The 144,179-nt window shown below is 39.0% G+C and overlaps 1 protein-coding gene across 4 annotated transcripts; it reads left to right on the top strand.

The window, feature by feature from the left end:
• Positions 1-51,249: 51,249 nt before the first annotated feature.
• On the top strand, positions 51,250-142,597 carry MME (membrane metalloendopeptidase). 4 transcript variants are annotated; one of them, XM_037134431.2, is made up of 23 exons: positions 51,250-51,339; positions 55,873-56,042; positions 56,770-56,805; positions 83,706-83,867; positions 84,822-84,902; positions 84,989-85,084; positions 85,206-85,324; positions 87,454-87,519; positions 98,009-98,143; positions 100,097-100,198; positions 101,675-101,811; positions 101,921-102,014; positions 103,187-103,315; positions 104,108-104,206; positions 106,947-107,027; positions 108,388-108,491; positions 120,909-120,967; positions 127,480-127,599; positions 129,781-129,914; positions 130,025-130,090; positions 132,923-133,018; positions 133,363-133,439; positions 141,371-142,597. In XM_037134431.2, exons 2-23 carry the CDS (start codon positions 55,883-55,885, stop codon positions 141,468-141,470), a joined length of 2,253 nt encoding a protein of 750 aa, XP_036990326.2. In that variant the 5' UTR covers positions 51,250-51,339; positions 55,873-55,882; the 3' UTR covers positions 141,471-142,597. The 4 variants fall into 4 exon arrangements, with proteins under 4 accessions (XP_036990326.2, XP_036990328.2, XP_036990329.2 ...); XM_037134433.2 differs by lacking the exon at positions 51,250-51,339 and adding an exon at positions 51,990-52,084; XM_037134434.2 differs by lacking the exon at positions 51,250-51,339 and adding an exon at positions 53,341-53,480.
• Positions 142,598-144,179: the final 1,582 nt, after the last annotated feature.

The raw sequence follows: 144,179 nt of genomic DNA, 5'->3' as shown, positions 1-144,179 counted from the left end.
TAAGTATAAAGGATACGTGGACAAAAACTAAGATGGGGGGAATGGAAGGGAGGTAGGGAGCACTGGGGGGGGTGGGCTGGGATGGGAGTAAAAGACAGAAAACTGTACTTGAACAACAATTAAATAAATTAAAAAATAAAAAATGGATGGCAATGGATGGTAAAGGTTATGCTCCCTGGGACATGTGCCTGTTGACCTCACACAGGTGACAGCCCAGCCTCGCTCTCGGGATCCAGCCCTGTCTCCTGTGTATTGATGTCTTTCCCACCAAGGCGAGTGGTGGTTATGAGGGTGGGATTGTGAAGGCAGTTTTTAGGTTCTCTGCAGAATCCATTCACAGTTTTAGAGTCTCTCTCAAGGGTGTTCCTGGACTTTCAGAGATCTTGGGAATATTGCCAGAGTAAGCTGATGCTTCTCTTGAGGGACCCAATCAACCTCATCACTAGCAAAAAGTGAAAACCTAGGCAAGCCCACATCTTGCTGTGAAAATCAAATTGGGGTGCTCTCTGGAGTCCCACATATAGGAGGAATTTAAGAAAAGTTAACTTGGACACAAAATCCTTAAGAAGTTGGGAAGTTCCTAAAACTATTGTGCTCAGAGGTCTGGCTGTGTTTGGCTTACAGAGGAAGCATTCTTGCTCCGAGCACTTTTACAAAGCACAGACCCTCACTGCTTCGGCTCACTTCTTTCCACCACCTCCAAAGGGCCGTGGAAGGGCTAGAGCTCTTCCATGTCCATCTGACAGAGGAGAAGGCTAAGGGGCATGAGACTAAGGATCATGTGTGCTAAGTTCAATCATAAAATGAGTAATTGATGAAGTTGCAAACTCAGTTTTATTGACTTGATCTCTTGCAGTGGTTCCTCTACGCACCCCCTTACATGGATGCCAAAGTAGAAAATGAATATGTTTTAATAACTAGCTGAGATTCCCAACCTTATAATCACCTGTTCAACAATTGGATTTCATTCTTTTCACTGGAACATTATTATCTAAACCACTAGAGTAGGTAATCTTATGCAATCTCATTAAGCCACCCTAGTCAGATATCAGGAAATTAGATTGCCCCAAAGATATGGGCAGATATTTTTAAATGAATATACTTAAAGATTTCTTAATTAAAATAAGAACAGAAAAAAAAAGTGTCCATTCTTCCCTAGAAGTGGGAACACAGAATAAATGAATTAGAGAGTTGCTGAATGTATATGGGCCTATAAACTAGTGGAACATTTCTATGCACAACGAGACTAATCAGATATGTGTGCATTGCCCTGGCCTATATGGCTCGGTTGGTTGGGTGTCACCCCATAAACCAAAAGGTGGCTAGTTCAATTCCTGGTCAGGGCACATGCATGAGTTGTGGGCTTGGCCCCAGTTTGTAAAATAAATAAAATATATTAAAATTTGTTAACCATCGTCTCCTTAGCTCTTAGCCCAGTGCCTGGGAAACACAAAGAAGCCAACACTCTATCAGTTGAGATAAACTGAAGAATCAGGATTTTCTCCATTAACAGCCTCTTCACTCTTGCCTTGCTGCAGTGTCTTCACAGCCAGCCGCCAAGTGATCCTTGAAAAGTATAAACCAGAGCCCATCATCACCATAACTCTCCAGCGACTCCCACTCTCCCTCAGCATGGACCATGGTCCTATAAAGGTTTATCAGGCCTTCAAGGCTGTGTTTCTCCCTCTCTCCAACTCAGAATCGATCTCATACTTTCAGCTCTGTGCACACTTCTCTTTGACCTTCCTTCAACATGCCCAGTGTCTTATCATCTAAGGGCCTCTGCCCCTGAGCACCTGTCCCCCCGAAACGCTGCTCCTCTGCACTTTGCCGCTTCTCAAATCCTTCAAAGTACAATTTAAGAACACCCTCCTCCCCCCACTCCATATTCACCTCCCTAATTTACTTTTCTCTCTACTAGTTGTGGATTATTTACTTATTTAATTATTTATTCTGTTCCCCATCTCTTTTGCCTCACTCAAATGGAACTCCATGAGGGCAGGAATTTTTGTTTGTTTCTCTAGTACTAGGAACATAATAAGCATTCAGTAAATACTTACTGAAACATTAAAACGGTACAGGAAAATGTTTTGCATTCAGTAAAATCAGTGTTTTTGTAGAATGTCAAAGAAAAAGTTAAAGAGTTGTTAGCAGGACAACGACAAGAAAACGTGTTTTTAGATTAAGCTGAAGAGTAAGTTTTAGGACTAAAGTCAAAGTGGAGCTTTATGGACAAAAGAGAAAAAGCAAAGCAGGGGGGAAAAGAAAAGAAAGAAGGAAGAAAGAGGGGAGGAAAGCAGACCTAATGTTGGCTTAACAGGCCACTGGCTAAGATCCCTCTCTTCAAAGAATGTTGTCAAGGTCTCTTTCACGGAACAGTACTGCTCAGGGGGGAAGTCAGATAAGGTTGTTAGCCCCCAACATTCAAACCTGTCCCTGAATTTTATACCTTTAATATTTTGAGTTAATATTATACCTTTAGTATTTTGAGTCTCAATAAGGTTTTTATTTTGAAAAAAAATGGTTCAGATTAAAAATGATGAAAGAGTGAAACTACTGCCATAAAGCGCACTACCCTGGGCTGCTTCTGAGAGATGTTCACTGAAGACTGCTGATGGAAAAGGTCAGAATCACAGAAGGTGAACTATAGAGAATCTCGCAGCCGGGCTTCAAGTTCTGAAGGCTCCTGGGAAAGGGAGCAGTGCCACAGCAAAGAACAAAGAACATACTGGTCTTCAGGGAACGGCCTCGGTGAACTTAGAGGTGAGGTGGTCAGATGACAAGCAGGGACCAGGTGCCAAGAAAGTAAGACTCCCCCAGAGGCAGCCCAGCCCGTTTGTTTATCTGGGGGAGTAAGTGTGCTGGGCTGTGAATTTGCAACTTCAGAGGACACAGAGATAAGAACACAAAGATATTCTTGGAAACGACTCAGAAAACAGGAGTTGGAGCTCTGAGGAATGTGGTGGAATAAAAAGGCCGTGTGATTTTAGTGTTGAGAACAATGGTGTGCCTCCTCACTGAGCTCAAAGTGGGTGTTGATTGTCACCGCTGGAAACTGAGGAGTGAGGTTCCTTGTTCAACAGGATTTGTGCCTGTGGTGGCCAGAGACACACAGACAGATCTATGACAAGTGTGTATAGGAAGATGTAGAGTATTAGTACATGAATGTGGGGGAATTTATATTACACAGTCTTTTGGCTGTGAGTAGTTCAGTTTTATTTTTTAGCTTTTATTAACTGTTTAAATTTGCTTGGAGTCTTGGAATCATACCTTGCTACTGGACTTCCCTGATTCAGGCCTTCTTGATTTAGTGCTTAGACAACTAGAAAGAATCTCTGTTCTAACCTCTCAAAACCTTTTGTCTGTCTCCTCTCCTCTGTTCTACGCAGTCATCAAGATGAACTTTCCAAAATACAGATTTAATCACATGTACACTCTGCAATGCCTGCAGTTTGAAATCTAAAGCTTTTATGGTTCTTTGTGGTTCTGATTTACCTTTATGGTGCTGTCACTCGCTGCTGTGCTAGTTTGGCCTGGAAGGACATTGGCTGATTCCTCCCCACCATCTCCCCAGTTCTAACACATACAGAGAACCAGACCCTTCTGGGCCTTTGCTCACACTAATTGCGTTCCTGAATATCCTTTCTTCTTTCTCTACCCTGAAAACTTCTGTGAATCTTTTTTTTAGGATTTTATTTCTTTATCTTCAGAGGGGAAGTGGAGGAAAGAGGGAGAGATATATCAATGTGTGGTTGCCTCTTGTGCGTCCCCTGCTGGAAACTGGCCTGCAACCCAGGCATGTGCCCTGACTGGGAATCGAACCGCGGTTGTTTGGTCTGCAGGCCCACGCTCAATCCACTGAGCTATACCAGCCAGGGCAAACTTCCGTGAATCTTGAAGGTCCAACGCAAATATCACTGTTATGAAGGATTTTTGCTTTAGGATTCCTTCCACAGAATCACTTCACACTGGGCTTATATTGCATTTTAACAGCATTAAACTCATAGATGGCTTCAAGGGAACAGACTAAATTCATAAATGGCTTACTGTGCCAATTAAAGTAGGTGCTTTTTAAATATATCAACTCTTCTTAAGCATCTCATGATCAGCTTATGATGAACCACTAGCTTAATTCTCATACATAATAGATGTTCAAAAAGGTTTATTGAGTGAGTAAATGTCTCTTATCTGGGTATATTTTCACTTTTTTACCAGCACAATCAAATAAAGGAAGATACTGTTTCTTGCCTTGTTGTTCTGTTATCAATTTAGTAATTTCTAGCAATCTATTTATGTATGGCGAGTGCCTCAGTGGAGAGATGATCGTGCTTTGCTTTTTGAGTGCCAGTGGACTCTGCTAAAGGAAAGAGATAAGAACCACTAATTCAGTTGATTGCTCATTATGTGTCAAGCCCTGTTCTAGGCTCAGGAGGTTCAGTGAAGAGAAAAATAGGCAATGCCCCTACTCTGCAAGAACTTCCGTTCCACAAAGGAGAGACAAAATAAATGAATAAACAGAAAAACAAGGTAATAGTGTCAAGAGATAAGGGCTAAAAGGACCATAAAATTGGGTGATGTGGTATAGTAACTAATTAGGGAGGGGCATTAACTAGGTGATTACCTCTCTGATGAGGTGAGACCTGAAAAAGAGCCAGTCACTTAACACCTGAGGGGACCACACAGTGTACCAGTTACCATATTATCTGCTTCCCATGTTTCTTCTGCCTTTATATCTGATTACCTTCTTGAAGCAAAAGTCAAGCTTGAGAAAAATGATTTTAGATAGGATTTCCTCTGAAAAGAAGTAAATACAGTGAGATCTCTTAGTATATTGCTGATATTAGCAAGATAATATTGCCTACCTCCAAGGGTTAATCTGTTATATCAAGCTTTTCCTTATTTGCAAGTTACATATCTTAAAAATTATTTTTATTTATTCAAAACTATGGTAGAACTATATTATAGCAAGCTTCATTAGAATAGAATTTTTAATTTTATTTAGTTATTTTTCAAGTACATTTTTTTTGTCTGTTTCTCCCATCCCAGCCCCCGCCTCCCCGTCCCGTGCTCCCCACCTCCCTCCCATTTTATAATAGAATTCTAATAGGTCACATTAAAATGCCTATTGATATAAATACCAATAAAATTAAAATGTAGAGTTACATGAGAATACAGACTACTTAAATATTGTTTAATGTTTCAAGATAAAAAACAGACACTTCAAAGTTAAAAAATGACATTCATCTGCTAAAAATTGTTTCTTAATAATTGAATGTTTATATGCATATCAGATGCTGACAATCTGAGGAGATGGCAGGTTATGCACCCTCAAAAACCATCCTAACATATAATCCCAAGATAACCCTTTTTATAAGGAGAAAAAGGGTAGGTAAGCCATTTGGAAACGTGTTAATTGGATAAAAGTTGCAGTCCCACAGGGGTTTTCTTAGTACTTCTTTGTCTGTTGATAAACAATATTTATCTGCATCAGACGTTGCCTCCCTGGAACACAATGGTTCAGAGACCCTCTAGACTGAATCACTTGTTATCTCCTGGAGTCTTGCTGGTCCTGCATAGCACTTCCTGAAATAGCAGCTTTCCACATGCATTAATCACAAGTATATCAACTATAACTGAAGCTAAATTCTGTAACTCTTAAAAAATAATCTTTATTTCTTGAGTTCCCCTATTCTAGTAATAATAAACATCTTACTTTACATCCAGAGACCTTGTTAAAGATAAGGACTGATGTTACCATTTTGATTTTAGAAGGAAGAGATTGGAAGCAAGGTTTCTCTGGCCTTGCTACGTCTGTCTCGCTTAGAAGTGGTACAGAGAGTGTTGCTTATATTTTCATAAGGTATATCTGTAAAAGGTATCTCCTTGTTATTAACAATAAAGTAAACAATTTGTGGGGGTTTCTGCACATGTTTTTGAGATTCATGATTAATTAGACTTTAGGAAGCTAAGGAGGGATATTGAGATTTTGTTAAGGTACGGATAAAGGAGACTTGGGAGTTTTATTTTTAAACCAACCTCCTAGGGTCTTAATAAAATATGTAGCAGTCATTACTTAACGTATCTCTGCCTCTGTAGTCTCTGTTAACAAAGCTGGAAGAACTTTAAAGAGCACATAATTTCCATTTCATCCCATGGGGTCCGCATCCTTGGTCAGTTTGGAAATCAAGCCTAAAACAACAACCAAAGAAAGTTTGAATTTGCATCCAGGATAGCAAACAGGTTTCATATTTCCTGACACATCCAATCAATTAGAGGTGGCTGTCCAAGGTTGTGTGTTGAGCAGAATGACAAAGTACAAGAGCTCAGTGGGAAAGAAACGGAATGGATTATTTATATGTGCCGTGAACCCAGGCAAGGAATGTGACAGCAGTCACTGTGCATTTGCTGACTCTGATGAAGACAGTCACAGAAACAAGGGAGACAAATGATTGTTTTAGGGAATCATGACGAGGAAAAATAAAACTTCCTCACCAAAAAGGGAGAGAATGTAAAATATGTGTGTGTGCCTAATGCATCCAGAGTAAAATCATTCATTCATTCAATAAATCTTTATCAAGTGCTTGTTTAATTTGCACAATAGTATAATTTACATGTTCAATATAATATAAATATATAAACATAAAACAAATACAAATTATGCTATATAAAATAGTACAATAATAAATGTTTGTTGAGTGCACCATTTTAAGGGTTAGAGATATAATAGGAAACAAAGCAAATTTCCAACTCTCTTATATTCCGTGTGAGAAAAAGATCCCCCAAAAAGCAATAAAAATAAATGTTCTATCTGGGAGTTTCATGGGCTAAGAATAAAAATAAAGCAAAAAAAAAGGAAGAGAGATTATTGGTCTAGTATTTCCTATGGATGTTTGGCGAAGGCTCTCTGGGAAGGCCATCTGTGAGGACAGCATGGAAAGGTGAGCAGCAGAGCAGCGCAGATAATACTGGATGAACAGCCCTGTTTGGGGAGGAGGCAGAGAGGAGACCCTGCTGTGGAAGTGTCCTTGGTGAGTTTGAGGACCAGCAAGGAGTTCGGAGTGGCTAGACTATAGAGAGCATTGAGGAGAGAGAGGGGGAGGAGGTGAGAGAGGTTCACAGGGTACAGATGAGGAAGCCAAGCTTAGTAGGTGGTTGTAAGAAAGTCATCTCTTATTCTGAATGAGACAGTTTATCAGAGGAGAGTTTTTAGCAGACAAGTGACTTGGCTGCTCACTGACAAAACCTGTGACAGTGTAGGGAATGGGCAAAAATGGGAGAAGCAGACCACTCAAGAGGCAGCTGTAATAATCCAGACAAAATGATGGTAGTTCGAACCAGTTTAGCTGTGGACAAGGTGACATGAAGTGATCATATTTAGAATAATTTTTTACATTTTTTTTCATTATTTAAAATTGTCGTTCAAGTTCAGTTGTCTCCATTTTCACCCTATTTCCCCCACACACACACACTCCACCCATCCCCACCTCCCACCCTTGAACCTGCCCCTTAGGTTTTGTCTGTGGGTCCATTATACATGTTCCTTGACAACTCTACCCCTGTATTTTCCCCATTATCCCTCTCCCTCCTCCTCTCTGGTTACTGTCAGTTTGTTCTTTATTTCAATGTCTCTGATTGTATTTAGCTTGCTTGTTTGTTTTGTTGATTAGGTTCCACTTACAGGTGAGATCATATGGTATCTGTCTTTCACCGTCTGACTTAGCATAATGCTCTGCAGTTCCATCCATGCTGTTGTGAAGGGTAGAAGCTCCTTTTTTCTTTCTGCTGTGAAGAATTTCATTGTGCAAATGTGCCATAGTTTTTTGATCCATTCATTTACCGATGGGCACTTAGGTTGCTTCCAGCACTTGGCTATTATAAATTGTGCTGCTATGAACATTGGGGCGCATAGGTTTTTTTGAAGTGTTGTTTCAGGATCCTTAGGGTATAATCCCAGCAGTGGAATTTTTGGGTCAAAAGGCAGTTCCATTTTTAGTTTTTTGAGGAAATTCTATACTGTTTTCCACAGTGGCTGCACCAGTCTGCATTCCCACCAACAGTGCACTAGAGTTCCCTTTTCTCCACAACTTCTCCAACACTTTGTTTGCTGATTTGTTTATGATGGCCATTATCACCGGTGTGAAGTAGCATTTCATTGTGGTTTTCATTTGCATCTTGCTGATGGCTAGTGATGTTGAACATCTTTTCATATGTCTCTGGGTCCTCTGTATGTCCTCCTTAGAGAAGTGTCTGTTCAAGTCCTTTGCCAATTTTTTAATTGGGTCATTTGTCTTCCTGGAGCAGACTCATGTGAGTTCTTTATATATTTTGGAGATCAAACCCTTGTCCAAGGTCTTATTTGCAAATACGTTTTCCCATACAGTTTGTTCTCTTTTCAATTTAATGTTATTTTCTTTGGCTGTGCAGAAGCTTTTTTTCTTAATAAGGTCCTATTTGTTCATTCTTTGCTTTATGATCCTTATTTTAGGGGACATATCAGTGAAAATATTGCTGCATGAAATATCTGAGATCTTCCTGTCTATGTTCTCCTCTAGGGCTTTTATGGTGTCACAACTTATTTTTAAGTCTTTTATCCACATTGCATTTATTTTCGCATGTGGTGTAAGTTGGTGATCTAGTTTCTTTTTTTTGCTCTCCAGATCTCCCAACACCATTTGTTGAAGGGGCTATTTTTACTCCATTTTATGCTTCTGCTCCCTTTGTCAAATACTAATTGACCATAGAGACTTGGATTTATTTCTTGGCTCTGTATTCTGTTCCATTGGTTTATGTGTCTGTTTTTTTATGCCAGCACCATACTGTTTTGATTACAGTGGCCTTGTAATGTAATTTGATATCAGGTATTGTGATCCCTCCTACTTTGTTCTTTTTTCTCAAAATTGGTGCAGATATTTAGGTTCATTTATGGTTCCACATAAATATTTTAAATATTTGTTCTACATTTGTGAAATAGATTATTTGTATTTTAATAGTGATTGCATTGAATCTATAAATTGCTTTGGGTATTATGGACATTTTGATGATGTTAATGGGTTAATCAACCCATTTCCAATTAACCAATGTTAATTGGAAAAATCCATGAACATGGTATATGCTTCCGTTTATTTGTGTCGTCCTTAATTTCTTTCTTTGGTGTTGTGTAGTTTTCTGAGTATCGGTCTTTCACTTCCTAGGAATAAACCTGGTAAGGTTTATTCCTAGGTACTTTATTTTTTTTGTTGCTATAGCAAATGAGATCTTTTTTCTGATTTCTGATTCAGATCTTTCATTGTTGGTGTATAAAAATGCCCTAGATTTCTAAATATTGACTTTGAATCCTGCTGTTTTGCCAAATTGGCTTATTAGCCAATTGGTGGAATCTATAGGGTTTTCTATGTACACTATTATATCACCTGCAAACATTGACAGTTTTACTTCCTCTTTCCGATTTGGATGCCTTTTATTTCTCTTTCTTATCTGTTCTCTGTGGCTAGGACTTCCAATACCATGCTAAATAGAAGTGGTAAAAGCAGACATCATTGTCTTGTTCTTGATTTTAGTGGGAAAGCTTTTAGTTTTCATCTATTGAGTATGATGTTGGCCATAGGTTTCTCATATATGGCCTTTATCATGTTAATAAATGTTCTCTTTACTCCTACTTTGCTGAATGTTTTTATCATAAATGGGTGTTGTACCTTTTCAGATGTTTTTTCTACATCTATTGATATGATCATGTGATTTTTGTCTTTCCTTTTGTTTATGTGATATATTATGTTTATTGATTTGTGAATATTGCACCATTCTTGCATCCCCTGGGATGAATTCCATTTGATCATGGTCTATGATCTTTTTTTAAAATAGATTTTATTTATTTATCTTTAGAGGGGAAGCAAAGGAGAGAGGGAGAGAAATATCAATGTATGGTTGCCTCTCATGTGTCCCCTGCTGGGAACTGGCCTGCAACCCGGGCATGTGCCCTGACTGGGAATTGAACTGCAATCCTTTGGTTCGCAGGCCCACGCTCAATCCACTGAGCTATACCAGCCAGGGCAATAATCTTTTAAATTTATTGGTGGATAAGGTTTGCCAATGTTTTGTTGGGGATTTTAGTGTCTATGTTCATCAGCAATATTGGCCTGTAGTTTTCTTTCTTTGTTGTGTCTTTATCTGGTTTGGGGACTGGAATGATGCTGGCTTTGTAAAAAAAGCTTGGAAGTCTTCCCTTTTCTTGGATGTTATAGAATAGTATGAGAAGGATAAAGGTTAGCTCTTCCTTAAGTATTTTGTAAGATTCTCCTGTGAATCCAACTGGTACAGGGCTTTTGTGTGCCAGGAGTTTTTTTATTACTATTTCAATTTCATCAGCTTTTATTAGTCTGTTCAGGCTTTCTGCTACTTCTTCATTTAATTTTAAGAGGTTATTTTTTTCTAGACATTTGTCCATTTCACACTGGTTTTCAAATTTCTTGGCATATGGTTGTTCTTAGTAAATTCTTACAATCCTTTGTATCTCTGTGGTATTATTAATTGTAATGTCTCCTCTTTCATTCTGATTTTGTTTATTTGGGTCCTCTCTGTTTTTATCTTGATGAGCCTACTTAAAGGCTTGTCAATTTTGTTTATCTTTTCAAAGAACCAGCTTCTGGATTTGTTGATCCTTTGGGTTGTTGTTTTAGTCTCTATCTAGTATAATTCTGCTCAGATCTTGATTATTTCTTTCCTTCTACTTATACTGGGCTTTGTATGTTGTTGTTCCTCTAGTTCTTATAGATATAAGGTTAGGTTGTTTATTTAAAATGTTTCTATCTTTTTTAAGTAGGCCTGTTTTTATGTAACTCTTGTTTCTCCCATGTTGCTTTTAAAGTTCTCTCTTTGTCTTTAATACTTGGCAATTTAATTGTGTTGGGTCTTGGAGTAGACCTCTTTGAGTTCATTTGATTAGGATCCTCTGTGCTTCCTGAACTTGAGTGGCTTTTCCCCTCTCCAGGTTCTGAAAGTTTCATGTCATTGTTTTTAAACAGAGTTTCTATCCCTTGCTTCTTTACTTCTCCTTCCAGTATTCCTATGGTTTCAATGTTGTTGCATTTCATGTTGTCTTGCAGTTCCCTTAAGCTATCTTCATATTTTTTAGTCTTTTTCGTGCAGCTGCTCTACCAGGGTATTTCTTTCTATCTTGTCTTCCAGCTCACTAATTCGGTCCTCTGCTTCATCCAGCCTGGTTATAATTTCTTCCAGTGTGTTTTTTTTTTATTTCAGAAATTGTATTATTCATTTGTCCTGGTTCTTCTTTATAGCTTCTATTTATTTTTTCATACTGTCGTAGTTCTCACTCTGTTCCTTGTAGTTGTCTGTGAGTTCCTTGAGCATCCTTATAAACATTCTTTTGATTTCTATATCTGATAGTTTGCTTGACTCCATTTCAATTAGCTCTTCTAATGAGGAGTCTTTCATTCCTTTTTATTGCAGGTTTTTTCTTTGTCTCCCTATTTTAGGGGACTATTTTCATTTGTTTCCATGATTCCTGATGCTCTGATTTGCTAACTGTCTTTGTAAGGTGAACTTCTATGGTAGGAGTTCTATGGGACTCAGTGGTATGGTCTCTTTGAACTCCTTGTCTGAATACTCTAGGGTTACCCTTTCTCCCATTTGTGTTGGCTCTCTTGTTGTACTTGGGTTTTACCTGTTGGTGGTTCTTTTGTTGGAGGCTTCTCTCCTCCAGTGGGTTTACTGGTGGCCATAACTCCCACCTTATCTTGTATGTGATCAGGGGCAGGGCAAAGGTGAAATGGAATAAGACAGCAGGAGAGAATTCTATGCAATTTAAAGTACCAGCAAGTAGAAAACAGATAGAAGATCCTTTGGAGAAGTACAGTGATAACCTTGATATTTCACCCAAGTAGCTACTTTTTATAAGAGGTGAAAAAGAGATAAGCCTTTTATTAGATGGGAGAAAGAATGTGAGCTGAATCCAGAAAACAGAACCCTTGTTCAAGTTTAGATGGTGAGATATAATGACAGTAAGGGATAGAAACTAGGCACAGTATGCGAGAGAATAAAGTTCACCACAACGGTAATAAAGCTCAGGAAGACAGTGAAATGGGCTAAGACCAGAGAGGGGTGTTGTGTAGGATTTACAATGATATGGAGCAACAATTGTTTACAATAATGCAGGGATAACCATAATATGACAAGAAATATATGATCTGAATAAAGAGAACAGAAAATAAAAGACCAAGAGTAGTGTGTTATTGGAATATGAGTGAAGTGAGAGAAGAAAAATTAAAATACAATGTGAAAGGGAGAACAAAGAAAACCAAACAATGCAGTTACACAAACAAACGAAATGGAGAAAACTGAACAGAAAGAAGAAAAATTAAAAAAAGAAGAGAAAGGCAATAAAAATAATGAAAAACAACAACAACAACAACAACAACAACAATAATAATAATAATAAAATGCAAGTTCTATAGGACAGCAAAATGAAATTTGTCTGTTTCCCCATTGGAGTTAGCCCTCAAATCTCTCTCTGGGTCTGTCTTTTTGTTCTTTGGTCCTTTCACAGCTCCGGGTCTTATTGTCTCACGCTTGGGGGAAAAAGAAGCCTCCTGCTGACTTTAAACCCACCAAGAGAGTTCTGCTGGTCTTCCTGGATCACGCAGGCAGAGGGGAGCTGGGCTGGGCTTTTTTTCCTTTCCTGTGGTTTTGTGAGGTTGGGGGCTAGGTCTGGGCTGCAGAATTCACAGGTGCCCAGCCTCCAGCCCAAGTCCTCAAAGCTCTGCACGGCTCCCACTGCACTAGGCCGGCAACTTTAATCCACCACTTTGCGCGGCCCCTGAGGTACACTGATTTGGAACAACTCCCTCCCCTCCCCTCCCTCTTTGCTGGCCTGGGTGCTGTGCACTCTCAAAGTCCCTTCAGGGCAGTTTAGTTGCCCTGTTAAAATAAGTCTCTCTGGGGACTGATAACTCTCGGAGTCCTTCCTGCCGGCCTCTGATCAGCCCGTGAGATGCCCCTCCTCCTCCCTCTTCACTGGCCTGGCTACTGCACAGGAGAGGTCCCTGCACACAGTGGCTGCGCACCGTTTTTTTTGAGTGAGTTTCCCTTGGTTATGGGCTGCTGTTCCCAGCTTTTCACACAGTCCAATACTCTGACCAGTCTCGAGTCCCTGTGGGTAACTATCAGTCACCACCCAACTCTTCTCCCATCTCCAGGTGTCTCCCTGCTCCCTGATTTCTCTGGTACTGTCCAGCCAGTGTGACCAGAGTCCAAGCTGGGGAAGCCCCCTGCTGTGTGTCTCCCACTGCGTCATTATCCCCCGCAGCGACTTCAAACTGCCAGGTGTCTCCTAGGCAGGCTGACTTCCCTGCTCCGGGAGGGGAGGGAGCTGCTAAGTTACAATCACTGGGCCGTTTCTCCTCCAAAGCTCCTTACAGCAGCCTGGTCCCTGGCGCAGGGCAATGGACCTTCCTGTCTGCCCCCCAGACCCCCTTACTGTCCATTTTTAAGCGTCTTCTGCAGTCTTTGGTTTCCAAACTTCACACAAGCTGTGATCCCGTTTGCTGTTCACTGTTCTTCAGAAGATCAGCTAGGCGTCTCAGTTGTGTGTACAAGCGAGTTAAGCTCCAACCTACCTTGCTGCCATCTCCCAACCCCTGATTTTTTTTTACATTGAAAAAAATTATTCAACTTACTTAAATAAAAAAAAAATTCCATTTCTCTTACTTCCCACCTACCCCTGCCTCTCACAACCACCAATCTGTTCTCAGTATCTTTGAACTTAGGTTTGTTTGTTTCTTTCTTTTCAGATTCCATATATGAGAGATTATATGGTATTTATCTTTCTCTGTCTGACTTAATTCACTTAGTATAAATACCCTCAAGTCTCATCCATGTTGTTGACAATGGCAAGGTTTAATTCTTTCTATGGTTAAATAATATTTTATTATATATTTCATTATATTTATGTATATATATATTATTATATATGAATGGATACATACATACACATACATATATATGTGTATATATATGTATACTACAATTTCTTGATCTATTCATCCATCAATAGACACTTAAGTTTTTCCATGTCTTCGCTATGATAAACGTAAATGCGGCAATGAACCTGGGAGTGCAGATTATCTTTTCTAACTGGTGTGTTTGTTTACTTTGGATAAATACACAGAAGTGGAATTGCCTGATCATATAGTAGTTCTGTCCAGATTGTTTGAGAAATCCCTATACTGTTTTCCATAGTGGTTCTACCAATTCACATTCCCACCAGCAGGGTGTATTGTGAAGGTAAGGCTGATGGAATTTGCTAACAGGTTGGAGGTGCAACATGAGTGAAGGAGATGAGCTGAGAAAGACTCCAGCATTTATGTCCTGGGGAACTAGAGAAATGCATTTATCATGTATTGAGACGGGCAGGATCGTGGGAGCAGCAGGTTTCATAAAAAAATCAATAATTCATGTTTGGACTTATATTTTTTAATTTTTAAACTCAACTTCATTGAGGCATAATTCACAAAAAATGAAATGCACCAATTTAAAGTGTCTGTTTGATGAGTTTAGACAAATGTATAGAGTTGTATAACGACCATTGCAGTCAAGGTATGAAATGTTTCCCATCAGCCCCACATTCCCCTTGTGCCCTGTCCCAGTCCACTCCCCGGTCACTGTCCCTGTGGCTTAGGTTTGTCTCTTCTGGAGATTTATGTACACACGGTGATGTAGTATGTAATTTTTTGGACTCAGAGTAATTTTGTGTGCGTGATTTTATCCATGTTGTGTGTATCAATAGTTCGTTTCTTTTTATTGCTATTTTTTGTCTTTCATTAATAAATTGTTTGAGTTACTATAGTCTGGATATTACTCCTTGTCTGATATACACATAGCAAATACTTTCTCCCAGTCTGTGGCTTACCTTTTCTTCTGAAGAACAATGTACATTAAGGAATAGAGCTTTTAATTTTGTTGAAGTCCATTTTATCAATTTTTTCTATGGTTTGTACTTTTTAAATGTCAAAAAAATTTTGCCTACCCCGAGACTGCAAAAACTTTCTCCTATGTTTTCCTCAAGTTCTATAGTTTTAGCTTTCAAGTTTAGCTCTGTGATTTATTTCAAGTTAGTTTTTATATATGGTGTGCACTTTACTTTTTTCCAAGTGGATATTCAATTTTTCCAGCACCATTTGTTGAAAATAATTTACTTTCTCCATTGAATTATGTTGGCATCTTTTTCAAAATTCAATCGACCATAGCTGTGAGAGACTATTTTTAGACTCCTTATTCCATTGAATTGATTTATGTGTATATTCTCATGGCAGTTCCACACTGTCTTGAGTATTATAGTTTTATACTAAGTCTTGCTTTGTCCTCCAAGTAGTGGTAGTGGCTTATTGTTGTTACTAATACCTGGTTTTCCTCATCATCCTTTGGTTGGCTTCTCAGCTTTTCTTCTTGCTTGTGTTACTTTTCAAATGCATTAAGCCCCTTTATTGTAAATGCTTAAAGAGGTTTATGATTTCAAGTTAAATTTGACCAGCATAAATTCTCACGAAATTTGCAAGTAGGTACCATAATTATTTCCACTTTACAGATGAGGAAATTGATGTACAGAGAAGTTAAGTCATTTGCCCATGTTTAAAGAGCTAGTGAGTGGTGAAGGCAAGTTTCAAGCCAGGTAGTCAAGCTCCAGATCTTGTGCCTTTAGCACTCTGTTCTGCTTCTGGGAACATCACCATTGTAGATGATATTCAAACCTTGAACCTGAATAAAATCATAGAGAATGGAATAGAAAGAAAAAGGGTCAGAAGACCAAATTGGGAGAACTGCAATGTTCAAACCTCTGAAAAATGAAAAAGTACCAACAAATGATACTGAAAAGGAGCAACGAGTGACAGAGGATAACCATGAGAAAGAGTAAACCTAGTAAAGAAAGTATTTCACAAGGAGGGAGTGATCAACTGCATCAAATGCTGCTGGGTGTTAAGTAAGCTGAACACTGGGAAATGACCATTGAACTTGGCAACATAGACCATTGATATTCTCAGTTAAGAACCACTGTGGTGGAATTGTAGGGTAGAACTAGCCCAGTTAGAGTGGGCCCAAGGGAGAATGTGGGAGAAGAAATGGAGACAGCGAGTGTACACAGCTCTTTAGCTGTGTTTGTTGTGGGGGGAATGGGTTGTAGGTGGAGGTGGTAATGGTGGGAGAGATGAAGTCAGGTTTGTATGATGAAGTGGATAATCTAATGAAGAAGATAATACTGATGATGCAAAAGTAGGGAAAGAAAACCAGAGAACATCAATATTGGAGAAAGCACATGAGAATGGGACCAGATCCAGTGTGTCAATAGGAAGGGCCAACTGTGGGTAGAAGGAAAAACAACCCCTTCATAGCAGCAGAAGAATAAGCAGAAGATGTGGGTCCAAGGTGGTCTGACAGACTTTGTAGGGTGTGTGGAAATTCTCTAATGAGAGCTTCTATTTTCTCAGTGAAATAAGAAGATAGAAGTTATAGTGATTTTTCAAAAAAGGAGAAGGTATCAAATGGGAGAGTAAATACATCAGAGAAATGCAGTAGAATTGCCAGGTTGGGTAGCACCAGGGACCTGCTTGAGGTTAATGGTCATTAATTTAAAAAGAGATTCAGTCAGTGAATACTGAATAAGCATTTCTCATTTTTTAAGTGGCTATTTTTATTCTAATAACATAGTTAGGAAAAGATAATAAGCTAGATTTTTCAATTTTTAGAAATATCTGGTCAAAGGAATCTTCATAAAACTTGCCAATTAAATGATTCTATTGAAGGCAATTTTCTGACTTTGATCACTCTACTGTGGTTATGTGGAGAACTGCTTGTGTTTATAGAATCTATAATGAAGTATTTGGGGGGCAAGAGACATAGGTCTGCAACTCCTAAATGGTTCAGAAATGAGAATAATGTGTAAGGGTAAACTTGAATATACAAGTGGATATATATACACACATATATGTATATATACATCATATATGTTTATCATATATATGTGTGTATGTGTATATACATTTTTATATGTGTATAAATATATGGAGAGAAACAGACAGACATGGAAAACAAGAGAAGATGGAGTGAGAAAGGATAGAGCAAAGGTAGCAAATATTAATATTTGGATTAATCTGGGAAAAAGTATTCAGGATTTGTTTAGATTATTCTTGAAACTTTTCTATAAATTTGAAATGGTATCAGAAAAAAGAGGACTGGCCAAGGATTTTTAGACCTATCTTTGAAATAAAATACATTTGAAAAATCACAGAAATCTTATATCTTATCTTGAGTCTCCCACATAGACTTATAATTCAGAAATTTTAAGTAACTATTCATATAAATGTTTGAGAAAAATGTCAAGGCAAGACTAATGGTTGTTTATTTTTAATCTGTGTTTCAAAGCATTAGGGGAAATCTGCCATTGAGTTATAAATTTCTATTATCAAGAAGGAATGTGGCTGTATTCATTGTTATGTAGGGAGGCCCCATCTGTAACCTGAATTCTCTCCAGGACTATGCAATATAATGGAAAACATCATACTCAGCACAAAATTCCAACAACCATTGTTGATTCCTCTCACTCCTTTTCTACGTTTAGTACCTCAGAAAATGCTGTTGATTTGATCTCTCAAATCCATTCTAAATTTCTCACTTTATTCTGTCTCTATAATCATCACTCTTGGCCAACTCACCACCACCATTGCCCTGCAGACCTGCTTTTGCTATTGCCCATCCCTCCAATACATTTTCCACATAGCATCCAAGGTCATCTGTTTAAAGTCAGCCATGTTTAAATGCTTTGTACATTCCAATGCACTGAGAATTTTATAGGCCCTTCCCATGTCCCCAAGCAACTCTCTTTCTCCTGTCCCTGTCATTCCACATGCTCCAACCACACTGCATTTTCTACAGTTCCTGGAACAAGCCCAGTCTGTTCCCATATCAGCCTTGGCTGGAATGCCCTTCTCCTTGATCTCACACAGCTCAACATTTATTCAGCCAAATTTATGAATCATCTCCCATGAGCTGGCACTACTCAAGGCTTTGGGGTTCCAAGAGTGAAAGTAGCAGAGACAGCCTTTTCACAAGGCTTATGTTCTAGCCAGTGACATAATCAGGACTTGTACATCTTCAAGTTAACATAATTTGGCAGGTCCTCTCTTTAAAAAACTATACAATTATGCATACAAAATTAGACATGAAAGTGAATACTTACTTAGAAAAAGAGAAAACATTTCAACCACTTTCTGGGCCTTGGAAATTCAAGCCCCTTTCTTCTGAGCTATCCTTCAGCAAATTACTAGACATGCCTACATGCTAAAGCTTTCTGGTTGCAGCCTGCTCGCCCCGCTTCACCCTAAACACTGCCCAGCATCCAGAAACTCCCAACATTCATAGGGGCTCCAGGTAAGAGAGGGGCTCTGAAGTTTAAACTTCATTGCCTTCATGGGAAATTTGTTTCTAATTCTGGGAACAAGACCGATAACATACAACAATGCTAAAAATTATTTTCAGAGAGTGCTAAGTACTACAAAAACATAAAAGTGGGCAATTTAATAGAGAATGCATGGGCAGGCAGTGTTCAATACAACAGAAGTGAGGATCTTAAACTTGATTCCAGAGTAAAAAGCATACAGAAGCCACAAACCCTTAATGGTCATAGGTTATTTCTAATGCAGCAGAGTTAAAAAAGGGATTACGTGGAAGGATGGCAGAAGCCTACATTGCATTTATTGAAATACAAAGCTGTTTTATATCTTAAAAATCTACAAATTTAATTTTTAAAGAAAAGAAGGATTTTGTCATAAGTTAAATAAAGCTAATAAGAAAAAGCAATCAAGACAAGCTATTGTCACTTTTAGTTTTGAAATGGTAGTTCAAAACAGCTTACAGTATATTTGGGGCATATTAACCTACCCGAAGGCCTTTTGGAAATTGTCTTCAAACTCTAGGGTCTCTGTTTAAATAGAAATGCACAGTGCAGTATCATAGAGAAAGGAACCTAATGAATGAAGAGGGCATTCAATTTTAATAGAAGACAAAGATCTAGAAGTGAGGAAAAAGGAAAACAATATTAAAAACTTTACAGTCACAGGTAACACACCTTAAATGCCAAAGCCCCACAGGCTGTGTATCAACTGAAGTGACTGAAACTATAGTTATTTCAAGTAAGAGAGAAAAGGAAATTGTCAGTAACATTGCTGTCTCAGATCCAGGATGAAGAAAAAGATGAAAACTCTAAGCATTTCCATCCCTTTATTGAACCACTTTTCAGTTTTTGAAATCAAACTTTGTAATTTTACAAGAACTCTACTTAGCTCTGAAAGTTATTTTCACAAGAGTATTTCAGTTCGATGGTGTAGAGAAATTAGTCAAGTTGAGCTGCTGTTTTACTGGCCATTCTGGCTTCTGCGGTCACCTAGATCATGTACACAAACCCTCGGGGACACAGGGCTTTCGTCAACTTGCCCTTCAGGTTCTCCTGTCAGGTAAGTTCCCAGTAACTGATGCTGAGAACTTCTGTAATGAAATTCCTTCTACCAGCCTGGTCTTTTTACTTTTCCAGCTAATCACTTTTTATTTTAAGTGTTACAGACCTATAGTTGTTTTTTAAACATTAATAGAAACATATATACATAATGAAAAGAAACTCTCTCCCTATTTCATTCCATTCCCCCACACACACAGTTAACCAATGAACGTTTTCTTACGGACACTTCAGGGAGCAGGAAAAAAACAGACACACACACACGTGTTACACAAATTATATTATATACCAAAGAATCTTGAATCTTCACATTTGTCAATTCGAGTCATTGTTGCCAAATTATGTTCCAAAGAGGTTGTATATTTCCCTATTAGTAGTCTAAAAATCTCTATTTCTTCATGCCCTCCCCAGTGTTGAATGCTGTCGAATCTTTTTAATTTTGTTAATCTGAAAAGTGAAAAAGACCACCTTTTTTGTTTTTGTTGACTATTTAATTATGATTGAAAATGAGTATCTTTTCATGTTTTTTGCCACTTACATTTCTTTTTCTATTAAGCATTTAGACTTCTGCATATTTTCCCACTATATTTCCTTTTACATGGCCATTTGTGTAAACCATTTGTAAATTTAGGAAAATCATCCTCTGTAGATTATATCTGTTACAAATACTTTTCTATTCCCTAGTAGTCCTAATGCCTAGAGAACCTTGGTGGTGACAACTATTCATTGTCTTTTTTGTTCAGATTAGACACATACACTTGGTCCTATGGATGTAGAGTAATTTCTATTGTACCCTGGACATTGTGAAACTTGTATCATGTAAGACTGTGGGTCATATTATAATCCTCTAGAGAAACCAATATGGTTTAAACAGTGAGCTTTGTCTCATTTCCGTGAGCAGTAATTCAAATCTTAATTCAGTTTTCTAAACCTTTGCAAATATCTTTTAGGTCTGGCTCATTGATTTCTAGTTCATGGATTGGAATGAGAAATTTTTAAGTACTCCATTTCAGTTCAATTCTTTTTGAGTCTTTACTGGGTCTTTCCTGAAGCATTATTCCTGGGGTGGAGGGACATTTTTCCTGGGTTAAAGCTGAGACTTGTGTGTATGGTTCAAAGCTCAGTTCCATTTTGAAGACCTTGCCAAATACTGATGATGGTCAGAACTATGCTGCACAGGTCAGGAGTTGGGCTGAGACGGGTGCAGGGTCACAGAGAGAATTACAAATCCTCTACTATGGTTTTCTCCTTTCCAGGATCACCCCTCAACACAGTCTTCAGCTGGTGAAGGCCCCTTTTCCTAATTTCTGCAGGGCCTTCTCTTAGAGCAGATCCACAATGGAAAAAATTAATTTGTAAATGGGTGGGAAACTTACCCCATGTAAATATTTCACTCAATTTTTGCTCTCCTACCTATGGAGAGCAAAAAACAAAGTCTATTTGTTTTTGGTACCTTTCAGAGTCTTCGAGTAGTTCAGAACGTTTTTGTTTGTTGGTAAGTTGTTCAGAGTTTTTTCATTATAATCAGAAGAGATGGGCTGTGGTGAGATTATTTCCTGAGAATTTTGCATTTGCTTAAAGATACCCTCTTATGATGAACATAGAGGACATTATGCTAAGTGAAATAAGTCAGTCAGAGAAAGACAAATAGCATATGATCTCACTTATACGCAGAATCTAAAGAACAATAGAAACAAACAAAATAGAAGAAGACTTGTAGATTCACAGAATAGACTGATGGTTGCTAAAGGGGAGGAGGGTTGAGGGCCTGGGTGAAAAAGGTGAAAAGGTTGAGAAGTACAGATTGTTAGTTACAAAATCGTCATGGGGATGAAAGTACAGCATAGAGAATAGAGTCAAGGATATTTTAATAACTAGTGTATGGTGCCAGGTGGGTGCTGAAAATGTCAGAGGATCACTCTGTAAAGTATATGTTTGTATAACCACTATGCTGTACACTTGAAATTTAATACAAAATAATATTGAGTGTAAACTGTAATTGAAAAAATTTTTAATTTAAAAGGACAATTTAAAAATTAATTAAATGAACAACCCAAATACAAAATGGTCAAAAACCTGGACACCTCACCAAAGAAGACATGCACATGACAAATTGTGAAAAGATGTTTAGCATATATGTCAATATGGAGTTGCAAATTAAAACAACAATGAGATACCACTGCACACCTGTTAGAATGGCCAAACTCCAAAACACCAACCATCCTTGTGAGGATAGGGGGCAGCAGGAATTTTCATTTATTGCTGATGGGGATGCAAAGTAGTACAGCCACTTTGGAAAACAGTTAGGCAGTGTCTTAGAACACGACACGCACCCTTATCAGACAATCCAGTGCTCATGCTTTTTGGTAATTATCAAAAGGAGCTGAAGACCTATGTCTACACAAAAACCTGCACATGGATGTTTATAGCAGCTTTATTTATAATTCCTAAACCATGGAAAACCAAGATTATTTTCAGTAAGTGAATGAATAAATAAACTCTGGCACATCCAGACAATGTAATATTTTAAACAATAAAGAGAAATGGACTAACAAACCATGGAAACACATTAAACCTATATTATTATGTGAAGGATGCCAATCTGAAAAGGCCACATAGTATATGATTCCAATGATATGACATTTCTGTAAAAGTGAAAAAAGAGAGACATTAGAAAGAGCAGAGGGAAAAGAGAAATGAATGGGTAGAGCACACAGGAATCTTTAAGGTAATAAACAGTCTTAGTTTAAATTTTTTAAAAGACTTTATTTATTGATTTTTAGAGAGAGAGGAAGGAAGGGAGAAAGATAGGGAGAGAAACATCACTGAGTGGTTGCCTCACACGCACCACACGCAGTGGTTGCACACTACTGGGGACCTGGCCCACAAGACAGGCATGTGCCTTCACTAGGAATAGAACCAGCAGCCCTTTGGTTTGCAGGCCGGTGCTCAATCCACTGAGCCACACCAACCAGGGCTATAGTTTTAAAATTTTTAAAGATATCCCCTTACATCACAGCAAAGCTTGCATGAAATGTTTCATTAACTCTTCGCTCAGAGCTCAGTAGAGAGTGCCTGCCTGTAAGGTCAGAGGAAGTATGAAGTGTGCAAGACATACCCTTTTTTATACCTACATCCTTGCAAAAATTTTGTCCTTGAAATTCAGTAAATTCTTTAGAATATCCCCTTATAATGAGCACCCTACATCATATTTTTCCTAGAATAGTATGGTCCTTTTAATCTGTAGTTTCAGTTCTTTCTTCTTATAAAAATTTTCATTATTCTATTTTTGAATACTTTTTTCTCTATTCCAGTGTTTCATTTGTCTTATTCATAGATACTGAAGATGGCTGTGTGGAATTGTTTTTTGTTCTCTGTATCTGCTACGTGCCCTCTAAATGCTTTAATCTCTTTGCCTTTTTCGTATCAAACCACTGTGATCATCCCAAACCTTTTGTCCATTTCAGAAACTCTGTTTTTAACAAGTGTATTCTATCCCCACTACTTCTAAAGTACTTATTAGTTCTGTATTAACACGCTCAGTTTTTGTTCTTAGAGCTCAAATCTCCCATTTTCCCTCTTTCTGCTACTTTATTATTTTTTGTCTTTGTTAAATCTCTTATTAATTTTTCTATGGTCAAATATTTTGTGGTGTGTGTAACAGGTTGAAGAGTGTCCCCTAAACATCTATGTCCACCTAGAACCTCAGAATATAGCCCTATTTGGAAATAGGGTTTTTGCTGATGTATTTAAGCTAAGAATTGAGATAAGTCATGTTGGATTAGAGTACGCCCTAATTCTCATGACACTGCCCTCATAAGAGACAGAAGAGAACAAACAGAAAGACTTAGAGAAGGACTGTAAGGATGTATGCAGAGGTTGGAGCAACGTGTCTATCAGACAAGGAATGCCAAGGACTTCTGGCAACGCCTAGAAGCTAGGAGAGAGGCATGGGGGAGTTTCTCCTTCACACTCCAGAAAGAATCAGCCCTGCTGATACTTGAGTTTGCACTCCTGGCTTCCTGATCTGTGAGAGAATAAATTTATTTTTTCAAAGCTCCCCTGTTTGTGGTATTTTGTTATGGCGACACTAGGAAACTAATATAGATTTTGTATTGGAAAGTGGGGTGCTACTGTAACAAATAGCCAAAAATGTAGAAGTGGCTTTGGAATTGGGAAATGAATAGAGGCTGGAAGAATTTGGGGGCACTTCATAAAAAGTCTAGATTGCCTTGAAGAGATGGCTGGTAGAAATACGAATGTTACAAGTGTTTTGGTGGAGGGCTCAGAGGGGAGCAAGGAGCCTGGTAGAGAAATTGTCTGTCATCTTAGAGAATACGCACATCACCATGAACAGAACTTTAGTAGAAATATGAAGATGAAAGGTGCTCCTAGTGAGGTATGAGAAATTTATTTATTTGTTTGATTGTTTGCTTTTATTTGCCTCTGGAAGAGAAAAGAACAGAATGGTCAATTCTGCTCCATTTATATTTCTACCTGAGCACAAACATTGGTTATGTGTGTGTCTTTTCTTATTCTGGTTTTCAAAAGAAATGAGAAGAAAAAGACAAAGATCCTCCTCCCTTTTTCTGGTGCTTGCCACCCCTCTTCCATCCTTCTGACAACCCCCCTCCCACCATTTTCGTTCTATTTTTTGTTTGTTTTGCTAAAAGTCCACATTCCTGTTTATAATCATTGGTTTGCCCTTTTTCTTTTTTCAGTAAAGTCTTATTACACACACACATAGAAACAGAACTTATTTGTAAGTGGTGAGCCAGGATATTTAGCTCAGAATGCTCCTAAGCAAAGTAGTGAAGGTTCACTCCGGTTTCTCCTTGCTAACTACAGCCAAATGTGAATGAAAAGAAAATAAATAGAGGAAGGAAGTGTTAAACAAAAAGGAACCAGAACCTGATGATTTGCAAAATTTTCAGCCTTCTCTAGAGACAAAACCAAGGATTCTGGACCACTTGGTGCTGAAGGGATTAAGCATGTAACTGGTTGATCCAATCAACCAACAGGAGGGAAACCAAGGACAGAGATGGAGTTATCAAGGAATGATCTATGGTGGACTTGCTCGTCTGGTGGCATTATGTGCTAAGAACTGCATGGGATACCAAAGATGCTTTTGAGAACCTTATGCTCTATTGCCAGTCTAGACTGAATGAGACATAGATAGGACAAAATGAAGAAAAGCTGTCAGACTTCAGGGCTTCTAAAAGCAAAAAAAGAGAAAAAAGGGCTAACAAATTTGTGTGGCTATAAATATGTGCTAACCTTTAAGTAAAAAGAAGAGTCACCCCAAGGGCAGAGCCACAGATGCAAAGGCGGAAGCCACAGGGCAGGCCCCTGTCACAGGTTCAGAGGGCGAAGCACCAGTCCTCAAATTCCCAGGCCCTGAGCCCAACGGGACTCGTCCTGCTGGGTTTTGGACTTGCTTGGATGCCTTTATTTCTTCTCAGTTTTTCCCGATGGGAATGGGAATGTCTATGCTATGTCTGCCTCACCATTTTATTTTAGAAGCAGGTAACTTGTGTTTCTAGTTTCACATGTCTACACAGAGGGAAAATTGCCTAGGATTTCCAGAAATTACGAAGAGCTGTCCTCCAGAACTGTGTGAGAATGCATTTCTGTTGTTTTAAGTCACCCAGTTTGTGGGAATTTGTCATGGCAGCCCCAGGACACTAAGACAGTGTGGGATGTACTTTTGTTCTTTTATGTAATAGATTTCATCTGTTGGAGTTTATTTATTTAATTTATTTATTTGTTGTTCAAGTACAGCTTTTCATCTTTTACTCCCATCCCAGCCCACCCCCAAGTGCTTCCCACCTCTCTCCCATTTCCACCCCCCTTAGTTGTTGTCCGTGTGTCCTTTATACTAGTTTCTGTAAATCCTTCCCCTTTTCCCCTGAAATTCCCTCCCCTCTCCCCTCTGGTCACTGTCAGCCTGTTCTCTATTTCAGTGTCTTTGGTTATATTTTGCTTGCTTGTATGTTTTGTTGTTTAGGTTCCTGTTAAAGGTGAGATCATATGGTATTTGTCTTTCACCGCCTGGCTTATTTCACTTAGCATAATGCTTTCCAGTTCCATCCATGTTGTTGCAAAGGGTAGGAGCTCCTTCTTTCTGCTACATAGAATTCCATTGTGTAAATGTAGCATACTTTTTTGATCCATTCATTTACTGATGAGCACCTAGGTTGCTTCCAACTCTTGGCTATTGTAAATTGTGCTGCTATGAATGTTGGAGTTTTTAAATACTGTGTTCCTTTCTTCAGTGATTGTACTATAGTGCTTTTTAAAGTAGCTTTTATGCCATTTCTTTTTGTCTTAATTATTATTTATTTGAATTGTTCTATCAAAATCTTTTTTGGATCCTAAATAATTTTGCTACATTCTTCTTGTCTTCCATTTCCTAGTTTTTTATTCCTCAGAATTTTGGTATGAATACCTTCCTTTTTCTAATTATGCCTGAATGAGAAGGATTAACTCCAGCTAGAGACACCACAGATAGAAGACCTTCCCTATGTGCTTTTTTATATCATTTTGTTAGAAATTCTCTATATAAGAAAGTAGGCTAAAGATTTCAATGAATACCTCACAAAAGAAGATATCTACACAGTCCATAAAGACACTTATAAAGTGGCTTTATATGGTTAAAAAAAGACTGAATTGGCAAGGATCTGAAATAATTAAAAATCTCATGGATTGTTGATAGACCTTAGTTCAACCATCTTGCAAAATTGCTTGGCAACATCTGTCTACTAAGCCTGATTACCTATGTACTCCATGACCCAGCAACTCAACTTCTATATATATATCTGATATAAATGTATCCATGTGTTCACAAAAGACATATAAAACATGGCCCTGGCTGGTGGGGCTCAGTGGACTGAGCACCAGCCTGCAAACCAAAAGGTTGCAGGTTTGAGTCCTAGTCAGGGCGCATGCCTGGGTGTGGCCCAGGTCCCCACATGGGGGCACATGAGAGGTGAACAATTGATGTTTCTCCTCACACATTGATGTTTCTCTCCCTCTTTTTCTCCCTCTTTCCCTACTCTCTAAAAATAAATAAATAAAATATTTTAAAAAGACATACAAAATATGTTCATAGTATGTCCAAACTGGAAACTGCTCCAATAACTCAACAATAAAGTTGGGAAAATATATGTGATATGCTCACACAATGGAATAATATACAGTAGTAAGAATTAACCAACTAAAACTACACACAGTAATAAGGATGATTCTCCTGAACATAAGGTTAGCCAAAAAGAAAGTCTGTTCTAGACTGAATGTTCATGTCCACCCAAAGTTCACATGTTGAAACTATTGTGATTACATCTGAAGATAATTAAATTTACATGAGGTCATAAGAGTGGGACCACAATCCAGTATGATAAGTGTCTTTATAAGAAGAGAAACCAGAGAGGTAATTCATATTCTCTCTCTCTCTCTCTCTCTCTCTCTCTCAGACACAAAAAAAATGGTCATCTGCAAACCAAGATAATAGCTCTTACTAGATATGAAATTAGCTGGAAACTTGATCTTGGATTTTCTAGTACTGTGAGAAACTCAAGTTCTGTTGTTCAAGCCACTTCTTCTTTGGGATTGTTCTTTGTGGCAGCTCAAGCAGCCCATTACTAATCTATTGCATAATTCCTCCACTGATACATAGTTCAAAACAGGCAAAAAACTAATCTATAGAATTAGAAGTTATGATTGTGGTGGGTAATGACTAGAAGAGAATGCAGGAAGAGCTCTGAGACACTAGAAAGTATTCTAGTTTTTGACGTAATTGCATGGATGTCTTAACTTTGTGAAAATTATTTGTGATTTATGCACTTTTTCTAAGTTTATGTTATACAAAAAAATGTTGCTTTTTTAAGTTCAGTGTCTTAGTTCACCCCTCCTAGTCAAGCCATAATTGGGGGGGGCGGGGTACTTTTGTTCTTATTTCTTAACATGAGGCTACTCTAAGGACGCAGCTCATTCTCCCCGATTCAGTGATTTCAAACAGAGAGTCCCAAATCTTCAGTTCCATTACTATCTTCCACCAGCTGCCAACCCCTTCCCACTCAGATTTTTTGCTTGTTTTTAACTATAAAACATTGGTTGATAGAAAAAATTGATAGAATTTCACCTGCAGTTCTCCAAGTGCCTCTTCCCACTGATGATTTTACCTTATTTTCTCATTTGACATCCTTTATACTAGATCTCTCTGCACAAAAGACATTTAACTGCTGCAGTTTTTCTTCTGGAAGGCAGCAGTTCTGTCCTATTTACTGTTCACTGCCCGGCCCCCATCATCAGCACCCTGGTCAATGTCCGGTCCTAAATAAATGTTTCTGAATGAATACATGACTTAGTGAATGGGAATGTAATCATAGCAAGTAAATACAGTGTGTGCTGATGTTAGAAAAAAGTGAGAGAAGAATCATCTCCTGGCCATTTCTCTACTCTTTTAAAGCAGTTTGCCAGCATTGCACCAAAGCACAAACTAAGCATTTAACTTACTAAGTTAGAAAAATTAAAGCCCAAAAAGGGAAAGTCATTTTTAAGATGACACTAGAATTGAATGAAAAGTAAAGAATAAGTTGATAAACGAAACTGTAACCTGACTCTGAAAATGCCACACCGTGAACAAATTATCTTGTAAGACTCATCAGAAAAAGAGGTTGAAAACAATTTCATATTGATGCATTTGAAAAATCTTGATATTTGTGAATAGTAAGTGTAATTTTCTAGTAAAACATCTACTTCCAAACTACTTCACAAAGAGGAAGAAAAGGTGAACCTGCCAATGCACACCCCCCACCCCACCCAAGAATACAGGTTCCAGGTGATTTTATAACTCAGTTATCTCACATCCTCCAGGGACAAATCATTCCTTGCCTTTTAAGTGTTTTAAGGTAATAGAAAAGAAACATCACTTTCAAGTGTATTTTATGAGCTCAGCATATTGATACCAAAACCTGGCCAGAATGACATTAAAATAGCTAATACTTCGAACTTTTTGTAGAACAAGCACTATTGTAAGTGTGTGAAGAATATAAATCCATTTAATCCTCACAAAATGCCTATGAGATAAATACCAGTGCTATCACCCTTTACAGATAAGTAAACGGGCACAAAGAGGTTAAGTGGCTTCTCTAAGACCCCACAATTAGTTAATAGTGGGACTGAGGTAGAATCCAGGTAACCTGGTTCTAGAACACAAGCAATTAGCTATTGTACTGCCTGCTTCACATAAAAAACAGAAACTATAGGCCTAACTCATTTATGTAATTTTTAAATTGTTTTATCCTCACCCAAGGAAATTTTTTTATTGCTTTTAGAGAGAGAGGAAGGGAGGCAGAGACAGAAAGAAAGAGAGAGAGAGGCATTGATGTGAGAGAGAAACATCAGTCGGTACCTTCTTATATGGACCGACTAGGGATTGAACATGCAGCCTTCGTCTGTGTCCAGACCGGGAATCAAACCCATGACCTCTCAGTGAGCAGGACAGTGCTCCAACTGAGGGCCTAACTCATTTATGAGTGAAGATGCCAGCATCTGAGATAAATTATTAGCAAATTTAACTCAAAAGTATATTACATAATATGAGAAAAAAATAAATGTACATCATGACCAAAACAGGGTTTATTCAAGAAAATCAAAGATAAATAGCATGAGTTATTTATATAATTTTTAAATTCTTAGTAAATTAAAATGTGTCTGTAGTCATTTCAAGTAGAAAAAAGAGCAAAATATATATATATGAAAAGGGCAAAAATTAATCAGTTGTTAATTATTGATTCACAATAAGTTGTCCATCAGTTGATCAGTTAATCACTCTCATGTAATAAAAATGAGGATAGAAGGTGACCACAAATATATGCCGCCTAATATTACTTTGGCCACTAGGTCGTAGTGTTAGGGGACAGGGGCCTGGCCCTGAGTGGGTCTGCATAGGGCCAGCTGGTAGTGTATAGGTTCTTGACTACGTGTAGAAAAGACTTCACAGTGCTAGTCCAGGTAACTATGAGGATACATTTATTAAAGCAGGGGATAGCAAAACGAGGAAATCTTAGCATAGAAGAAGCAACAGAAAGGCCTAGTCTGGGTTGCTTTCGCGCACTGAGAAGTGAGCGAAAAAGGGGCTTTAGAGACAGGTTCTGGAAATTAGCTTGGGACAAACTAGCCACTGCCCATCTCCTACAGGGGTGTCCAAACTTTTGGTGTCTCTGGGACTCACTGGAAGAAGAAGAGTTGTTTTGGGCCAAACATTAAACACAAAACCACTAATGAAAACAAAAAAAAAAATCTCATAATATTTTTAAGTGAATTTACAATTTTGTGTTGGGTCACATTTATAGTCGTTCTGGGCCACATGCGGCCCAGGAGCTGCAGGTTGGACACCCCTGCTTAGAGTTTAGGAGAAGTGTGCCTGTGGGGAAAGAGGTGGAAAAGAAGGGGAAAAGGGAAAGGCAAGGGCTGTTCTCCAGAGGGAGAGAGTGTGTGCTGGGTCTTTTGTCTTGAGGCTTTTACGTTTTTCTTGCAGGTGGGAATTTATGGGAGGAATCAGGGGAAGGTTTCAGTCGAATATTCATCAGTTCTTCAGGCATGTCCTTTCAGGGTCCTGGTCTCCCCTGATTGGTCAGTGACAGGGCAGGGGGTCATTAGTTATTGCAGTTACTTCTGGCCTCACCCACCTGGTTTTGTTGCTTTTCTGGGCCTGGAGCTAAAATGCAACTGAGTCCTAGATCTCTTTGGAGAGGTGAACTTCTGTATCTGGCTGTAAATAGCTTGGCCGGTTTGTTCAACTATCTGTCTCAGTTTCCCTATTCCGCTTGCCAAGGAATTTTCCTAGCTCTTCACTATCCTGTCTCAATAGGTTACAGACTCCAAAAATAGACAATCACACCTGCCCTTTTGGGATAAGAATGATGTTCAGAGAGGTTGCAGCAAAATTATATAATTTCTTATGTGTAAGACTGTCTCTTTAATCTGCAAATATCTCTTTGGGCTGGCTGAGAACTAAAACCTCATTGTTAAAGATATTGCTCTTTAGCTGGAAGCTTCCTTATGTGTTAAGTAAAATATTTATGGTTCTATTATTTACTAATTTTCAACAGGCATCTCCACTTTAGTGCAGGTAAATTAGGGCAAGTATGTTGTCCCCTCAGGCCCTTTGTTTACTCATTTGTAAAATCGGGGGTTTGAACAAGATAATGTAAGATTTTTCTCCAGCTCTAACATTCCATGTTTCTAGGGTCGTCAGACCCTACCCAGAGAGCAGCAGGTACAATAGCTGTAATGGAGGGACAGTCCTAATGTCCTGACGACATTAAGAAGGAGCAAAATGGCGATGGGATTGGAGGAAACTTGATGTAATGGGGACAGAGGGCTAAAAGCAAACCCCACATCTTTCAGGACTGGGTCTAGGATATGCCTTATAAACAATATTTTTTCATGTAAATATGTAAAACAGATGTCCTAAGTTAAAAACATCTGTACAGATAAAAAGTATCAGGCATTCTTCATTTGGCTCTGTTCTGGGATATGAAGTCATGAAGGGGAGTCAATTACTATAACAACCATTTATTGCTAAGATTCTGACACCAACTCTGATGTGTGGGTTTTCCCCCCACACCAAACAATTCTATACTTCAACTCAATTCTGACACCACCTACCTGGAAGGTGCATCAGATTCCACAGGTTAAGGGCTCAGGCCCATAAGTCTGCCCTCACTGCAAATGCCAATAACAAGTCTGGGTTCTTATGTGTGCTTATAACTGACTATAAATCTGAGGACTAGGATAAAGAAAAGATGATATTGTGTTTTTGTAAAGATAATCATTACAATGTTGGTATAATAATCTAAGAAAAATAGGAAAATTAGGTTCATTCTGGCTAATGTTGGCTTTGGGAATGTAGGGGAAGGATTCTAGAGAACCTATGGCGATAAAACCTTTAGGACTTGGAAATTTACTGTTGTAGCAAAAAAGAAATCATTAAAGACCACTTCACCAGATAACTCAGTTGGTTAGAGCGTCTTCCCCAGTACTCCGAGGTTGTGGGTTCAACCCCCAGTCAGGGCACATACGAGAATCAACCAATGAATGCATCAGTGAGTGGAACAGCAGATCGATTTCTCTCTCTCTCTCTCTCTCTGTCTCTCTCTCTCTAAAATCAAATACAAATTTAAAAATAAATAAATAAACAAATAAAGACGACTTGGATGTGTCCATCCTAGATGATCTAAGATAGTGCCGATTTCATGAAGTTTATGGGCTTACAGGAGCACGAGTCTGTGAAGTGTCCTACAAATGGGAGGAAAAGTAGATTTATTATTCAGGAAATGCACTGGACTCGATGTAGGTCTGGTAGCTGTCAGCTCTGAGATCATGGCTGAAATAATGAGACTGGATAAAAACAATCAAGGAAGAAATGGTAGATGAAAGAAGAAAAAAGATGCTTTATTTGTGTTGACATAAGGCGGTCCAAACCTTTACAGAAATTTATTTAAAAATTTATTCTAGTCAAATACAGGGTATGTCTAGAAGCAAGATCTCAACAAACTGAAAAAAATGCTTTAAAAAGTAACAGTTTGTGGTTTCTTTTATGTATTTGATATTAAAGAGTTAAGGTAAGGGGAATTACATGAAAGTGGGAAAAAGCAAGGCAGAAATGTGATTACAGTATAGTTAACATTATGTGCTCCCTGGAGGGTACACTTGAGAAGGAGGAGTCTGAAACGAGTATTTCTTTGGCATGTTAACCCAGATGCACAGAAACAACAGACAAGGCTTGCTTAAGGCAAAGATAAGCCTTTTGTTTAAAAAAAAAAAGTATATGCCTGGGGCTAGGCACTGTGAGCTGCCCAGTAAGTTATTTTTATCAGATCACCCTGTGAGCTTACTTTTCATGGAACCCGTTTTTGTCTACATTTAGTAGGCACATGATGGAAATAGAGGACAGCAGAGGCCATTGCTAGCACAGTGATAACAGTGTTCTGCAGCTGAGAACTGAAAATTCAAGAAATATATATATTAAAACTTTGAAAAGATCACAGGGCTAGAAATGAAACTGGGGAAGTTGAATTCATGCTGTCTGTAACTACCAGAACCAATAAGTAGGGACAAGGATTGAATCTTTGTGGGAGCTCTATTCAGATGCTGGCAATATAAGAAGACAGCAGGTTACGTATCCCCAAAAACTGTCTTAACATTTCATCTCAAGCCAGCCTTTTTATGGGGAGAAGGAAGAAGACATAACAGGTTTGGAAAAAAGTTTATTTGGGTAAGAGTTGCAGTCTGGGGTGATTTTTCTAGTACTTCTTTATCTGTTGATCAGCAACTCAGATACCACCTCCATGGCTTGCAGACCCCCTGGACACAAAGGTTGAATTGCTTGTCAACCTCCTGGAATCACATAGGTCACACATTCGAGTTCTTGGAATAAGAGATTACCGTCTGCATTAATCACTTAGGCCTATCAATAGGGCTAAAATCTTTAATTCTAGAGTTTCCTTATCAGAAATAATACAAAAAGTTAGTAGAGGTTTTGAGTAAGAAGGGTGAGAGGATTAGACAGAGTGGGACCACTCACAGTTAAGAGAGGTTTGTCCAGGGTCAAGATAATCAGAGCCCAAAAGTGGCTGGTATGGAGGGAAGATGAGCAGCCTTATAATTGAAGAATATTAACCTGACCCTTTTTGCTTTGAGATACCTTCAAATGATATTAATCATTCTCTGCCTTAGTGACTTATTGAGGATATTAGAAGAGGAGAAAGATTATACTTTGTGGAAAAACTTTTTTATACCTGCTTCAAAGAGTTACTGAAGAAATTAATCTGACCCTAAATTTCTCAGCAGAAAGAAACTCAGTGAGTTTCATATGAGCAAAATCTCAGGGTGCCAAACTAGATGAGCTCAAAGAAGCCAAGACCAAAACACATCATAATTAAAATTGCAAAATTTAAAAACAAAGAAAGAATCTTAAAAACAGCAAAAGAATTACAGTTATCTAAAAGGGAGTCCCCATAAGACTGTCAACACATTTCTCAAAAGGAAGTTTTCAGACCAGAAGGGATTGGCATGAAATATTTAAAGTGATGAAAAGCAAGGGCCTACTACCAGAACTACTGTAACTCAGAAAAGCTATTATTTAAAATTAAAGAAGAAATAAAGAGCTTCACAGACAAGAAAAAGCTAAAGGAGTTCATTACCAACAAACCACTATTATAAGAAATGTTATAGGTATTTCTAAAAAGGAAGAGAGAAGTAAAAGGAAGAGGAACATAAGGAACATAATTACAAAGAAAATGGCAAGAACTGATACATAAATTCAGTAAAGTAGTAAAAGTCAAAATTAATATTCATAAATTGGTTACATTTTTATACATAAATAAAAACCATCAGAAAGAGAAGCTAAGAAAAGAATCCCATCTATAATTGTATGAAAAAATAGCAGGGAATAAATCTAACCAAACAGGTAAAAGATCTGTACTTGAAAATAATAAGACTTTGGAGAAAGAAATACAAAAAAGATACAAATAAATGTATCTTTTCATACACCATGCTCATGGACTGGAAGAATTAACATTGTTAAAATGTTCATACTACACAAAGCAACCAACAGATTCAATGCAATTCCCACAAAATATCAATGGCGTTTCTCACAGAATAAAAACAAATAATCCCAAAGTTTGTATGAAATGACAAAGACCCTGAATTGCTACAGCAACCTTGAAAAAATAGAACAAAGTTAAAGATATTATGCTAACTGATATCAAGTGATACTACAAAGCTAGTTATCAAAACAGCAGGACAGGGCCACAAAAGCAGATACATAGATCAGTAGAATGAATTAGAGAGCCCAGAAATAAGCCCATGCTTATATGGTTAATGATATGTGACAAAAGTGTCAAGAATATACAATGGGGTGGAGACAGTATATTCAATAAATGGTGTTGGAAAATTGAGTAGATACATGCAAAAAATAAAACTAGACCACAGTCTTAACACTAGATATAATATATACTATATTTAAGTCAAAATGTATTAAAGAACTAAAGATAAGACTTTACCACAAAACTCCTAGAAAAAACATAAACTCTCTGACATTTCCCTTAGCAATATTTCTTCTGATATACCTCCTTGAGCAAGGGAAAGAAAGGGAAAGATGAACATATGGGACTACATCAAACTAAATTGATCTTGCACAGCAAAGAAAGTCATCAACGAAACAAAAAGAAAACCTACTGAATGGAAAAATATTTTCACCAACAATATCTCTAATAAGAGGTTAATATTAAAAACTTATGAAACTCATAGAAGCCAACACCGACCCCCTAACAAAAAACAATCCAATTAAAAAATAGGCAGAGAACCTGAATAGACATTTCTCCAGGGAGCACATACAGATGGCCAAAAGACATATGAAAAAGTGTACAACCTCATTAATCACCAGAGAAAAACAAATTAAAACCATAATAAGGTATCACGTCACATGGGACAGGATGGCCGTCATCAGTAAATCAACAAAGAGCAAGCATTGTCGAGGAGGTGGAGAAAGGGGAGCCCGTGTACCCTGTCAGTGGGAATGCAGGCTGGTACTGCCACCATGAAAAACTGTGGACATTCCTCAAAAAATTAAAAACAAAATGACCTTATAACCCAGCAATTCCACTTCTGAGTATATGTTCAAAGAAATTCAAGACACTAATTCAAAAAAATACAAGCATCCCTATGTTTATTGTAGTGTTATTTACTGTAGCCAAGATTTGGAAGCAACCCAAGTGCCCATCAATACACAAGTGGATAAAAAATGGTACTACAAATATACAATGAAATACTGCTTGGGTGTAAAAAAGAAAAAATCTTACCATTTGCGACAGAATGGATGGACTTAGAGGGAATTATGCTAAGAGAAATAAGTTATATAGAGAAAGACAAATATCATATGATTTCACTTATATGTGGAATATAAAAAACAAAATAAATGAACAAACAGAACAGAAACAGACTTCAAGATACAAAGAAAAAACTGGTGGATGCCGGAGGGGAAGGAGGTTGGAAAGCTGGGTGAAAAGCGTGATGGCTTTAATGAGTACTAATTGGTAGTTATAAAATAGTCATGGGGTTGTAAAGTAAAGCATAGGAAATATAGCTAACAGTATTGTAATAGCTATGTATGCTGCCAGGTAGGATTTGAAATACCAGGGGGAACAGTATGTAAAGTACAGGCTTGTCTAACTGCTATGCTGTACACTTGAAACTAATAAAAAATAATGTTGAATGTATACTGTAATTGAAAAATAAAATTAAAAGAAGAATGATAGGTTAATGATAAGCTTTATCATTGTAAGTTCATTATTATGCTATAAAAAAAAAAAGAAGTCTCAAGTCAAAATACTCTGGCACTTTTCCTGGACACACGATAGATCTAAGAGGAGCTAGGAATCAATTACACTTAGATTATGGTTATAGCAAGGTAAGATGCGAACTTTCTTACTCAGAGGTTGCTTAGAAGCCACATTTCTTTATCTTGCTTTGCTGGTTTTGATTATTTGTAAGGAGCACCTCTGACTCAAGGTCAGAGTCAGAAAAAGAACAGAGATTTAAAGGCAAATTGTGCCAAGCCTGAGTAGCTGTCCCCGGTCTGAGTTCCTCCTGTGGCTGCTGTTGTGCAGTGCTCAAAGCCCTGCTCTTACCCCAGAGCCAGGGTCACAGAGGTACACAGGAAATGCATCAGGAAGACCTGCTGGAAGTGAATCAGAGGCACATGTTCCTTGGTATGTAATGATGGCCATCCTCAAAGTACCTGCCTCTGGCAGCTCTCCCTCCAGGCCAGAGTTGGTTCCAGGCTTGGGAGTGCTACGTGTCCTGAAGTCACGCTGTAAAACCACGTTTTCTTCCCCTTTCTCTATATATTGCCAGTAAAGGAATTTGAGTGCTGCCAACATGAAACACGCAGTCTTCTTCAGGGTGGGAGGGGGTGAACACATCTCTGTAACTGACACCTGTCTTCATGGGGGGCGGGGAATGCAGCCAGTCTCCCAGGGACTTTCCTGCCCTGCAACACCAGGGCACATGGCATAGTTTAGGCAGAGACTGCGCTCCATTCCATGTGCTGAAATTTAATTTTCAGTCAGTCCATCAGTTATAATCAATTTGAAAACTCCTTGGTGAGTGAAACTTGAACTCACAATATTTCTGAGTCTCATGTGTCCCATCATCACAGTTAATTATTACGTTGGGCACATAACAAATATTTAGATGTTTTGCCAGATTGTCAGAAGCAACAAGCCTCTCCTTGTTGTGTTTTATTATAGACAGAAATGTTACAATTTCAACACATTGTCCAACATCCATTCCACAACTTACCACCACTACCATTAAGTATTTCCTACCTCAGTGAAGAGACACATGCCCTGTGGCCCTGAGCTTTAGGAGTCACTTTCAAGTCCTTCTTTTCCTTTAGCTTCAAAATTTTTAAAAAAATAGCTAAGTCCTAAAGATTGTACCTCAAAAAATTCTACTTTAATGGCCTTAGATGATTTATTTATTTTTAAAATATCTTTTTGTAATAAGATTTCTTTTAATTACCAAAAAAAAAAAGCCAAAACAAAATATTGGGTTGGCCAAAGATTCATTTGGTTTTTTAAATAAAAATAAAAGACACACTTTTTATGCTTTGCTCATGTCGTAAACACATGGTAGACAAATGGTCCTTTTTAGACCAGCTATTTAATTTGTTATAAAATTAAACTATTTAATCTGAATATAAATTATTGCTGACAACTGTCAAAGGGGAAAGAAAAATTCAGTGGGTAATTTATTTTCAAATTGTTTTGATCACTGGAAAATTCTTTCTCTTGGCCATAAAAAGTAATCACAATAGTGAAGAGTGCCGGAAGTCCCCGCTTAAAACACCCATTTTGTATTTTTAAGATCATCCACCTTTCAGTATTGGACTGGTTGGCAGCGTTTATCACTGGCCCCAGCCCTTGTGGTCTGTCGCTGTCAAGAGCACTGTGATGAGAGGATTCTACTCCACCTTAAGACTCAAATGATAGTTTTTAAACAGATCTCTCCAACTGCATTTTCGCCTTCTCTGTACATGCTTCCCATTACCATCAAGGCAGCACAGGCATCCTCAGGCAAACCTCTCACCTTCTTGCTCCCTTGCACAAATTCCAGCATGACTTTCTGTTGCCTCAACAAAATGTAAACAGTTTGCAGTATATACAGATTTCTTTATCACCTGGTCCCTGTCTTTTCAGTCTCAAGAAACAACTGCTCATCGCTTCTCTGTCCCCATGCTATTTATACTTCAGCAATTTCAAACTACTTGAGTCATCAAAATATTCCAATGTATCTCACACAACATTTAATGTTCTCTACGTTTTTACCTTCTTGAATGTTTTTAGCCTCTCTTTTATTTTGCAAATTCTTGAAATCTGATAAAAAATGAATTAGAAATGAAATTAGCAGATACCTCGAATTAAAGTTTTGCCCTGTCATGCAGATCATATGATGCTATAAAAAGAACCCTGAAGTATTCACCAAAAAACTAGTAGAACCAATAATTAAATTCAGTAAAGTGTCAAGAAAGAAAATTATTATTCAGAAATTGGTAGAATTTTTATATAGCAATAATGAACTAACAGAAAGAAAAACTAAGAAAACAATCCCATTTACAATTGTATAAAAAAATTCATATAAATAAGTATAACTAAGGACGTAAAATACCTGTACTTGGAAAATTATGACACTGAAGAATGAAATTGAAGAAGATGTAAACAAATGGAAGCATATACTGTACTCATGGACAGGAAGAATTAAGTTATGTTAAATGTTTATACTACCCAAAGCTATCTATAGATTCAAGGCAGTCCTCTCCCCAATCAAAATACCAATGGTGTTACTCACGAAACGAGAACAAATAATCTAAAATATATAGAGAACCACAAAAGCCTCTGAACAGCCACAGCAATCTTCAGAGAGAAGAACAAATTTAGAGGTATCATGCTACTTCATATCAAACTATACTACAACCCCATAGTAATCAAAACAGCATGGTACTACAACCCTATAGCAATCAAAACAGCTTAAAACCAGGTACAGAGATCAGTGAAACAGAATAAAGAGACGGAAGTAAATCCACACCTACATGGTCAATTAATCTACGAAAAAAAGGCAGAATATGTACAATGAAATACAGTTTCTTCAATAAATAATGTTGGGAAAACAGAACAGAGATATCTGAAAAATAAAACCAGAATACCTTTTCACACTATATTCAAGAATAAACTCAAAATCCATTGAAAACCTAAATGTAAGACTTTAAACCATAAAATTCCTAGAAAAAAACATAGGCAGTAAACACTCTGACATTACTCTCAGTAATATTTTTGACATATATTCTTGGACAAGAGAAACAAAAAAAAATTAATAAATAGGACCACATGAAACTAAAATGTTGTTGTACACAAAAGGAAATCATCAACAAAACAAAGAAAACATATAGATTGGAAGGAGATATCCACCAATGATGCATCCAATAAGTGGTTACTATCCAAAATTTATAAAGAACTCATGCAAGTAAACACCAAAAATAAATAAAATCCAGTTAAAAAAATAAGCAGAGAACCTGAATAGACATTTCTCCAAAGAGGACATACAGGTGACCAAGAGACATGTGAAAAATGTATCACAAATCATCAGAGAAAAGCAAAATAAAACCATAATGAGATATCAGTGCACACTTGCCAGAATGACTTTCATCAATAAATCAACAAACAAGTGTTAGTGAGAATATGGGAAAAAGGGATCACTTATGCACTGTTGGTGGAAATGCAGACTGGTGTAGCCACAGTGGAAAACAGTGTGGCGGTTTCTCAAAAAATTAAAAATGAAAACGCCTTATGACCCAGCTAACCATATATGGAGTAAATCCAAGTGCCCATCTGTAGATGAATGGATGAAAAAGTGGTGGTACATATATAAAATGGAATATTACTCACCACAAAAAACACATGAAATCTTACCATTTGTGACAGCATGGATGGACCTAGGTGTTATTGTGTGAAATAAAGTAACTTGAACAGAGAAAGATAATTATCATATGATTTCACTTAGTTGCAATCTAAAGAACAAAATAAATAAATAAATAGAAACTCATTCACAGATACAGAAAACAAATTGATGGTTGCCAGTTTGAAAGGTGACAGTGTCTGAATGAAAAAGGTAAAGGAGTAAGTACAATTAATAGTTACAAAATAGTCATGATGATGTAAAGTGCAACAGAGGGAAATATAGTCAATAATTGTGATAACCATATACAGTGCCAGGTGGGTACTAGACTTTCAGGGGTTGGGATCACTTTGTAAATTACATAAATGTCTAAGCACTATAGTGTGTACCTAAAACTAATATAAAATACTATTAAATGACCCTGACCAGTGTGGCTCCGTTGTTTGGGTGTCATTCCATAAACCAAAAGATTAAAGGTTTGATTCCCAGTCAGGGCACAAGCTTACATTGTGAGCTCAGTCCCCAGTTGGGGCAAACAAGGGGCAACTGATGGATGCTTCTCCCTCACACTGATGTTTCTCTCCTCTCTTCCTTTCTCCCTTACCCTTTCTCTAAAGTCAATAAGTATATCCTCAGGTGTGGATAAAAATAATAATAAATTTAAAAACTGCCCTTGTGGGTGTGGCTAAGCAGATTGAGTGCTGGCCTGTGAACCAAAGGGCCACTGGTTTTATTCCCAATCAGGGCACAAGTCTGGGTTGCCGGCCAGGTCCCCAGTGCGGGGAGCATGAGAGGCAACCATACACTGATGTTTCTCTCCCTCTCTTTCTCCCTCCTTTCCCCTCTGTCTAAAAATAAATAAATAATATCTTTTAAAAATAGAATAATATTAAATATCAACTGCAATTGAAAAAGAGTCACCTGGTCACTTATTTCATATGAACTTTGGATACAATTCAATTCTGAAAATTACCACGTTCTATTGTACATGCTTGTTTGCCTTTCCGTTACCCATTAAACTAAGTCTTCCCTGAATCCATAATCCTTTTATCTTTTGTTTTCTTTGTATCTATTCAGTTCTGCACAGGATTTGCTTGCTTCTTCATTCATCATTATTTCTGAATGACCCATACTGATTTGTTAAGCTGCAGTTGGTTATTTAATGTTCTTTGTGGTATTCTAGTATTCCACTTCATAAATGTGTGACAATACTTTATCTATTGTGTTATCAATGAACTTTTTGTGTTGTTTACAGCTTTTTAATTATCAGTAGAGACAACGCTGCTATGAAGTCTTGCACATATCTCCTGATACATGTGCAGGCTTTTTTCTAGAGTACTTATCTGAAGGTCAAATTGCTGGATTGGATTTTACGTGCTTCTTCAACTTTTCTAGATAATGCAAATGTTTTCCAAAACCTTTGGCTCAAGGGTAGTTGGCCTGTCAACACTTGTATTGGTGTAAAACAATGAAATGTAATGTGTGGGGTTATCTTTTCAATGGTATTACTGCCAGCAAAGTTTCTGCCTTTTCAGAGTTTAAAACAGCCTGGGCAATAGAAAGTCAACCCAAGATGGACACCCTAGCAAATGACTGCCAGCTGGCCGAATCCAATAGTGGTCTGTAGCCTGTTTTTGTAGAGCCTTCAAGCTAAGGTTTACTTTTTTTTTTTAATATTGTTTGGGGGATAGTTGTAAAAAAGAAAAAAATTCAACAGAAATGTGTGGACAAAGCCTAAAACATAAAATACCTGGGCCTTACTGAGCAAGTTTTTCTATCTTTGTGCTAGCAAACACCCAAAATTTCATTGTACGGATAACCAATAATCTCTTTTGCCCTGGATAAGGACATTTTTTCCTCCTGGCAGATTGTACAATTCAGTACTCTTAGCAATGATGCATAGCCAGGTGACTAAAACTTTATTATAACTTGGAGTTTTAATTGGCACTTACCTATTAATTAATGAGATTGTGAATCTTCTCATATGCTATGGTCATTCCTATTCAGGCTTCATTGTAATGTCTGTTTATGTGTTTTCCATTTGGGGGAATTATTTGGCTTTTATTTGCAGGGTTTTATATGGTCAAATAATTTTCCACTTTTATGTGTTGACAATATCTCTCCCTAATGAACTGATTGTCTTCTCTTTTTTTTTTTGAACAAATAAAAATACAATTCAATTTGTAATTAAATATATCAATCTCTTTATATTTGAACTTCTGGGGTTTTGAAATCATTCTGTATCACAAAGTCATAAAAATATTCACTTCTATATACTTCTAACATTTTTAACACTAAAAATATGCTCTGCCTATTACATTTAAATCCTTAATTCATGTAGAACTAAATGTCTTGGTATCATGTAGTTATGCATGTTTTTCATCTAAAGTTTTCATCACTATTTTAAAAATTGTTGATTCTTTCCCTATCTACCTGGAAGGTCAATTCTGCATACACCAAGTTTTCTTTCATGCATGAGTCTGGTTTTGGTATCTTTATTATATTCCATTGACCTTTTTTCTCTGAATCAATAAAAAATTACTAATTAGTAAATTACTATTAAAATTACTTTATGTCTTCTTATCTAGTAGGTTAAATCCATACTACTTTTTTAAAGGATTATTCTGCTTATAATTTTCCCTTTGCTCTTCCATAAACATTTTATAATCAACTTATCATATTTCTAAAAGAATCTGTTAGGCATTGGATTGACATTAAACTCAATTTATAGATTAAAAAGAACTGATATTTTTATTATACTGAATATTCAGCTCCAGGTACCTGATTTAATCTTCAATTTACCTGGTCTTCTTCAGTAACCTTCAGTTAAGATTTACAGCTGCTACATTTCTTACAAGATTTCTTTCTAAGAAATATCTTTCTATATCTATGCTTTTATTTATACCATTATCAATACATATATATTTTTTCAAAAGTATACAGGTATTAAGAGTATGTCTTCTAACCTTTTGTTTGTGCTCTATAAATATGCAGTTAACTTTTTTAAATGATCTTATATCCAATGAATAATACTCTCTTATAAATACTAGTAAGTTCCTAATAGCTTGCTTGGGTTTTCCAGTATTGGTGCTCTCACCATTTTTAAACAATGATAGTTTTTCCATATTTGCTTAGTTCTTTCCTTCATTTTTCTTTTCTTTCCCCTGACCATCTCCCTGTTGTCCCTTCTCCCTTTCTCTATTTCTTTCTTTCTTCATTTCTTTTCTAAATGTATCACCTAGGCCCTCCAAATATAGTACTTAATGTTTAACCAAACTTGCATTCCTAGTTTTTTGAGCAATTTTTTTTACATATTGCCTGCATTCAGTTAGCAAACATATTGTTTTAGCATTTTTGCTTCAAAATTCATGAGTGAGTTTGATCTTAATTTTCTGTTCAGATATGATTCTGTTATTAGTGTTGTTATATTAACCTCATAAAATGAGTTAGGAAATATTTCTCCTTATTCTATAGAAAGTTATATGAGAATAAAATTGTTCATTCCTTTGATTTAAAATAGAATATGCATTTAAAAATATCTAGCCCTGTTTCTTTTTTCTCCTTTTATGAGGAGATTTGTATTGTTAGCTAGATTTATTTAATGATTATAAGATTATTTAGAGCCTCTGTTTCTTCTTGAGCCAGTTTTTATGATTTGTATTTTTCTAGGAATTCATTTCATCTCATTTTTAATATATATTGGATCTAGCAGCCTATAACATTCTCATCATCCAATTTCTGTTTTATGTGTGGTGTCTTCTTTTACAAATGCCTCATTGCATGTGATTGCAACCTCCTACTCACTCATCTTAATTAGTCTTGCTACTTTAATCATCTCTTCAAAAATCTGCTTTGGATTTATTGATCTTCCTTATTATGTACTTCTTCAAGTTAGTGTTTTGAGGTAATTATTTCTTTCCTGTTACTTTCTTAGGATTTATTATATTGTTCTTTTTTATTTTAACTTCTTAGCTTAAATGTTTACCTCATTAGTTTTCAACTTTTCTTTTTTCTTTTTTAATTATATTTTATTGACTATGGTAGTACAGTTGTCTGGATTTTTCCCCCTTTTCTCCCTCCATCCAGCACCCTTTGCTTCCTCAGACAATCCCCCTACTAATGTGCATGTCCATGTGTCATGCTTAAAAGTTCTTTGGCTGTTTCATTTCCTACACTGTACTTTACATCCCCATGGCTACTCTGTAACTGCCTATTTGTACTTCTTAATCCTCTCTTACCTAGAGGAATTCCCCCATTCCCCCACAACCCTTCCCATCTGGCAACCATGAAAACACTGTGAGTATCCATGATTCTGTCTCTGCTTAGTTTGCTTTTTAGATTCAATTGTTGATAGATATGTATATTTTTACATTTTATTATTCATAGTTTTGATCTTCTTATTTTTCTTAAGTAAGTCCCTTTAACATTTCATATAATAATGGTTTGCTGATGATGAATTTCTTTAGATTTTTCTTGTCTGGGAAACTCTATCTGCCCTTCGATTCTAAATGATAGCTTTGCTGGGTAGAGCAATCTTGGCTGTAAGTTCTTGCTTTTCATGACTTCAAATATTTCTTGCCAATTCCTTTTAGCCTGCAAAGTTTCTTTTCAGAAATCAGCTGACAGTCTTATAGCAACTCCCCTTTAGGTAACCAACTGCTTTTCTCTTGCTGCTTTTACCTTTAAAGTTTGGCATTTTAATTATGGTGTGTCTTGGAGTGGGTCACTTTGCATACACCGTGTTTGGGACTCTGTGCTTCCTGGACTTGCATGTCTATTTCCTTCACCAAATGAGGGAAGTTTTCTTTCAGTATCATTTCAAATAGGTTTCCAATCCCTTGCTCTTTCTCTTCTCCTTCTGGCACTCCTATGATGCAAATATTGGACCTCTTGACGTTGTCCCAGAGACTGGTTATACTACCCTCATTTTTTTTTGGATTCTTTATTCTTCTTGTTGCTCTGATTATTTGTGTTTTGTTTTCTTATGTTCCAAATCATTGATTTGATTCTCAGCTTCATCCACCCTACTGTTATTTCCCTGTATATTGTTCTTTATTTCAATTCATGTATCCTTCATTTCTGACTGAATCTTTTTTATGCTGTTCAGATCCTCACTATAGTTCCTTAAGCATCCTTATAACCAGTGTTTTGTTCGGCATCTGACAGATTGCTTATGCTTATCTACATTTTGTTTAGCTCTTTTCCTGGAGTTTCCTGTTCATTCATTTCTACCATATTTCTTTGTCTCCGCATTTTGGCAGCCTTTTTATTTGTTTCTACATATTAGGTAGAGCTACTTTGACTCTGTGTCTTGGTAGTGTGGCCTAATGCAGTAGGTATCCTATAGGCTCCAGGAACACAGCCTCCCCTACCATCCAAGGTAAGCGCTTAAAGTACACCCTTTGTGAGGGCTCAGTACACCCTCCTCTTGTAGTTGAGGCTTGGTTGCTGTTGGAAGGTCAATGGGAGGGATTTACCAAGAGCAGTCAGCTGCAAGGATTGGCTATGACCACTAACCACCAACTTCCACCCTCTGTGGAAGATCAGCTGTGCAGGGACAGGGTGGTGGTGCTCTGATGTGGCCTGTATCTGTCCACTTGGTGCACTGGCCCCGGGGTTTCCCAGGTGGTACTCCAGGAGGTACGCCAAGGTCAGCTCCCACCTATGTTTTGCTTGGGGCCACCCTGCCTGAGCTATAAAGCAATCTGAGATGGCTGCCACTTGTGCTGGCCTTGGAGATTCCCAGGAAAAGTCACACTGTGAATCCAGGCTGGCCGCTGCTAGTGCTGGGGCTGGGGCTCACTGGCCAGTTGCTTGTTTGAGAGGATTTAGGAAGTTGTGAAGCATGAGCCAAGACCAGCCAATCATATGGAAAACAGTTCAGGTGGGCCTGTATGTTGGGTGGGGAGAGCCTCTGGGGATCTCAAAGGTGGGTCAACAGTTTAGAAAGGTTGATGGAGTCACAGGTATGGCACCAGCTTGCCAGCTCAGTCTAGATGAATCTGATTCCTTTAATTCTGTAATTGTCAGACTTCCATTCATCTTGATTTCTGATAGTTCTGAATGATGGTTCTTCTATATTTTAGTTGTAATTTTGATATGATTTTGCAGAGATGAACTGTGTTTACCTATGCTGCCATCTTGATCAGAAGTCCTCTCAACTTTTTCTTCTAAAGCAAATGATATAAGGTTTTAAATTTCCCTCTAGACACTTCAATTGATATTGGTATGCCATATTTATATTGCTATTCAGTTATTAAGTTCTTTTTAACTTTTATTATGGGTTCATATCTGATTCATGGGTTGTTTGTTGAAAAACAAATTTCAAGTAGTAAATTTTAAAGATCTTACCTGAGGTTTTGCTTTTCATGGTTTCAGTTGCCCACAGTCAACTGTGGTCTGACAAAATTAAATAGAAAACTCCATGAATAAACAATTTATTTTAAATTTAAATCATGCTGCTGAATTGATTATTCTCTTCATAGGCAAAATTTAAGTAAATTTTGTCAAAATTCAGTATTTTTGCACCAGCTCTCTATTGGTTAATATTTGTCTGATCATTTTGCTTTTAACTAGTTTATAGTCTTATGTTTTAGATATGTCTCTTAAATAGAAGATAATAGCTGAATTTTGCTTATGTATTGTATTACAAATCTTTATTCCCTAACTGGAGAATTAGGTTCAATTATACTTATTGTAATTAATATATTTGGATTTATTTCTACCACCTTGTTTTGCACTTTATACCCTTTTCTAATATTTTCCTTTTTCTCTTTCCTTGTCTTTCATTAGACTGCCTTTTATTTAATTCTAGTTTTTTCTGTCTGCAGTGTTTGACCTTATGCACTATACTTCTATTCTTTAAGTGAGCACACTAGTAATTTTTTCATGTAAAGGTAATAAAGTCTAAAATTTTTCAGTATCATTATCCTCCTTTCCAATGAAGAGGACAAAGAAACTTGCCTCTACCATGTTCTTCCAACTGGTTTAATAATCATATCAACATGAGACCTATTAACAAAAAATAAACCAAATTTATTTAACATACATATGTATGGGATCCCCACATATATGAAACAGAAAGGGAAAGTGCGGTATTGGTGAGGAAACATACATATGAATGGCCTGTGCGAGCTACAGGCACTAAAGAACATAAGAAACAGGGTAGGGTGGTTACCGGTTCTGAAGGGTGACCTGTCCCAGATAAGGAAAAAATGCCTTACGTGCCTGCCTGGGACAGGACAACAGCCTGTTCCAAGAACTGACGAGTCATGAGCTATAGGTGAGGGGTTGATCAGATAATCTTGAGGGGATTTACGGGAAGCAATCTCCAGGGTCTGGCTTCAATTTAGCTCTAGGGTATGGCAGCAGTTACGTCAAAGAATAGTTTCTCTTCCACAGGTATACTTGACATTCTGAGTTAAGGATGAAGCAAGACACCTTAGGGCTTCAGAGGGAAGGAAGGTCATTGGTAGGACAAATGGAAGAGCAGATGTTCAGTAATTAGATGTTTGCCCTACCCTGTAAATAGGTCATAAAAAGTTATCTCTAGTAATAACTGTTATTATGAGCAAGGCCCCAAAGTTAAATTCTTTAAGGGAGAGGTAAAATTTTCCAATGAGCCTGCACAGTTTCAATTGCCTTCAGCTCAATCTAATTCACATGGCAAAGTGGCACATCTTGGGGAGGCCTGTTCAGAATCCCTTCACCAACAATAGAAGTAAGCACATCAGAGTGTCTTAACTCTAATTAATACTACCTTAAGTTACACACTACCATTATCCAGTATTTTTTATCTTCATACATTTTTTAGTCAATATTTATTTAGATTTACCCATGTTGTTACCATATTCTTAGCTTATCACCTCTTCTTTTATATCAGATGTTCTATCTACTATCATTTTGTTTTATAAATTTGTTCTCAAGAAGTTCCTTTACTGAGAATTAGGTGGTAATAACTCAGTTTTTATTTGGCGTAGTCTAGCTAGGACCTCTTAAGTATAAATCTTTTAATTGGGGCCACACAATTAGTATAAATTTAACCTTACATCCTACTACAAATGATCTGATTTCTGGCTTGACCATGAATTTGTACCTTTCTGACATAAATTTAACTGCCTAAATCAGCAGAAAAGGAAATATGTTTATGGTTGGGGCAGTAGGGAGGAGTGGGAATGGGATTTCAGTTTTATTCTTTTTTATAGTTCACCTTTTCACTGCAGCTGTTTCTTTTTGGTGGTCTCTCAGCTTTAGTCAGAAATCTCTGATCTGAGTTTTCTTCTCAGTCTGTGCTAGGCTTTAAGTGAAGTCCCTGGCCTTTACAAAGCCTGTGAAAGCTGAAGTTCTAGGTTTGGTGAGGCACCCTTGGACAAACAGATGCCCAACAGGGGCACCGTACTCAGCATTCAGTATATTTTTTGGATTCCCGGCCCCCCGTATTTTTTACTTCTGAAGTTTTCCTTCACTTTGTCTTTGGCTCAATGGTGCATTTAAAGAACCTTTACAAAATACTTTATCAGGTGTTTATAAGTGTTGCAGACAAAGACAGCTTTTAAGAACCTACTCTACATCTTGCCAGAACCAATGCATTCCATGCTTAATAACTTATGCATGACAGCCAAGAGGACTATTTTCTCCTCTGTTTCTGTAACTCAAAAAACTGCATGGCCTTGGACAACTCTGTAAATCTCAGTTTTCTGAGTTTCCTTACTGGAGACTCTCTACTTGATAGCTTTTAAAAAATATATTTTCAAACTTCCATTAGCATTCTTGATGAAAACCTGAAATGTCTGGTAAACTTTAGTGACATTAAGACTTCAGCTGAAAGTCAGAGTCTGAAAATAACTTTATGCATTTTTTTTGCTATATACTCTATCTTTTTCTCTCTAAAATACCGCTACCAAGAGTAAATCTTTAAATTGACTTCCTGCAGGGTTTTTTCCCCTCTTGCAACAAGTTAAAACTGTAAACTAAAATTAATTTTAGGCTGCAGTAAGGAAGGAAAACATTTGTTTGAGCAAAAAATAAAAGAAAAAAAGCTGCAGACTGGGAAACACAGATTCAGGTAGTAACCTAAATTGTGCTCCCAAGAGACAAAGACAAAGTAACCTTTTAGAGGAAATTTTCCTGCTCACAGTTCCCATTTTAGTGAGTTTCAGGTAAATGAGGTTTCCAATTGTATCATTCTAATTGGTCTCAATTGTGCAGGTCTGATTGGTCAATTGAGTGGTCTAGATGCAAATGAGGCTATAATTTGTGCAGTTCTGATTGGACAGAGCAGGTATCAGTCAGTCCATTGGTCAAAAGAAAAATCAGGGCTTCTTTGCGGTGGTTGACTTGGGGTAACCAAGCAGGGCATAGTGGGGGAAAGTTCAGTCCCAGGTTCTATCTGGTATACAGAGTACGTGAGGAGCCGCTGTCAGCAAATAGCCACTAAGCTCTTATTTTTCATAAAATTTGGGCCCTCAGTTGACCATGAAAAGTCCATGTCAACAAATAATTTCTCTTTCTGGGTTTACATCAAATGATTTTTTCTTCTCTGAGATCCACAGAACTCATAGCTAAATAGTCCACAACGTTTTCATTAGCAAATCTTTAGTTTAAAACAATTGAATTATCTTTGTTTTCAATTTTCGGCTCTAAGTTTAGAGGTACTATAAACAAATCAAACCATCTCATTTTCTACTGGTAATAAGGTATTCCAGAACTGCAAGGATATATTATTACGTTCCAAAGGAACTTTTCTTGTTTAAAACTTTTGTGCAAATTATAAAACAGAAACTAGATTGAAAAGTTTAAATTGAAATGACTAGACATATGAGTTTGTGGAATTTCCTGTTCATATGCAAATTTAGGGATTATTCCCAAGACATTTCTCTCTCCACCAACATTCATTATGTTAAATGAAAAATATATATTTAATTTTTAATGCACATGGCTCCTTATGAAGAAACTGAGGACTTGATACATGAAAAAAAAGAAAGACTTTTGTAACTCATTCTAATTCCTTGTTGATTATTTAAGGTTGAAATAACATTTTGGTAAGTTAGCTGAAGCATAACAAAAATTAAGCACTGGAATGTTAGAAGATCTAGCGTTCTCACAGAATGTATTTTAGTAAATCACCTTTCTATGCTTCAAACATTTCTGTAAAATGAGGATAACAGTAACTCAACATTCGCGTCAAAATGAATTGGGTTCAAGTTCCCGTTGAGACACTTCCCAATGGTTTTAACTTAGCCAAGCTCCTTACAATCATTTGTGGGGTAATTACACCCATATTTTCAGATTGCTGTGAGTATTAAGTATTATCTGGAAACATGCACCAAGAAAGAGTAAAACATATAAAACACTTTTGATGTCTATACATTAGATCTCTCTATATTCATCTAGTTTAATGATAGTTATGACATCTTTTAATGCCTGTCCTTTGTATTCCATTTACTGTTTCATGAGCAAGTATTACTTTTCCTTCTTGCTTTTCAGCTTTCTCTAGCATGAAAAGTATGTAAAATTTATCAGTGCAGAGGGTCTCTCAAGCAGTGAGTTATTTTGATGTTAAAAACAGATATGGCTGCTGCTTTGGGGTAAAATGCTCTGAAAATATCAATGGAAAAAAAACAGATATTACCAAGTCTAGAAAAATCCACCTGTATTTCAATACAAATTTCCCAAGAGGTGTGTGGGTGAGTGTGTGTGTTTGCAATTATATGTGATTCAAATGAGGAAACGGATCCATGGGAAAGCTGCTTATATACATGAATAATTGAATAATTGAACTAAAAATTAAGGAAGCAAAAAATTTAAAAAATAGAGGATGTTCAGTTTTTCTGAGCTCCTTGATATTTATAGCTGACAGAGGCAGCTTTTGTAAAGAAACAGCTCTCTTGGAAAAAGTATTTTGTTGGTTTATTTTTTTACCCCCTAGAGAAGGAACCACGGGTCTTCAACGACGTGCTGTTTGGCTGCATTTAACTGACAAGGGTCCCAGACACATGACATTCAGAACATAATACAGACATGCTTCAGCTTATTTTTCTCTGGCTCTCTCACTCTTCATCTCCCAGCCCTCAGGTACACTCATTACAAGGTTCCCAAGCCAGGAAGCAGGAGTGGAGTTTCAGTACAGAATGTAGCTCTTCACATCATGTTGGTCTAAGAAAAAGAAAGAGGGGGAAGAAAGACGAAAAGCAAAGGGGAAAAGAAAGGAAGGAGAGAAGGAAAAGGGGAGACTGAGGCAAAGAAAAGAAAGAAACAAGAAGGAAGGAGAGAGAGAAATAAAGAAAAAATGAGAAAGGAAGTAAATCTGGATGAAGGGAGGAAAAGGATCAGTAAGACTGTGAGAAAGGATCAAATGAGAATGTGAGAAAACGAGAAGAGCTCCAGTAGGAAGACAGAATCTTCATCAGCACTTAACAGAATCTCAAAAGGCAATGCATTGTTTTCTAGAAAGCCCCAAGCTAAACAATTCCAAGAATGTTTGACATAGCTCTTTTGGGAAGGGTGAGGTGGGGGCATGGGTTGGGGGTGGGGGTTTCTTACACACACACACACACACACACACACACACACAGGCAGGCACACCCGGCCCCCACACATGATGTGACAGGGTTGGGGAGACCTAGTGGAAACCTTCAGGTCACCCAGGGAACTGCTCCTCTGGCTGGTCCTGCAGCGGCGAGGAGGGGGGGTGGTGAGAGCGCTGAGACGTGCGGGGCGCAGAGATGAGCAAGTGGCGAAGCTGGACCGAGCGCAGGCGGGAGCAGCCGCCCAACTCCCGGCGCGGGATCTGCTGAGAGGCCACGGTGAGTCCTTCCGGGTGTCCGAGTCCGATGGGGATGCCCAGGGTCCCCATCGCCTCGGCAAGGCGGGCTGGTAACCTCCCCGGAGTCCGGAGTCCGGCCTCGGCCCGGCGCAGCCCGGCGCCCCACGCAGCTGGAGTCGCTCCTGGGCAGACTTGTGGTCCGACCGGCGCTGCGCGGGGCGCCTGGCCCCGCGCGCTCATTGGTCGGGACGTGTCTGCTCGGCAGCCTTCAACTTCTCCCGAATCCCACTGGCGAGTCCCGGGAGAGCCAGCTGGCACCTGGGAGCGCGAGGAGGAGTCCGAAGGGGCGAGAGCCCCGGGTGGTGGGAGCGGGTGGGATGGGCTCGGGGAGGTCAGAGCCAGCGGGAGGGAGCGGCTGCCCTCGAGGTGCGAAGAGCGGGGTCCACGGGTCAGGTCCAGCGCGATCTCAGCGCCCGCTGGGACCCCGCACGACCTCAGCGGCCGGGACCCCACGGCCACGGACGAGGGAGGCGTGTCCGGGGAAGGAGCCTCACTGGGACCTGAAGAGTGAGGGCATGGGGCCGAGGTGACCTGGAGGAGGGCTCTCAAGTGCAGTCAGGTCGACTCTTCGGGTTCATTTCCATAGCTCCCTGCAGCCGCTGACACGAGGAGTTAAGTGCGGCTACCGAGATCACGCTGCCTATTTGCAGCGGGGCTGGTTTGGGGGCTGGGAATTTGCCGTTCCGCTGTGCAGACACTGGCTTTATTATTTTTTTTTAAGCAAGGTTTGTTTTCTTCTTTATTTCTGTCGAATTGTCTCTTCCTTTGCAACTCACTTTTCTATGCTTACTTTTCCTAACCTGAAGATCTTTTCATTATCTCTCCTCTTCATTTTTGCTTAGAACCTTAGTTTCCTATTATGTAATTTGTGCGGTATAGCGTACTTAAACCACACAAAGGTTGGTTGGCAGGGGTGGAGGGCAGTTCTTTGGTAGATAAAAGTTTCCCTACTTCATCGGTCTCAGTCTATTTGTAATTTGAAAATAAAGATATTGCAACCTAACATTCACCTTTAGCCACTGGGTCAAGTCTATTCCTCTCCCATATATGATGCAAATGGTAATTTAAACTGAAAAGTGGTACCTGGTTTACAGCATCAGTGTTTGGGAGCTCTTTATGGATAAATCAGTTATGAAGGCGTGTACTTCTCTCTGCTGAACTATTTCTGGGTTCCAGCACTCTGCAACTGTCCAACAGTTTTTTGGACTCAATGCAGTGACTTTCATTGAGCAGCTTATGGGAATAATGTGGATGGCACTTAGTGTCCAGAACTCCATATTCCTGACCCAGCAAACACCTACAAATTAACATCCAGGGAAAACATGATGATTTCTCTTGAGTACCTGCCTCTTGTGCTTCTCAAGCTACAGTTAACTCTGGAACTTGTTTCTCCAGCTTCCTGTGCCTCAGTTTACATAATACAAACTTTAATTGCCTAGTGTACCTTCAGGCACTTGCCGAAATATTAACATAGTCATGTGCTGTGAAGATAAAAGTTGCTTAGGTTTATAGACTTCCTTTTAACCAATTATGCTGTGAGTTCTTTGATTTGACTATGCAACTATTCACAACTGGTATAAGCATTTCTGCTTTATATTGCTTTAAAACTCAGCTTCCGCTTAGGCAAAATAATCATTTATTTGGATGATGTTGTCAAGGTGGTAAGATTCTTTTGGGTTAGGTCTCTTAATTCTCTATTCTTTCCCATGAAAGCATCTACTTTTCTGTTTATGATTTCCAGCATATTTCCAGTTAAGGTGAAATATGTTTTGGCATACCTTGTTTTATTTGGGGACTGCAAGTATCAACTTTTATATATTTATATTTCTTTTGTGTAATTGCTCTCCTTTCCAAGGCTTCTCTCAAATGGTATTGGGTGTGATAGAGTTGAGTTTTCAAGTGTCTGGGACTTCCTGAGGTCAAAGATTCTGACCTCTGTTTCTTTAAAAGAAGGTACTGAATCCACTGGAACTACCTGGAAATGAATAACAAAGTTAATGAGGAGGTTAAACTTGGATCATTTCTGCTTTGCTCAATGCTGTTATTGAACAGTACTACTTAGGAACAAAAAGAGTGAAATTTCCAGAGGATTTACAAAAAGGCCAGATGGAGAGCTTGCAGGTGATTCACAGCTGATATTCTCTGACTTGGGTAAAAGGGCTAAACAGCTTCAGTCCCTGCCTTCGGTGCCCTAGGATGATTTCTCCTGCCTTAGGTGCAGAACCACTGAGAGCCCAGAAGTTTTCCTGCAGAAGCCTGGTGGCGCTAAAGAGCACCTTTCACTTAACCCCGTAGCTGCCCTGATTCTTGGCCATAAGTTTTTCTGGGGAAACTGGTTGTTGTTTCAGAGAAAGAACTAAAAACAGAAGTGGGTCATATTATGTTTCTTTAGATTGTTTTTTGAGATATTATTAGAGCAGGGAGAGAAATAGTCAAGAAAGGGAAATACTTCTGCAAATGTGATTCATATGTTCTTTAGGTCAGTCTCGGTTTATTCTGAGGGAAGTTTTGATTGTTTATCTCCCTGTACGGTGTGTTAAATTTGTTTTCATCTTTTCTTTCCCCAACCACCCTTATTAAAACTACAAGGTCTACAATCAATGTAATTCCATATCATAACCCCAGGGGCTGAGACCAAGACAACATGAGTTACATAACCATTAAGAAAGACATTTTAACATTCAGGTACATTACATTCCACTTTTATTGCGCAGACACACTTTTCATGGTCTAATAAAATATTTTTATTTGAAAGTCTGTCCTTGGTTATAGCCTCGTGTAATCAAGGGGAGAGCATGCTTAAGACTCTGTATCCAGAACTTTAAAGTTTAGTTGCCGTGGTTCACTTATTAATAATTCACCAGGGAGATTAAATGTCTAGTTATCTGCTGGACTACACTGCAGACCACAGTGCAAATGTAGACTCTGTTTCTTCTTTATCCTGTGCCTCAGTTTCCACAAAACACACCCTCAGAAAATTGTGTATGGTCAACAAAGATCTTTACCTAAAAGAGCAATTCTGAGCAGTTGCTTCATCTAGGAGCTAAATTACATGCTTAATTTTTATCGAGCTATAAAAAGCTAATCTGTTAGTTTACAATGCTCTTTTCTACATTACAGCCCTGTGGAACAACTGAAGTTATCTGGGCTTTTGTAGATGGCCATTAGAGAATCAATAGGCCTCTAAAAGAAACATAATGAAATCAGATGTTTAGACTTAATAGCCCTTACATTTTCCCCCAAAATGTAGGCAGTATGATCTACAGCGGCTTTTATTATATGATGACACAGTTTTATGTGTCATCATATAATAAAAGTGACCAAATGTGTTCTTTATGAAGAACATGTACGAAGTGTGTAGCCTGGGGCAAATTACCTGACATTTCCGCATCTCCGTTTCCTGATGTGCAGGGTTGGAATATCGGTATCCCCCTTACGAAGATTAAATGCATTAGTACGTGTAAAGCACCAAGGGCTATGACTGACACATAGGAAATGCTCAATCCATGTCCACTATTGTTAGAAGCATTAATATTAAAATAGATAGACATCTTGACCATTGTTACTCTTACCTACAAGGTAGGATTTTTTAAATCATATTTTTTTGTTCTTCAGTTGCACAAAGAAATTATGGTTAACATCTTTCATCCCTAGAGGTGAGCCACTGACTTTTGGTCCAGTGAGTGATCATTTGCAGAATGTCATCTAACCAGTCAATAGCTACCTTTATCAGCTGTAGTCATCATTTTGAGCTATAAAATCAAAAGTTGTTTTTAAGACTAAAAAGAAACTGCATGTGTTTGTTTTTATTCTGCACTCCTATTTCAAATATTGCTTAGTCAAAATCGCAAAGTGTCAGTTATTCATTTCCAAGCTTATAAAGGGAACCACTGGAACATGATATAAAATTTACCTTTGACATCGTCCAAAGTTCAGAACGGTGGTTTAAAACTTTCCTTAATGATAGCACAGCAATTATTTGCTTAGGAGCTGCCCAAGGAATCCTATGTGAGTATTTAACTGAATCTCTTGTCTAGTTTTGCTTGGATCTTCTGTGAACGTATATAAAAGAAAAAAACAAAAACAAAAGGTTGGGACAGTGACCTGTCGAATTCACTGGGCTCCGTATTCTTCTCTGTTGGAATCAAAATCTTGACTTTTTCATTTTAATTTATTTATTTTTAGGGAGAGGGGAAGGGAGGGAGAGAGCGAGGGAGAGAAACATCAATGTGCAGCTGCCTCCCACGCACCTCCTCAGTGGAGACCCAGCTGCAACCCAGGCAGGTGCCCTGACTGGGGATCCAACCGATGACCCCCTGGTCGGCGGCGGGCGCTCAATCCTACTGAGCCACACCAGCCAACCAAAATCTTCTATTTCTTACTTTAAATAAGTTAACCTTTACTTTATTCATCCACATTAAGCATTTGGAAAATTGTATACATATACTTCTTCTTTTTATCTGTTTATTAGTTTATTAGAAACATTGTTTAAACAGTTTTAAACTTTTTGCAGATTTTAGGTGATGGGCAGATCAGAAAGTCAGATGGATATAACTGATAACAACACTCCAAAGCCAAAGAAGAAACAGCGATGGACCCCACTGGAGATCAGTCTGTCGGTCCTGGTCCTGCTGCTGACCGTCATCGCCGTGACCATGATAGCACTCTACGTGAAGTATGATGGTGAGTCCCTCCCACACCTCTGCATCCGTAAGTGCCGAAGGGAGTGACGTCCTCATCTGACACTGGTGCTTTAAGGAGAAAGACAATTAAATTAAAGGTAGTGCTAAAAAGGGGCATTTATAAAGTCTAACATCAATATGTCAAAACAAATAACTTTGACTAAAGTACAACGTCTTTAACGTTTGAGCTAAATGAGTCCTTGCCAAGTGTGTTTAATGCCCTCATGCTGAGTTTATGAGGATTCTAATGTATAATTTCATTTGATTAAAGTATACACAATTTCGTGGCCAGCTTCAATTAGTCAGTTTTATTGCGTCATTGAAATTCAAAAGGGCTACACAGGAATGTGAGAGGTCAAAACTGAGTCTTAGAAGTGTTTCACAATAAGGATTAGAAAAGATTGGTTCCTTAATGACCAAAAAAACCAAACAAACCATGATTACCAGACTAAAACAACTGATTATTTCAGTTTAAAAGACGTAGAGCTTAGTGGGTAGAGATGATGTAATAAACACATTTTTCTTCATAATGAAAATTTTACATTTAGGACTTTCCCACTTTATTCCTCCATATTTTTAAACTACTAACAATGATATGTAACATTCAGGCTTAGTTCTTGCTTTACAGAATCAGTTATATAATTGGTGGTTTTTATAAGAACAAAAGATAGGGAGAAATTAGAAGGCATGTATTGCAAATATTTATGTGTATACCCTTCTTTTTCTAGATGGTATTTGCAAGTCAGCAGAATGCACACAATCAGGTAAGAAGATGGCTTTTAAATACAGTAGTGTTACAATTAATGTATAACATTTAAAAATCCAATGCTAATAGATATCTCTAAATTTGCTTTGTTTATGATTTTATTCATTGTGGATCACTTATAGGCAAGAAAAATAAAATGTATTTAAATGGTAGATTAACTGACATGTTTGTTCTACAAAAAGAACTTCAGAAGGGAGTAGCACGTAGTCATTTAAGTTACATGGAGAAGTTGAGGTTTGGGAGGGGCCCTGAAGCAGGGCCAGGATTGGAAGAGGAGATACAGTGGCGGGAATTCCCAACAAGGAGGAAGAACGGCCGGAGTAAATCACATTGCTGAGAAGCAGGGAAAATGTAGGCACGGTGGACAGGGGCACATTACTGAGAGCTTTGAAAATCTGTGGTTAGCCTTGATGTTGTAATAACAGAGAAATGGATATTTTCCTGAACAGGTCACTTGATAAGGCAGAAATTGAAAGATGATTCTGGGAATGCTAATCTAGATGGATTAAGTGAGAAGTAATAAACCAGGCAGGGTGGGCAGATAGGGGTTGTTGCTGTAATTTGGCTGTGAGTTGGAGAGGTCGGCCTGTGATGGGATGAGACAGCTACAGGGCAAAGTGAAGGGAGAATTGGGTGGCTCGATAGAACTGACTTGCTAAATGAAGGATTTGAATAATTTGGAAATGATGCCCAGTTTTAAAACCTAAAGGACTCAGGAGAATGGTATGAGGGCACACAGAAGTAGAAAAGTTAGGAGGAAGTCTGTTTTAGGAAGGGGTGTGGCTAATATGGATTTGTATGTGTTGAGTCTAAGCCAGGGGTGATAGCCCAGTGGAGACAGACAGCAGGTAGGTAGAGATGGAGCGTTAGAGAATCTCTCATGGGGCAGATGCAGGATCTGTCAGCCCAGGGGTGATAGCTGAGCCTTGGGAGTATTGGAGTTCCCAAAACGAGAAGAGAAGAGGTATGACAGCAGAATTGAAGAGAAATCAAAAATTAGAGTAGAAGGAAAGGTCAGAGAGGTGTAGGGAACTGCGGAAGTCACATCCTTCAGAGTGTGGTGAAAAAGAACATTTTTACAAGAATAAAGGTGTAGCTGGGCACAGCACCCTGGGTATTAAACACAATATTAATGCCCTTTGACGAGAGATTCTAAACTTCCTTCCAAGAAATAACCTGCCCCAAAATATTTGTAACCATTTGCTGTTGCATGTTCTTAATCTGGGTTTTTGTTATTCACTGACCTTTGCAAAATAATGATGGGAAGATATTTTAGGATTAAAGGTTGTAGTCTAATATTTTGAATATGCGCTCCTTTGTATTTCTTGATTGCTTTTTGATTTATTGTTATTATTATTATTTGTTTTGCTCTGGATCTTAACTGCACTCGCTGTATACTCACCTGAGACAGGATTGTAGGTAGCTTGAGGAAGACTCCATTGGGGTAGCAGCCATTTGCTGCTCAGCATAACAGGCACTTTCCCATCCAACCATTCTGGTTTCCCAGAAACCAGGGAAGTTCCTTTTATCCCCAGGGAAATGGCTGTACAGGTGCCTAGGCTGGGAGATATCCAGGGTCCCTGTGCCAGAGTTAACAATGTGCCCGAGTTGTCAAAGTTACCATTTGCTCTCTCCCCACTCTTCCCCCTCTGTTCCCTGCACCAGCTGCCCTATTAAATGTTCATGCCATCCTGCTTTGAGAAACTTCCACTGATAATTATCTCTAAATTTCTCAGTCCTTAAAACACCTCGTGTGTCTCTTAAGTCTCTTCTCCCTCACACTTTTATTTTCCCCTTTGTTTTTTCTTACATTTTGTTTTTGAAGAAACTGGATCCTTTCACTAGTAGGTAGGCAAGAAGATCTCGGCGGTTTTCTCTGTTAGTGCGCTCCCCAGGAGAAATGTGATATTTGAAATCTGGAATCTTAGATGTGACTTAATGTTTAGATGTATGGATTTGGCTTTTTAAGTAGTATTTGACAAGTCTCAACTCATTAAAATGTATTTTACCTGTATCCTTTTATTGTAGCTTAGAAATCATACCAAATGTAAAACACCTTGTAGAACTGCATCTTGGCAGAGAAATGTATACAAGAGAAATAGCTTCAGTGGTAAACAAGGTTGCTGAATACCGTCGTGTTTTTCTTCATCCTGCTCTGTTGGTTCACAATCTGTTAGACTACTTCCATATCCATAGTTATTACTCTTCCTGGGTGAAAAAAAATGAAATTCAAATTAACCCTTATGAATACAATTTCACACCCATATGCATGCACAGTCCTCTGCTAGTTAAGAAATCTGTTCTCCCGTAGATAAATAACTATTGCTTTTAGAATTTGCTGCAAATTAAGAAAACTCTAAAGGAAACCTTGAACAGAAAAAAAAAGTACTAAAGGGGGGGAGAGAGTGAGAAGAGTGGAGCGGATGGAAAGGAACATGAGAAGATGGAAAAATGAAAAAATGTCGAAAACCATATAAAGTCTACCAATTCTATAACTCACTTTTTAAAGGGCTAGGAAAATCCAAGCCAGAGTACAGAAATTCTTGAGAAATGAGAAATTAAGTATTGAGAGCCGAGGTGCTCACTCTGAGTGGAAGTTGATTCTAACTTAAATCTTCCTGCCCGTGGATGGGAAGTGCAATTCCCTCCTTGATCCTGTGAGGTCAAGGAGCCAGCTCTAGGCCAAAAAAAATAAAAAATACTGTAGAAGGCTGTGGGTCACCTTGAAATCTGCTTATTGTTAGTTTAGGTACTAAATCTGAGCATCTATGAATTTAAATATTCATAATATACATAAAATGATGTTTATGGTAAACACTTTAAATTAACTTGTCTATATATGAAATGCAGCAGTGTGAAAGATTACACCAGACCTAAAATAAAACAAACTACTTAACAAATAACCAGATAAGGCAGTGCTTAAAATCCTGCTATTAAAGTATGAGTAATATTCTTCATCTCTTATTTACCATATAAGATTGTCAAAGGTATGGAGTTATAGAGCTTGTATGTGATTTCTCAAACTTCTCTATATAAATCTAAATCCTGTAACTGGTTCCCACTACACTGCAACCTTACTAACTTGGAAGATTTCATGGAATCGTGTGCTTTCAATCAGGTGTTCTTAGCTTTCTCACTGATGACATTTGGGGCTGGATAATTCTTTGTTGGGGGAGGAGGCTGTCCTCCACATTACAGGATGTTTCTCAGTGTCCCTGGATTCTACCCATGAGGTTTGTAGTAACACCCCATCCCCCAGTCGTGACAACCAAAAACATCTCCAGATGTTCCTAAATGTCACTGGAGGCAGCATGGTCACTTCTGGTTGGATGGATACCACTGGCTTAAGTGATCTGAAGAGATCATCCAGTGCTTTTCCCTCGGTCGTAGGCAGAATGATGCCTCTCTAAAGGTGCCTGCATCCCATCCCTGGATCCTGTGAATGTGTTACCTTATACAGCAAAAGAGACTTTGCAGATGTGATTGAGTTAAGGATCTTGATATGGGGAGATTATCCAGAATTAATTGGGTGGTGTCATGTAGTCACGGGGTTCTTACAAGCGACGAGGGAGCAGGAGGGTCAGGGTCAGAGCAGGTGATGTGGCATGAGACGCAGAGGCTGCAGCAATGTGGCCACAAGCCAAGAAATGTAGGCAGCCTTTAGAAGTTGGAAAGGGGAAGGAATGTTCCTTCCCTAGAGCATTCTGAAAGAATGCAGCCCTGCCAGCCCTTTTTAGAATTCTGACCTTCAGAGCTATAAAATAATAAACTTATGCTGTCTTAAGTCACTCAGTTTATGCTAATTTTTATAGCAGCAATAGAGAACTAGTACTACACCTTCCATAGTTCCTTTATTTTAAAACTATCTTTGAAGAATTAAAACACGCGTGCGTGTGTGTGTTTGTTTGACCAACTGCTGTTTTCTTTCTACATTGAGTAATGTAATATGCAGGTATAAGGAAGGAATGTTAAATGGATTAATAGAGGAGTGGAACAATAGAATGCATGAGAATAATAACAGAAAATAGGGTACAATAAAATAATAATAGAAGATAATGAAATAGACTAATAAAAACTAAGACTTACCAAAGGTCTTATGTGTCTGGCACTATTGTAAGCAGTTAATGGGTATTAACACATTTGATCCTCATAGTGACCCTGTGAGGCAGGTACCATTATCTTTTCTTTCTGAAGATGACAAAATGCATTAGGAGTCTAACCCAGGAGGCAGCCTGGCTCCAGAGCCTGTATTTATGGTCACTTCTCCATGTTACCTCAAAGGAAACTAGGAGTCTGTAGAACTTTCAGTACCGTAGGCCTGTGCATATAGTCTAAGAGAGGTGCTGCCCTCCTGCTGAAAGACATAAGGTAACACTCAGAGACTCCAAATAGTTAAATCCAGACTGAGAAGGAGAATATCTCTTAGACCCAGCGGCCAGCTACTTTACTGAAAACAGTGAGCAGCTTCATCACCAAATACAACATGGAGCAAAGGGATCTAAAGAAGCAAATGATGGCAGTGCAGTCCTAAAATCTCCGGGCGATAGAACAGCGGGCAATGCGTTCGCAGGAGAGGCTGTGCTCTGCACACTGTGGCCACTGAGAGACAGGCTCCTGGGGCATCCAGACCTGGATGCAACTGCTCAGAGCCACCCAGTTCCTTTCATTCTCTACTAACCAAGCAAACTTTTCATGAGCACTCAATTATTAATACAAGAAAAGGAGGCATTGTTCACCTGAAAGATGCATTCAGCATGATGAATATATGCACATTCTGATTTATTATCACTTTGGTGCAGCTTGAGCTACCATCTTTAAAGTAAATGAAACTTCCAGCATCTGGTCATTTCTGCAAGGGCTGGATCCTGGTAATCCCCTAGGCGAAGTATCCTGGCACCAGCTGGCCTTTTCTGGATAGCAACAGGGACTCTCTGCCTCTCTGTGGACCATGGTCTCTCCTTTCTTGCCTATTAACACCCAAAAAAACCTTCATAAAGAAAAATGGCACTAGATAAGTATGGCAGACTGACTCCTGAGGCCTGCGAGTTGCAACCTTTCACAGCAGAAGACGGGGTTATTTTATTACGCAATTCACAATTAAGTTTGAAAAAAATTTTTTTCAGGCAATAGGAACTCAGCAGGCTTCGTAGAAAGACTGCTGAAGCACACCTTCGTTCACTTAAATGTGGCATGTGGCAATTTGCTGTGGGTGGCTACCCCAGCACCGTTCTCCTGACAATTGTGTAGCAGTATTTGCTTTAAAAATTCTCCAGTCAAAATTTACACTGGTCAGTCAAATTCTTTCCAAGAAAGAAAGCTAATTTTATGATAAACACACACATAGATAACACATAGTTTTTCTTACCTTCTGGGTAGTTTTCAAGCAGTAGTACTGTATTGGTTTTTTTTTTAATTCATGGTCAACTTATGAAAAACAGAGATAAGTTGAATTAATCAGTTCAAGGGAAAGAAAATTAGCGATGCCTTGTAAGTTTATTTTGAATCCAAAGGTTTGTTTTATAACTGCAGAAATGACCTATATTTAAAAAGGAGTGGGTATAAAATAGAGTGCGGGCCAGGATGGGGACCCCGGCTTTATGCAACACATTAGTGTAAGAGAAATGGAAAGGCCCCTCTGTGGTGGAAGGGTCTTGCTTTGTCCTGGTCATCACCAACTCCAAGGTGCTTTTCGAGAAGCCTTCAATATAACATAAAACTCAAATTGATAGCATTTTTAAGGTTATTTAAGGGAATTGAAATTCATGGAATTAAAAAGATAATAGAGGAAAAGTTTAATAGCCTTAAAATCATAAAAAAATTATTTTCTGAGATTATTCAGAGGAGTTATGGGGAGCATGGAGTGAATGGGGCGAGAAGAATTTTGATCCTATTTCTAACTCACTAAAAATTGGAATAAGTTCTTTCTGCTTAAAATCTCCTAAGCCTCTACTAACTAAAAGGGCTACCCAGAAAAGATAGGCAACACTGAGTGTTAGTGAGAACACAGAAAAACTGAAGCCACTGTATATTGTTAGTGGGCTGTAACAGACTTCACTGTGTCCCAGCGGAAAGTGTAAAAACCACTTTGGAAAAGTTTGACAATGTTTACAAAAATTAAACATATGCTTTTCATACAGCCCAGCAATTCCACTCATAAGCATGAACCTAAGAGAAATGAAAACACATGTTCTTACAAGGACTTTTATGCCGTTGTCCATGACAGCGTTATTCATAATAGCCAACACATAGAAACAGCTCTGATGTCAGCCAACAACAGGTGAGTGAACAGAGGGTGGTACAGCTGGAAAGAGGAGCACTAGACCACAGTGAAAAATCATTGCCGTGACCCACGCGACAATGTGGATGAACCCCCAAGGCACTATGCTAAGTAAAATAAGCAAAACACAAAAGACTGCATATTATTTAATTCTATTTAGGTGAAACTTCCAGCAAAGGCAAACTTGGAGAGGCAGAAGGCAGAATTGCTGGTGCTTAGAGCTGGGAGTGGAGAAGGGATTGCTGTAAATGGGCACGAGGGAACTTTCTGGGATGATGGGGGTGTTCTGAAATTGGGGTACAGGGACCGTGGCTCAACTGTATCAGTTTATTTCAAATAATTGGGTTAATTGATGATATGCAAATTATAACTCAGTAAGATTGTTAAAAAACCTCTCTCATCCTTTTTTCCATCTCATCCATTTACAAGTAATTTTCTTATATTCTGACATTAGGCTTGCTATTAAATGTTGAGTGCATTGATTTCTATTTTTACAAATCAAAATGAATATGTGTAGTTTTTCACATGTACCAAATCTGTGTTAAATAACTAAAGCTTTGCAATTTGAGTACTTATTCATTGATTATATTAGGGTTATATTGTTGAAAACTCTATGGAAAATAGTAAATCAACTAGCAAGTTAAATTACTTTTGAATTAGACATTGGGAGCATTGTTCAAGTGCCCTGGGGTTTCCCTTTCAGAAGAAGTCAGGTTGTGTGCAGGATGGAAGGGCCAGGTGCACCAGCCGTCTCTGAGTCAAAATTTAGCTGCTGGGTCTGCCAGAGAGCCATTACCAGGGACAATCCTGCTCCTGGAAAAATGTGTTCGTTTTTCGTACGGGTTCTGTGATGTGTTTCCCTGTTCACCTTGACTGCTAGTGAGTAAAGGGTCAAATTTGTTTGTAGCTTGTAATTGCAGGACTTCTGCATACATTTGATTCACTAGCTTTACTCCCTTTTTCTTTCTTATCCAGCGCACATGAATTAACTTATTTTACGTATTCCTGTAAGGCCACTTTGAATTCTTTCCCAAGCATTGTAAGTTAATAATTAGATGACTAGAGTATAAATAAATTCCAGTCATAGATATGTGCAGGAGAAAGGCTGTTAAATAGTAAACTTTGTTTCAAAGAATCGCAAGTGTTATAAATAATTACAGCACAGTCTTTTGAAAGATGATTGTTCTTTTTTCCTCTGAGCCAACTTAGCCTGGAAAGGCTAAGATGCCAATTCTAGCCATATCCTGTGTTTGCTAGTATGTGATCTTAATTAGGTCAGTTTAGCTTTTTTTTTCTGCACTTCGTTTTCCTAATCTGCAAAATTGGAATTAAAAGCGCCTCATTTTACAGAGGAAAAGCAAAGACTAATGACAGCCTATTTCATATTACAAATCCTTCAGGGAGATGCACCATCAGTATAATGCACAGATGTATTCCATTTAACGTGCTCTTTCATGAATGTTACAAATGCCCTGTTTAAAACTATTTATTGAGAATCAAAAAACAATCAGAATATTTTTAAAAGAATGATGTAGCTAAAAAAAAGGACGGAAAGGAGGAGAGAGGGGGAGCAGTATATTTTAGATACTCTCAGGTAACATTTTCTTTGACCATCGTGCTCCAACTTAGCATAGGGAGTGACAGGTTAGCCTGTGAGTTAGTCGAGAGGAGCACAGTCAGAAATGGACACTTGGATCCATGTTTCCTGCAAAGCAAAACCTACCAGCAGACACACCTGGATTTAAACATGTAGCCACTCTGTGTGCCCTTGGAGACCCTCTCTGTTAGCCTTTTCCTCGCCATGGATTAACCCCTTAAAAAAAAGCCAGAGGCCTGTAGCAAGAGGGGAATGACTAGATCTTTGCTATTCAAAATGTGGTCCGAGACCAGCAGCATCAGCATCAGCAAATACAAATTCCAGGCCTCACCTAAGCCATACTGAGTCGACAGCTGTCCTTTCTAAAGTCCCCGGGAGAGTAGTGTGTGTAATAAAGTTTGGGAAGTGCTGGAGAATAGTGATTCTCACCTATGGCTGCTTTCAGGGTAATTTGGGAGGCTTTTAAAATATATCCACGCCAAACCTTCTCTCCTCCGGGAGGTACAAAGTTCCTGTTCATTCAGTGGGTTGGGCTTTGTTAGGTGTTAGGAGAAAAAGCAATTCAGGTAAATAAATTGGCATTAAGGTATGTAGGAACATTTGCATCTTTAAAAGAAGGTATATGTTGGCCAACTAATTTCTTCAGTAGATGCAATTTCAGACTGTGCTGCCCAGGAAAAACTAATTCTGAATGAGATACTGGGCCTACTTTTCTGCTAACAATGAAGAAGCTGAACCTGGAATGTCCTCCTGAGATGTGTCCCAGGATAAGGCGGGCATGAATGTTTTCACAGGGACTTCAGAACAATGTCTGTCCTCATCCACTCATTAATGTATTTATTCACCTATTTATTTACTCATTCATTTTTTTTAACCAATAACATTGATTGGGCACCTTCTAAATGTTGAAGACTTTTCTAGAAACTGAGAATAAGATACTCTTTCCCCTCAGGACAATGATAGTCTGGTCAGCATAACAGACCAATAGACAAATCACCTTATGGTTTTGGTAAGTGCTATGATGGATACTCGGAGTGTGCAGCCGGCACTCTGAGAAAGGAACCCCTGAACTAGATCAGTCACGGGAGTGGGCAGGTAGTGATGGGAAGGGGACCGGGGGGAATTCTCAAAAGGAAACATCGTCCACTAGGTCCTGAAGGATAGTCAGAGATTACCAGACCAGGGAAGCAGAAGACAGCCCATGCACACAGGCTGGTTGCGAGATGCAGGCAAAGACATGGTGAGTTTAAGACCTGCAGTTTGGTTCCTGATGGCTGGAACGTACTGTGGAGTGCTCCAGGCTAGTGAGACGTGATGCTGGAAAAGAAAACAGAGGCTAGTTCATATGCTACCCAGGTTGTAATTCCTCCTAAAATCTGTAGAAAATGAACAAATACGTTACAGGGCTCATCTAAGGATTTTAAGCAGAGGTGTAGCATTCTCGCACTCTCCTGCTGTCTAGCTCAGCCCTGGTGAAGTACCCATACAAAGATAACGCTCCTGTCTCCCAGGTGCTAGGAGGGCTCGGCAAGACTGAGGAACTGAAAGAATAGTGACAGGGCTAAGTCGGAGAACATGTGTATGAGGATGTGAGCGCAGGAGTGAGAAGGGGAAGTGTGGAGCCTTTGCACGGGTGTGAGCAAGAGCCGGATCTTGTAGTCCATGTTAGAGTCCATGGACCTTCTACTAACAGAACTGGAAGTTACAGAAGGAAGGGTTTTATTTTTTTATTTTTTAGATTATTTATTTATTTTGAGAGAGAAGGGAAGGGAGGGGGAAAGAGAGAAACATGGATTGGTTGTCCCCTCGAATGCGCCACAGCCAGGGAGAGAACTGGCAACCCATGCATGTGCCGTGACCAGAAATCAAACCAGCGAACTTTCACCTTACAGGACAACACCCAACCAACTGAGCCACTTCAATCAGGGCCAGAAGGAAGGGTTTAAAATGAAGCGTGACTTGGTCAGAATTACTGAGAAGGACCAGTGACTATAACTGAAAAAAATGGCTGCAGGCAGGAAATTAGGCTGCTACCCATGGCAGCTCATGGTTGCCTCTATTTGAATGGTAACAGAACAAAGACAAAGATGGATTTGAGAATATTTAGCAGGTATAATTCATAAGACATGACATTTATATAAATATGTGAAGTAGTGAGGAGGGAGTAAAGTATAACTCCAAGTTTCTGGCTTGGGAAATTGGCTGGTGTGTGGCCTTGGGCTGAGCCAGAGGAAGAGCTGTGTGCGTAATAATAGGCTGGGGCCAGTGCACAAAACGTTCCCTTTGAGACGGTGTGGATCCGAGATACCGGCAGCTCTTCCACAGGTCGAAGTTCAGGGAAGTCAGGGTTGGAGATAAGGACTCGGAGGTCATCAGCAAATGGGTGATGTGGTTGGGATTTCCCAAAAAGGAAATGGAGATTTCCAAAAGAGACTGAGAGGAGGGGTCAGGGAGGTAGAAGGAAAAGCAGTCAAGTACAGTAAAATGCAGCCGAGAAGTTAAGAAGTGAAAGCAGAGACAGAGAGAGAGAGAAGTGGAAGACCAGACAATGTGTAGGTCTTGTTCTTGGGGATGTAGGTGAGGACATGTCCAGAGAAAAGACGACAGGACTGGGGAAAGAGGCACTGGTGGTTTGGAGGCTGGGAAGCCTGGGAAGCCATATGACTCATCATTCAGTTGCTTTAGTTTTTTCTGGAAGATAAAAGGCAAAATTTGCCCCTGGAAAGAGTGGACAGAGAAAGTAGGAGAGTATTGAAGGCTGAAGAAGGCTGAAGCGAAGGGAGGGCCGTGTAAAAAGGCTGTGCCCAGAACTGATGATCCTGTTAAAGTGCATAATCAGAAATGGCATTAAACCACACAGTTAAGGGATTTTCCTGGTATTGTGAATAATATGTTCAACAGGTATTTATTGAGCTCTGTTCTAGTTCCTGCAAATGCAGAAATGAACAACATAGTGTTCCTACTCACATGGAGCTTACAGTTAAAAACGAGAAAATTAATCAGACAATCACTGAAACAATCACTAAACAAATTAATCACTAAATATTTAAAACACATGATTAAATATCTTAGCCTGGAGTTGGGAAGGAAAAGGAAGGCAGATGGATAGATTTCGGATAGGGTCATTTTTAGGGGACAAGGGAATGAAATACTTAGGTGAGACGATGACTTAAATGATGGCGTCACAGGACATAGGTTAGAAGGTACAAGAAAGGCAAAGGAAAAGTAGAGTGGGCACAGGGTGAGAAGTCTCAGTGAAGTTGAAGCACAAGTATAGAGAGACTAAAGAAAAAACTTCTAAGGATTGTGTATGATCGGAGCATGGGTTACCCAAGTTGAAGGTTTCAAGGAGAAAACTGCTCTGGGTGTTAACATCAGGAATTACTGTGAAAATGCAGGTAAGGATGTGAAATGGAGGCAAAGGTCATGAGAGTTTAGAAAGTAAAATGTTCTTAAGCTAGAGGGTAACAGAGGTGTTTTGTGTGTCTCCACATAGCCCCTGCTGTTAGCTGGAAAGATGGTAGAACTTTCAGGAAGGGAAGACCATGAGCAAGATATCAGTCTTTAACAAACAGAGGTGAATGGGAAGTTAGCAGATGGCAGAGATAAAAGAGTTGAGGCTGAGATGGTCAGCTGGTGGAGGCCTAAAATCAACATAGTGGAGAATAATGATTTGGATGCTGCAGAGGGATAATAGGAGGGCAGTGTTGCCTTTCACAGAGGTAAGAGAGCTTCAGGGGGAGGGGTTTAAGTTAACCCAGAGAGCCAGAAGGAGCCTTCTCTGAGTAGACTTAGGGCTAAATGCGGTCCTCTCTTCTTGCCCAAGGGAATTCCAGAAATGCCCTTCTAATGCTATTTCCTCTCACAACCCAAAGATTCTAGAGTTGTACAGTGTGCCACCTGATCTAGAAATTAGCTCAGACAGGTTAGGGGTTTTACCTGGTGTGTTGTTATGTGTAATTATACCACTCAAGTGGGTAAAAGCAATCAGCAAGAGGAGACATTGGCCTCAGAAGTTACATAAGTGTCTAACCCCTATGCTTTACACTCAAAACTAATATAATATTGAATGTCAACTAATATTTTAAATTTTTTACATTTTTCTTTAGAAAAAGGAGGTGTTAGAAGGCCACCTGTCTGGCATATTATTATAGACCTCCATTTGGTAGAATTAGAATTACTAATGAATTCATTTTTTTATCTTTTCACTAGCCTAGTTAAAAAACTCAAAAGAGGATCAGTGAGTTCTTTCCTTGAAACAAAATGTTAAGCATTTCTTAGAGGCAAGATCTTCCTTAAAAATTAAAAAATAAAAACCAGAATTGTTACATTTCAGATATTAAAATGTCTTTATAAAGAACTCTTCAATCGAGAGGAATCTGACAGTAGCAGTGAAGCTAATAAAACAGAGGGCTGGTTCACAGCCCAGACTAGATGATTGGGGAGTCAAACTGAAGTCAGTTAGGAGGTAGCCAATAGCAAGCAGTGGCTCTTGAGGCTTAAGGCAAACAAGCAAGCCAACTACATCATTGATATGGCCCAGCGATAACTTGTATGTAGTTTCTTTTGTTAATCAAGGTTCCCTGAACTGAAAAGAAATTCTTATTTAAAGAACTCCCAAGTCATTAAAGACTTGTGCTTTAAAATATGCTTCAGGATCCTGTACTGACTTATAAACACTTCGAGAAAGACAGCTTTTGTTTAATCCATTGGCTTAATTTTCTGGCCTAATTAAATTAGCTGAATAAAATTAAGATGTTTTTGACACCTCTACTAGGCTTAAGCCAAAATGAATTCATTGTCCTGAAATACATGTATGTAGCAAATAATGATGTCACTAACTTAGAAGCCAAGAAGCAAAATATTAATAATTGTATTTATTCAGAGAAATAAGTTAATTATATTTGAGTGAGTTAAATAAAGGAAACTTTATAAAAAGGTCATTAACTGAACAGAAAATGTCTCGAAGCACTGTGTATGATGTTCTGTCACAAGGATACAACAGTGCGTCAAGAAGAAATGGCACAGGTAAGACTGCAAGTCCTCTCAAACACATACCCATGCACACATGCATCCTTTAAAAAAGACCATAAGACAGTAGCAACACGTGTTATGGAACTTTACATGTTATATTTCAACTACAGCAATAAAATTGAATCAAAGAAAAGAAGTGGGATGATTAGAGAAGCTTCAAACTGGTTGAGTACCTTGCAAGGCCCCATCTGCAGGATTAGCCCATCTCAGGCCCTGGCACTCACTAAGGCCAAGGTCAGTGGCTCTGGCTCCATCTCCAGTCAGCTTCTTGCCTCTGATCTCAGCTCTAGTATATGGTTTCCTACCATGTATCTTGGGATCTCATTCTAAAGAAGAAGTTCTAGAAACTGAGCTTCTGCATTTCTTCCATATTCTGGGGTTGGAATTGAACTTAGCTCTTAACCTCATCATGTTTTGCCAGGCCCTTGGACCCTGAACTTTCTTGGGTCACCACACATTGTCTGCTGGTTGCAGCTTCTTCGTCACAGCTCCCTGCTGGTCCTCATCCTTCTTCCATGGCTTTTAGATAGAAGTGTCCTCTCTTTCTGATCCCTGTAGTCTACCTAGATAAGGTCCACTCTCATTGGACTGGCTCAGACTACTTCTACCCAAGCCCAGTTCATGCAAATGACAAACATTTTGTATGGAAAAAAATGTGTCTTTATTTACGAAGGAAAGAATAGTTCACTAATTTTGTATGCCAACAAAGAAAGCCAAGGATCCTGTTTTTTCCTCAGCCATCAGCCACCACACATATTAATTTTAAAAACTTAGGAGGCAGGAATCAATTATCCTGTTTTATTTAATACAATAAAATTTAATTATGTGAAGGAATTCCAAACTTTTCAGATATTTTCTATCTGACTTTAAGGGAGCAATACAAGTCATTTTAAAATTCAAGTGTAGCAACAGGAAAAAGAAACCAGTATCAAAATATTTTAAGATTCTGATATAGAACATGTGTGTTTTTTAAAGTTTTTAAGTAACAGATGGTGATCATTTACTATAAGAATACTTTTCTTCACTGAGAATAAAGGATTTTTTTGGAATGTCTATTATGGACTCATCATTGTGTAAAATGCTGGAATTAGAATCCTTGCTTTCAGTGAAGGGTTACAATTATCATTGCTTTTATAGTCTGTGGGTTACCTGGAAATGTACTTTGAGTTATTTCTCAGAAATTGCACACCTCATACTGACCAGTTGTTGCATTTTGATGGTCTGAGGCTCCATCCCTCACTGAACCATATGGTCATACAAATGATGCTGTGATGCATGAGCCTTAAGGAAGAGGTAGGCAGCAGCATAACATGTGCAATCCATAAGAACTCTGTCTGGGTTCATGAGAAGAACCAGTCCAAGCTAGGGCTCGTGAAAACTTCAGTTGACTTGACAAGCTGTGTGTTAAAGAGGTGATTTACAACTTTGTGCCCAGCCGTAAACATAGATTGACAGTAAAGGAGACCTGTTCTCATGAAATGGCCATGATGAGGACTTCTAGGACATGCTGGCTGTTTCCTTCGCCCTCAGCAAGAGGAAGTCCTCTTTCCCATCAGATCCCTCCACTTCAATGGTCGGAGTGACAAAGACCAGACCCTTGTTTATTAGTTCCCACATACCTGCTCTCACCAATCAAAGGCAGGCAGTGCTTCTTTTGGGGTGCTAAAGCCTGGAGAACATAGTTCTTCATCCTTTATCCACCCTGCATCCTTTCTTTAGAGGATGGCCCACTCCACACCCAGCCACTCCACACTGTAGTCTTCTTTCGGTTGCCTCTCTTATCAAGGCCATCACCCACTTTCTCAGGCTGGATCACAGCTTGGTATCTGACTCAAATATTTGTTGAATGAGTGAGTGAATGAATGAATGAATGAACTGCTCTCTATCTTCTCCACCTTTGTCTGGCTAATTTCTCCTTTGCTTCCAGGACACCCTGCCCACTGCACACAGCACTCACATCTTACTCATTAGTTTCCAATGTCTAGGTTTGCCTACCATAATGTAAGTGTTAACCGTATCTTATTCACCATTGTGTTTCCAACAACTAGCAAGGTGCATGGCACATAGCAAGTTGTCAGTGAATATTGGTGGAATGAAGGAATATTTTAGTTATTTTTTTATATTTATTCTCAGGTTCCTTATATTGAGATCACAAAACCATTGTTATCAAAATGAAGTGATTTGTCAGGGCACCTGGCACACAAATACAGCAGCAAAGAAGTGTTTTCAGTCTGGTTTTATTCCATTTCTGCAAGTCAGGTTTCTCAGTTCTGTATTTCTCTGTCAGGCTCCTAAGTTTAGCCCTTTTCTGTCTGATCTATCTATTGCCTTTGCTAGAAGTCAATTGTTCTTTTCTCAGTTTAATTACCTCACGAATTCTACCTTCTTAAGCTAGAAGTAGGTCAGCAAGGTAACAGTTTCTGTATGTGTTTTTCTTTCCCACAATTTTCCTGTTTTAGGAATTATTCTCAACTGATCTCCTACTTAGGTGAGCATTTCTAGCTCTCTAGCGCTAATATATCCACCAGTCTGGCCTTTCTTTTCCACCCAGTTCTTTCAGAGCTTCTCCCCTCTTAGTGACTCATTTCTGCTCCTCTTTAATGAAGCCCCCATGCTCTCCTTCCCTGGGATGCAAGAAGGAGAGGCGACACTAGTGAAGTGTTGCCGATTTTCAACCGTCAATGTCTAAGGCTCCTCCATCCCTGGTTGCTTCACCCATAGCTCATTCAAATTCCCCGGGTCAGCTCACACATGCAAGCATCAGTTAGTTCGTAGAAGCCTGCTGCAAATGGCTCCTTACAAATGGCTCCAGATGATCCATAAAGTAGAAGTTTTACTTGTCAGCTGAATACTGGATATGTTTGGGAGCTGAAATGTGAACTAACAACCCCTCACTTCTAGATACAGTTGCATTAGAGGAGTTCATGTGCATTATGAAAGAAACAGCCTTCTCTCAGAGGAAAACTTACAAGCTCTGTGAAAGCAACTATTATGTCCGTTTGTCTACCATGGTATACTCAGTTCTGAATAATACTGCACATAGAGGGGCACTGAAAAATATTCGTCACTATGAAATAAAAAGTTTCACTCTTCTTGTGTTCCAAAAGCAACAACTCTTTTTGGAAGAGGCAAATGATTTCACATAATCCGCTGGGCTTTCTATAGTAGAAAAGAGCTATTTATTCATTGAAAAACATAATCATGTGGAGCCAAACATTTGTGTCAACTAAGTGCTCAGTTCATCAGTAAGTGCTAAATTTAAAAACGCTCACTAGGAAAGAGCCCATTTTACAATGTGGACCTCATTTTAGGCAGCATTGGAAAGGCACCACTAACCCAGTGGTGCTCCTGCTGATCATTTTCCACCACTCCCCAACCACACCGGATGCAAAGGAGAAGGAAGTGTTGAGTTACTCTCAATAATTACATACTATTGAAGTTGACATGATTAGTCTTATTCAATAGTGTCATCCAAAATAACAAAATGTTTCAATGGGAGAAACGTGGACATGTAATCTGCACCCTCTGTAGACACATCTGCCAGTGTCTGGGCAGCTGGGGATCCCCCTGAGAAGGTTGCTAAAGATGCAGTGTAGCCTTTTCATAACTTTCCATATATTTCCTTCAAAAAACTAGATTGTTCATTAGCACTCTAATCAAAACACAGCCCTGATAACTAATTTTAAGTGATACATTGCATTTAAATTGCAGTTTAACTTCTAATAGCTTTTTTGCTAGCAAAGAATCTTTTAGGATTCAAAATGCAAATTGGACCTGAAAAAGGGAAATTATTTTTAGACTTATGGCACCTCAACTTAACGGTAACAAAGTTCTTTCATTTACTAGCAGAATATGTTTTCGGTTGTGAAAGCTGGAGGAACCCCTACTAGAGGAAAATGTTGGAGGAAAAATGTTGACTGTCCTCTCTTAGCTGTGAGTCATTCATTTAAATAGACTATGAGATAAGGCTGACGAATTTCACTAGTTCAGGGAAAACCAACTAAGGATCATTATTGTGGGTCCATTAGAATCAGTATTTCTGTGATTATCTCAAGAAGTTTTAAAATCCAGGGCCAAATGAGGTGGAAAAAAATTCGGGTAGTTACATTCATGTTGTGGGCCAATTAAAATTTTAATTGAGCATCAAAAAAGTACAGTGGTTTTTGCATAATTTAATTTGGATTCTCACCCTCTTGTTGTTATTTGGAGTATGGCAGCACGACATTGTAGAAAAGACATCAGCTTAAAATTAGACCTGGGTACGGTCTAAACTCAGATTGGTGGCCTTGAGCATGTAGGTACTCTGTAGGTTTTCTTCAAGTAGAGGTAATGTGTCCTACATTACAGAGCAGTTATAAGAAGGAAAAATAATTAAAACCAACATCATAGTTAAGAGCTCAGATTCTGACCACCAGGCTGCTCAGGGTTAAACCTCAGCTTTGTTAACTACAGCTTTAATAACTATGTGACTGTGGGTACAGATTCCATACTTTCAATTTCTACATCTCTAAAACAGCCACAAAAATACAGTTACCAGAAAGAGTTACATGTTAAAGAATTTAGAAAAGTGCTTCTCATTACTGACATATGTCAAACATTGACTTCATCATTGTTTCCATCATTACATAAGTTTCTTTGGCTGAACCGAAATGAAAAATTATCTGGTTAACATTCTATATGTAAATCTGTTCATCTGTAAATCTGATAGTGAATGGATTCTTAAGAACTATTTATAGGCTTCTGTCTGTGTGTGTGCATATGCATTTAAGGTAAATTGGTCCCATGCATCTAAGAAATTTAATTATAAACTGATTATTTCTCAAACTAGAGCGCACAAAAAATAGCTCTCCTTTGTTGAGATTTGAAGCTCTGCAGAATAAATTCCCTGTGTGCTTCACAATTTCCCTCAAACTTACTTGTGTAAATCCACAGTTTTTGAACACTCTCATAGTGATGGCTTTTCTTGGTGCTGACAAATGAGAGAGGTCTAAGACTTGACCTTGCCTTAATTGAAACTTAACCGGAGGTCGACAGAGAATGAATTAAATCAACTCACAGTCCATCACATTCAGTATCAGGTATTGCCCCGCCCCACCTCCAACCTTTCCTTCCAGGAGGTACCACAGAAACAATCAGGGGAAGGAGACATCATTTAAAAGTGAGGAGTGGATTGTGGAAGAATGCAGAATGCTTGCAAGAAAGCCATTTGGTTTTTATTAGCATTGGTCTGTGTGCTTGCTAATTTTCAGTCATTTTCTCTTTAGGAATGGCCCCCCAGATTCTAGTTCCCCACATTACTGCCTTTGGAATGGATTCCTTTGCGACCCATTGTGATTACATTGCATTTTCTTTGTGTTCTTTCAGAATGTTCTGACTTTGCCCTAATTTTGGTTGGGGGATGGTGGGAGGAGGGTGCAGCGGGGATATGAGGTCGGCGATATTTTCAGAATGTTGTCAAAGGAGGTTTTTAAATTATAAAAAATTGCCTAGTAAGAAATATCAGGCTTAGTGTCTACTAATAAAGCAAACGTTTAGGACAGAAGATTGGATTGGAAATGGGTGTCCTAAGGTCTTCCCAAGAAGATTTGCTCCTGGTGCCTCAACATTTATCTGACCTCTCCTAGACACTTCCAGAACAGCCATAAGCCAGACTGATTAGAGCGATTTTAAGAGACTGGAATGAAAATGTTGTGTGGTTGAGGTCAAAAGGCCAAGTGCTTCAGTCGAGTTGGAGAGAACAAGCTGAAAACAGTTTTGCTCCCACACCGTTCCCTAAAGCTTGCTACCTCGATGCAGAACAAGGACAGTCAGTGAAGAAATTCTGCGGTGGATCCAGATATGGGGCGCATGTGTTGTAAATAGAAGCTTAATCTGCGTAACATGTTTGACACTAAAATACATTGTGGCCAGTTTTTAAAATGCAGTAAAAATTGAGAAAGAAATTATTTGCATGCCATTTCCATTTAACTTCATTGCCTTTTTGGTACATTGTCTTGGATATTTCAAAAAGCCTGAAACCAAAAATGGACAAAAGCATAAAAGATCCTAATTATTTGTGAATTTGCTAATTTGCCTCCTGGCTAAAATGCTAGGGAATCCCAAATTCTGTCTTCAAGGTGCAGACACGACCAGACCGGTCAGAGATCTGAGTTGCCTTGGACACATGGGTACCCGGCCGAGGTCCAGTGTGAAGACTGTAAACAGGAGTCCAACTCTGGGTCTATTTTGGGTCACATTCTTAGGCTTTTTTTGGAGGGTGGTTTCCCTGCTTAAAGTGTCTCCCAAAGCAGAGTGCTGAGTGATGTCCAACATTCTGAAGCACAGACAGGCTGTGATGCACCTTACAGAGAAAAGGCAAGTGTTAGACAAGCTGAAGTATCATGTGTAGTGCTACTTGTTGTAAATTCAATGTTGATTAACTAATGACATGTATTAAATAAGATGTCTTTAAATGAAACAGAAGCACATAAAATATGATTGTGTTTTGATCGACTGACGGAAGTGTGTGATCAAACGCTCATATGAATCTAATCTTGTGTTTCCCCAAAGATTCAGTATTTGCTAATTTAGTGTTAGTAGTGACTTTAGAAGAAAACTCTAGTGAATAATGAGAATTGTGCCTCTGTATTTTGTAATTCCCATGAATTACATTGCATTCTCACTAGAAAATATCAATGACCTATTAAGGTGGAACCCACATTAAAGCAAGTTAAACCCACAGAAAAAAGTGCTACAGCACAAAGCTTTATGCTGTCCAGGTGCTTTACTGACAATCTCCCCAGAAGTGCTTCGCACATGCAGAACTTCCTTTAGAACATACACACACGCGGGACCAGAGAACGAGCCTCCAGGGAACAAACACATATGAACGTTGAAATATTTGTTGTGTACCTGTGTGTACGCACAGGCCCCGGGAAGAGCCCTGAGACTAAAAAACTACCTCTGTAAGGGGAGGGCAGGAAAAAAACTAAGAAACAGGCTGACGACTGCAACATTACATCACGAGTGTAGTGAGGAACTCAGGCGTGTGTGGCTCAGTGTATTGAGTGCTGGCCTGTGAACCAGAGGTCGTCAGTTCGATTCCCAGTCAGGGCACGTGCCTGGGTTGTGGGCCAGGTCCCCAGCTGGGGGCATGTGAGAAGCAACCACACATTGATGTTTCTCTCCCTCTCTTCCTCCCATTCCCTCTAAAAGAGTAAAATCTTTTTTTTTTAAAGTGTAGTAAGGGAACTTACCTATGAAGTGCTTTTGGAGGTGGCAAGACAGAGTGGCTGCCCTCTGTGCCCATGGTGGGCGCCGAGGAATCGTACAGAATGGCAGAACCGGTAGGACCAGTGTGTGGTCTGCCCCAGATAAGGACAAACTGCCTTATGTGCTTGCCCAGCACAGGGCAAGGGCCAGACCCGGGGACCAGCACACTGTGGGGCCGAGGGAGAGGGTCAGTCAGAGCATCTCCGAGGCGATCTATGGAAAGCGGTCTCTGTTCTGGACTGAATCTGGCTTTGGAGTTCGGCAGTGGCTCGGCATGTCATGGAACAGTCTCTCCTTCACGGTGTAGCGCCCCAAATGCCGTTTTCAGCTAACACGCTGTTGATGTGAAGGGAAAGCCACGCACATAGACAGGAAAGGGGAGAACCTCGCAGCATGAGAGCTGTTGATCGGCAGGCCAAGGATTGTTTCCTCTTGCAGTGGACGTGGAGCGGGCTCCACTGTAGCTGGAATTCCACCCTATCTAATCATGTTCTGGCAACTTGGAGAGGGGTCTTGTCTCAAGTCTGTTACTCCTGAGCCTCTTGAGATAGAGAGAGCTCATCTTCAAGGATCGGAAAGTGAAGCTCCACAAAAATGTTTCTTAAGCCAAGTCTTGACCAAGTCAGAATCGATCAGAGAAGCAATTCTGAATATAGTACAGTGTCGGCTACAGTAATGCACACCCCCTGCCCCCCGCAAACCAGACCCATTGTTCTTTGTGGTTTTGGGGAGAAGAGGGCATGCGGGTAAAATCTAAGAGACCTCTTCACCTTTAGGTGCAAGGAGCCCTCCTCGGGGCTCCTCTAAGACAACGGAAGATGGAAGAGAGGCATTTTCCATGCACCAAACAGCTCCAGCACCAGAGGGAACCAGATCGCGGATGAGGTCTGGGGCAGGAGGCTGCGGAGCAAAGTCAGTGTAGCAGAGTGGAGGTCTGAGGGAAGTGGGCTGGTGCAGGGTCGCAGGTGTGGCTTCCGGTGAGGCTGTGCTGGGGACTCCCGGAGACTGAAGTACACTTATACCTGTGGGCTGTCATGATGTGAGCCCATTCACGCTTACAGGCTGGAATGGCGAGAAGAAGTAAGCCTGATTCATCTAAAGATGGTCCCCAACTGGAACCATCTATACTTTCTAATATTGGGTTTATTGCTTTTATTTTCCATGTTTCTCTCTTGTTTGAGCTGATTGTTCTCTCCTGACTCAGAAGCCCTTAAAAAATGCCTGGACCGCCTCTAAGATTGTGGTTTAATCCGGGGGGGGGGGGTGGATCCTGAGTACCTGTATACTTAAAAGACTTCTAAAATGATTCACAAGGTTAACTAGAGTTGAAAAAGTAGGCCTAATAATATCACTGAGATTTCTCACTCTTCCTAACCCAGTGTATTCTGTGCCAGGAGAGGTTAGGCAGAAATTGCTCACATGTCCACCTCAGGAAGATGTACCTCCAAATGTGATTTTAAGTAGGAATGGCTTCCATACCACTTTCCTGTCTGCCTACCCAATGTGAAGAATTCATTTGTTCTTCTCCCTTTCCTTCCTCCTGGTCACTACAGCCCCTCAGAGTTCTGAAGCTTTCTCCTGCCTTTGACCCAGCACTAGTGGCTGATGACAAGGTTGACTTTGGGAAGGATTGTAGCTGTGGCCAGGAGAGTGTGCAGGGAGAAGAGGCAGTAAAGAAAAGGGCAAGGCAGGGAAAGGGGGGAAAATTGGGAAGGGATGGAAAAGAAGAAACCACAAGTTACTGCCTCTCATGTGTTCTCAACTGCTGTATCCACAGTATGATGGGAATAAGATGAGCTCAGAGCCACAGATACCCAAGTGCAAGTCCTGGTGCACCATCATTTACTAGCTGTTTAATTTTAGGAAAGTTACTTAGTCTTGAATAGTTGTCCTCCACCTCCTTATCTATGGAGAATACATCCCAAGACCCCCAGTGAATTCCTAAAACTGCAGATGAGTATCAGATCCTATAGATACTATGTTTTCTATATATATAATGTATATTATTATATAATATATAATGTATAATGTATATATATATATATATATATATATATAAATACACATACAAACACACAAAACCTTTTTACTTAAAGGGAGAACTTTACGGCTTCTCTTTGGCATATCTGAATTGCCAGCATCACTATTCTTGCTTTGGAGCCATTGTTCAGTTAAATCAGGGTGACCTGAGCACTGGTCAACAACACAGTGGTACCTGGACAGTCAGTCTGATAACTGACTTGGCCACTGAGCGGCAAAGGGTAGGGAACACATGCAGCATAGATATGATGGACTAAGGGATGATCTGGGAGAGATGGAGCAGGATGATGCGAGGTTCATCATGCTACTCAGCACAGTGTGCAACTCAAAACTTACAATCTGTTTATTCCTGGAATTTTCCATTTAATATCTATGGACTATGGTTGATGGCAGACAACTGGAACCATGGAAAGCAAAACCTCAGGTGAAGGAGAATACTGTACAGCTAAAAAGTGCTGATCCTCGGGAATTCGAAACAGGGGTGATTTCAGCACCCCACACATTCCCCAGCTTATACCGCATCCTCTAATCCATGCCCACACATAGACCCTTGGTAATGAATACAGTAATTAATAACTTCCCAGATGCAGGTTGAGCTTGTTTTTAAATCCCCATAGTTAAATAAGTTGGGAGAATGTTACAAGAAGATTAGTTTGGAAAATAATGGTGTGTCATTTATTATCAGCCTAGAACATTCAGAATTGTCAGTCACAAGAAATAAGCTCATTATTAATAGGTTACTTGTCTTGTCTTTATGTGACTATTTTCTTAAGTTAAAAATAAACTGTTTTCTTGTTGCAAAAGCAGGACATGTTCATCTAATACAAATTGGAAAATAAAGATAAATAAATAATACAAAATTGAACACACTCATAATCCCTCCACTCAGATATAACTGCTATAAATGCCCTTTTGACTTTCTGGGCTTTTATACATACTTTTAAAAATCATGATACATTCCCTCTTTCACCCTACAAACATCTGGTCAACAGCACTCTTTTTTTTCTTTGCCTTTACTACATCCATTTTTATATCTCCTTATTAAGGTGAATAATTTTGTTTTTAAACCAAATTTATTTACTCAGAAACCACAAACTCACAGATAAGGAAACATCTGAAGAGCCCAGGTGTGGCTACCTAGAGAGGTTGAGCAATTCAAAACAAAGTGCAAAATATAAAAACAATTACAACCAGTTTGACAGTTGTGCGTCTGTTTCCTACGGGGGCCCTTCTACCCACAAGTGTACCGCTGACTTCAAAGAAAAGTCAGCACAGAGGAGGTCCGGAGGATAAGGTGCAAAACCAGAATCAGACCCACGATAAGAGATTAAAGGAAGGTTGATCAAAGACCCAGCATAAAAGTGCTAGCCCATGACTTGCCTTGGCCCATGGCCCCAAAATATTCATCAGAACCCAGAGCTCTCTTTGAAGTGATTGGAAGCGCCCGTGCCCAGATGAGCATTCTGGCCAAAGGGAAATTTAAAAAGGGGGCACAGGAAGGAGTTTGCAGAGTTGCTTCTTCCTATCTCCCGTCTGCATATCCCTCACAAATTGTTTGAATGCTGCCTCTTTGATTTGCTGTCCAGATGTAAGCAGTGTAACTGTGCTGGGTGTAGAGTAAGGAATTCAGCCTCAGAAGAGAAGGATCATCTTTTTTTTTCCTTGTGGGAGACGCAGGAATAACAGATCTGCACCCACCTCTCCTCCTTTTTGTTCAGAGTGTTCCAAAGGGCATGTGGTTTTTCCAAAGAGGCAGTAAGACTTGCTCACTCTACTAATTCATTGCTTGTTCACTGCTCTCCCAACTGGGAACTTACTCCTCTTTGAGGTGTTAGGACATAACCCATTCATTTTCCCAGAGAACAAAAGAAAGTAGAAGCACTTCCCAAATGGCAGGAACCTTTACAACATTCAGGTTAAATCTGTAAAAGTGTTTTGAAAGACAGTGTTACATAAAATTGCTTAAAATGTATGCTTAGAATATCTTTAGTTAGCACTTCTTTCGGGCTCCAATTTTCTGGTTTTTCACTTTACGTGATCATCTTCTATGTATTCAGGATCTTTATTTTCACTTCCCCTGCTATCATATCCTCATTTGCTTACAAGTTGGATGGAATTACTTTTTCTATCCACCTCTTTTAAATCAGTTTCCTGATCTGTACCTGAGGTTTCGGGTTTTCACAGGCAGGGCTGGGTGGAGCACCAAGTTAGGCTCAGTGACGCAGAACTGGGCTGTGCGTTTCCTTCTTTACCGGAACCACGGTCCAGGGGAGGACACAGTGAATTTTCCAACAGCAAATGGTGAACATGAAATTTCTAAATGTGAAAAGCATAAAGCAAGGATATATATAGTAGGAGCCGAGGCAACATGGTCAAAGGTGCAGAAGCAGAAAACGAGAAGGTGTTTCACAGCAGAAACTCAGTACATTCATTTAATTGAGGCAGTGGGCTCTTGCAAGAGAAGAATGATAGAGAAGTATCACTAGATATATTAGGGTTAGAATATGTGGAATCTGGATTTTATTATGAATGGGAAAGGATTATATTAAAAACCTGAGAGTGGAAAATTGTGTGCCAAATTGTTACGACAGTTCATCTGACAGGCCACAGGATGGGTGGGTGGGGTGGAGAGAGGCTGGGGGCCTCTCTGAACTGGAAGGAGGGAAGGGCTCTGGAAAGCCTGAGACGGTAACTGGTCTGATGTGCAGGAGTGGGGCAGGGGAGTGTGGGCAAGGAAGGAGTTATAGGACTCATAGATGCCTGAGGAACGTCATCACACAAACATACCTGCACACCTTCTACTGAGGTCCTAGGGGATGGGAATACCATGAGGTTAGGTTAAGTTCATCATCAGAGTGGTTGTGAAGACAGACTAGGTATCCACAACAAGAAACCCAAAGTAGCTTTACCTGAGCACTAAAGACTGAGTGAGGCCATGAGCTCTTAGAGAAAGAAAAGTTCCCTAAAATTTAGAGTAATGGAAGCTTCAAAAAAGAGGTGAGACAGAGCTGAACCTTGGGTAGTGGGTAGAATTTGGGGAGAATGGGAGGAGGAGCTAAAAGGGCAAGGTGGGTGGAGGTGGGGGAGAAGCAAAGGCATGGGGTGAGGAAACAGGGGTCCGAGGCACACGGAGCAAGTCCATCTGGTCGGAGCAGGAGTTTGTATAGAATGCAGAGAGGGAAGAGGGGAAGTTGGAGAGACTTCTGATTGGTCTAGTAAAGATTTAGAGGCCAAGCTAAAGAGTTGTAATTTAATGTAGGTGATGTCAAGCCACTGACATTCGAGTAAGGGAGTGGCTGGTGCAAAAGGGTATTCTGGGAAGTTTAACCTGTGAAGGGAGTGTAGAAAGTATAGATATAGGGAGGTGAGACTAGCAAAGTAAGGAGTTGGGTGACTCTAGACAGAAGAGAATGAAGGTGTAAACTAGGTTGATGTGGATCATGGAAAAATTATAGAAGAGAGACAAAGTTGTTACCAATAAACCCAGAGGCAAGGGAGTAATGGAGTTTGACCCAAGGTTTTTAACATGGGAGGCCGTGAAAACAATTGCCCTGTATATCAACATATAAAAGTCCAGGGAGAACTGGACTGGAGGCAACCCGGAGACACAGAGCTTCAGACAGCAGCCAAGCAAAGGGTCCAGAAGGTGGTTACTAGTGGGGGCCTGAGGCTCAGCTGGAAAACAGACTTACCACTCCAAGGGGAACAATTCCACACAGTGAAGCAATTGTGTGTAGTTTTAATTAAATAATTTATTTAGTCAGGGAAGTACTTTCAAAATCTCATTTGGGAACCTGCACTCTCTGGACACAGATGAATTCTCAATTGCTCTTTTGTTTTCCTTGCAAAACAGTTCACCTTGTCTGAGAAAGACTGTGGCGAGAGCAGGGGAAAGGTTTCTCTCACTATTCCAGGTGTAGAAATTATGGGCATCGGGCCTTCTGTACCTCATATTCTTCCCATCAGTGGTAATAATTCATATTTTATGTGTCTCCCCACCAGTTGCAGTACCTAGCACAGTCAGTGTTTTGTATATTGTAAGCACTCAGTGTTGGTGGATTTGCATTTTCATCACAGTTCTCAAAGATAAAAGAATGGACATAAGAAAAACTAACAAGAGTACAGCCAATTTTATAATGACAGCATCTACATAAACATGCAAATTTGATGTCAGATTTAAATTGCAAAAATTTTGTAAGCAAGGGTCAAGAAATAATAAATGTAGCTTCAGATATGTACTAAAATGACAAAAACCCATTAACAGTCCTTCATCCCTTGGAGTTTGAAAGACATTCAAAAGTCACGACACCTGGAAGAACTATGTGGGCAGCTAAAATTGTCAGAATGAAGAGTGACCTTGTGTTAAGCCCAAGCCCATCCAAAGCAGATATGTATGTGTGTGTATATATATATAAAGTCTCAAATAGAAACCACCAAGAACCAAAGTTACTTGGGGAACAGGGTGATATGGAGAATTCCAGCCCAGACCTTTCAGGAATAAAACCAATCAACTGTACTAAAGGGAGACTATACTTAGATAATATCCATCATCCTACCCTGAGTTGAAAAAGAAGCATCAAGCCAGTTGACTTGCTCTTAAAGGGGAACTAAAGGGGAAGCAGCATGCTTTTCCCCGCCCTTCCAAACTACTCAAGAAATACCCTCTTTGTTTTACCTTGTCCTTTGTCTGGTCTTTCAGCTGCTCGACTCATCCAGAACATGGACACCACCGTTGAGCCGTGTTCAGACTTTTTCAAGTACGCCTGTGGAGGCTGGCTGAAACACAACATTATTCCTGAGACCAGCTCCCGTTACAGTAATTTTGACATCTTAAGAGATGAACTAGAAGTCATTTTGAAAGGTTAGTGAAATTTGCGTCTGTGCATCAAAGATTTCTCTCTTCATCTATCTATTTTTTGAGGCACAGCCCTTGGCTATTGTGGGTCACACTGCACACACAGGATTAGAGTCAGTCATCCCTGCAGATTTTGTGGACCACCATCTAGTCCCATTGAGGCTGGAAGACACTGAATTGGAGATGCTGGCATCTCTTGGCATGCCTGCTTCCATGTGGAGGCACACAAACCATAAGCCCTGTTATCCCTAAAGATGGCATTGTTATGCTGTTATACAGAAAAAAAGTGAAGTGATTTCCACTAACCACTCCCTCCTTGGTCTTCCCACCATGGCCCTGTGATGAAGACGTTGGAAGACATTCCTAAGACTCGCCTTCCCAGAGGGGTGTATTGGTTCTGACCCAGCTGAGACACTCTCCTGGGAAACTGAGAAAGTCGTGTCTAGTCCCTACTGTCCATCCTTTGTTCTTTTCCTCTGGAAGTTACTTTGAGAAAACAAGGTTTCCTATTTTCTAACATCCAAACAAGTAAAACAATTCATTTTATTTGGAGCATGAACAGTGCAATCACACGAAGAGAATTATTTTTCAGCCATCAAGAGGAGTATCATATTAAATTCCAAATTCCTCCGTATTCTTACTTGTTTTCTTTTTAATCTCAATTTGAAACCAAAGTAACTTATCTGTGGCAAAGCAGTACACATCACGGTTCAAAAAAAAAAAAGATAATCTAGTCCAAAACACTTTCATGTAACTTGGCTGATGAAAGTAACTCCCCGTTCTGCACTAGGAATGGTGATGAGGTGAGGGGTTTGGTTTTTCCCGTAGGGTTTTGGCATGCGAAGGGAGTGAGCGTACATACAAAGAAGCAAGTTTGTTACTGAACCTATGCTGAAAATGTTCATTACTGCTGCAGATGAGCAATTACACTGATGCTCTTTCTTAAATGCTCCATTTCAGATGTTCTGCAGGACCCCAAACCTGAAGATATAGAGGCAGTGCAGAAAGCAAAAACGCTGTACAGATCTTGTGTAAATGAATGTAAGTGTGCCTCATTGTGTTTCACTAACAGTGTGCTAGAACGTGCACAGACGTCTTAATACATTTGTTTTCATTGCTTTCGAAAGCTGTTATCGATAGCAGAGGTGGAACGCCTCTACTCCAAGTGTTACCAGATATATATGATTGGCCAGTAGCCACAGAAAACTGGGAGCAAACACATGGTAAGGTAGTTTTCCTTCTTTTTTAAAAAAATAATTTCCAATAAAATTTACATTATTATATTATGCTGTCATATTATGCACTAAAGCTTCTAAAGATGTACTTTACCTTGTATTGCTTCAGGTACTTCTTGGACAGCTGAGAAAGCTATTGCTCAACTGAATTCTAAATATGGAAAAAAAGTCATTATTAATTTTTTTGTTGGCACTGATGATAAGAACTCTACGAACCATATAATTCACGTAAGTTTCTGTGGCTGTCAGCCAAAGTTACCTTTAAATTGTAATAAAACTTCCACACACATGGTTGTTGTTGATATTGAGAAATAATGCACATTTTCATTTGAATTACACGGGCAAGGTGGCAATAAATTCCTGCTCTGTCCCTGATATCTAGATTCTCAATTTTGAAAATATATTCTTAATGCTGTATTTTAGACATTCATCTCTCCTTTATGGTTTATTTATTTTGGATACCTCTCCTTTTATAAAACAAATAAGAAATGAAAGACATCAGGCCCCTCCCATTTAGAAAAAGTGCCTGATTTCTCTGTATGTTCCTGACAGAAAAGTGGGCTGGTTTACGTAGTAATGCAGTCTGGAAACCAGAAATTCCTAATTGCTTCCAAAGAGAACATAGAGAAAGAAGTTTTGAACACAGTTTTGGTTCTTGCTAAAGAATGTCTGTACTTTTTTTTCTCTGTTAAGGTAAATAAGATGCCACTCTTTTCAAATGGCTTTGTCAGATTTTTTTTTAATGTAAGCCATTCATTTAGGTTTATCTAAGGTGTCACCTAAAACAAGATTTATACTTAAGGAGTGTGTTTGGAACAGACTAAAAAATGTATAAAGCTTTTATTTACTCTCCTGTAAAAGAAACTAAACCAAAAGTTGCAGGTCACAGAATCACATTTGCGTCACTACCACATAAATCTTCATGGTCAGTCATTTAAAATTATGGAAAACGTTGAACCCAGCTCTCTTTCACAGTGGACCTTCTCCTCCCTTCCTCATTTCTTTCCCTGGGCTGTTAAATGCCAGCATCCTGTGCGATCATCATGAGGTCGATTGTGTTTTTTAAAGAAGGAGTAGAGCTCTTCTCGTAGAGATGTCTTCTGGCTTTTCCCACGCCAACCCGCTGCGTGATGTTTCTTTTGTCCTGACCTGGTTCTTTCTTCCTGCTAGGATTCTTGCTTTAACCCATAGATGCTCAGGTTTGGCCCTGTGCCCATCTTCTTCTTTTCTTCAAGGGCTCAAAATATTTTATTATTAAATAGTAAACCAAGAAATATTAAATAATAAGCCAAGAAATATTTATTACTAAATGGTAAACCAAGACTATATCAAACCATTTAGTTGAACATCAAAGACATTTGACTTCAAAGTTTCCCCTGTAGCCCTGACCAGTGTGGCTCTGTGGTTTGGGCATCATCCAGCAACACAGAAGGTCACCTGACTGACTCCCAGTCTGAGCACATATCTGGATTGAGGGATCAGCCCCTGGTCAGGGCGTGTACAAAAGGCAACCAACCCATGTTTTTCTTTCACATCAATGTGTCTCTCCCTGTCTTTCTCCCTCCCTTCCCCTCTTTCTAAAAATGAATGAATAAAATTGTTTTTAAAAGTTTCCCCTGCACCCATCTTCTTACCATGCAGTGCAATCTCACAGGGCTGTGAGCATGTCCAGGTAGCTCCCTCTGTGTATGGAGTGACCTGCACACCACAGAGCAGACCTGAGGTTTGTCTTTCACATGCTCAGGGGGCAGCAGAGTCTGCTGAAGTCCAGAGCAGGGCAGCTTTTGAGAGAACCAATGAGGCATCTTCTCTATCCCCCTAGGTTGGGGGATCTCAAAAAAATCTCTGGAAAGATTCCACTAGCTAAAAATTCTATACGTACCACCGAGGTTTTCCACCTCCTAGTTCTACTGCATCCCAGTTAAGGGTGTGAGTAGAAGACAGTGTCCCTCAGGGGTGCATATTATAGAATCACTGGAAGCGGGGTGTCTTGTAAATGTGTAATGTAGAACCTCCTCAGTCCTAGATTCTCACATGTTTTTGTTCACCTGCACCTTCTATTCTGCATTAAAATCCTTCCCAGTGTATTTCCTATTCAAGTTTTCCTTGTTTTTTCTCAAATATCTGTGACACAGTCTCCCAGACTACCTAACTACCCATCAGTTTAATACTTTGAAGTAGTATGAAAACCATTTCCTAATTATATGTCCACTCAGTGTGTGATCATCACCCTTATAAACAGCAAGAGAGCACTTGCTGTTTATAAGGTCTTGCTCACACGTAGATAGGCATGCTGGTGTTTGGGAAACTGTTCCATATCAACTGGTTCATTTTCTTCTTTTGTATATTTTTCGTAGATCGACCAGCCTCGACTTGGCCTCCCCTCCAGAGACTATTATGTATGCACTGGAATATATAAAGAGGTAAAAAAAAAAACTTAACAAAATAAAACTACAGAATCATCTGTCCAGCAACAGGTGTAAACTTATAATTAATGAAAAAGACTAAGACCAAATATGTGCTCTTAATGTTCTTTACTCTGGACAGATACTTAATATCACACACAATAGTGAGCTCCCTTTGATAGAATGAATATTCTCAACAGAATGAATGAAGATGTTTTTAAGGAGACTTGCAATCCTTTATTTGTATCTTGATTTTTAGTATCTGTCTGTGACCCATTTTGAAAAGTCATTTTTTAATGCTTTATTCCCCTATAAACTGGATCATTTGAAAAATGAACAGATTAATCATGGTCTAGGGCAATACCAGTGAAGAGTAAGGAATGGTCCAGTATGAGACACATCAAAGTCTGTAGCACCAGAGCCCTCCGATTTGACCTTGGGAGGACTACCTAGAGCATCAGGTACAGACACACCTTTGCAGCCACCCTCTGGCTTTTCCATTGGTCAGCTCGCCAAGGGCTGTCATGCCTTGCAGAACTGCTAGACGGTCAGCAAGGTGTACTTCTTTCCATCCCCTGGCTTCCCTTCCTCAGGCTGATGTTTCCATGCTCTTGCTTGTTGATGTAAAGGAACAACAGAAGACAGCTTGGAAATGTGGTACATTATTGAATATTTGAGGAAGGTGTTGGTTCTGTGACTGTTGTCTTCATAAGTCAGTTAAGTTTCCCTTTGATGATCCTAAAGGGTCACAGGATAATGGTGTGGCTGAAATCAGCCCCTAGTTAAAATTATTAGCTAAATATGTCTATGCTGAGTATGTATTTTGTGTCATTAAATGTAAATAACATGGAATAAATCCACCGCAAACTAACTTTTTTGAGTGGCTACACAATAGTGAAATAAAGGTAAATATGTATTATACAAGGTCACAACAGCACCATCACATGGGTGTGGGATTTGAGTTCACCGCAGTCCAGTTACTGTGTGGGTTGCAGCTATTGGTTTTCTCAGCTGTCCAGCTGCTTCCTATTGCAGAGCCAAGGGTGATGAGGAATTTGGGCTCATTATGCTACACTTTCATCATCATCTCCTGGAATGTTTTTCATGTTTAGAGTTATGTCCTAAAACCAAAGCAATTTTTTTTCAATCGTAAAAAACACATTTTTTTTTCACATTTCTGATACCTGGCAGTTGGTGTACACATTTGATGTGCTGAGTTTTCTTATTTGTTGTTGTTCTTCCAGAAAGCTGTTAAGATGATGGTGTGTTTGTGCATTTTACATCCAATGCTGTCTCATAGTTGAGAACAGGTTACAAACTAGTAATCATAAGCTTGAGTCTGACATAAAGGCATTTTTGCTTAACTTTAGGCTAGACCAAGCTGCCTCATGTTGCCCCCCTTTAGGTGGGTCATGTGTTCCCTAGTTTTGATCAGTTCTTGTCTACATGATTCATTGATTTATGTTTACTTCCTTGTCTCTCAGGCATTTGAGTTTGTAAATTAGTTGGGTCCTAGCTAAGCTTCAGTAACAAAGAGACCTAAAAACACCGTAGCTCCAACAAAAGAGAAATTTATTTCTATTTCCTGTCATAGTCCAAGTAGGCAGCAAGCTCAAATGAGGTAGGAAGCTCTGCTCCATGAGAATGACCAAGACCACAGCTCTCTGTGATGTTTAACCTTAATAGCGTTTTATATGAGTCTAATTGGTCAAAGTTGGTTCACCAATGCCTTATTCACATTTCAGGCCACCAGGGGAAAAAAGAGAAATTGGCAGACAAACCATTTCTTTTTATGCAAGCGATGAAGAAGTTATATACATTTCATTGGCTAAAGCATTTTCATGAGGCCACAACTAAATTTTAAGGAGGCTGAGAAGTGTAGTCTTAAGCTGGGTAGTCGTGTATATGCTTTGTTAAAACTCAGTTTGTGGTGGAAGGTTCTATTAGCAAAAGAAGAAGAGGAGCTTGAATGCTAACAACATGTAGCCGTCTCTGCCACTTCAGCTGGCAGCCACTGGTCAAGAAAATACTATATTTGTTGTCGAATAACAAAGTAGGATCAGTAATATATTGTGTTTATAGAGTTCATTGTCCCAGAACACTCAGCAAAACAGTAATAGAACCGCAGATAGAACTTGTCTATTGCTCCTTCCATTTCATCTTTCCACCTTCTTAAGAGTAGTTCTTCTTAGGAGTAGAGTTTTTTAGATGAGAAAATGATGTAGAGAACTCAGAAGCACTTACAACCTTGAAAGTTATTATCAGTCAAATTATGTGCCATCCGATGATCTGGATTAGACTAGCAAACACACAGCACCGCTGCCGTGATGGTGTCCCATAACTATGGCTGTTTGGTCACCACACTGTTTCCCACTGACCTTGGACCACAGAATACTTCTCTACCCAGTGCTCCAAATTCCAAGCAACATCCTTCCAGTTGAAGGCAGTTTGCATATGAGAAAAAATCTAATTGTCATATTGGGAATGAGTAATTACCAGAATATTTCTGTACCCTTTTCCTCTTTTAAAATCTATTCTCTCAGGGAGTGTTAGGGATAAAAGGAGTGAATTTGTTTAGGCATGCATGGAATAAAATACAATTTTTTCTTCTTTCTCTCATGATATTCACTACTCTCCCCCAGTCATTACCACCTGAAATTCCTCACATAGTTTCCTGTGCATCCCCAGCCAGCTTTCAAGTAGAAGCTAATTCTAGTTTGCCATCTACCTTACTACCTTGAGTATTTTTTTCTGTTTTACTGCTTCACAGAAAAAAAATGGTGAAAAGTTTAGAATGACAAGATAATATCTAGTGGAGAAGTTACATGGTAGAGACATTAAAAAGCAGGAAGAAATCTTCATACCAGTGTATCAGCGTATTGCAGGTCTTCCCTGGTTGTCTCACTTATTAGCTTTTATGTCTACTATTCCCTCTGCCTAGAACTTTTCATACACGTACATGCCACCTGTCCAGCCCTCTTCCTCTTCTTCTTACCCTCTAAATCTAATTTCAAATTTTGCTTCCTCCTGAAGGCCTTTCTTGGAACTTTTGATTAGATACCTCTATCTTCCTATAGTATATGGGTTTCTATATATTTTTCAAGTTAATGTTATTTTTTTCTAGAACACTGTAATCTCTGTGGAAGCAGTGCTGTATCTCACTTATCCTTTGCTTTGCATCCAGTACCCAGCTCAGTTTCTAGCCCTTAGTAATTATCACATAAATATTGTAGATTCAGTGGATAAATGGTTGAGGGGGAAGATGGCAGGGAAGAAAGAAAAAGGAGAGAAGAACCCAGTTTTGTTAGGGGTCCCTCCTAGTTCTCACCTGGATTCTTGAGCCAGTGTGAGCTCCAGTGCATCCACAGCTAAGGGAATATACTTCCTGAGCATCTTATAAACCATGTATTCTTTTTCTTCTTTTCAATCTTTGCTATAGTCAATTTGCCTGAAATATTTACATTCAGTGAGTCTCATACTTTTGCAGTCTACATTATCTTATTGAAAATAACCAAGAGATGTTTTGAAAATGGACATGAGGTCACCAACTTTGTTTTTACCAAAAAAGGTGCTGTCTTTGACTAGAGAAGCCTTGCTTCTCTGCCTTCCAGGCAATGATTTTGAAACTGTGGTGTGGAATCGGCCTCTGCACAGATGCCTCAGGAGCCGGAGATAAGGGAGAGTCACGCCCCCTCTTTGATCAAAAGCACCTTAATCTGTTCTGATTGATGTGGTTCAGTTGGTTGGGTATCATCCCACAAAGCAGAAGGTCGCCAGTTCAATTCCTGGTCAGGGCACATGCCTGGGTTGCCCAGTTGGGGTGCATGCAAGAGGCAACTGATTGATGTTTATCTCCATCTCTTTCTCCCTCTCTAAAAACGAATAAATAAAATGTTTTTTAAAGCACCATAGATCTCTTTGATAAAATCTTTCCCTGAGATCATTCCCCAGGTTCTTTCTGATCCCTCCTTATGAGTATGCAGCTCCTCCAGGAAATCATCTTCCATGGTTCTGAGACTTCATGTGAACAAGAAAGCCCATCCCACTTCACAGGAGCGTTTTTTTCACTCCTGGTACCTTAGGAATGGAATTTTTGTGTTGGGATGTGGCAATAACCTGGTAAAGTACCTTGTTTCATGACACCACCCCTAACATGAAAATAGATAATGCATTTTTTCAAGAACTATATTGCACCTTCTTCCTTTAAGACAAAACCTACTTTACTTTTGTTAAAAGGCCTTTCAGACTTATCGTGTGCTTTTATTCTGGTAGTTTTAAATGTTATATTTTGAGAAATGCATGTTGTATTCCTCTGGTTATTGTTCTAAATTTAAATACCTCAGTTCCTTTTCATTTTTTAGTACTTTACCTTTCACTTGAAGAGATGGAACGTGTCCTAAGGAAACAGAAACCCAAAGATTTATATCCTTATATTTTTTACATGACAGAGTTGTATGTTCGCTTTAATAATTAAGTTTGCTTGTGCACAGACTTTAAAAGCTAAATGTGACATTAGAGGATTTAGTCCAGCCTCTCATTTTACAATGAAGGAACAGAGAAGTAAAATGACTTGCTTAAAAGTCATAGATTAGACGATCTATGTGCTAGCCAGAAACATTCATTATAAGAAGTAGAAACCTACTCTGATTAGCTCAAATTTTGTAAGAAAAAATGCTTTTGTTTGTCTCACTTAACTGTGAAATTCTAGAGACAAACCAGGCATGGGTGGTCCCAGGGGTTCAGTCAAGTGGTCTCACCCTTTCTCATTCTCTAGGTTCTATTTGCTTTTGTGTCGGCTTCCTTCTTTAGCACTCCGTCTTCATGTGGCATCGAAGATAACCATTTGTAGCTTCACAATCCAGAAAAAAGATACTCCAGCCATCTTAACATTTAGCAATTTCTAAAAATGACCCCGATTTACCCTATCTGAGACATCTGCTCTTCCTTCAAACAACCACTGTGTCCAGGAAACTGCATCCTCTGATGAACTAGTTGGTAGTGCCAACTCATCTTTATGACCCAGGAAGGGAGACCCCTTGATTGACAGTTCTGCCAATAAAAAAACAACATAGAGGTTTCTGTTATAAGACAGAGGAAAAATAGCTACTGTCGCCCACTTTGCTGTTTTTCTGTCTCTTGGTTTTCAGTCTAGCTTTCCTTCCAGGTGGTGCTGTTTCTACAAAACACCTGAGAGCAAATCTCATTTAAAAGTATTAATTAAGCCAGCTCATGTGCATGGTACAAGTTGCCAAACAAGACTAGATAAACACCATCTTATTCAAGGAACTTATAATGTAATATTGTTAACTCTATGTTGTGTAGGCCAAATATGTGTATTAGGCAGGAGGCCATAAAGGCATCTGTGTGAATACTGTACAAATGCATACACTTAAAAATTGACGTGTCTTACCAGTTTGGATTTACCTGTGTGATTCTTCTGGTATGAAGCTCCCTTTCCCAGAAAATAAGTAGAACCTTCTAAATGTCATGGTAGAGGAGCTGTTCTCAAAATGGGTTCATCAATGAGTTTCTCATGCTGGGTCGCTCTTGTTAAAGAGATAAAACCTGATTTCTGAGGTACTCTGATTATCTGGAGATGACTTAATGACACACTGCTACCTTAAAAGATGTAACTAGTGAGATTTTAAACAATTTTATCCCTTACAAGTGTATAAATTTCCATGCTAGGAAAATAATATAAAAGATACACATTGCCCATAAAAAGTAATCAGCCCATTTATGAAATTTTAAAATGAAACTAGTCAACTACTCCCTGTGAAACAGCACTTGTCTACTGATTCACTGAAAGGAATGATGACAATAAGATTCCTTGAAAAATCACCCACTTTTAGAAGAATCTCTAAACTCAGTATTGGGGTGAACTGGAATTGGTGTCAAAGCTTCCCCTTTTTTAACCTCTTTGGTTCATCAGGCTTGTTCTTGTCTTCCTTCAAAGGAAACCTGTAGGTTGGGAACCCAAAATGTTTGACTATAATTGACTTATAGAGCTATGGTATTTATGCTCTGTGTTTTTTCTGAGGAGGTAGAACCAGCCCAAGTAGTGGGTTCCCAACCTGAAGACCACCTCGTGTGGGCCAGTGACCGGCTCTGTGTAGCCATACTTAATGTCTGCATCCACACGCCAAGAAAGTCCATCATGATTTGTTTTATTTGTGTACACATCAACAAAATTTCCATTTGAGCAGATCATTTCTGGGCTAGAAGGAATATGAGAAAACCCATGGGCCAACAGATGAGAGCCTGAGGAGGTGAGGCCAGAGTCGGAGTATGGAAGCAGTGGGATATAATGCCTAGGAACTGGCAGGCAAGAAGGATGCAGAGTCATGAAGAAATGTAGCGCTCTTAGAAAAACTGGGGACTCATAAAAAGTGAAAATGTTTTAGAAGTGAGGATAAAAGACTTGCAACATGGCCAGGGTGATCAGAGATGGAACAAGATGACCAGGAGTGTTCTCGAAGCTGGACCTACTCAGGAAAGTGCGCCAGCGGAGGTTACTGCCCTATAGGTAAGAAGGGACAAGCCGAAACTCAGTTAAACCTAGGAAGGATTTTGTCTGCCCACTTATCCAAAGTACAAGCTGAAAGAAACTGCTCTGGGCTTGGACTGAGAGCAATAGTCTGATGCCATAGGGAGTGAGTGAAACTTACTTAACATACCTAAAAATTAACTTCATTTTTTAGAACTTAACAGATATCCACTGAGCTTCTGCTGTGTGACAGTTACTTTTCTACGCAATAGGGAAAGCAGGGAAATAAGGCAGAAAATGTCCTTGTGCATATGGGACTCGTGTTCTACTGGGAAATGACAGACAATAAAGGAACAAGTTAATTTAAGGAAATAAGATAGATGGAGATAGTGGTTTCATGAAGGGAATAAAACAAGGTACCTTTATGAAGGTGAATGACTGGAGTAGGAGTAGGTAGATAATTTAGATGTCATTTTATTTGTTTAAAAAATCACTCTGGCTGCTTGGTTGACTTGAGCAAACAGATCCTCCAGGGGAAACTGCTGACCTCATTGTGTCCTTTCTGGGAACCAGGTGAGGAGGTTTCACCCAGGCCAGGTTTCTGTGTGAACAAAACAGAAAGGGACTTTTTAACTTGGGGCTTAGTGACTATGACAAGAGAATTTGGGGGGGATTGACTCAACCAAGTTTGTAAAGAAAAACTACATGCAGCTTCTGAAACACAGGCAACAAACCTTAGAAGTTAAATAATAATTTCTCATGGATCTGCAGGCTCTCCAAACAGTCCCCAGGACAGTCCACAGTGGATCCTTTTCACTCCCGTTTCTCCATCTGTGTGTCCTCGGTGTGTTCCTTCTTGTGTAACACTACTAAGTATCCCCCAGCATCAGTGGCTAGGAATAGTAGAGTTCTGGAACTTCTCAGTCACATCATGCTTCACATTATGTCAGTTTTCTCCCTGAAAAGGGGAAGGCAGAAAATTGGTAAGAGCTGGGTGTCCTTGAGTAGAATCTTTGGAAGTGAAAATCCTGGCCCACAGGTTGTTGGCACACTAGGGTACCCAAATATTAGCCAGTCTGACGGGGGCTATCTGTTCTTCCCTGGGTCTTGCTGTTAGGTTAACAAAGACTCTGAAGTTTGAAGGATGGTAGTCAAATGGCATCGCTTCCTTCCTCTTTGGCAACTCCAACAAATATCAGCTTTCGCATACAGGCTGGAGAAGGCAACTTCTCAACAGAGCTAATGAATACATATCATTGCTTGGTCCTGCAAAATGAAGATAGTTCTAATTAGAGTAATAATTCATGGTGTTGGATGTTGCTAAATATCACCTCACTGATACTGTGTAATTTAAAAACTCACAAAACTGCTATTACGGATTTTACCCAGCTGTTGTCATCTCTGAACCTGCTAGTATAAGCGCTGGGATTTACAATGTTTTATTTTTAAAGGAAGAGCTACACAGATATTCAGGTGGGTTTCTTTTTCACAGGATTCTCTATGTCAAGGCTTGAACTAAGTTGTCTTACGATTCAAAGAAAATGGCTGACTCTGGCACTTGTCCTAATAACTAATTGCTGTCTTACTCACACACCAACATAACACTGAATTTCAATTTTAAAAATATTCTGCCAGTGTACTATTTAAATGTTAAAATATGTGTTGATTAGTTTTTCCCCAAATTATGACAATTACAGTCATTTGGCATTTTATACATTTAGAAGTGGCTCAGGGATGGAAGTTAAAACCCTAAGTTGAATCACATCTTGTAGAAAGGATTTAAAAGCAGCAATAAGCCTGTGTGTTCTGACAGCTGCTACATAAATTTGGAAGCTGGGGAAGATAATCAAGATATTAAGACGTGATTTAATCAGTCACATTGGAATACTTGCCAGGTAATGAAGCTCATTAAAGGAAGCAGTGTATTCCAAGTAGCTGTAGTAAATATCCAAGGATCCCAGAAGCTAGTGCTTCCAGTTTTCTGGGAAACTTGACCAGTGCAGCAGACTAGAAGCATCATGCATCACTGTGCTTACCTTATGCCAGGTTCCATAGTCTTTAGATACATCTATACGGATGAAGATATTGTAGTAGAATCAGTTTGCAGAATCAGCGAAGTGCAAGAGAACATTGTTGTTATTGTTTAAGAAAATAATGTGATTCACACAAAGCACCCTTTGTAGAGTAAAAAAAATCTCAGTAGGTTGATATTGAAAAATTCAAATTACCATTTTCTTCATAGTCACAATCCCCTGATGAATGTAGATGAATTTATATGATCTGAAGTAGTTAATTCAAAAACACTGCATGCTTATATTTTGGAATAGTTGGTCCCATGAAGTATGAACTCAGACATATTTGTTTACTTCAAAGAGAAGCAAGAATTCTGATTACCTTTGAGTAGGAAAAGGTTAATTCAAAAACACTGCATGCTTATATTTTGGAATAGTTGGTCCCGTGAGGTATAAACTCAGACATAATTGTTTACTTCAAAGTGAGCAAGAATTCTGATTACCTTTGAGTAGAAAAAGAATAGGATTGTCATGAATACTAACAAAATCATTCTATTATCCAGTACCTTAGTAATTAGATTTGTATATAGACTCATGGGTGAAAACGAGTTTGTTTTATTGAGCATCAAATCCATAGATAGAGATGCTAGCTAGACAGCCCCTGAATCACAGAGTATCCATAGAAGAAGGAGCCCTCTCCCCAGGAAATTGTTTAATTAGTATTTAGTAAAGGTCGGGGAATACCAGTGCCCAAACTTTACCTAAAGGTGTCCTCTGCACTTTCAAATTGGTAATAACTCTGTACATTTTGCTGTTCTTGCTTGATAGAACATTTTCATTTCCTTATGAGTTTTATGTTTGTTTAATCCCTTTAATGGGTCACTGTAAATTGAGATGTGATTTTGTATTCGCAGTGAATGTAGCACACCCCTATCGCTGGTAGTCCATTGGAAGAGCTATAAAACTCTCTTGCAGCTGTGAAGGCATTAAGCTCTGGACAGCCTTCCTTGGCATTTACCCTGCAACCAGATCCTAGCAGCACAGATGTGCCCATCGACCCCAGATTTGTGCGGCATAGCTCTTGTAATCATGTTGTCTGTCATCCAGCTGGTGCTGGGAACTTCAGTTTTGAGTAAATTTTAATGAGGTTGGATCATGATTTATCATAATTGTTGATAGATAATGATGGCTAAATGACAATGGGTTGAGGTTTACGAAAGTGGCATTCAACTTCCTGGAGTCAATGCCACTTTGAACTTTAAGGCATTTATGTATTCTGTAAAAGTGTGATAATGTAACTTGTTTACAGCTTACCTTCACAAAATTAAAATGTATTTGAAGATAAAATGAAAAAACTTGGGAGTCTTAGAAGAAGGCTGATATCCAAATCTATGGTATCTTAGAAATTTTATAATAATGAGAGCCAACTGTGGAATTAAGTAAAGGCCACAGGTTTGTCTTGGAGAAGTTCATAAGAATGTAGTCTCATTAAAAAAAATACTGATTGACCAGAGGAGATAAATATAAAGGGGTCCTAATAATATTAATATGAGTTTGTGGCCATCGCATCATGAGTGTGTGACACACACACACATATATATATATGCAGAGAAAAGCTAAGAAAAGGAAATTTGGTAAAGGAATAAATTACTATTTAAGAAAAATACTGGGTTAATGTTTATCAAGTATTTTATAACTGATGTCTTATCAAGACAATTTAAAATAACTACTATAAATTGAAAATTACAAAATATTCATAACCAAGCAGTTATGAATCACTTAGTACTTTCAAAGTGATGCCTTATTCTTCTGCTCTAATTCAGACACATTGACTTTCTGAGAATCCATGTAGGTCGTTTCTTTTAGGATTTAGGAAAAGATATCTATTTTATTGTGCTTTACCTGTTAGCAGAAATTAATATGGAATTGAAAATAAATTTTTAAGTTAAAGTCCTGTGATGAATATTTAGAAGGTTTGCCAGACACTTACTGTTACTTATTCTTGCAGGCTTGTACCGCATACGTGGATTTTATGATTTCTGTGGCCAAGTTGATTCGTCAGGAGAGAGGACTGTCCGTAAATGAAAGCCTGCTTTCCCTGGAAATGAATAAAGTTATGGAATTGGAAAAAGAAATTGCCAATGTAAAACATTATTATCTCTGATACACTGAATAATGCCAACCACTTCTTTTTTCTTTTTTCTCTCATATTTTAAGTAAAAGGTGCAATTCCTTAACCAAGTGATAAAAAATGCCTAGCTTAGTAAAGGATCATTAACTTTAAGAGAATCTTTAGAACTGTAGCATTTTATAATAAATTGGGTCCCTGACATTCGAGAGACACATTAAACTTAATACATATTAAACTAGATATACTTGATTAATAGGTAATAATTACCTGTTATAAGTGGCTTACATCATAATTCTAACTACAACCTGTTGGTTGTGATGTCCTTGAGAATCAGGATATACTTGCTTGCTAAACTATTCAGCAAAACTGTTTTTGTCTGGATAGTCACAATTTTACTTTTTTAAAAAGAAGTTTATTGCGATTACAGAGATTATCTCTATCCCTTTGCTGAGGAGTATTAGCGCCTGAACTTGGTCACATGACTATGTGATGTCACTGAGTTCAGTCTGCCTGTGGCTCACTCAGCTCAGGGGAGGTCTTATAGGAAGAACCATCAGCAGAGCCCAAAGGGGATATTCATGAATTGCCTCTAGCTCCACGTGAATTCTGGGAGTCTGAGTCAGTGTTTTCTTGTCTGAATGGGTCTGTAGCCTCAGGTGAGAAACTGTTGAAGCAGCATCCAGGTTATTGATTGAGCCCGTGTTCAGTTTTGGTCTCGCCACAGAGAGCTCTCTCTGACATCGCAAATAACAACCCGTCCTCCTAAATTCTATCTACTTGTCACTGCCATCAGAATCTTGAAGACTGGGCATTTTTAAAAACAATTTTAGCTTTCCGAGGACTAATGAAACCAAAAATCTCCCATCAGAACCAGGCTTTGCCTGCGGTTGCAGTGGGATGAATGGAAGTTTGGTGGGTTACATGTGGCTTTGTGTGGAAAACGGAATTATTAGAGGAGAACAGTTTATTGTCCTGAGATTTTACCACCTGCACCTTCCCAGACCATGTTCTCCTTCAATCACCCTCATCATTCCAGTGGTTGTATCTCAGAATTATTTGTGCCCAGATTTTCTGTGTTTTAGACTCTGAATTTGGGCTGCTACCTTAGTCATCTTTGAATCACCTATGTATTTCCAACAGTTCCAGCTTATTGTTGCATGGAGGAGACATTCACTAAGCAGTCTTTAAAGTAAAGTCATAAATAAGTGAGATAAAGGGGAAATTGGAGCAATTGTCACTGAAAAACAATTCCCGTTTTAAACTTTGACCTTTTGTCTCTTCTCACTGAAAATTGCTTTTACTCATTTTGGCCACTAGTAGAAAAGTTGTCACTGCAATTTTTTTTCTCTTTATTCAATGAAAATAAAATAAAATAAAACTGGACACAGTTAAGCATAGAGCACTCAACTGGTTAGGCAGGACATAAGGACGGTCACAGGAATACACGGTGCTGCACTCTCCTCCGATAATTTGCAACCTAAGTAGCAGTTTTCTCTGTTTTATTTGCTTTAAATCCTTGCAGAAGCATTGTGTGTGTGTTTTTTCTGCCTGAATTTTAACTGGGACACTGAATGGTAGTGGTGGATGGTGAGAGACAGGATTTGAGCGATAAATTGGAGGTGACTGTATTTAAAACAGTTGCTATAACACAAAACAGACACGAGTGGGCTGGCCCTCAACCGTGGGAGGAAGCAGGCCTACGAATGTGGCTCATGTGGCTTGGCCGTTTTCAAAAATATAAGAAGATTTTGAGAAATTTTATATACAACACTGCAGCCAAATCTTGATCATCGTTACTTCATATACTTAAATTTCACTTTTTTTGATATGACAAAATAAATTACAAAACAAGCACAGAACTTAAAGTATATTTACCTATCTCATATTTCTTTTTTACTCAAATATAGTTTTATTCTCCTAAAGAATTCTTAGTTCGAAACTAATTAACAAAATATAAATCCACAGGCTACAGATGAACCTGAAAATCGAAATGACCCGATGCTTCTTTATAACAAAATGACCTTAGCCCAGGTCCAAAATAACTTTTCACTAGAGATCAATGGGAAGGTAAGTAGCAAGGTTTATGTACTCTTTTATTGTGCCATTTCTAAAACATAACCTCGAAATGTTAAAATGATTTATTTATTACAAATACTGAATATCAAATGAATTTAGATCACACCAAGCATGTGACTTCACAACAGGACCTGAGAAAAAACAATTTGAAACTATTATATTTATATGTAGTTAGAGGGAATTTTAAAGGTAAAAGTCCTTTAAAACCAACTCTGCAGTAGTGGTGGGAAGGATCATAGGAAAGGGTTTGGAATATATTAAAGCTGAAAATCCTTTTGAAAGACCATTATATAGACATGAGAGTTGCATAGGCAGATAATAAATGCACTCAAGTCCTTTTAACTCCTAAAAATATTAACTTATTCATAGAACTTGCTATGTTCTCACCAAGGCATCTATGGAGGTGTTCAGAGCCATAATGGAGAAATAGAATGCAGGAAATAAGAGAACTGTCTTATAGCTTCCATTTATAAACAGAAATCGACATCCTTTTGCTTAGTTGTAATTCATTAGCGAGTATGTAATTATCTCTTTTGGGGACTACTCATGTGTACTTGGGGACTACTCATGCGTACTTGGGGACTAGTTGGGGCACACAATTGAGAAATAATGCAGCACCATGGGAAAATCTACAAACTCGCCTTAAAAAGGCGCAATCTTAAATCTCTCCTCCGATAATTTGCAACCTAAGTAGCAGTTTTCTCTGTTTTATTTGCTTTAAATCCTTGCAGAAGCATTGTGTGTGTCTTTTTTCTGTCTGAATTTTAACTGGGACACTGAATGGTAGTGGTGGATGGTGGGAGACAGGATTTGAGCGATAAATTGGATAAATCTTGCCTTAAAAAGGCAAGATTCCGACTTTTGGCTTCTCCAAACCTAGCCTCTGAGCTGTGAAAGTCGTACGTCTGCACACCCGGTGTTGGCAGTGCTGTGGCTTCACCGGACCCTCTCTGATGGCTCCGTTGGACATGACTCACTGCGCCTCTGCTACAACCCTAATGTGCTTTCATTCCCGGCAGGGTGGCCACTGAGATACATCATTGTTGGAGTGGCTGTTTATTAACATCCACTTCTAAAAGATAAACTCTTTATACCCACTTAAATGTTTGCATAAACCAAGGGAGATTTATTTTTTAGAGCTAAATTTTTCTTCTTCTTTTTAAAATATCGATTAGACCAAGAAGATGACATCGAGCCTAATTTCTAGCTTAGAGGCTTTGCTTTTGTTCTTAAATGGTCGGTTTAATTCTGTTATGAAAATAATCATGTTGCAGAACTAATTACTATTCAAAACCAATTGAAACAAGTGAGGGAAAATCCCAAACGAGTATCCGACCGACAACTGTGATAATGATATTGTGATGCAGCTGATACCCTAACCCTGTCTGACCCTGAACCATAATTGAGTGTTGGAATCAGGAAGAGAAATTCATAATTACTGAATGTTTTGTGCCTGCTTTTTTCCAGCCATTCAGCTGGTCAAATTTCACAAATGAAATTATGTCAACTGTGAATATTAATATTGCAAATGAGGAAGAAGTGGTTGTTTATGCTCCAGACTATTTAACCAAACTTAAGCTCATTCTTACCAAATATTCTGCCAGGTAGGTATATCAGAGTGCCCATGTCCTCAGAGTTTACATTTAATATCACTCTTTAGAAGCTTTGCAGCCTCATCTTTTCTGTTGCTGGGTGGTGGGTTTTTTTATACAGAGATCTTCAAAATTTAATGTCCTGGCGGTTCATAATGGATCTTGTAAGCAGCCTCAGCAGAACCTACAAGGAATCCAGAAATGCTTTCCGCAAGGTGAAGAAACAATCTCTCTTTTCTTAAGACTTAAAACATAAAGAGGTACATGGTTATGAAGGTTCCATGTACACTGCTAGAATATGGAGACTTTGCCAAAAGACAAAATGCCAAACGGTGATTGTTTTGCTCATATTTAGGCTATGATGTCTAGAAAAGCCCATTTTTATGGGTTTTGCCATCCTGTTTTTGTCTACTGTGGCACCATGATTGACATTACCCTGAAAGGATACGCATTTCGCTATGTGAGCATTTCATGAGACACACTGGCTTGGTTTCTTTCACATGTTAAAAAGTAATCCCAAGGATGTCTCAGTTAACTCTAATTTTTAGGTATTTGTAGCACACTAGATATGCACACAGATGGACTGCACTGACGTGGACAATGCCCTGAGAACACACCTACCTGGCTGGAGACAACCTCGACGCCTTTCATTAGGCTGTACCTACATTGAAACACTCATCACTTTAGTCCTGTTGTATGGGGCCAGGGCAGAAGGGATTGAGCGAGGAGAAATTCTAGCAAACAGTTGGTGTCCAGTACTGGATGGTATCACGGAAAGGAAATAACTCTCAGATTAATTGAAATTTTCTTGTTTTTACCCTTTAAAAATATAGACACATTTTTTAAATTAAAGAATGTAAAAATGGTGTTTTGCTAAATCTCCCATACCTAAGTTAGTTCTCTTAGTGGTACTTAAATTTATGCACATTAAGTTCCTCTAAGTACCGGAAGTTCAGCTAAACCATTAAAAAAATAAGAACAGGTTTTTTGTGTGTGTAACAGATTTCTGCCCCAATGTGTTCATTGAACATCATCTCACATTTATGATCATGCAGTGGTAGCAGTGTTATTTTTTGTTTGTTTTGAAGGATTATTTTGGTGGTGGTTGTTGCTTTTTTCTGAAGCTGTCTAGAAGGATATTAAAGTGTAGTAACCAAAAGTTCCACAGGGACAGGTACTGAAAATATACTTTATTTTCAGATCATATATAAGTAAATGATCCAATCAGATTGCATTTTATCATAAGCAAGAACCTGCCTTGTGAGGAGATGCAATGAATATTGCAAGAATTTAGGAGACGTAAAGAATAGAGTCCTGAGAAATCTGCTCTCACCGTGCCCCAGCCATCTTCCTCCTGACCAGACCATCTCCTTTCTCTCTCTCATAGGCCCTTTATGGCACCACATCAGAAACAGCGACTTGGAGACGCTGTGCAAACTACGTCAACGGGAACATGGAAAATGCTGTGGGAAGGCTTTATGTAAACGCAGCATTTGCTGGAGACAGTAAACATGTGGTAATGTTTTCAGCCCAGTACATTATCAGTTCTTTGTTTGCATTGATGGGCAGTTACACTTGTCCATAAGTTGGCCAACATTTTATTAATTGCCAGGGAACTTCTGAATCATAATTTGCCATTATTTCACAGTAAATCCCATTCTGGTTTTGTTTCTGACCCTGGTGTTATTTAGTCCACAACCAGCTGTCCTTTTACCAGAAGCAGTAGGTTGTGGAAATAGTCACATCGTCTGGTGGCATAGTCCTTTGTAAACTCTTCTGTTAGCAAAATTAAACGGGAATTAGTGTTTTCCTTTTTATATTGTTGTTCAGTTACAGTTGTCCCCATTTCTGCCCCAGTTGAGTTAGAGTTTTCTCAAAAACCTAAAAAGTAAACCCACATTCCCTGGAAGTGTAAGAAATGTACTCCATTTGTCATTGTTTTTGAAATGAAAACAATGGAACTTGAAGGGCTGATGAACCTATTGATATGCTTCTTCATGTTTTACTAAACTACACATGGTAATGACAACTAATATTTTATGTCCTTTTATGATAATGCAGATCATTACCTTCTAAACATGATTTTTACTAATGCATATATTAAGACCTATTTAATCATAAGTATTGATAATAACACAGTAATTTTCCACATATATCCATTTGTTCAGGTCATAGTTTGTCTATATATTTATATTTATTAATATATTATTGAGTCACATAAAGACAAATTATAGCTCTAATTTTTTAAATTTGTGCTACAAAAGATTGACAAATGGCCTAAATTCACCTTCCGTTCTTTTGGTTTGAGGTTGAAGATCTGATCGCACAGATCCGGGAAGTTTTCATTCAGACATTAGATGACCTCACCTGGATGGATGCTGAGACCAAAAAAAAAGCTGAAGAAAAGGTAAAAAGCACAACAGGGCTAACCAGCAAAGAAGAAAATTCCTTTATAAAGAAATGTCGACTTTAAGGAAATTCAAGAAAAATATAATCAAGAATTACATAAAATTTTTAATAAAAATCTGATCAAAGGCAGTAATAAAAAAAGAATTGCACAGAATAAAAGCAACTTCCTTCAGGATATAATGTTACCAAGAACAGTTTTCATGGATGGAGATAGTTTCTATGATTTTCACTTTTTATTTATTTTTTCTTTGCAACCAAGCTCCTACTCTCCATGTTCAGCTCAAAACTTCAAAAGACCTCCAACTTTCCCTTTTTAAAAAAGAAAAGTCTTCAGAAAACAAGAGGAAAATCTTATGTAAAAAAGTGAAGAATGGAATGGCACTATCAGTGGCTCATAGTGGTCCTGCTTTTATGATAGATAACTAAAACGCCTCTAACAATGTCACAAATATGTGCTTAATTTTTAATGCAAATTTCTAGATAAATTTTTTGAAACATACTCCATGTAGCTTTCCATATGATGTAGGGATAAAAAGAATACTATATTTTTGTTCAAGCAAATGGAAGGTGGTACAATATTTGAGTTTTATAAGGTGATCTGGAGTTCCTTTTGTTGGGACTTGTAATATCTTGCATAAGAAGAAAGATGAGATTTCTAGGAAATGTTAGGTTTAAATTCACTATGATCATTTGTCTTGATAACAATGTAAAACTAGAAGGAACAACATGTCCGGCGAAAACTGTATGTGCTTTATGAGCTGTATTCTCATGAAACCCGATTATTTTTCATAGTTCAGGTGACAGGAAGAACAGACAATTTTTCGAACTGATAACAGGAGTTCAGAAACCTATTATAATAAGAAAACCTAAGATGTAGTCTAGTTCTCTTTCAGGAATAAATCATGTGGAAGATCTAACATTTTAAGTTCAGAGCCCTGGGTACATTAGGTCTAGAATTTAAGCCCCCCCATATTTTCATCATTCTGACAATGTCCTTGGAAGTTTAGTCTATATTTGCTGCATTCGTGGTCTAGATATCCGTGACAAGGTTTCTGTCTGATGGAGCCAGTTGCATTGTTCTCCATCATCATTTCCCAAGGTGGCATCACAAAATGAGGGACCTGCCAGATTGTTCCACAAAAGAGTTCCATGGTCAAAGAATTTAAGAAACACTTCCTGCAGAAAGGTTTCCCTGATCCCAACCTAGTCTGGTTATGTGCTCCTAGGGTGTGATTTTTATGACACCATACCTCATACTTGGGAGTTACTTCTCATTTTATTGCCTATCACTGGTCTTTACAGTAAGCTCTCTGGGGGGAGGGATTTTTGCCTGGCATTGAAGCCTCGACCCCTTACAAAGTACCTGGCTCATCATAAACCCTGGAGCCTGTATTGAATGAATACCTGGATGACTAATTCCTCCTCTTGGACACTTAGAGTAACCTAATTTTGACTCCGAGAAGTCCTGCTTAATGTTATCATCACTGTATTTACCCAAAGTATTTGACAATAGATGCTTTTTCTGTAGTAACTTTTATTTCAGTCAAGTTCGTGCCTCTCAGAACACTCTGGGGAAAGGCCTTCTAGAAATTGAAGTGCTAATGAAAAGGGGCTGATTTGGAAGGAGCTGGTGGTGTGGAAACTGTGAGAAAATGGGGTTGCCTAACTGCCTTAGTGACACATATCCTGTCCCAGCCGCTGAGGAAGTCCTGGGCCCGTGAAACAGATGTGTAACAAAGCCCCATCTATTTGATGGCCTAATTCCCCAGAAAAAATTTTAATCAATTAAGTTATTTAAGAGCCATGTGAAATGATAGACTCAAAAGTCAATTATCTTTGAGAAAATAAGAAAAATAGAGCGGTTAGTAAACAAGTGGTAATCATAAAGAATAAGGGAACAATTTCTAAATAATAAACATAATATCATAAATAGCAGTTAGCAAGTGGTAAATGTGACGTAACAAGGAAATCTCCTGCTTTTCACTTGTGTAATTAATGTCATTCATTTAACTTTGAGAAGATAGGTATACAGCTTTGGAGACCGCAGGAAAGCATAAAATCTCCACAAATCAGCTCTGGCTGGTGTGGCTCAAGTGGATTGGGCACTGGGCTACGAAGCAGAGGGTTGCTGGTTCAATTCCCAGTCAGGGCACATGCCTGGGTGGCAGGCCAGGTTCCCCAGTGCAGAGAGCGTGAGAGGCAACCACATGTTTCTCACCCTCTCTTTCTCCCTTCCTTCCCCTCCGTCTAAAAATAAATAAGTAAAAAAAAGCAATCCACAGATCAATATTCAGAAAGAATATTCACACAGAATGGATAGAAGCCCATATCTATTTTCTCAGCCAAATCAGTAAAGTGGAAAGATAATTATAAGCTGCTAGAATGGAAGCTCTAAATATTAACTCCTGTAAATTGAAGAAAAAGTCTCTCAGAGAAAAATTTCATGAAATACAATACCTGTGGCATATTGAATTGTCAAATTTCACTTTGGTTTCCTTGGGAAAGCTTGTAGCACGTGAGGATGGGGCAATAGGACCTGAATTTCAGACCAAATTTTTGTTTCTTTTTAGCCCCAGGAAGAAGCCGCCACTTCAAAGGTCTCTTTGTGTTGTCAGATACCGTTTTTTTTGTAAACAGTATGAGGTCAAGTTATTCTGTTGATATTCATGGGCAAATTACAGTGTTTGCGTTTAAAAGTTATGCAATCTTCCTTACATTCAATACTATAATTTTCATAGGCCTTAGCCATTAAAGAAAGAATCGGCTATCCTGATGACATAATCTCAGATGATAACAAGCTGAATAAAGAGTACCAGGAGGTAAGTCTCTATGAAGACTGTGGGCTAATGTCACCTGGGGCCCGGGGGCAGTGTCATTTCTAGCTTTCGAGTGGCAGCAGTTAGGTAAAGTAGCCAAAAAACATAGGTTTTAAATATTATATAAAGCCTTTAACACTGAAGACAGATACACGTTTGCTTTAGTTTTAGCCTTTGTCTCATTGGCCTGGTTTGTATCTGTTTTTTGGTTTCCGTATATTCTACTTTAGAACTAAGAAAAACCTGGGGTCCTTTAAAGAGTATCAAGAACAGACATCAAGGTGCTGAACCACAGGCGGAGCTCTGACTCCCGTCTCATGCTCTACAGGCCTGAAAAGTCAGATCTTCAGGTTTCTGTCCACTTTCTAATTTCTCCTCCGCTGGAAAAGCTATGTCATGCATTCTCTCTTTAAAAAGAAAACAAAAAATAATAATAGTTGAGAACCAGAGACTGTTGTATTCTCCTTTGGTAATGTAATGAGGGTAAGAGAAGAGAGATGACTGAAGTCCCTGCAGAACAGATTTCAGACCTAGCTGAGGATGTTGTTGCACACCTGTGGTCACCACAACTCCTTGAAACTCGGGTGATGACAAGGTAAATCACTGTGCAAATCAGAGATGACAGTGATTCCTACTCCACTGACTACTAGCCTCACGTGGGGGCTTGCAAGCCACAGTGCCTTCTCCTCCTTTTCTATTTGCAGAAAGGCTTGGCTGTTCCTTTGAAAGGAGCTGGCTGCAGCATGTGAGTGCTGGCAGGTCCTCATAGCAGGAGCCCAGTGACTGAGACCATAATACTCAAAGCTGAGCTGCACGGGTTCAAATCCTGGCTCCACCACTCAGTAACTTGCTAAGAGCATAGAATCAAAGTCAAACTCAATGGTTCAAATACCCGCTCCTACATTCAGTAACTTGGGCAAGTGCACTTGTCTGTGCCTCAGTTTCCACAGCTTTTAAGTGGTGGATAGCAGCCTATTTTTATAAGATTATTAAGAGGATTAAAAGAGTGTTGCCTATATTTAAAATTCTTAGAATACTGCCTGGCATATAGTAAGTACTACTAAGAAAATGCTATTATCCCATCTGGTATATAAAGATTAATATCAATATAGTAAGGCTGGCCTGACACTTGGCTTTATCTGATTAATTACAAAAGAATAGACTGAAGCAGTCATTCAGCTAGAGTGGCAATGACCTGTAATAGAGAACTAGTCTGATTAGAACTAAATCCTTCTTTGGTAAATTTTAATGCTCTCTGTTAACTTTATTAATAGAATTTGGGGAAAAAATCCTCTATTGTTTTAGCAAAAGTTTTGAAGGTACTGGTATTAATATTTTTCCCCAAATCTTTTATATAATATAGCTGAACTACAAGGAAGATGAATACTTTGAGAATATCATTCAAAATTTGAAGTTAATCCAAAATAAACAACTGAAGAAGCTTCGAGAAAAGGTGGACAAGGATGAGTAAGTATATTCCAGTCTCTAATATGTTTATTCAGAAGAGGGTCCTTTCCCCCACTCTTGGTTGGATTAAGAGAAAGAATCTGACTTAGAATAATACTGTTAAAAAGTATAATTTTCCTCCTTCTATGAAGTATGAATACTTTTAAGATCACCTATGAATATTATACTAAAGTTGGGTCAGGGCTTTAACCAAATTTAAATATTTTATTAAGGTGTGCTCCCGGGGAACCCAATTTCTTTGGTTTGTTTTCATTTTATTGCCTCTCCCTCTGCATTTTTTGGTGACCTCGTTCTCCAGGACACCTATCCAAGTAACCCATGGTTTCTTCAAGCTTCTCTGAGGCTTTGCTTCTATACTCAGAATTTTCCTCTAGCCACAGTCCTGCCTTTTATTTCACTGGTAGGTCTGCATGTATTATTTTGGTTTCCATAATTTCCATTTTAAGAAGAAAAATACGGTGTCCTTTAAAGAGTATCAAGGGCAGGCATCAAAGTGCGTAAACACAGGCAGAGTTCAGACTCCTGTCTCATCCTCTACGGGCCTGAAAAGTCAGATCTTCAGGTTTCTGTCCACTTTCTGATTTTTCCTCGATTGGATAAGCTGTGTCATGCATTCTCTATTTAAAAAACAAAACAATCTAATGTTTGAGAACTGGAGACTGTTGTATTCTCCTTTGGTAATGTAACAAGGGTAAGAGAAGAGAGATGATTAAAGTCCCTGCAGTACTGATTTCAGACTTAGCTGGGGGTCTGGTTGCTAACCTTTGGACCAGTGAGTCATTGGCATTACACAAGTCCGCCCCACCCTGGATTGCCACGTGTAAACACTTCTCTCACCCTCGTGGTGGCCAAACATGAGACGTAAGCATCACTGCCATTCACAACCATCACTGCCATTCACAACCTTCACGTGCTCTTTATCTCTGTTTATTAGTGGTTCATGTTGACACTAGTGGTTAACATTAGTAGCTCGTGTTAGTAACTGGTATAGTGTTTATTTTGCAACTAAATGGATGTTTCTAACATATTTATCAACTTAGGTGTTTGTGCACTTACCTCCCTAGAATTGCTTGTGTTGACATCTCACTATGTTCTTAGCAGCTAAAAACAGGGGCTATTCCTTTTGACCATTCAGCACAGGGCTGAATACATAGAAGATTTTCAGTTAAAACAATCATTGAATGATGAGCGAGTGAAAAATAAATATACCAACTTGATTTCTGTGTAACTGACACAGTAACAAACCAATGAGGTGCATGTATGCATTCACTTGTTCCTTCATGTATTTATTTATTAAAATAATATTTTGGAATACTAAGTCTAGGTGTTACTGGGTTCTGGGAGAATCAAAGGTGAACTTCAACTATACTGCGTTACAGTACAAAAGCAGGGAGTAGTGATGAGGAAGGAGAATTCCCCCCTTACCCCTCTGGAGTTCTTATGGCTGGACTAATAATAAAATGGACCTAAGACCAGATTAACAGAAGAAAAAGCAATTTAATACTTTTTAGTGCCGGAGATCAGAAATGACACTCTGAGAAATGATGACCCAGTCAGCTTTTGATACCTTTTAGACAAAGAAACAGGACATTTGTGAAGAATTGACAGGACAAAGAAATTTTGGTTTTTGTTTTCATTAGTGGAAAATCTAAACAAAGTTTGGGCTTGGCCAGTAAATTAGTAAAGAAATAACAAGTTTTGTTGATACCGCTTTTTGGCCCTGAGTTCCTTAACTCATGGGATAAGGATTTCTCTCCCACCTCCCTGGAGCAAGGAGGGCACCTGTCACAAAGGAGATTTATTTCCTGCATTCAAGGAGAGAAGGGAGGGTCAATGTGCCCTTCTTGCATTGGCTGCTTGTCAAAGAGCTCTAATTCAAAGTAATAGATATGTCGTCGTGGGATATTTTTAGGGTGGCCTGCTCTGGGCCCCGGCAGTAGGGAAGACATGATGTAATAAACTGATCCACCAAGAGGGAGATATTGTGTCGAGAAAGGTACAGAGTGCAGTGGGGCCGCTTGATGACAAGAGCGTCCTCTCCTGGGTAAACCAGTACAGTTCAGTCCTTCCACAGCATTTTGAACCATTCAGTTATCCTGAAAGGGGGCCCGATTTCCTTTGCTGACCCCTACGTTTATACTGGACCAAATGTTATGTTGTTTGGGACTAAAAACAGGGCTGCAGATGTCAGAGAGCGATTTGTGTCCCAGCTGACAAAGAAGGAAGGAAAATGGTTACATGTGGTTGGTGTTGTAATAGATTAACAAACATTTTCTCTAGAAACCCACACAGTCATCAGAAAAAAATACTCCGTGGGTTGTTAGATTTATACTTCGAGAAATTTCTGACAAGTCTGAACATTTTTATTTCTTTAAAATATATATATTTACATTTAATCATTGTTAACACTGTAAATTATCTACTGACAAAAAGTGTCAAATATTCTTTATGAGAATAGCTAATATAACCTGCATCCACATGACACAAGAAGTTATGTATTTATTTATTTATGTTTTAAAGGGAAAGATTGCATTAATTTTTTTCCTCCTTTTTATTGGGTTTATCGGGGTGACACTGGTTAACAAAATTCTACAGGTTTCACAGGCACATCACATCACATCATCCGGACACTGAACTGTGTGTTCACCACCCCCAGTGAAGTCTCCATCCATCACCATTTATCCCCCCTTTCCCTCCTCCACCTCCAATGCCTGCCTCCCTCTGAGGAACACCGCAGTGTATTGAGGTTCACAAGTTTTCTCTCTTTTCTCTTTTTTTTTCTTTGCTCAATCCCTCCAGCCACTGTCTTCCCCAGACAGCTGTCAGAGGGCTCTCTGTCTACGAGTCTGTCTCTGTTTTCCTTGTTAGTTCATTTTGTTCATTAGATTCCACATATGAGTGAAATCATATGGTACTTGTCTTTCTCTAATTTTAAAAATAGTTGTTGAAATATAGCTTGATGTTTTCTTTTGAAGTTGATGTAGCCTCTGCTCCAAAATCATTTTGTGATGTAGTTTGCTCTTTTTATGCTTTGTCATCACATGCATTGATTTTCTGAGTCCTTTTCTCTTTACAATAGATAATCAAAAACCAAACTTGTATATAATATTTTAATGAATGTTTGTTCGGCAGCATGCAGAGCTCAGTAGTACTTTCTGAATATTTCCCAGCTTCTGAGCTTTTTAGTACCGGGGATTCTGAGAGTCAATCACGAGTGAACTATGGCTTCTAAGGATGCCAGCCTTCCTTCTCCTTCCTCTCTAACGCCTGTAGACTGAACACAAGGTTTCTAAACTCTGGCTGCACAGTGGAGTCATCTGGGGAGCATTGGAAATGGTACTGATGACCCAACCAGATCCACCACCCTAGATTTTGATGTACTTCCCTGTGGGTGGGGGAACCAGGCACAGCAAGTTCCTGAATAATGTTGTTTTGTTCAACCTTATTTTATTATAATGTCGATGAGATGCTTAAGTAGAAACTTTTAACTCTTGTTTATATCAACAACAAGCCTATGGTGAAATCTGTTTCATTACGCATTATTTCACCACAGTTCTAAGAACTAATGGATGTCGTTAAATGAGGACTTACTGTACTGGTATTGTTTTTAAGTACAGCATATTACTGTACAAAACAACAGAAGATAAAATCAACCACAAAAGGAAATGATGCAATCAAGAGACGTAGTAAACATGAAATGCAGATCATTGTGGGTATGATGGAGCACATTGTTACAGCAAACTTTTTCTTTTTATGAAGTAGAAAGAATAAACTCTAACAATAAAAAGAGTATAGTGAAGACTTAAATCAGTAACATAATCCATTATTATCATCAAGTATTATGTACTGTACATACTTGTACATACTACATTTTTACAGTACTGGCAACACGGAAGGTTTTTTGGACCAGCATCACCACAAACACATGAGTAATGCATCCTGCTGTGACATTGCCAGGATAGGATGTCACTGGGCAATAGGAATGTTTCAGCTCTATGATAAACTTGTGGGACCATCATATATTCAGTGGCATTGACTGAAATGTTATGCATGGCATGACTGTATATAAAATTATTTACTTTCTGTAGCATGATTATTTTCTTATAGTCCATAGAAAATATAAGCCTGTAAAAAGAAAAAGATATACCAGGACAAAAAAAACACGAATTTTTCTTCTCTTGTTTTTAAACTTGATGCCGTTTTGTTCATTTCTTGGGACAAGACTTTGTATAATATAATTGGGACGGGTAGTGCCAGGGGTTACAAGTCATGGCTGTTGAGCCAAGGACTTTTTACAACCTAAAGAGACTTCTTTCACTGCTGAACCCTTCTTGCTGCTGTTCATCCACATAAAAGCACTGAGTACCTACAGTGTGTGCGGCACACAGTGCTAATGGCTGTGGAGGAAAAAGACGCGAGTGAGATGTGGCCCTTGCCTGTGGGACTCACCGTCCAGTGCAAAACAGGCTTCTGATGAAAGGTGGGATTGGTAGGTGGTGGCACTTTTTTTAAGGCCACAATTAAATCTTTGCTTATTAATAAAACATTCCCTGGAAACATGTCAGCATTTCAATTAATATTGAAGTGAACAGAGGCTTCACTAAAAACAGAACAAAATGCTTGCCTCCTCTCTGCCGTCCCCTTCAGAGCATCAAGCCTGCTGTTTTTCTGATGGGATGGTGGGAAGGCCGTGAGCTAAGTGGCACCCCTGAGGCAGACAGCCCAACGTTGGTGGCTCTCGGTGGTTCTTCCTGAAAGGCCAACCCCACCAGCAGTGGCAGGGAGGTCTGCACCCTGTGAAGTGACATAGTTTTGCTCCTGCTTTGAGTCAGTGCCACCTTTTTTTGTCCCAGTTCTGCCTGTTACTACTTGCGGCCTTTGAAAAGCCATGCAGTGTCCTTATTTATAGGATGAATGGGTTGGTTCAGCCTGTATGGCATCTCTAAGGTCCTTTCTAGCATTAAAACTCTATGGCCCTGACTGCAAAGCTTTGATAGGAGCTGCAATGTCTTCCTCCTTGGCTTCTGCACATCAAGTGAGCCAAGAAGGAAAGAACATATTCTTGAGAGGTGGGGAAGTGCCCCACCTCTTTCTGAAATACTCCTTTTTGATTTTCCTCTTTGCAGATGTTTCTAGAATCACTTTCTAAGTAAGTCCTGTTCCAGTGAAACGGATTATCAAAAATATATATAGTTGTGTGGGACTGGCTTGGTGAATGAGATGTAACAGAGGTGGGCACTAAAAGGACCTGTCCAGGGTGTTACCGAACAAGAGGTCTGGGGGAGGGGCAACACAATATTCGGCCCACCTAGGGATGCCGAAAACTGCTATACAACAGGGGCCCCTCCCAAGGACAAAATACTAATATCTACTGGGCTCTTCTGTCCGCCGCCAATTGGAAAGACATCTCTCAATGCCAGAGATTTGTGAAAAGGAAACAAAATGTTTATTTAATGCTATTCAGGCCTAACGCCTCCACTAAAATATCAAAGTCCTTTAGGGTATACACCTACACCCACACAGTGCTCCCTTCTCCCACTGTCCCAACTCCGGGTACTGTAAATCAGGAAAAGAGCACACGTCTGTGTTGCAGGCCGCTGGCACCGTCAGCTGTGTCACTCTGCAGGATCTTGAGTTAATCCAAAGTACTGTGGTACCCTCTCATGGTCCACTGGCAAGAGTCCTTTGTACCCAGTTCCAGTCAAAGTCTCTCTTGCTTTTCAGGCCCCGCAGCCAAAGGGGGCACCCCAAAGTCACGTGGGCCTCTTCTACCAAAGCTGCAGGAGTCCGCACTCCACCAAAAGCATGTGGCTTTCTTCTTCACCAGGCTGCAGGGATCTCCATTCTGGCAAAGCTGCGTGGTTTTCCCTTTCACCTGGGCAGTTCTCCCCTCATGTCCTGGAGCCCATCTTTTCCAAAGAGCTCACACTTAGGTGCTCTCACTCAGGGGTGCAGCCCCTAGTTACATCCTGAGTCCAAGCTACTCCCTTCTCCCTGGCTCAAAAACTTGGCCACAGCTATTTAACACATCTATGAAACCAGTTAAAGGTTATAGATATGTTAAATAATCACTCCAGAGGATAGCTACAAAATTGTTGTTATGCAAAACAGCTCTCAATGGCCCTGCTCTATTGGTCCCTTGGGGGGGGGGGGTGAGGACATCTCATATGTCTCTCCAATATTCCTATACACTTTGAATTCTGGACATCATTCCAAATCTTTTTGGGGGTCCCCCTCTGCTGGCTGCACCCTGTATCAAGGGTACGTATGCAAACACTTGGGGCACAGATGCCTGTAGACTCATGGGGAAGATTTGGGGAAAATTATTTGGCTCATCAAGTAGTACTCAGCAAGAAAGAGGGAACAGCAGGTAGACTAAACTTGGACAAATCACCAGCTCCACATGGCAGCATCTCCCGGGTTGTGCTCATGCTCTGCTTATGCCTAATAGAAAGAAATTGTAATCTTTTACACTCTCTTTAAACCACCCAACTTTGCAATTTTCTAATGTGTTTCAGAGTTACAAACAAAACGTATTTTGTCAGCAAAAATATTTCTGTTTTTTAATTAGCACCCAAAGAGGGTTTTGTTTTTTCTTTTCTTTCTTCTAGGGAAGAAGTAGGGAGGGAAGATAAATAATTTATAGGTTGAAATGTTAAACTGGGAGAACTCTGCAGAAGAATCCTGGAACTTGTATAGCCGCGCCCTCCTGAGAGGGAGAGATCCAGGGGGCGCACAGCTTCCTTCCAGCTGCGTCACCCCTGCAGCCTGCAGAACGTCTCTGAGGCCCGAGCCCTCCACCCCCCGCTGGTCCCACTTACTTAACACTTAAACGTGTTAAGAAGATACATCTTATGTAGGTGTTCTTAGAGTAATTTTTTAAAAGGACAAAACATAAAATATCCCTGCCTTCATGGAGTCATAATCTAATGGGCTGGACAGACCATAGACTTAAAATATTCTGTGATTGCTAAGTATTTTGCAAGATGGAGAAGGTTTCTATTCTTTTCTAAAAGATTCCAAGATTATTCTAAATCACAAGAAAAGTCACCAAAAGGAAATTCTGGCAGAAATGATCCACCTACCCCTAAGTCCCAAATTAGAATTTCTCTGTACTTGGCACATAGGGGTGTGCACACTTGTGTCTGTACACACGTATAAAGCCATTGAAGACTCAAAAGAGTGCGCTTGTTGCCCATCTCAGACCCACACACAACCAATGGATGACTTCTAGGAAGAAAATCAGAATAGTGATTTCCTTCGCCTTTGGCTGAAGGAGAAGTGGATTCTCTCCATTTAATGTCAGAATAGGAGCTGCTCTCAGTGCTCAGACAGTGAGATGACTCACCAGAGCACTTCAGTTATGTTAACAACTCTTATGTGACAATGGCCAGTTTAATGAGGCTCTTTGGTCCTGCCGTGCTTTTGCCTCTGGAGAAAAAAACGGCTCCTTGCAGAACAGTGGAAAGACTGTTCTGTGGAGCCTTGGAGCTGTGGTGGTGGGGATGTTGAGGGCTCAGAGGTGGAGGGAGTAGGCAGCCCCGACTTAAGGTTTCTGCCCTGAAACTTAGTCGCTGTGTGGATTGAGACAACCTACATAATACCACTCCACCTCAATGCTTCCTTTATAAACTAGGACGATAACATCTGCTTTTGCCCAGTGGGGTTGTTGTGTTGTGTACTGTGTGATGTGCCTGCTACATAACATAGGTACTCGTTAAATAGCTGTTTTTGTCACTGTCTGCTCATGGCAGGACTTCAGGGGGGTATGGAGATCAGCCTTCTCAAGCCTAGTAGGCTAAGAGGGAGCCCTGTGGAGTGAAGGGGTTCAGAACAAGCCTCCCCAGAATGAAATACCACAGCACTCCTGTCAGGATGTGCCACTTTGATGCAGATTATTTTGAGCTGATGACAAGGCCCCAAAGACTCAAAGAAATCTTTTCACCTCCTCCTAAAGTACATAAAAAAGAAAAAAACTTCAATGAAGGCTACTACTAGAGATAACTACAGAGTGTGCACGAGCTGTGGGGAACTCAGCAGGGACTGTTTACATTTCTCTGGGTCCCGCTGTCGGGTGGGTGGCATGGCAAACATTTGCTTACCAGACATTTGCTCTTCCATCTTCCTGTGAATTGACTTCCTTGTCTATGGAGCTCTCCTGCTTAGCCTTGTGAGTCTTGACTGCCTGGCTGGCTTTGGCCTCCTCGTGCCTATGTAAGGCTCCCATACATATGTGATTACATTTGTTTTTGTTTTCCTGTTAATCTGCTTTATGTTAATTATTAGATCAGCTGAAAGTACGTGGAAAGGTAGAGGAAAAAAATTTTCCCCCTGCAGGAGCAATTTAAAAAACGAGCACCTCCACTTTTAAAGAGGTTGGCAAGAAAATGGCGTTCATCATTGTAATGAAATTTTGCATTTCATTGTGTATGATTTAGATCAACAGCTTAGAGACGGGGATTTAACTGGAGAGTGTTAGGGTCCTCTTTCTTTTTAGTTTACATGTTTTTTCCAGTTGTATCATTTAGTTTATAAGTATCAGAAAAAAGAGTTTGGTAACCATACTGTGCCTCAGTTTCTACACCTGAACATTGGATGCTTCATTTCTCTTAATGGGTGGTTTGAAAGATAAATGAAAACATATAGAAAGCTTGGAAGTCTGGAAGAGTTAGTATTAATAAATGTAAAGAATCACAGTGGTTACTGTGATTACAAAATGAGAATTCTCCTTTTCAGCAGCACCTGAGAAGGGCAGAGCAAACCGCTGTGCTGCACTGATGATTTCGAAGGTGTTCCTTTAAGACCATGAGATGCTGAGAAATTGAACACTTTCTGTGTTCAATTAACAGTTCTGTGGTTTTAAGTTTTAAAGTTACACATGAGTGGTAGAACGAGAAGTTTTATTCCAGGTGTTTTTGCCACCCAGTGGGGTCTATTAGTCCAGAAAGCTGTAGAATCATGCTGTCCATGTCTGCTTTTCTTCCCTGCTATAAAAACGATGTTTGTGTGCTCTCAGTTTATCACCACTTAGGTTCTTCAGGGTAATGAGAGCTAGAAGAGAAACACCTGGTCCCCCTCTCAAGCATGTAGCAGTTATATTTCCCATCCACACTGTTAGCTCAGCTTTGAGGTGCGAGCTGCCTGTAGCAACCTTCTTTGTTCCACCATTGAAAGCCCCAAAGGACAAGTTTACCTGGCAAAAGTGTGTCTCAGAAATTAAAAATAAAGTTTTCTTCCATCTTGCTTTCCTACTCTTTGCCTTATACCATACCACACACATTTTTACTCATACATACAGACCGCAGGAGGCAGGAAGAGAAATCAAAGAACATGGTGAGACTTGACTTACGTTGCGGGTTTATACCTGCTCAAGAAGCTGCCAGTTCTGACCTTCCCACTCTAACAGTCTCCTCAGGCAGCCTGCACTAGCCATTATTTTAGGGGAAGAACCACCACCTTTTGTTTTTCTCTTCATTTGTGCATTTCTCTTTTCTGTACTGCTCTTCAGGGTTGATTCGTCTGTGTCACATAAATGGAAGCTTCTCCTGAAACTTGGAGGCTACATCCAAATCAAAAGAACATAGTGTTTCATTACATCACCATTTCATTTGAAAATACTGTCTTTGCACTGGCTTTTTTTTGAAATCTTCTTTTAATTACAGTTTACATTCAATATTATTTTGTATTGGTTTCAGGTGTATAACGCGTAGTGGTTAGACAATCATGCACTTCGTAGAGTGTCTGCCCTGATTTTTCCAGGACCCACCTGGCACTATGTGTGTGTATAGTCATCACAACACTATTGATTATATTCCCTGTGCTGTACTTTACATCCTGTGACTGTTTCGTAATTACCAATTTGTACTTCGCAATCCCTTCACCGTTAGTGCAGCTTCTTGACCACAAATTTTTGACATTGAGCCTCTAGGTGTTATCTGCACTTTATTTACTATGTAACAATCGAATCACAGTACTTCACGTTCCAGTCATTCCCAGGGATGGTTTGTCTACGACAAATGAATCTGGGTAAATTCCTCAGAGGTGATCTGAGGGCACGTGGGGAGACACCCGGAGGAAGAAAAGGCAAACAGTAAACACTAGTCCTCTGTGAACCTGACCACCATAATTCTAATTTTGTGTAAGTATTCTGTGGTCATATATAGCTATCTATTGAAGGGACAATTCACAGTGGGCATTTTAATGCGTAAAACCCTCCCTGCTACAAAATTGCAAATATTAATCAAATGCAGCCATAAGCCCTTCGAAGCAATATAACAGAAGAGCAGAAAAGCACCAGAATGAAAGGTTTGACATTTATTTTTACAAAAGCAATGAACATGAGATGGGTAGTATTCATTCATCTATGTCCCAGTTCTGAGGTCTGTTGCTGTCTAAAATGTAAGTTTCAGATACCTAGTTCCTTACCTCTGAAAGGTACCTATTTTTTTTTTAAATGTCTGGGTGGGCACCTTTCCTATTTCAATATTAGCATTGTGCCTGAATCCACACCCAACAATTTGCATATTATTTGTGATTACCCATAAAAGCTCATGCAGAGTATACTATCACTACATTAGAAGTTCATAAGTGAGAAACTGAAATTTAGAACAACTGAGACCTGGAAGCAGGTTGAATTAACTTTTGTAACAATCGAAATAATTATAAGCTGTTTATGCATACAATCTACTGGCATGCTTTTGGTCACACAAACAAAATCGACCTGTGTTACATCATTTCTGATCTCTCCATTTCCGACTGGTGCTCCTGGGCTTACAAATACATGATGTTGCTGTGAGTCACTGCAAATCATGTGGGAAGCAAGTGGAGTTTAATGAAAACAAATAAACGTATGTGCTTGTAATCATCAGCCTTTGAGAAATTAAAATATTGATGACTCAGCTGTAATTAGACTAGGGAGGACTGGTATACCAGTCACCCCATCCTGTTTGAAATGTTTTTCTCCATTTAAAACAACCTCAAACTAAACAAGAAACACATTGATCAACCATCCTCCCTCCCACACCCTCTATCTTCAAACTCATTTTCTTCCTAAAGAAAAATTCACAGAAATGTTATCTGGATTTTTTTTTAAGTCCCACATCCCTTATACGAATGTCCTAGCCATGTTATTGGGATAAAACCCATACTTAAATAGAATTTATCAGACACATTATATACAGCTCTTCCTCAGCTACTTTTAAGAAAGAAGAGTAGAATTCACATCTGACCTCCCACGATAGTTACTGAAATTGTAGCTCATTGGAGATTTGGGCAGCTGGCTTTGTTCTGCTTACCTCACAAGGGAGAGTCTGGAAACAGTTCTGTCTTAACCTCATTGTACTAATTACTGTAAGCTCCTTCTGTGAGTAGGATAATAATTGCCACACTAATCATTGCTCTGAAAGCAGAATAGCCACAATGTAGTCTTTAAGTGTATGCATATGTGCTGACATTTAAGACATTAATCTGAAGTTAAAGTGTCCATTTTTCAATTACTATATAAGGATGCATATTATTCTATTATTAGACTAACTAATATGTTAAACTAATGTCAATATGTTAAACTATATGTCAAACTAATACATATTAGTCTCTAAGATAGGAATAATACTTCTGGTGCAGAAAAGTGCTTAGTTATGATTATTGATATGCAGTCTTTATAACATTTGAGTAGAAAGACAAGGGAACATTGGCATCTATCTTTTTGCTTAACACTACCCTTGAATTACTACTATCTTGGAGCTCTTTTTCTATAGTGTAATGGAGTCTTATAGTTACTCTCATTTCCTGAACTAAACTACATTCTTCTGAATTCAGAAGTTGTGTTTGATAGAAGCTATAGAATCTATACAGAGCCTGAGTCATGCATAATAGTCAGACAGATCTTAAATGGATTTGTCTAAATCTATTTAAGAACCACCTGGTTTTCATTTTACAGTCATCAAACAAAAATAAACCTTTGGTCTATTAGTTGGGATGTCTCTTTTGAAAAAATATTTTTAAACAATCATCAGAGGTACATTACCTTTTGAATACACTGTCAACTGCTCCAGAACTGTTGGCCATACATAGTTACTTGGTGTCAGGAACACAAAGTTAAACACCTTTCAATATAATGATAATCCACTGTAATTTCTAAAGAGATACATTTCTTTGGGTTTTATACTATCAGATGCCTTGATAAAAATTCATGCAAATCAAATAACAGATTACTGACCCGGATATGTCCTGATTTTTCAAGAAGTAGAAATACTTTTAAATGTACTTTCTTATCTAGTGAGCTGATTTTAACTTTTTCAACATAATTCAAACAAAGTTACCATGCATCTAGGAATAGTAACAGTGCTTCTGTTGTGTTGAGTAGATTGAATCAAATAATGCAGTTCCATTAATAATGAGTTTTTATATTTTCTATAGGTGGATAAGTGGGGCAGCTGTAGTCAACGCATTTTATTCTTCAGGCAGAAATCAGATAGGTAAGGTCTGTTCCTACATAATTCTTTATTATTCCTTTACTATTTTCAACCTGTAGTGAATTGCATGACCAATTTATAGCCCTCCCCATAAAAGCATAGCTGTTACTGATTAACTGAATATACTCTTTGAAAGTGAATTTATCTCTGTATCTCTTTTCATTATAATTGAAAATATTTAATTAGTACAAATCACATTAAATAGTTGTTTTAAACAATTCTCATTTTTAGCTGGTTTGTTTCTAAGTCCTTTTTTAATTTCTAAATATTTCTTAAAATTCCCTTATATTGCTATAAAGCCATATGGGCTGTAAGACTTCCTAAGTATCAACATCTTCAAGTAGTTGAAGGTTCCAGTAACCAACTTTTTAAAGATTTGATTTTCCTTGCAATTCTGTATTCTGGCTTTGATGGAAATGGTCCTGTTCTGTCTCATCTTTTTTTCTAGGAGATGGCATAGGGCTCAGAAAGTTAAAAAGTCAGTTATATTAGGTTGAAACATAGCAAATTAAATTTTCTTAACCACTTTTGACCCAAAGAGAAAAAATCTCATGTGTTCACTAATAATAACATAGCAGAAATATGCATCAAAAGTAATATATGAGGAAACAATATATGTAATAATTAAATGCCTTAATAGAATATATTTTTTTCTCTTGGGAGACCTTGACATCTTTAACTTTCTTTTAAGTATCACATAAATAGGTTTGTTACTGGTGGAAAATGAGTTCTTGTGGTATCATGAGGAAAAGAGTTTCCTGAGACCCACACAGGAGAATGGGACTCTGTGGTATGCCTTATTGATGATGCAAAATTAAGGGGGTTCCCCTCCCGACTTCCCAATGCCCCATCTCTGTCTGTGTCACCGTGGAAGAAGCCCAATCTTGTCTTCAGTAGGCCACTGCCCAGAGTTTCTGTTCTATATTAAAATGCAGCCCAGTCCAGCACCCAAGTAGCTTCCTTCCTGCTTCCAGCTGCAGTCCATGGCTGTGCCGTGGTGTTCGGGCTCCTCCTGGGGCCTGTGTGGAGAGGGGCCATGGGGCTGCTAAGACCCCATGGCCACGGAGAGAACAGATGAGTGCACTCTGAGTGTAGGTCATTGGGGGAAAAAGAGAGAAAAAGAGTATGTGTGTGTGTGTGTGTGTGTGTGTGTGTATTCCCCTGGGATTATATTAGTTTAGATTTGGGATGGACCGGGGATCTTTTCAAAAGACCCAATCAATTTTCCAAGCTGACACAGGCTTTGGATGGGTTTATACCCTCTGGTTAGACTGACAGGCCTCTTTGATCTGGCACCTCACCCTATAGCCCCCAACAGTCCAGTACTGCAGGGGGAAGGGAGGAGTGTTAATCCCCTTGGCAAGCTGTGCTGGGATCCCTGGGGTGTAGCTTCCTCGCTCATTAAGCAGGCTTTTTCCCCCCAGTTTATTAAGCTCAGTGTCTGAATCCCTCTGTTCCCCTTTCTTAATAATTAATGACTACATAAATGCCGATGGCATTTCCCTAATGCCCCTATTTCCCTAAGGGTAATAGCTCCATATTTCCCTAAGGGTTTTTAGTGTATACAAAGACACCTAATTGATTCAATACTAGCAGAGGTATTCTAAACAGTACTGTCCTTTATTTCTAAGTGTGGTCAAGAATCAAGAGAGGAGATAATTTCAGCATTATTCTAAATTACTCTCTTTGTATCTCAGAGTCTACCCTAAGCATTGTTTTTCTTGAATTTTGTTACTAATTAGATTTAAAATGATGAAAAATCCTGCAAGATTTTTACCATTGGTTACAAAACAAACTTTAAAAGAAGTTGAAAATCTTATTTTATTTAAAAATTAGATTATACTTTTCCTCTTTGCTTTTAAACCTACAAAGAGTTAAATTAAGAAGTTATCTATCCTGGCTAGTGTAGCTCTGTGGACTGAGCACCTTGGGTTGTGGAGCTGCGAACCAAAGGGAACCAAAAGTTAATGGTTTGATTACCCCCCGGGGCACATGCCTGGGTTTCTAGCTGAGCCAGGTCATGGGAAAAGCAACTAATCCATGTTTCTTTCTTTCTTTCTTTCTCCCTCCCTTCCCCTCTCTCTAAAAGTAAAAAATAAATAAAAATTTTTCTAATAGGTATTTTAAGAAAAGATATTAACTACATTTTCTTTTGTGGTTTTATGGTTTTTATTTTTTGAGTCAATCTGTAATCCAGCTGGAATTTATTTTGGTATGTGACATGAAAATGAGTTAGAATCAGAAAAGTAGATAATAAGTATGGCAGGTTCCCTGGGTTAAAATCAATTAGCTCAAGGTATTTTCTAGGCTAAAACATTTCCCAGCAAGTAAAGTGATTACCTGAACTCAGACCAGAGTCCGTTTAATGATCAACTCAGGACCCTGCTGTCTGTCCCTGGAAATGTAGTCCTAGAAACCATTCAAACCTTTCCTTAGAAGTGCCGTTATCCCTAGAGAGAGGCTGTACTTCAAAGACCTCTTTTTTATATTCAGTAATTCCATCAGTGTAACATCTAGTTCATTCTAGACTTGGACTTAAATGAGATCATTAACCTTTCATGGAATCCCAAGGCAAAGAGAGCAAGGCAGCCTGGATTGGGCTTCTTCATTAGGGCAGATGAAAGGATAGAGCATCATTTTAATCCCTCTTAGGGAGGGCCCTGGATCCTATCAGACCTGGTACTGAGTTGTCCCAACAAGCAGAGCCAGACAGAGGCTCCATAAGATCACCCAATTCATCCCTTCAGCTATTCTCTAGAGCAGGTCCACGTAGTCCAGGTCAAGACAGAACCTTGTTTGGCTCTGAATCACCCTCTATTCCTGGAGCTGGCTCAAAAGTGGTCCATATCAGAGATTCCTTCATCAGAGGAGACCTGGGAATGTTCCCATCTTGTGGTCAATACCCTCAAACCGAAGCAGCTCACAGCAAAAAGAAAAGGAAGGTGCAAATGGCCCAATGGGTCGCAAAGTAGACTGTTACCCCGGAAATCTTCATCAAGAATTGGCTGTAACAAGCACTCATAATACACAAGAAAGACCTTTTAAAGATTCTTAAGATAATTCATCTGAAGGAAAAATGAAATTTAGAAAATTGTTAACCTCTCTTCATATGCTCATCTGCTAATAATAGCAGTTCAGAGAAAGGGAAGGTGTCACGGGGGGGAAAGATCTTTGACATGTGACGTTTTCTCTTTGACAATTCAGCCAAATCTTCAAAGTGGGGATTGTCTTAACTAAAAAATGGAAGATTCTGATCTCCCTCTCACTTCTTGATAAAAGTATGTGTATTTGTGCAGATGTGTACAGTCATAAACATATAACTTTTGCAACATTGTTTTAACATTGTCTTTTTTAATATATATTTTATTAATTATAAGACTATACTTTCAGGGATCATTTCTATAGTCCGTTAACATTGTCTTAATGGCCTGGGTATCACATGCATCACAGAATTAGAATTGGTATAAAATAGCATGTGTCTCATAAAGGACCCTCCCACCTTCACACAAACTCCCTGAATAAAATTGCATAAAATTTCTCATGGGATTGATTTTGTTATGTTACGGTAAAAAAAATTAAATAACCTGTTTTATTATCATATCAAGGGCTATATTAATAACTTCTACTTTTCAATTCAATTGCCACCTTTTGTCATAACTCTCACATGTAGGCTAGATTCCAATTTGTATGCACTTCCACCACTTCCCATCAGTTCAACATTAGTCAACCTCTAGAACCGTTGCAGAGTACACCAAAAGTGTGTAATGCATGCACGAGTTCCCAAACCTTCCTGGCACATTTGCTCCAGGAAGCTCTAGAACCCTTCCACGCCATTAGGGCGGCTGCACTGGAATGTTTTGTCAACCGTTTCTCTGTGAGCTCCAGGCTCTATTCAGTCATATTAAACCTTAAAATCTTATCCAAGGAATTAAGTTTGAAGGGAAGACACTACTGCTTTATTTATTGTCCTTTTCCATTAACACTCAAAAACGTTTTCAAGTTTAGAAGATCTATGGATTATTTATATTTAGTTTATCTACCTTGGGTGGTCTGTGGCTGCCTTGAGATAATAAAGTATTCTAAAATTGTCTTATTCATTCCTAAGAGTCTTGTTTTCAGACTTGAAAATCAAGAGTAAATATTTCCAAACATTTAGTATAAGAAGAACATTTAATTTTTTCTACCAAAAAATTGATTTTAATTGTGCTCTTGAGCTTTATGTCAAAGATTCTAAAATCATACTTCGTATAACCTTACAAATATAAGCCAGAGAATGAAGGGGAGGGAACAAAGGGAAACAGCCTTTGTTTCATGGGCTAATGACTTGTTTAATTAACTAACTTGTTGACATCCACGAACATAAAAATGCACAACTAAGCAGTTAGTTATTATGAAGAGTTGTGAAGTCTACTTCAATAACAGCCATAAAGCTAGTAGGGAAAATCCTCATCACAAAGATTTAGCTGACAGAGTGAAAGGAGAAGTCATAATTTGCAAAGTTGAACTTGAAGACTAGCATTTAATATGAGCCATAAAAATCTTATCACTTGCCTGGAGAATGGCATATCAGGGTATAATTAAAGCAGCAGGATCTTTACAGTTAATGTTTAGTCTTGCTAGCACGTTTTACAAGAACATTTATATAATGGGTGGATTTTAATCAGAGTACATAGTGTGGGAGATAATGTTCACTTCAAGTTAATAAAGTACTGCACGTAATTTTTATAGTTTAAGCTAAAAATTAGTTCTTGTCACTGTTGATAGCTCACGCAGCCACATGTGGGTATCACTTCCATCAAAATTCACCAAGGACAAACCTATTTATTGTTTCATTATTCCATCATTTTGAATCTTAGAGCAATGTTGCAGTTTTTTTAAAGATCTGAAGAACACTTAAATTGCCCCGTGTATTTTTAAAGTCTTCTGTGTAAATAACTAATATTCATTCCTGAGACAAATGCAAGGCTATGTCATGTTCACCCAACCTGAAAGATGAAGAAACAACATTTGCTACTCTCTGTTAACTAGATATTACAATTTTTAAGGTCAGGGCCCTTCTCTTGTATTCCTGGTATCCCACAGAGCAGTGGTCCAGGGCTTTGCAAGTAATAGACGTCATGCTGATGATATTTTTTGTTACAGAACATACTGCTTCAGGTATTCAGTGGATACTAGAGTTTTAAAGCATGAAAGATAAAATTACTAAATTATGAGCATTATGAACGAAAGGGAGGGCATGAGGGCAGTGTACAAGTAGGAGAGAACCGTGGAACCAGGCCAGGCAGAAGATTCTGTTTAGTTAGAGAGCAAGGTTTTTTAGCAGGGAAGTGATAATAAGTTGCAGGATATCTGGCTGCAGGATAGATTAGATTTAAGGTACATTATACTGAATACAATAGGTGGTGAGACAGGAAGTGGGGAAACCAATTAGGAAATTAATTCTGAGGCAAGTGTGAATGAGGATGATGTCAGTCAGACTGACTGACAGGAGGAGAAAAGGGATGGTCCTGGAAGGGAAGTATGTGATCTGGTCTTTTCCTAAGCAGACTTGTAAGACTTTGTTACAGAAAGGAGGCACCCGAGATACATGGAAAATGTTCAAGTTGCGTGAATTGAGACCCTTTGCATGCTGTTAACAGAAATAATAAAGTCAAGAGAGTGATGGCTCAGAGGGGAAAATGAGGAATTTGATGTTTGAAACATGGAGTTTAAAGAGTCCATTAAGACATCTAAGTGTAGAAAGTTAGCAAGTTAATGTAGATATCAGGGTAGACATAAAATTGTTATTTATGAAAGTCTTTAGGATACCGCAGTAAATTCATTCATTCATTCATCATTGGTTAGTTATTTATTCAACCCACTTTCTAAGCACCTAGAATGTTCCAGGCACTATGCTAGTTTTAGGTACTGGAGATAAACTGAAAAAAATGAATTAAAAAAACAAACAAACATAGGTACAGACACACACGTCTGCTCCCCATGGGCAGGTACAGGTGCAAGGGTGGGACAGTAGAGAAAAAGAACGATTATATATAAGGAAATAAATAGTCATAGGTTTCTTGGTGAAAATAAAATAAGATTATGCAACTGGGGGTACCTTTGATGGGGTGGCTCTACTTAATAAACTATGGTAAATGGATAAAATGCTAGAGATAACATTAAAATTAATGCCTGTGTTATTAAGTAACTATTTCTCCTAAATATGTACAATGGGGAAAAGACCTTCTGCATGAGAATGATAATTTCTGCCTTGCTCTAAACTCCTTATAGCAAAAATAATCTTACTCGAGATCGTCCGGTAAATTGTGTTTACAAATTACAGATGAGTCCGGGCTAAACCCTTTGTTGCTACCAGTAATAAAAGGCCTGCATTTGTTTCTATCACAAAAGATTTTTGTGTATAAATAAGTGAAATGGATATACAGGAAAACAGCTTTGCAGGCAAGAAGCCAACCCCAGGCCTGCTGTCCCTCCCAAAAATGCCACAAATAATCCTCAATCACCTTTTCTTGCAGTCTTCCCGGCTGGCATTCTGCAGCCCCCCTTCTTCAGCGCCAAGCAGTCTAAATCACTGAACTACGGGGGCATCGGCATGGTCATAGGACACGAAATTACCCACGGCTTCGATGACAATGGTAAAGTGCACTTGGCATTCCTGTGACTAAGATATAGCCTCATACACCTGGTTAAGAGTTATTATAACTTATCAATACAAAAAATACATTATCCATCCAGGGTGTCATTGGTCTGATAACCACCACATGTTTAATGTTTCTTTTAAATTGTTGCTTAAAGAGATCAGAACCTTCTAGTCCTGAGGTAAGCAGTGTGTACTTCACTCTCTGATGAAATAAAGCAAATATTCACAATGAGAAAACACTAAGGATAATATTTGAACTTATTTCACAATTTTTTATGTCATAGTTCCCTAGCCTTTTATGGGGCAGGGTTCATGTCTTAAAGTCAGATATAAAAAAATGAAACAGTAAGATGCCCATAAGCCGTAGAGTCTTAAACTGCTTGTGGGGTATGACTTCTTCCTTTACGCCCCTCCCCCCTAGTTTAAGGCCTTGCTAACAGTGGTCACTTAAAATCTACCAGTTTATATACTGAAAAATAAATTTTTGACTGGTAAAATAGAGTTCACATGTCAATGAAATTGAGAGGAAAAGAAATAAAGGCAGGAGATAGTCAAGTTGTGACAAAGACGGGTTTGCCAGGAGAAAGAAAATAGGAAGAGAACAAAGAGAGGAAAAAATTCAGCCTTAACTTGACCTTCAGAGATTTAGAGAAAGGAAGGGAAGCAGGAAGGGCCCAACTTTGGAAAGGACTTACTAAGTGTCTGTTAACCCGATTAACTATACAATAGTTTTCACAGGAGGGTACTAATACTTCCTCCATTTTTTTTTAATGAAAAGAAAAAGTAGGGACACATAAAAGGTACAAATTACAAAGCTTGTAATTGGTGGAACCAGAATGTGCGTTCAGGTAGTTTGTCTTCATAGCCCTTTTCGTACTCACTGCATCATAGATGACTATTAAAAAGATGATAAAGTTCAGTGTCAAGACATATGATGTATATAAAGGATATTGTAGCTCAAAAAAGGAAAAGACCAATGTGTTGGGTTGGCCAAAAAGTCCATCACGTTTTTTCTCTATGATGGCTGTAGTACTGCTTAGTTGTCTTTAACTTCATTCGAAACAATTTTTTTATATTTTATTGTGACAGCTGATCATATCAGCGTGCATTTAAAAAACTGGTGAATTTTTGTGCAGCCATTTTAATATTGAAAATGGAAGAAAACACGCAGTATTTTTTGGACTATAAGACACACCCCCAATTTGGGAGGAATAATTGTTAATGCTGCTGTCAAGTTCTGTTTACATTTACATCAGTGAAATATTATGTCATTTATGTTATTAAATATTTTACCATGTTTTTTTGCTTCAAAATTTTTTTTTGTTTTCCTCCTCTAAAACCTAGGTGTGTCTTATGATCCAAAAAGTACGGTATTTCAAGAAAGGTAAAAACATAACTGAAACACAAAAGATTTGTGCAGTGTATGGAGAAGGTACTATGATCGATCCAGTGTGTCACAAGTGGTTGGTGAAGTTTCTTGGTACTATTGACATTTTGGCCAAATAATTCTTTGCTGTGGGACTGTCTTATGCATTGGAAGATATTTAGCAGCACCCCTGATCTCTACCCACTAGAAGCCAATAGCAAGAAATAGCAAACATACTCAAAATATCTAAATCAATAAAGTTATTAGTGAAAATAAAAAATGTATCTTTTATTTCCAAAAAAAAATGTAATGAGCTTTTGGGTGAACCCAGTATTTAGGATCAGCAGGAAAGCTCCAGGAGGATAGGTCACCTTTGCTTTCTGCTTGAAGCAGAGAGAAACTGAGTCCCCAACATGTCATGAGAGTTTGAGATATGAAACAAATGCCAAAATGAAAAACATTGTCCTTTTAAAATCTCAACATGTCAAGTTAAACAGACTTGGTTCAGAGGAAAACCAATAGAAACAAGGCATTATTTCAGGAGTGTGTATCTGGTGGCCTCAGGTGAGATCTTAGGAGCTGAGTGGGTGAACCGTCTGAATGAACACTAAGGCCCATCAGCAAAGAAAACCCTGGCAGTCCAGGTTCCAGCAGCTCTGCGAGGAAAGGAGAACAGTTCCTCTCATTTTCTGTTCACCTTCGTGTTCTCTCACGCCGTGGTATTTCAGTTCCTGCACTTCGAATTAAAAATATCTTATTGTAATTCTTGATGTAATGAGTTCTTATTTTACTGGGATAAATGTATTACAGGCAGACATTTTAACAAAGATGGAGATCTCGTTGACTGGTGGTCACAACAGTCCGCAGACAATTTTAAAGAGCAATCCCAGTGCATGGTGTACCAGTACGGAAACTTCTCCTGGGACCTAGCCGGCGGGCAGCACGTATGTCATCATCATTCTCTTGAAAAGTTTCCAATATGTTCAATCTACAGTGAGTTACTGAGGCCTTCTTAACCATCAGAATACAGTTAAGGGTCTGTTTTTTTTAACAGCTCAATGGAATTAACACACTGGGAGAAAACATTGCTGATAACGGAGGTATTGGCCAAGCATACAGAGTGAGTAATAATATTTTCTTCCCATTTTAGTGGTTGGAGTGCTGAAATTTATCATATTTCATCATTCATTTAAAGCCATTTGCAAAATACACAACTAAATCTGTAAACAACAAAAGAGGAAAGTGGGAAATACCAAGAGAAAGGGAATTGAACATGCACTAACGAACAGGGGCAATCCCGTTGTGACTGAACTGAGTGCAAGAAGCTGAGGAGCAGAAACACAAAACGTTGCATCAACAGAAATGAGGGGATATGTGCAGATCTACCGAGGAGGCAACCTTTTTCTAAGAAATTTCTGAACTAAATGTATTACAGAAGAGGCCTCATAAAAAGAATTATTTCAGAATCATTGATCAGTGTACTGAACAAGGCCTTCCATTTCACAGCAGGTGAAGTAGTGTTTGGGAACCATAATCGGCATAAACCACAGGCAAACTATTAAACCGTAAACCAGTTACAGTGATAGAGTGAAGGACTGGGTGCTCTGGTTTCAGCATGTGGCCTGTTAGTCCTCCCAACTGTTATGGCCGCAGGAGTCGACCATGCAGCCTTCGCTAGATTCTCAGTGAGCCTGCCATGAATTTGTGCGTTCAACAAATGCTCGTTGAGGACTTAACTCTGTGTTTGGCACCGTTCTCAGAGATGCCTTGTGCACAGGAAAGGTACGGATTTTCACAGTGAGTGGACGAATACCAGTCTTGGAAGTAACAATGAGGAGTAAGGATAATGCTGAGGCTTCTTCCAACCCTGAGGTAGCCAGGTGAGGGAGAATGAGCAGAGTCTACTTGAGACGATGCAGGGGACGAGGTGTCCCCATAATAAGATGAATCGAATATTCCACAGAGTGGATGAGGACGTAGGGTTATTTGTTCATCGTAGAAATCTTTGGGGTAAAGGGGAGGAGAGAAGCCCAGGAGTTGGATCAGGAAAAAGAAGCATCGGAGTCATGTGGGAGAGATGACCAGCGAGGCTTGAGATTTGGCAGTGAACATGGACAGATGAATACAGTGTGAGTGAGACTTGGGAGATTAAGCTGACTTCAAAGTTTCCAAAAGAATGAATCCCCGCCAAGTCCTGTGAGATGGTAAATTGCAGCTTCTTGGAAAGCTTCATAACTTTTTTTACTGGATGCCAGACATTGTGCCTTTTACCTTTTTGGGTGTTGGATATTTTTGTTTTCGTATAAATATTTTTGAGCTTTACTGTAAGACACAGTAAAATTCCTCAGCAATGGTTTGGTCCTTTTGGGTCTTGCTTTTACAGCTTGATGGGGTGGGACTAGGAAAGTGCTCAGGGTGAAGACAGTCCTTCTCCACGGCTGATACAAGACCCTACTGCGTGAACCTTGAGGTCCCGCATTGTTGCTGGGTGTGCATACCAGACATTTTTATCTCTAATCCTTGGCCGAGGTTCCCTCACAGGTCTCGGGTAGCTTGCTCATAGGCACACTCACACTCAGCTGAATACTGAAGCATGCCATCTGATCTTTTGAGATCCTCTATCTGTGCAGCTTTCTTTTCTTTAGTGCCCTGACCTTGGTGTCCCTGAACGTTTTGTTCTCAACTCTAGGAGTCCCTTGGACTCTGACTGAGTTTCCCTTCTCTACAGTGTGGCCTGCAAAGGCCCAAGGCAATAAACTGGGGCAATCCTAGGGCTCATCTTTTTTCTTTACCACCTCCCAGAGATCACTCTCCTTTTACCTAATGTCAGCGAGCCATTTTTCATGCATGTTGTCAGTCATTTGGCTATTTTAGCGGGATGGTTACTTAACCAGTCCCTGTCACTTTATCTTGCCTGGAAGAGGAAGACATTGGCACTCTTAAAACTCCCAGGTTTAACATACTGCCCTATTAAGAATCACTACTTTAAAAATCCAGCCAAAATCTGGGATGATGGTACTCCTTTGGAGATCCTCATCTAAAGTAAGTATAGAATTATAATGAAGCAAATCATATTTGTGCAAATCTTTTATTATATATAAAATCATAAAATCTAATGCCCTGTTTTCTACTAGATTATGAACTCTTTAAGAGGGAACAGGCTCAAATATCCCCCATTTCCCCAGAATCTTTGTAGAGAATAAATCTTTGGTCATGGCATGCAGAAAGAAATGAAATATAACTTCTGCTTATCTAATTGATCACATTCCTTTGTATTAAATTGGAAGCGACATCTCAGAATATTTGTCATCAGTTCTTTTCTTAAGTAAATTTAAGTAGAGAAAACCTGTGTTTTTCAATAGTGTCCGTGAATCTTTAAAACTTTAAAACATTTTTTTAACATTCAAGTAACCTAAATTTCTTTTTTCTAATGTAACTACAGTTCACTTTATTTTGCCCTGTCTTCAGGGGTCCAAAATAATTGCCCATCCTTATTTTCGGAATCATGGGATATTAGGCCTCTAAGGGAGCTTAAGAGATGTTTGGCAAAAATCACTCAAAATCTGATATGAGCATATTTTGCTAAGAGTAGTAACTAAGCTAAATACAGCAATTACAGACTCCCTTGGCAATCCATTCTTCCAACTAGTTGGACTTGACCATCTATCAATAGAAAACCACTTACGAAAGTGTTTCATTACTTATTTAAGTCATTCATTCATTTAACTGGCATTTATTGCTCATTTGACATGTGTTGGGTTCTTGTCATTTTTAATCAGTATGCTGTTCTTTTCAAAGCATTTGTAAGTACATTCTAGGTTGCCATATCAAAGTATATTATTATGGCAATTCTGATACAAAAAGTTAATGACTTGGTTCAGTGGTCTTTGTATAATTTATACATAAATTTGGAAATTATAAGCACCATATTTCTGTTTTATTAAATGCCTAGGCCTATCAAAACTATGTTAAAAAGAATGGTGAAGAAAAATTGCTTCCTGGACTTGACCTAAATCACAAACAACTATTCTTCTTGAATTTCGCTCAGGTATGATATTCTTCTTGACTGATAGATGTGAAAATCATTTTGATTTATAATTTTATAGTCAATTAGATAATCCATGCTGAGGTTTCTTATTTTAATTAATTGTGACAGATCATTTGACTTGACTAAATTTCATGGTGTATAACAGACTGTCAAATTATATTAGTGGTATTTATACCACTGGTTGCCGATCATTGAACATTACTCGAAGAGTAAGTGGTCGAGGAACTCAGAATGCCAATTTCATTTTTAGAGTAGGAAGTTTGCTTTTCCCTCAGCCTACCCAATAAGTAATATCCTTGATTAAACCTAAGCACAAGGTTTCCTTTCTCCACTTCTATTCCTAGGTGTGGTGCGGGACCTACAGGCCAGAGTATGCAGTGAACTCCATCAAAACAGATGTCCACAGTCCGGGCAATTTCAGGTGCGTGGGTCTGAACAGCAGCCAAGGTGCTCCAATATTGGCTCCAGTACCTCCAGTTTGGGAAATTGGCCTTTTTTAACTGATTTTACAGCATTTGGAAATCCAGAGTTTAGTTTTCTTTTCTTTTGAGGGTTGTGGATCAGATGGACAGAATACGTCGGGGTAAGTGTCGTAGTTACACAGGCATAGCCTTCACTGTCCTCATCCTCAGAATCAGGGTCAGCTGGGCTCAGTGCTTGGGGGAGTCCAACAAATATGCCACCTGCAGACAGTGGCTCTGTGTAAAGGTGGCACAAGGACATTTCTAAGGATCTGTGAAAGGTGTAGGCCTAAGGCCAATGAGTAGCTGTCCCAAAGAAAGATTTCTATTCAACATAAAGGGAAACTTTCTAGCAATTAGAGCTTGTCTGACACGGAAGAAAGTTGTGCCCAAAGCTCTGCCCACAAACAACCCATCAAGGACGAGTGCTCTGCATGGTGGAAGGTCAAGTTAGAAGATGTCTAACGCCCTTTCCAAATCAGACAACCTAAGAAAACATTGGACTGGAGAGAATCACTCTAACCAGGATTTGAATGTTAAATCTTAGATCTCTATGTACCTATTTTAGGACTAATTTCCTAATGCGACTTCTTTCCCAGGTACTATAACACTTCTTATCAACAATGACTTTTCTCAGGCAAGACTGTCTGAAAAACAAATTGAAACTTTTGTAAGGTGGTTGGAAAAGAGTTTGAAACAAGAGAGAATTAATGGGCTGAATTTTAAAAGCTCTTTCCAAATAAGCATAAAGCCCATGTCATTCACTCGTAGGGAACAACCACATTCAATTATGAAACAAAATAGCACATTTAAAAACTAAAGAATTTACTCATCTTGTTCTACTTTCATCATTAGCATCACCATCATTTAGTAATTGTCTTAACATTTCTTTCAGAACTCATTCACCCATCAACTGTTCATTGTATGTCTGCTTCGTATATAATCCAAGCTAAATTTAGTCTTGCTAAGATTATCCAAATGAATTGCTTCTTAAGTGATAAGCAACAAAATTCACTGGATCAATTGACATTATGGTTTATCCAAGTAACTCTTAGTTTCAGTTTTTTTAAATATTTATTGATTTTTAGAGAGGGGGAAAGGAGGGAGAAAGAGAGAAAGAAGCATCAATGTGTTGTTGCTTCTCTTGCACCCCCCAACTGAGGACCTGGCCAGCAGCCCAGGCATGTGCCCTGACTGGGAATTAAACCAGCTATCCTTTGGTTCACAGGTTGGCACTCAGTCCATTGAGCCACACTAGCCAGGGCAAGTTTTAGTTTTAAAAAGATTTTTTTATTTATTTAAAATCAGGGAGAAAGAAAGGGAGAGAAACTTCAATGTGTGAGAGAAACATTAATAAATTTGCACACCCCCACCCTGGGACCTGGCCAGCAACCCAGGCATGTGCCCTGACTGGGAATTGAACCAGCAACCTGTATGTAGATTTGTAAGACAACACCCAACCCACTGAACCACACCAGTAAGGCCCAGTTTCAATCTTTTTAAGTTGTCTTTTTTTCTTACTGAAGTTTGTGGAAAATATAAGAATCCAGTTCTGGAGATAATAGAGAGCAATTATAAGCTCACACATACTACCAACCACCACAATGACTGAATTTGTCAAAGCTCTGCTCTGCATATCCCCATGAACTAAAGCAAGTGTGTGTTAAAAACCTGAGTGAATGTAAGTAATATTATTGTAATATCTGGTACATCTGGTGTCCTCAGAGAAGGCGGGTTGCAAATTAATTAACTTCTTAATAACTTAAATTTGTCTCTTTAGTATTAACATTTTTATCTTAACCACTGGATTAAAATTTTTCTATTTAAAACACATTTTCTACCTTTCTGCCTTATTAATATGATATCCTGAACAAAACCTAAGCTTTTCTTTTTGGACTATTGTTATGACTAATAGTTATGGTGTTACTGTTTATTAGTTTAGTGAAATCCTCAAAAGCTAGAGTGTGGGGAGCTATTTATTTCTACACTAAAAATCAAGCGTCACTAGTGGTGATGCTTCCTGACTTTTTATTCTGGCTTTTTGTTAGAGTTTTTCAGATGAGATCGGGCGCACTCAGGGCAGTATGGCCATACACTAGAGCTTTTCTGTTTGTTTGTTTTGCCCCTAATTCTCTTTCCTGTTACTCCATTGCCTGTTTTTGGCTGTGCCCTTCTTCCCTTCTGATTACCTCAGAAAACATATCCTTACATTTGTTTGGTAATAAATGACCGCAAGCTTTAAAGTAAAAAATACTTAAATTCAGTAAAAAGGGTGGGGGAAGCAAACAAACAAGAAAACGAAAGGAGTAAACCCAAAATTCCTTTCCTCCAAAAGAAACACTTGGATGGCAACCATGGCCCTGCCATTTACAGTTGTTACTTGACCCCTGCATCTCAATTTCTTGATATATAAAATGAGGATTAAAGTATTATGAGAGTCACTCGCTAGAAGGATTAATGTTAGTGTTCCTGAAGTGTCTCTTCCATATTTGTGTTTAAAAATCACTACTAGGATTGGTTCTAAATACAGAAGGCATGAACAGAATATGAATTCCTGTGCATACGGTATATATGGACTTTGCAACACTCCATGTTAGCTGACAGGACTTCTTGGTGTTCATTTCTTATGTCTGGGTAGTTCTGAATGTTGATGACCGGCGACTGGGTAAGTGACATGTAGGTAAATACACAACTGTTTTCTACCACACATTTATAAACCAACAATAATTTTATTATAATTAATTGTAGCATTTTGCATTTGTAAAAGTATGCATTTACTATAACTATGTAAAATTATTTTCGACTTTTATTTTCATTGTTCTGACCAAAAAAAAAGTTTCTCTGACTAATTTTCATTCATAATAAGAGAAGTATGTGCTGTTGATGTTTTTAAAGGGTAAACGGAATGCCAACCTTTTGTTAAGGGAATTATTTTCTCTGGAGATGAAGGGATTTCCTTGGCAAACAGCTGAGGTTGGGTTTAGTTGTGGAAACAGGCTATTTCCTGGCTGTACAAAGTAAAACATGTTTTTTAAAGAGCTTTGAAAATTAAGAGGCATTCAGTTGCTATTAAAAAATTGTGTACAGTGGTTTATGTAGAAATTTCTGAAATAGAAGCAGTTTTTGTATTTTTATGCTTACACAGCCGCAGTATGAAAAAGAAAAGGCAAATTATACTTGATGTAAAGCTGAATATGTAAAACCATTTGTTAGATCTAAGCTATAAATTTTTTAATTTTTTCTGAGTCTTATATACTTTAAAATCAGCTTCTAAACTATTAGTATTTAAAACAAAAACATTTCCCCTTGATATTCTAGAAATTCAATTTGCAATTTAATGACTTCTTTCAGTCACTTCAGGAACTGGTTATTGTGATAATATTTACTATATAATCTATAAATGTGTTTATAAACTCAGATGTAATATTTCTACATAACATAGAAGGGTCTGGTAACTTTTTAAAGCAAATACAAAGAGACAAAATGATACTTGTGTGTATACTACCCAAATAGTAATGGTGCTAATTAGATGTGTAGATTATCTGATATTATTTTTCCAGTCAGAAAAAAGGGTATTTTTCAAGGCTTAATTTCTAATACCTTTGAAAGAATATCTTTTCTAGTCTTTTATGCAGACATTTTCCAGTAATATAGCTATTTTTTCCCTACGATTCCATGATTTAGCATGCATAAATTAAACCCTCTTTGAAATACTGATGTTTTCTCTATTACAAATATTAGCACTGGCTTCTCATATTTTGTAAATATCAGTGTGGACTTTGGTAAGCCTGGTAGAATGCCCGTTAGTAGTTATTAAATCTTTAGCTCTTACCTAGAACTCTGTTTAGGCATTTGTTTGTTTATCAGTTTATTGTAAAACATATGTTGATCAGTGTGACCTTATTTTAAAAGAACCATGAACATTAGTTAATGGTAAAGACTGGATAGTTTACTCATTAGTTAATCTTGTAGCCAAGTTATTCCTTTAAAAGAACGAACCAAAGGTTGTCAGAGGACCCATTCATTTCAAGGAGCTCATTCAGTAATTTAAAAATCCAGTTAACTGCAGACAGGAGTGTCAGATGAGTTATAGGATTAAAAAGTTCATTTTTGGCCACATGATGTTCAACCCCAGAACTCTTAGATTTTTTTTTTTTGGTTTTTATGTTTTTCAGTTTTATTGGGAAATAACTGACATACTTCACTATATAAGTTAAGGCATATGGCATGATTGTTTGATTTACATATGTTATGAAATGATTACAATAGGTTCACCTAACATCCATAACTGTTTATACCTTTTTGACTGCCTTCTTCCAATTCCACCTCCGCGCCCTCCACCATAGATGTTTTTAACATAAGTGATTATTTGTCATGGGAATAAACAGCAGCAGTTCAATAAAATTTATGTAATGAAGTAAAATTTTCAAGTAGAACACTAATACTAATGAAATATGATTCCACTCATCCCACTCTTTCTAAAAGAAAGGATTCATTTTTTATTAATAATATATCCACTTTTTGAAATAGAATATTTATATCATCCACCCAAAGATTTAATGTGATAAACAGCTGAGCAGTAACTAGACTCCTGGGAAAGTAAATAAAGCTCAAGTACATTGTTGACCTAATTATTCGAAACCAAAGTAAGTGAAGCCTTGGCTGCAAAGAGAGGAGGTGGATTGGAAATGGAGAGCAGAGTGTGCGTTAGGTTGAGTGCTCTTGCACGGCTAACTCCTCCTGATGTTTTGTGAAGACTTTCTTGTTTTGAGTCGTGGCTTTTTTCTTCTTAATTTTCTTACAGTCTTTAAGAGAACTGCAGACTAAGTCCTGGGTTTGGACATTTTTACTGAAGTACTTGCCCATATGATCATATCTAACGTGCAGTCCTTTGACATAATGACTCTAAATTGCTTTCTCTGTCAGTTCGTCCGGCAGCTCGCCTCCTCGGTTTGAGGAGCAGTCAGGCCATTGTGGTGACTGTCCCCCAGCCAGGGTACAGGGTTTTCTAAAGGGGGAAAGGGATTGCATTAAATGAATCAAAGCTCTCTGCACAGAGTCCCTGAGCCTAGAACCCCAAACACTGAAGGTCTACACAAATCCCTCATGTCCGAATCTTTTTATTCCTACTACATAGTCATTTTAAACTATCAAGTGAATTTGTTCTGAGCTTCCAGATGTAGGAAATGACACACTTTTATTATTACTTTTACATCAAATTAATTCAAGCTTTAAGCTTCCACCTTAAGCAGGAGGTAAGAAAGGTAATTTCAGTAGTTTTCAGTGTGCTCCTTTTCAGCGTCCTTCAGGAGTCCAAAGACGTCACACGAGCTCAGAAACCAGGGAACAGGCTCTGTATCTCCACCCCACGGTGGTCACTGCAGATGTTCTTGCAGTCCCAGGCTCCATCTGAAGTCACATGGTTCCGTTTCCCCCCAGTGGTCACGGGCAAGGGCCACAGGAGCCACCGCTGTCGATGCTCAGCCCCTGACAGCCACTGCCCACCCTGTCGGAGGTGTTCTCAGGGCCTGGCTCAGAGTGGAGCTGTGCCCTGTCACTCACATGGCCTGCCCTTGCTGGGCCCACCCTCGGGCTCCAGGGAGCGGGCCAGGCTTCTCCCTCTCAAGCGCACTGATAGATGTAGATGCTTCAGCTCTGGCTTCCCTCCCTCCTCAACCTCCAACCCCAGGCCCATACCAGAAAGATCCCTGTTCCTTTTCATCTTTGGGACTCCTAGAGGAGACTCAAAACCCAGTAAGTTTCCTTCCTCCCTGAAGGATAGGGGAGTTGTGGTGGAGGCACTGAGAGATGGCTGATGTGCTACTGGGAAGTCAGACTTTGAGAACTGCAATATGGAGAACGGGGATACCGAACTGCTTTCTTTCCATCCTACCTGGTCCACAGTAGCCAAGAAATGAACAATGAAAATCCTAAACGGTGCTTTTCTGCATAATGCTCTATTACTCCTACATGTGTAAGCACAGGAATTGGGCAATCTGTGTCCCAACCTCATTCGTCCAGTGTGCCCAGAGTCCTGCAGTTTGCAAAGCACTTTGCCAGGCTTTGGGGTGCAGCAGGAGCAAAGGAGATGTAGTGCTTGCCTCCTAGAGACTACGGTGCAGTGGGGACGTCCGGAAGTAAAGCAGAACAAATCACTGTAAACTGTGACGAGAGCTGTGACAGCGCTGGCACAGGTGGGAGGAACCGATCTGGGCAGCATTTGAAGAAAGCCTCTGAAGTGTTCGAGCACAGGCTTGAAGGCTGCAAGGGCGTGAGCCCTGGAGCCACTGGGGGGTTGCTTTCTCAGCAGGAGCAGGAGCAGCAGGCCCTGGACAGGGAAGGAGCTTGGCCATTCTGAGGAATGGAAAGTAGGCCAGAATCATCTGAGCTGAAGGAGAAACAGGAAAAGAAATACACCAGGAGGAAGACTCTGGGAGGGTAGGCTGGAGCCATCAGGACTTCGGAGACCGTAGTGGAGAGGTTGAATTTCAGGCTCCTGGAAGATTTTGAAGTAAGAGAATGATGGAGTTTAATCTAAACTTTAAAGACCACTCTGTCTGCTGAGTGGAGAATGAGCTCCAGGGGGGAAACATGCTCAGATTTATATGAGTTAACACATCTGGCGTGTGGGGACATCTCAGTATTCTACTCGCCACCTCCCAACCCCAGGCAGGTGTGGCGATATGGGAAGAGAAGGGCAGGAGCCGGTTCGGGGTTGATGGGAAAACGCCACCTCAGCATCATGACACTGACCCACCTCCCCCCTCAGATGCTACTCGGTGCCAACAGTGGGTCGGGCACTGTTGTTCTTGCCCGTGGGGTCAGAAATAAGAAATTGGCATTTTGTCAGCCCTTTCCAGTTATTCAGGCTGGATCCAACTTCCAATATTTATGGAATTCTTCTGGAAAAAAGAAAATATTTGTTGTCTTCCCTATTAAATCAAATCAACAAATACCTATTTAAAGTCTATTGTATTTAAGTTACTATGTGAGCTCTTTCAGGATATCACAGAATTTTGTAATTTTATTCTTTGACCAAACTCTACTTATCTTAACTGCAATTCCAAACATGGATTATGCATTTATTTTACAAATGTGTACAGAATGTTTATAAATTAACTCTCCATAATAACCTTAAGATGTAGGTACTATTATTATATGCATTTTACAGAAAAGGAGGAGAAGGAAGGGAAGTTAAGGGGGAAAAGGGGGAGGGATTTGGAGGAACAAATAGGAAGGACACAGGGACGAGAACTAAGGGGGGTGGAAATGGGAGGGAGGTGGGGAGCAAGGGGGGGAGGCTGGGTTGGGAAAAATAGAAAAAAATGTATTGAAAAATAAATAATAAAAAAAAATAATAAGATCGGGAAAGGACTGAGGCACAGAGAGGCTAAATAAATACAATTCATAACCAGAATTTAAACCATACCAACGATCTTTAAAATCTGTTGTGTTAAGTCTTATACTTTGTTACCTTTTCATTAAAAAAATTTATTAATTAGCTCTGGCTGGTGTGGCTCAGTGGATTGAGTGCCGGATTGCAAACCAAAGGGTTGCCAGTTCCATCCCCACTCAGGGCACATGCCTGGGTTGCAGGCCAGGTCCCCAGTAGGGAGCATGCAAGAGGCAACCACACATTGGTGTTTCTCTCCCTCTCTTTCTTTCTCCCTTCCCTTCTTTCTAAAAATAAATAAGTAAAGTCTTTAAAAAATAAACAAATAAAAATGAAAAATCTGTCAATGAGAAGGACGGGCTCATTCTACTAGTCCTTTTTTTTTAACTGTAAATTCCCAGTTCCCTCACTTGGCCCACACAGAGAACTGCTCCAGCACCGCCACGTGCTGTGGACGTGAGTGTCCGATGCTGACGGTCACTTCTCTTTGTTTCACAGGATTATCGGGACTTTGCAGAACTCCCCTGAGTTTTCAGAAGCTTTTCATTGCCCCAAGAATACATACATGAATCCCGAAAAGAAATGCCGAGTCTGGTGATCTCCAGGTGAAGACGGTGCAGCCCCTGGCCAGGCTCGTCAACAGCACAGCTCTGGGGACTCTGTCCAAGAGAATGGGCCACAGAGGTCACTGTTATTCCATGGGCATAGTTCACAGAGACAAGAGCATCACAATAAAAATGAAGTTAGGTTCTTCTGGAAAAATGAGTGGAGGGAGGAGGGTGTCTAATGTCTATCAAGCCAGTCATTCCTCACTGTATAAATAATGCTTAATCTCTCAAGATAGAATTACCGTTCACTTCTGTTTCTCATATTTGCTGCCAGTTTCGTGCGGTCTCTTGAAAACAGTGTTAAGCATTATGGAGAGCAGGACTTCTAATCCGAGGGAGAAGAGGTTGAAGAAGACAGTTGGCAGCAAACGCGCGTCAGCAACACGCGTTAAAAACACATCGTCGAAGTACTTGCTTGTACTTTGATTTGCAACGTCTATGCTCCTTCAAATCTCTTCCAAAGAATTCTTCTACATATTGGGGCCTTGGGACTTACATAGTTTCAAACTAACATTTCTAGTCATCAGTTATTCGTTCTGCGGTCATTTTAATTTGAGCCCCTAGGGCTAAAATCAGTGTCTAAAACTGTTTTTTGTGGTACCTGTCTGGACTGATACTGAGATTCTTAAGGCTCCTGCAATTTTTTAAGCGATTTCTTGTTCTCTCCCTCTCTCAAAACTTGGTCTTTTTAAGAGATTTGTAGTAATGTATAAATAATAATTTTTATATTTAATTGTTAACTACATTTATGACTAAGTAATTATTATTATTATTAATCATTGAGTATTGAAGTTTCAGACTGAGATAAATAGTTAATGAACCAAGGTCTGTAAAGTGATGTACAGTTGAACATTAGAGACTTTTTAAACTTATAAATCATATTGATGACAAGCTTTATGTACAAACTTTGGGTTAAAATTGCCATTGGACAGTTGTCTAAAGATACATGAGACTTGTGGTTTACAAGCAGGATTTCCAGAATTAAATCTGTCCCTAAGGTGGCTATGATAAAAGGGCAAAACCGCATCTATGTAGCTCTGCATCTCCTCATCTTTTCAGATTTGTCATATGATGGAAATATTTTGATAATAAATTAAAATTGTGAGCCCACTACTCACTATGGTTGTTGTGCCAGCCTTCTTGCTTGGAAAGTGCATTTTTTAATAGACATTTGCGCCTCCATCTCCAATAGACCTGCTCCGAAAATTCTAACTTGCACAGAGCTCTGGAAGGGGGCCATGTAGTCCCTGACAGGAGCTCAGCTTCCGAGGCTTTTACTTTCTTCTCTTTTCCTGTCCTGTTCGCTACTTTAGTTCATTCCGTTACTTGATTATTAATTTACGAAAGAGATGCACTTCCAAATCTTTACTTTTCCCAACAAAACATGAAAGTGAGGATGTTGTGTTTTTTTTCTGTTTTTTTATTTTCCTGCTTCTTGAAAAATGCCCATTTACCTTTTTAAACAAATGTTAGTGACATACAACATATATACAAACATTTCATAAAGCATAAGTGTATAGTTCAGTGAACTTTCTCCAACTGAATGCAGCCCTGTAACCAGAGCCTGTAAGAAATAAAAACATCACCAGCTACCCAGAAACCCCTTCTCCCACCATCACTTAACTCCTCAGGGACAACGACTGCCCTCACTTCTAGTGTCACACGTAAGTCTTGCCTGTCTTTGTTCGTTATGCAAATAGAATCAATCAGCATTTGTTCCTTTGCATCTGGCTTCTCTCACTCAGCATTACGTTCACGAGATTCATCTGTCCTTTTGCATTTGATTGATTGTGGATCCCACATTCTCGTTGCTGAATGGTATTCTAGTGTGTGACAGCACTACAGTTCATCCGTGCCATTGTTGATAGCACTTGTAAAGTTTCCAATTTGGGACTGTTATGAACATGAATGCAAATTACTTGAGATTTTGATGAACTCATTTCCACAAATCCTTCCTAAGGTTATTATGAATACTGAACACATAGTTTCAGACTTCAAAAGTGGATATGTTTATGCCTTCTTCCTTTATCACTAGCACCATTATTATGGATAATTTAAAATACACTTATATAAATATTTTCTGAAACTGAAAACATTTCTAAATAATATTAGTAGCTGGAGGAACAGGAGCACCCAGCTCTGAAAAGAATAACTATCTTTGAATCACTTCATGTCTATCTTGTCCGAGCAACTGAATAACCAGAAATGAAGAGTGACTATTACAAATAATGAACAGACATAAGCCCTGGCTGGTATAGCTCAGTGGATTGAGCACCAGCCTGCAAACCAAAGAATCACCAGTTCGATACCCAGTCAAGGCACATGCCTGGGTTGCAAGCAACCACACAGAGGGAAAGGATGTTTCTCTCCCTCTCTCCTTTTCCCTTCCCCTCTCTCTAGAAATAAGTAAATAAAATCTTTTAAAAGAAGACATTACACTTGCCACAGCTGGCTCTCTAAAATGTGAGCTTGCTATCTGTATGGAGAGATTTGAGTGACATTTTCAATGGGTGACGGGCACCTCTCCAGTTCCTGGATCTCCTTTCTCTAGAAATACCAGATTTTCTGAGCCTAAGGGGCAGACCCAAGTCAGAAGACCAATACCTCTCAACCCCCATCACTAACCGTTGTTTAGTTGTTCGGGGACTTACAGTTTCTCTCGGCCTCCCCCAATCATCTGGAGTTGTCCCATCAGATAA

Source organism: Artibeus jamaicensis, unplaced genomic scaffold (assembly GCF_021234435.1).
Source record: "Artibeus jamaicensis isolate MK-2021 breed Jamaican fruit bat unplaced genomic scaffold, CSHL_Jam_final scaffold_474, whole genome shotgun sequence".
NCBI lineage: Eukaryota > Metazoa > Chordata > Mammalia > Chiroptera > Phyllostomidae > Artibeus > Artibeus jamaicensis.
Note: the sequence above shows the minus strand (reverse complement) of the source record. Positions and strands in the feature narration are given on the sequence as shown.

What these genes read in the sequence shown, in the direction of transcription:
- MME (XM_037134431.2), top strand. Translation starts at nt 55,883, where the DNA reads ATGGGCAGATCAGAAAGTCAGATGGATATAACTGATAACAACACTCCA. An exon ending in CACTAGAGATCAATGGGAAG is followed by an intron (nt 100,199 to 101,674) that starts GTAAGTAGCAAG and finishes GCTTTTTTCCAG; the next exon opens with CCATTCAGCTGGTCAAATTT. An exon ending in CTGGAGACAGTAAACATGTG is followed by an intron (nt 103,316 to 104,107) that starts GTAATGTTTTCA and finishes TTTTGGTTTGAG; the next exon opens with GTTGAAGATCTGATCGCACA.